Raw genomic sequence first — 124,905 nt, 5'->3', positions numbered from 1 at the left:
TACGTTCGTACGATCGATCGATATTCGATCTGGCCACCAGACACCAGTCTGTTAGGGGCAGCTCAAATAAAAGTATGTTGAAAAAGAATACATTAGCCGTGGTCGTTAACATAACTGAAAATCCTGTACACAAACAGTTGCGAGAACATAAGTACGCCATAGTTAAATTTTATATTGTTTTAGAGCACAATGTTAGTTTGTTAATTAAAACATGTAGGACTCGTTAATTAGGTCGATAACCACTAACTAGCTCAAAGATCATATTGATACCATCTTTCATATACGGAGTACGATCTAAGAACAATAATCCTAGCTGGAGTAGTACTTGGCTGGCTGGCTTTGGTAGCTAGAGTATTATTAATCATTTGCCGGTCCGACAAGGGCATGTTATCCAAATCATTCGTGGTATATATTGGTGTGCAAAAACAGTTGCTTAATTATAAGAGCATAATTATTTTGTAGTACTAGCAGTAACTAACTAACTAACGAGAGATGATATAACTGATCTGATCATACATATCCCTGGCAGCTTAGCTAGCAAATTAAACCACTACGGCATCATTGCGGCTGCACATGCTTTCCGGTCTGGGCTAGCTAGGGCTTGCTTAATGATTAATGTGCATTTGTGCTGTGCATATATGTCTGTATGACTAAACTTGATAACTACTAATAATTACACCTGTAGTGCTCGTGCAAATGAGAAAAAAAATAATTGCTGAAACTATACTCCTTGTAAAGTTTGCATAAACAAATCAAGATGGGCATGCAGTGTCTGCCTGATCATCATGGGTGCTCTCTCTGAAGTCTGAAATATTCCTAGATCTAGCTGAATGAGGCAGATGAACTCAAATTAAATTAATAATTAAGATGGATGGATGGATCATGGGTCGGACAGCCAGGTTAGCTGGGTTAATCAATTAGCACGCGGCTCTCCCCCCAATGATTTGCTCATGTCATGGGTGTGGTTTGCAAATCTGCAGTAAGGAAGCAGCCAGCGAGCGAGGCAAGCGACGGTTGATGGATGAGTGGATGCTGGAGAGGAGAGGAGGCTGCGCGCACGGGGGCTACGCGACGAATCCGCCATGGGAAATGATTGGTTTTGATCGGTGGCGCGAGCATGTGGCTCGGCCGCCGGATCGCCGGACATGCCAGGTGCGCGCGGTCGCGGGAGCCAGAGGGATCTTCTCATCTTTTCCTCTCTCTCTCTCTCTCTCTCTCTCTCTGTGTTTTTTTTTAATTATTTGTTTTCTTCCTCTTCTTCTTTCCTCTCTGGCGGCGGCGTCGTCTTCTCCGGCGCCGGCCTGGTCGCCCACAGATTTGGTTGGGATTCAAATGGGCCCATTTTATTTCTGCAGCCCAACACGAACGGGATTGCGGCCCATATACCATGTTGGGCTCGAACGGGATTTTCACCAACGTACAGCCCATATGTATTGGGCTGGAACGGGATAGGAGACGAGGAGAAGAGAAGATAGGAGAGGAAGAATTAAAGGAATAAGCTCACTTTGGGTCCCTCAATTTGTCGCCCAGTCCGATTTTCGTCCCTTGACCGGTTCCATCCCCCAACTTACGAAAACCGGGCAAACATGGTCCCTCGGCGGTTTTGAAGGCGATTTTGGCTGACGTGGCGCATACATGGCTTGTTTGACTAGGCCTCTGTCCCACGTGCATTGACGTGGCGCTTACGTGGCAATTATCTCCCGGAAAAATAATAAAAAGAATGGACCCACATGTCAGCTGCACAAAAAAATTTAAAATGGTGGGGCCCACATCCCCACATGTCAGCCTCACTCTCACTTCTTCCCTCTCCCTTCTCTCTCTTCTTCGGTTCTTCCCTCTTCCTTCCCTCTCTTCTTCCCTTTACCCTCTCTCTCTCTCCTTCCCGGGCAGAGGACGGCGTGGGTGGGCGGCGGAGCAAGCAAGCTCCGGCGGCGGCGGCGGGCGTGGTCAGCGCCGACCCCGACCGGAGCACCGCCGGTCCGAGTGAAGGCGAGCAGAGCGGCGACGTCCTGGAAGACGCCATCGACGCCGCCGATGACGAAGAAGCTTCGTGTGGGTGGATGAGCGGCGGGGCGGAGTGGGGGGCGGTGGCGGCGAACGGACGGCGGCGTGAAGCCGACAGGGCGGAATAGGGCAGTTGTCACACCATGCTTACCCCGAACATGATGTCGCCGCCTCCGCCACAGCGTCCGCAGGAGCAGAGGCGAAGGGTGAGTCGTCGGGCGCGTCGTCGGTGCGGGGGGGGGGGGGGGAGGGGGGGATGGCGTCGAGCTTTCGTCCGCGTGCGGCTGCGACTCAGCGTCGTCGTCTTCATTTCTATCCCCTTTCCTCTCTCTTCTCTCTCTAGTGCCACCACTACCGACTCCACCGCCGCTCCCCGGCACCGCCACATCCCTCGCCACCGCTGCCACTACCAACTCCGCCTCCACCACCACCCTCGCCACCTCCGCCGCGGCGACGGCACCTAGAACTGGTCCTCACCAACACCATCCTCCGCGGCGACGGCGGGGCCAACCTCCTTCCGGACGGCGACGAGCTCTGGACAGCGGGCCGCAATGAAGCCCCACAACGCGGGAGCGTCCATGCGGCCGGCGGCTGCACATCCACCGGAGCGCGCCACGGACGTCGGTGGGCGGGGGCTCTGCGGACTCGGCCTCCGCGACGGCCACGGAGAGCGACGCCTCGGCCTCGGCGAGGCGCGCGGGGACGGCGGCCTCGCGGGCCTCGAGCGCCGCGAGGGACTCGGAGGTGGATGTGTCCACGGCGGCTAGGTCATTGTCGAGCGACGTGGAGCGGGCGGCGAGGTCCTCGCAGGGGAGGGACGCGAGGAGGCAGAGCACGGCGTCGGGAGGGGAGAGCGCGGCGTAGGTGGCTTGTGGAGCGGCGGTGGGAGGACGACAAGCGCGGTGTAGAGGCGCTCAGCGATGCCATCCCGTCCGGGTGGTCGGCGGCGTCGATGGCGTCTTCCAGGGCGCCGCCGCTCTGCTCGCCTTCACTCGGACCGACGGCGCTCCGGTCGGGGTCGGCGCCGACCACGCCCGCCACCGCCGCCGGAGCTCGCTTGCTCCGCCGCCCACCCGCGCCATCCTCTGCCCGGGAAGGAGAGAGAGAGACAGGGGAAAGGGAAGAAGAGAGAGAAGGGAGAGGGAAGAACTGAAGAAGAGAGAGAAGGGAGAGGGAAGAAGTGAGAGTGAGGCTTACATGTGGGGCCCACATGGGCCCCACCATTTTAAAATTATTTTTTTGTGCTGCTGACATGTGGGGCCATTCTTTTTATTATTTTTCCGGGGAGATAATTGCCACGTAAGCGCCACTTCAATGCCACGTGGGACGGAGGCCTAGTCAAACAAGCCACGTATGCGCTACGTCAGCCAAAACCGCCTTCAAAACCGCCGAGGGACCACGTTTGCCCGGTTTTCGTAAGTTGGGGGATGGGTCGTACCTGGTTTTGTAGTCAAGGGACGAAAATCGGACTGGGTGACAAATTGAGGGACCCAAAGTGAACTTATTCTAGAATTAAAATCCTACATCATTAAGATTTGCCACTTACATGTAGGCCCTATATTTTTTTATTTATTTTGTTTTTGCTAACTAGTATGCCACGTCAACAAAATCAGCCATCCATATTACTATGGGATCTAATTTAACCCAGTTTTGCAGGTTGTGGGTTAAGATTTTTGGTATTGCAGTTGAGATGTACTTCCTACATTTCACAATGTAAGTCATTCTAGTATTTCTTACATTTATATTGATGTTAATGAATCTATATAGTTATATAGATATATATTTTAGATTTATTACATAAATATGAATGTTAAAAATGCTAGAATGACTTATATTGTGGAACGGAGGGAGTACAAATTAAAATCGACGAAAACATAACGAACGTAAAGTGGACTTATTCGAACGGGATTACCAGCTACGTGTGGCCCGTATAATTTGGGCCGGGAAGGGTTTGGCCCACTTATGCGTGGCCCATTATAGTTGGGTCGAGATATATTGCTCAAGGCCCATTTACCCCTTCGTTTCCGTTACGGCTTCTCGTCTCCTCTCCCCTTTTCACGCCATGGCCGAGCGATCTCCCGGCCGCCGGAATGGAGGCGGCGGCGGCGGCGGCAGCTGCGGCGGGAGGAGGTGGTAGCGCCGTCGCGCGGAGCAGCCCCGCCGCGAAATCCTCCACCATCTCCTCTTCTCGCAGCTCTCATCTTCTTCTCCCCTTTCACGTCGTCACCGGGGCACGGAGCGATCGACCCGGCCGAAATGGAGGCGGCAGCGGCAGCGGCGGCGGGAGGAGGAGGAGGAGGTGGTAGATCCGCCGCGAGAAATCGGTGAGTGACCAACCAAGCTGCCCTCCTCCCCTACCCCTCTTCCCCCGTTACCCGCGCATCTCGTGCAGTCGTGCGCTCGATGTGGTTCCTGTTTCGCTTCACTGTGCTCGCACAGTCGCATGGAAACGGACGCTGGCTGCGCGCGTGCGTGATTTGGATCAACGCGGAAAGGTATATCGAATGAGAGAAGCTGAGAAAGCGAGAAATGACCTGGTTATTGTTACTGCAGATTGCGTCTGGTTTCCTGTGAAATTTTCTTCCCGCAAAACGTCAGGGTTTAACTTAGTAAAACTGGGAATAGAGGAAAGCTCCCTGTGCTGACTTTGAAGTTTGAAGCTATCGTCTTTAACTTGAAGCCTCTTTTAAGTTGAAGCCGCCGTTTAGATTGAGACTAACTATATTTATGGCGTCACAATTTCTTTTACCAAAAAAGAGACTGTAAATGAACATATATTTACATTGTGTAGTAATTTTGTTGTAACTTTTGAAACTTACACTGTAAATTTCAATACTGACACTGTAATTGTAAATTTTCTAGTACACACCATATAAGAGAAATAGGGAATATCGATTGATTACCTACCTGATAAAGGAGATGTAAGAGATAGAAAACATATTTGCATATAAGAAAAAAATGTAGCAATTTACATATAAGAAAAAATGTAGCAATCACATAGGGAAAAAAATTTGACTGAAATCGAATCGAAACTGCGGCGCTATTTCTGTTTAGCAAAAATGCTTTAACTTACATCTTTTTATGCATAAAAGGTAGGGTGACTTTAACTTACCTTTGCTCCAGGGAAACTAAAGCTTTGCTCTAGTTGGAAACTAACTTGAGCTGAATTAGCCAATTAGCCATCAGAGGAATGATGCAAGGGATAATGCTTGCAGCGTTGCTTGTTCTTTGCCAGTTGATCACAAATGCAGGCAAGATCACTGATGCTGCGTGCATCTCCAGTGAGAGGGATGCTCTGCTTGCTTTCAAAGCCGGTTTCGCTGATCCTGCTGGAGGGGCGCTGCGTTTCTGGCAGGGCCAAGACTGCTGCGCATGGAGCGGGGTGTCCTGCAGCAAAAAGATCGGCAGTGTTGTCAGCCTGGATATCGGCCATTATGATCTCACTTTCAAAGGTGAAATCAACTCATCTCTGGCTGTTCTGACACGTCTAGTGTACCTTAACCTGAGTGGAAATGACTTCGGTGGGGTGGCCATCCCAGATTTCATAGGCTCTTTCGAGAAGCTGAGGTACCTTGATCTTTCGCATGCTGGTTTTGGAGGGACAGTTCCTCCTCGGCTTGGTAATTTGTCAATGCTCAGCCACCTTGATTTGAGCTCACCAAGTCATACGGTTACTGTCAAAAGCTTCGACTGGGTGTCTCGCCTCACTTCACTGGTCTATCTAGACCTTAGTTGGTTGTATCTTGCTGCTTCCTCTGATTGGTTGCAGGCTACAAATACGCTTCCTTTGCTTAAAGTCCTCTGCTTGAATCATGCTTTTCTTCCTGCCACAGACTTGAATGCTCTTTCTCATACCAACTTCACAGCCATTAGGGTACTTGATCTGAAGAGTAACAACTTCAGTTCACGAATGCCAGATTGGATTTCAAAGCTAAGTTCTCTTGCATATTTGGACTTGTCTAGCTGTGAGCTTTCAGGCTCACTTCCCAGGAACCTTGGGAACTTGACATCCCTCAGTTTTTTTCAATTACGAGCGAACAGCCTTGAAGGTGAAATACCTGGATCCATGAGTAGGTTGTGCAACCTACGCCACATTGATTTATCTGGAAACCATTTCTCAGGAGATATTACAAGACTTGCTAATACCTTGTTCCCCTGCATGAACCAGTTGAAGATTCTTGACCTTGCCCTCAATAATCTAACCGGGAGTCTGTCTGGTTGGGTCAGGCACATAGCAAGTGTAACTACTCTTGATCTTAGTGAGAACTCATTATCCGGACGAGTATCAGATGATATTGGCAAGTTATCAAACTTAACCTACTTAGATCTTTCAGCCAATTCATTTCAAGGCACACTGTCCGAACTCCACTTTGCTAATCTGTCCAAGCTGGATATGCTAATTTTAGAGTCAATTTCTGTGAAGATTGTCACTGAAGCAGACTGGGTGCCACCATTCCAACTCCGAGTCCTAGTACTTTATGGATGTCAGGTAGGACCACACTTCCCAGCATGGCTGAAGTCACAAGCCAAAATTGAAATGATCGAGTTAAGCAGAGCACAGATCAAGAGCAAGTTACCTGATTGGCTCTGGAACTTCTCATCAACAATTAGTGCCTTGGATGTCTCAGGAAATATGATTAATGGAGAGTTGCCCAAAAGTTTAAAGCACATGAAAGCGCTGGAGTTACTCGACATGAGTTCGAACCAACTGGAGGGATGCATTCCTGATCTGCCATCTAGTGTGAAAGTACTGGATCTGTCAAGTAACCACTTATATGGACCATTGCCACAAAGCCTGGGTGCCAAAGAAATGTACTATCTATCACTCAAAGACAACTTCCTCAGTGGAAGCATCCCTACGTACCTATGTGAGATGGTTTGGATGGAACAGGTTCTTCTATCACTAAACAACTTCTCAGGTGTACTCCCAAATTGCTGGAGGAAAGATTCAGCGCTGAGAGTTATAGACTTCTCAAACAATAACATTCACGGAGAAATATCTTCAACCATGGGTTATCTAACTTCCCTTGGATCATTGTTACTCCACAGAAACAAGTTATCTGGTCCACTCCCCACCTCACTGAAGCTATGCAACAGATTAATCTTTCTTGATCTTTCAGAAAATAATTTGTCTGGAACCATACCAACCTGGATAGGTGACAGCCTGCAGTCTCTGATTCTCAGTTTAAGGTCCAATAACTTTTCTGGTAAAATTCCCGAGCTACTATCTCAGCTTCACGCTCTTCAAATTTTAGATATTGCTGATAACAATCTATCAGGCCCTGTACCCAAATCCTTGGGAAATTTAGCAGCCATGCAGTTAGGCAGGCACATGATACAACAGCAATTTAGCACCAATTCGGACATCCATTTCATGGTTTATGGTGCAAGTGGTGCAGTCTTGTATCGGCTGTATGCATACTTATACCTGAATAGTCTGCTTGCTGGCAAGCTTCAATATAATGGAACTGCCTTCTATATCGATCTCTCTGGTAACCAATTAGCAGGGGAGATTCCTATTGAAATTGGATTTCTATCTGGACTAACAGGTTTAAATTTGTCAGGAAATCACATAAGAGGGAGCATTCCAGAGGAGTTGGGAAACTTAAGAAGTTTAGAGGTGCTTGATCTCTCCAGGAATGATCTGTCAGGCCCAATTCCACAGTGCTTCCTGTCATTGTCTGGTTTGAGCCATCTGAATTTATCATACAATGACCTTTCAGGAGCTATACCATTTGGAAATGAACTTGCAACTTTTGCAGAAAGCACATACTTTGGTAATGCTAATCTCTGTGGGCCTCCACTGTCAAGAAGCTGTTTGTACCACAAAAGGAAGCATCAACTAAACTTTGACACGGGAACATACTTAAGTGCACTGCTTGGGTTTGCATTTGGATTCTGCATTATGTTCGTCATCCTGATACCCTACATGGTTGCATGAAAGACTCTTATGATAGCCTATGCTTTGGATTGGCTATTATGATATATGAAGATTTTGTTTTATAGTTAGTTGAGCATTGTAATGATTTTATCCGAACATATTTGACAGGTGGGTTAAGCGGTGTAATGCACTAAGGCTTAGCTCTTTTCAAATTATTACTCCCTCCGTTTCAAAATGTATGGCACCGTTGACTTGTCGCATAACGTTTGACCATTTATCTTAATATCAAAAATATATAAATATTATTTATTTTGTTGTGACTTATTTTATCATCAAATAAAATCGACTATAATTTTACATATTTATACTATATCTTTTAATAAGACGAATGGTCAAACGTTGTGGAAAAGTCAACGACATTATACTTTTTGAAAAGGAGGTAGTATTATTTCTCAGATTATCGAAACATATTATTTGCTCTATATTTCGAAGAATAATTTAAAAACAGATTAGTTTTTTTCAAGGATCTGTTTAATAGGGGTTTCAAATCGAGTCGATAGGTTTATTCAGAAAACAAGCAATTCAAGAACCAACTTCAAATGGAACAGGTTTAAAAGGAGTGCTCAGGACACTAAAAAGCTTCTATCTTTGACTTGCAAGACAGCTCACTAATACTACCTTGACACATGTGATTTTTTTGACAAATGTTTGACTATTTGTTTTATTTATTTTTTTAAAATATAAAATATTTTCATTCAACGATAAATCAAGTCACAATAAAATAAATGATAATTACATAAATTTTTTAAATAAAAAAAATTGTCAAACATATTTTAAAAGGAACCGCATCGTATATTAAAAACCGGAGCGAGTAAGAGTTAGGCGTCGATAGAGCATTAATTCGGTCGTTTCTGGGCTTCTATAGCCGGCCCGGTGACGACATCCTCTGTATACACTCACAAGGCCCACTAGCTAGCGAGGCCCCTTCGTTCCTCTCCGCTTCACGCCGTGCTCGAGCTGAGCGATCGATCGATCCACCGCACCGTGCATCCGCCCGGAATGGAGGTGGCGGCGGCGGGAGGTGGTAGCGCCGCCGCCCGGAGCAGCCCCCGCGGCCGTGCAGGCCAACCAACGACGACGACGCCGCGGCCAGCAAGCTGTGAGTGACCTACCGAACGACCCACCCCCTTCCCTTACCTCTCCATTCCGCGCACGGCTCCTCTGCTGTTGCGCGGATGCTGCGCTCTCTCTCTCTCTCTCTCTCTACCACTGCGGCGTGCTTGGTGGTTTCGAATCAATTCGGTTCGGGGCGTGCTGTTTGGTCCGCGCTGTGTTGCGGTAGAGAGGCAAAAGCGAGATGCACTTTGATATTGATAGGGCAGTGGCAAGGGGCGTGTGGTTTCAGCCTTAAGATCTTATGTTCAATCTGCTCACAATTTCTTCTTAAAAAAATATTTGGAGGGACGTATTTCCTCCAAATCTGGTTTTATTTTTTTTGACAGAGGCAAAAGCAAGAGAAGCCTGTAAACCTGGTGCTGAATCGTGATACTAAAAAAATGTCATAACAAGCAGGATAGATGGTTTGAACAGTTTCCATTGATGCTCCCGAGTTGCACACACCACTTTTAGGTGCCTCTTTCCTGCGAGGGTTCATGCAATAAATCATTGTAATGATAAATTGGTGACAAGGGAGCTATTCCTCTTTCACCAATTTGTACTGAACGACGTCTTTTTATTGGGCGGCATAGCTGGCCGGCCACTTCTATATATAGTTGTATGTGTTCTTGATTTTTCCCTGTTTGTTTGGAGCGGATTGATGCTTTAGATAGCGGTTAGCCGATATTGAGTGGCATTGGCACCCTCAACTTCTAGTGCTTATGTGGGCTAGTAGCGTTTGTATACAGAGATGATCTACCTTGAACTCTTCAGCATGCATTTATGAGACTGTATAGGCCAATATCTTGAACAATGAACAAATAAATGTATAGACAGTGCAAAACATGCATGCAAAATGTGGGGGTATTGCTTATACACTTATATGTCATTGTAGGTTGCATAGTAGAAATCACCCATTTCCCTTTGCAGGTCATGTGTTAATAAAGGATACATGAAGGATGATTACGTGCACTTCTTTGGTAGGCAAATAACAAAAAGGGCTCCAATAATAAATTGAGGTATGTAGTACCTCATTGAATCTTTTATCTGCTTCTCTACAATTGGAAATTCTAATTTGTTTTCCTTTCCAAATAACTCTGTGAACTATGCACGTTGGTCTGTTCTTGGGAACCTTCTGCGTCAGTTCCTCAGTGCTGGAAATGTCAGGATGGTCAAAAGAGGAAACAGAAACTTGGTGCTGGCTTTGACACGACATTCTTCCTGTTGCAGGAAAAGACAGATATAGAGACAGCTTGACTTCATGAGTAGACTTTGACTGCCTGAGTCTTTGGGTTGGGGTTCAGAGCCTGGAAGAAAATTACACATGACTTTAACCTCGTCTTCAGCTCTTTGCTTCTCACATCTGCTCTGGCATTCATGGAAACTTGACTGATCAGTAGTACCCTAGCAACTTCTGTGAGCACAAATCAGAAGCTAACTTGACAGTGCTAGTCACAAGCTCTACTGGATGTCCATGATGAGAGGAAGGATGCAAGGGGTGTGGCTTGCAGCATTAATCGTCCTCCTTTGCCACTCTATCGCAAAGGCAGGGAAGGAAGCCGCTGCTGCCGTGTGCATCGCCAGCGAGAGGGATGCTCTGCTTGCCTTCAAAGCAGGCATTTGTGCTGACTCCGCTGGTGAGCTGCCTTCCTGGCAAGGCCATGACTGCTGCTCAGGGGGTAGCGTGTCCTGCAGCAAGAGGACTGGCCATGTCATCGGCCTTGACCTCGGCCAGTATGCTCTTAGCTTCACAGGTGAAATCAACTCATCTTTGGTTGCTTTGACTCATCTACGGTACCTTAACCTGAGTGGAAACAACTTCGGTGGTGTGGCCATCCCAGACTTCATAGGCTCCTTCAGCAAGTTGAGGTATCTTGATCTCTCACATGCTGGTTTTGCCGGGTTGGTTCCTCCTCAACTTGGCAATCTGTCAATGCTCAGACACCTTGCTTTGACCTCCTCTACAATCAGGATGGATAATTTCCATTGGGTTTCTCGCCTCCGTGCCTCAGGTACTTGGACCTCGGCTGGTTGTATCTTGTTGCATGTTCAGATTGGTTGCAGTCAATCAGTGGTCTCCCTTTGCTTCAAGTGCTTCGCTTGCATGATGCATTTCTCCCTGCCACCAGTTTGAATTCAGTTTCTTATGTCAATTTCACGGCCCTCACGGTGTTTGATCTTAGTAACAATGAGCTGAATTCTACTTTACCAAGCTGGATCTGGAGCCTGCGTTCTCTTTCTTACTTGGACTTGTCTAGCTGTCAGCTTTCTGGATCGGTTCCTGATAAGATAGGGAACTTGTCCTCCCTGACTTTTCTTCGGTTGCTGGATAACCACCTGGAAGGAGAGATACCGCAAACCATGAGTAGATTGTGCAGCCTGAATATCATCGACATGTCTAGAAATAATTTATCAGGGAATATTGCAGTGGAAAAGAATCTGTTTTACTGCATGAAGGAGCTGCAAGTTCTCAATGTTGGCTTCAATAATCTAACTGGAAATCTATCTGGCTGGCTTGAGCACTTGAAAAGTTTAACTACTCTTGATCTCAGCAAGAACTCTTTCACTGGACAAATACCAGAAGATATTGGCAAGTTGTCACAATTGATTTACCTGGATCTTTCATACAATGCATTTATGGGTAGACTGTCTGAAGTCCACCTTGGCAATCTATCCAGGTTGGATTTCCTGAGTTTAGCATCAAATAAACTGAAAATGGTAATTGAACCCAACTGGATGCCAACTTTTCAACTCACGGGTCTCGGACTACATGGTTGCCATGTAGGGCCCACATCCCTGCTTGGCTGCGATCACAAAGCAGAATTGAGATGATTGATTTAGGAAGCACAAAAATCGAGGGTACATTACCTGATTGGCTCTGGAATTTCTCTTCATCAATCACTACCTTGGATATCTCAAGCAACATGATCACTGGTAGTTTGCCAACAAGTTTGGAGAAAATGAAAATGTTGAGGACTCTCAATATGAGATCAAATCGACTCGAGGGAAGCGTTCCTGATTTGCCAGCTAGTGTTAGGGTGCTGGATCTATCCGAAAACTTCTTGTCTGGATCGTTGGCACAAAGCTTAGGAGCCAAGTACACTTATTACATCAAGCTCTCAGTTAATCAACTGAATGGGATAATCCCAACATATCTTTGTGAGATGGATTTGATAGAAATAATTGACCTCTCAAACAACTTATTTTCAGGTGTTATACCAGATTGTTGGAAGAAGTCCTCAAAACTGCATACCATTGACTTTTCGAGCAATAAGCTTCATGGAGAAATACCTTCAACCATGGGTTTCATAACCTCCCTTGCAATATTATCTCTTAAAGAGAACAGCTTATCTGGCACATTGCCCTCCTCATTGCAGTCATGTAACGGATTGATCATCCTCGATCTCGGATGTAATAATTTATCAGGAAATTTACCGTCATGGATGGGTGATAGCCTGCGCTCTTTGGTTGTTCTATCTTTACGCTCAAATCAATTTTCTGGTGAAATACCTGAGTCACTGCCCCAACTTCATGCTCTGCAAGTTTTAGATCTTGCTTGTAACAAATTATCTGGCCCTATACCACAATTCCTAGGAAATTTAACATCCATGTATTTTGATCAGAGCAATTTACAGGGACATGCTGGCATGCTTCGTTTCACCAAATTTCCTACAGTTTATACTGATGGAGGTACATATTTGGCCATATACATATACCCGGATAGCCTTGAGAGCTCGACGTATTTGTACGTGGTAAACGTTATTGATCTATCAAGTAATCAATTGACAGGAGACATCCCAAAAGAAATAGGGGCTCTATCTGCATTGATGGCCTTGAATCTATCAGGAAATCACATACTTGGGAGTATTCCTGATGAAATTGGGAACCTCAGTCATTTAGAGGCACTTGATCTCTCGTCGAATGATTTGTCAGGACCAATTCCTCCAAGCATCACAAATTTGAATTATTTGTCGATTCTAAATTTGTCCTACAACGATCTGTCAGCAGTGATACCATGTAGCTCTCAGTTTTCAACTTTCACAAATGAATCATATCTAGGCAATGCAGATCTTTGTGGAAATTGTGGTGCCTCGCTATCAAGAGTATGCTCGCAACATACTGCTACTAGAAAACATCAGAACAGGATTGACAGGGGGACATACTTATGCACTCTGCTAGGGTTTGCATATGGATTATCTGTCGTTTCTGCCATCCTCATATTCAGCAAAACTGCAAGAAAGGCCTACTTCCAGTTCACTGACAAGACATTGGATGATTTCCGTGCTATGGTTCAGATAAAACTCAACAGGATCAAGGCAGGAAGACGCCAATCCATGGAAATTTATCGTCTTGGCAGCCAGAACTCAATCACCTGCTACGAATTGGAATTTGGATCTACTACGGAAGGTAACTAGTTTATGTTCTTGTATAACTTGTATGGTCGATCTGTAGACTGCTGGTTCAGATAGTAGAAATAATTCTGGACATCTGGGTTCTGGTTCAGATACAACCGATGTACCTTCTTGTATACAAGATGCATGCATCACTACGTCAGTGTATCTTTGCCATGTTTTAATACAGTGCAGCCAGAGTAATTTTTCTGTTTTTTTTCTTCTTTTGCGAGTATTATCTCCGTTATCCAGGTGCATAACTAGAAGTCCTTGTTTGAAGGACTTCCCGTCTACGTAATTTTCTTCCCGGTAGCGGCATCACCCCCGTCATTTTCTTCCTAAGTATACGTAGTAGTAATAAAATTGTGTCATAATTCACCAACCGTTAAGTGAGTTATCACCACCCCACGATAAGGCGGTTATCGTGATAATCACGTGGTTACCGTAAAGACCGTAAATGAGAAGATTATCTTCGATAGAATTTTTTCGGATGAAAGTTTTCAGAAAAAAAAAAGGTATATACGCAGGAAACGAACGTGGGGCATCGCTAGCTGGCGTGTACTCGCGTCGAGGTCCGTGTGCCTTTCTTTTGTAAGGCCCAACAGGAAACTGACCCCGCTACTCCAACGGCCCGTTTATCCTGCAGCCCAATCCGAACGGGACAGCTGCCCACGTGCGACCCATGTGTTGGGCCGGGCCGTGAATGCCAGCTACGTGCAGCCCATCTAAATCGGGTCGAGCTCTCGAGCTTTATTCCTCGAGGCCCATTAGCCCCTTCGTTTCCATCACGGCTCTCGTCTTCCTCTCCCCTTCACGCCGTGACCCAGCGATCGACCGGCCAGAATGGATGCGGAGGCGGCGGCGGCGGCGGGAGGAGGGGGAGGCGGTAGCGTCGCGGCGCGGAGCAGCCCGGCGGCCGTGCAGGCCACCAACGACGACGCCGCGGCCAGCAAGCTGTGAGTGACCAACCCCGACTCCCCCCTCCTCTACCTCTCCAGCTCTCCTTCCCCTCGCGTCCGCATGACCACCAGGTCTCTTGTGCTCCGCGTGATATTCTCTCCTTTGCTCGAGGCGCCATCGGGAAGCGGTCGCCCCCGTGCTTTGTCTGGATCGCGCTATGCTGCTACCGTTTGTTGCGCTAGTGAATACCGTGACAAAAGGAAAGCCAAAAGCCATGCTGAATCGTGATGCTAAAATGTACTAATTATTATAGTAAGCAAGAGGGATGGTTTATACAGTTTTCATGTGAAGATCCGGAATCGCGCTCCACTTAGGTGACCCTTTTCTGCGAAGGACCATGCAATGTCGTATAACCACTCCTTTGAACCGATTCTATTTTTATTTCTCTCTGCAATAAATCAGTGTGTAATGGTAGGAAAGGAGCTATGTGCCTCTTTTACCAATTGCCTTGAATGAAGTCCTTCTGTTGAGTGGATCAGCTAGCTTGCCACTTTATATATTCTTGTGTGTTTTAGAAGAAATTTCTTGAGAATTTCTTGCTTAGTAGTGGTTTGAAGAAATTGATTGGGCATCTTTACTTCCAGTGCTTATCTGGCCTACTGACCTTGGTACACAGAGCAAATGATCTACCTTCACCTCTTCTACCTATGACATTGCAGAGGCCGCTATCTTGAACAGTGAACAGATAAATGTAGCACGGTCCATGTTATTCAATATGCATGGAAAGTGTGGTGTATTGCTTATACATTTAGATGTCATTGTAGTTTTCAAAGTAGAGGTTGACTGTTGCTGCTTGCTATATGCCATACTCATTTTCATTTTTCCTTTGCAGGTCATGTGTTAATAAAGGATACATGAAGGATGATTATGTGCACTTCTTTGTCAGACGAACAACAAAAAGGGCTCCAATAATAAATCGAGGTTGGTAGTGCCTCATTTAATCTTTATCTGCTTCTCTAAAATTGAAAATGTTTGGAAATTCTAATTTGTTTACCTTTCCAAATAACTCTGCAAAGGGTACTATGCACGTTGGTCTGTACTTAGGAAGCTTCTGCATCAGTTCCTCAGTGCTGGAAATGGCAGTAATGATCAAAACCAGAAACAAATATTATCTCTTGGTGCTGGCTTTGACACAACATTCTTCCAGTTGCAGGTTATCCATTACTCACTATTTCATGAGCATCACAATCACATGCTTACGGCCCATTATCAGATCTACTGTTTGATCTGAATAATTTATATCATTTTTATTTAACTCTGTATGTTCTTCGTTACTATAAACTAGTTAAATAGGTTCCAGACTTCCAGTACGCCTTGCATCTTAATCATATCCTGCTTTGGTGGAGGCAGCGTTTAAGATCAAACTTCATAAAGTATATTGGTATAATTTTAATATCAATTCATCTCTCTCAGTCTGTGCTGTATTTGCTACTGTAGGACGAAGGCATTGCTCCATACCTTTATGTTGAGTTGGATTTCAAGGAGGTAGATAAAGTTTATTTGCTATTTTCAAGTGTAGCATAGTACTCTGCATAATGCGATGCATGTAATGGCAGAGGAGCAGCTTGTTCTCTTTGTGCATAAGTAACTTTTCTGGCAACTTTTGATGATTGGCAGGTAACCAGCAAAAAGGCTGCCATCATTAACCACTATAGTCAAATGAAGGAAAAGTTAGGACCAGAAGCTTCGATATCAATTGGTAGTTCTCTCATTTGCGTATGATACTGTCAATTAAATGCCTACCCTGTTTACATCTAAGGATCTTCCCAGTTGCACTCGAACTGACGCACAATTCTAAATTTCCCCACTAATGATTCTACCATGTTCTTTCTAAATGTATCTACGGTAATACTTGGTGCCTTTTTCTTGTTTGATGCATCTTTAGCAGAAATAAGTGTCTAATGACAATTAAGGAGGAATAGCCTACTTGTTTTCTTTTCCCTGAATCCATCTAGAGGCCATTCTCCACATTTCTGTTGATTTATTCAGTACCTTTTTTGTATAAGTTTCTGTTATCTTTTCTCTTGGAGGTAGCTATTTCATTCTGTTTGGAAGAATGTTTCTCTCGGTATATACTTAATTGACAGCATAATGGTCTTAGTAACCAAAATGATTTATACCCTGGCCAGAATTGTGAGTTGAAGTGAACTTCCCATATCACAGAATTTGTTATTTTCTATTTTTCATCTTCTGATATTAATTGATGATGGCCAAATATTTCAGAAAAAGGTGAAGTGAGAAGTGCGCATTACAAGCTCTTTTCTGCTGATATTCGTGATATACCAAAACTTGATTCAGTTATTCAGATGGCTGAAATGGACCCTACGTAAGTTTTTTTTTCTTGTGGTATATCTTTATGGTTTACAGTGAGTGCAAGTTCAGTTAGCTTCATAATTTATGCCCTCTACGTTTTTTGCTTATGTTATATTTTATAACTAAATTTTCCTGTTATGTCTTGTATAATTTACTTGTCAGAACATAAATGTTCTTGTTTTGTTCTATTTCATATGTCATAGCTTTTCCTATTTTTAGAGAAGTTTGATTAATTATTCAAGTGACCCTTTTAGGAGTTAGCTCATTTAATCAGCCAATGAACTTATGCTCTACACCTCTTTCCTATAGGAACATTGTCAAGTCAGATACCTGCATCGCGTAGCCTTTATCTCTTAACACTTGAATCATGATCAAATTTTCAAGTTCTTAATAAATCTTTCTGTTGTCATCAGCTTGCCGACCTTTATAATTGCAGAGTGTGTGCTAATTTACTTAGACCCAGCTTCAACCAGTGCTATTGTTAGTTGGGCATCTGATAAGTTCTCTACTGCCATATTTTTCTTATATGAGCAGGTGAAATCATTCTCTCATTTGTACTCTTCCACTCCCGTATGTGATATCTTTTTGCACTATTGACTTCTACTCTGATGCAGATCCATCCAGATGATGCATTTGGAGAGCAAATGATTATAAACCTTGAGGTACCTTTGTTCATTCTTGTAGATTGTCTATGAACCTTTGTAACCTGTAATCCTTTATCCCCTTGTGGTGTACGAGCCATTTGCCCCTGAGGCGTAATGGAATGTTTATAGGCGAATTGCATGATTGCCACATGGATTTGTTCGAGAAGTAAATTTAATGAATTGCAGTCCTTTTTGTATGTCAACAAGAAAGTGCAACCAACTATACAATACCTAAAAAATAGACCTTATTTTTTGTGCTTCCAATCATCATGATAGTACCTTTATTTAAAGAAGGAATATATATATCTTAAAATTCCAAAGAGTCGGACATATTTAGTTACAAAGAGTCGGGTAAGTATCTCTGAGCGGAGTCAAAGAGGCCTACTTAGTTCCAAACAGTTGGGCATATTGCAGGTTTCCTGATTGAACAATTCAGTTGTGGCCTTTGATTCTCATAAACTATCCTTATACAAGAGCTGTTGGACCTATATTAAACAATGAACTGCTAATTATTGCTGTATGACAATTGAAGGATGCAGTATAAGAAGTTATTAGCTTAGTATGCACATAATTAAGGCAGCCTGAAATTACATTGGACATGACAAGTTGAAGTTTGAGATGAAATATTTGTAGTCATTTGTGTAAATAACTTATGTTTGTGGATCTTTGTTTATGGAGGGCATCTTACTGTACGATTAAAACTAGGTGATGTTCTGCTTGTTTTTGGATGGTACCTGTCTTTTTATTTCTCATGGACAAATATATTGAGGTGCTTATTACTTTATTGATAGCATTATTCTATAGCTCAATGCCTTTTGTTGTCCTGCTAATGCAGAGTAGAGGATGCCCTCTCCTTGGTATAAATGCTACACCAACCCTAAGTCACAAAGAAAATCTTTTTCTTGATCACGGATGGCAGGTAAGTTTGGTCAAGACACAGTTCGAATATGATTTGTTTCTAGGGATTTATTGATTGGTTTTGCAGAGGGCTGTTGCGTGGGATATGCTAAAAATATACAATGATTTCATTGACAGTGAAGAAAGGCGCAGGTAAAATTTCTGACGTATGATGCTTAGTTTCTGAGTTTTACATTTGATCTTCACGAAGGACATTATGTTAAATCTTACCTCGCGTAACATTTACTTTTTTTGGTAACACTCGTGAAATTGCATGGTTGCAGGATTGAACGATTGGAATTGTTTGATGAGTTCGAAGAGTGGCATATGATGCAGGTAAGTTCATGAGAATTTCCACTTGTTGGTGAGGGATCCCGTAGTGTATGAACTCCACTTCTTCATTACATTGTCTCTTTTCTCAGGAACACTATTGTGTGGCTTATGGAATAAATGATGCCAAGGTTAGCATGCTATTATATCAGCGACCAAACGTTCTCTACAGAATACCTTCGTAATGCTCTGTCCATGATTCCAAGTGTACACAAAATGACCAATAGTTGTCCCTTCCACTTTCAGGGCCTGTTTGATGATTTTGGGTTTAAGAAGGACTAGCACTCGTCGTGCTCTTTTTGATATCGAACTGAGACAAATTCAACTGGGAATTCCTACTGTTTCCTATGCAGAGAAACGTACTTGAAGTGTGTGAAATGTTTGGCAGAATATGAGAGATAATGGCTATAACAACATTGTACATATTCTGTTTGCAGATACTTGGTTGTATCGATTGTCATGTTGTGTATGTTAAATGGCTTTTCTGCCTTAGCTGAATGGTTTTTCTAACGTTTCCAAACCCTTCGCATGGGCTCGCCATGCAATTGTATGGTCTGGAGAAGTGTTATAGTTTAGGCGTTTTATCTGTCTTTGGTTTTATCTTTGTTCACTAATACAGTTTATCTGAGTGAGTTTCTCGTTGATGAACGAAAGATCATCTACAAATCAGGAAACGGAGTAAGAATGAAATGAAACAAAACCAGGATTAAGCGAACAAGGCAGAGATTATTGATTCCAGAAGACTTTTCAACTTCTCTTTTTGCAAACCTTATAGTTACAAAGTACCTGAAATTTGTAAACCCTCGTAGCTCAATGGGTTTTACTTTTCTTGATGAAAAATGGAGCATGCATTTTTAGTGTTTTTTGTGCGGTTGCAGGATAATGTGCGACTCAGGTGTTTTCAACTGAAATTGCTGAAGTTTCTCCCCAAACAGAAACTTTGCTTGCAACCTGAGACACTTCAGCAAAACACAAGGAATATTGCCACATTTTATGCGAAACTTTGCCCCTTGATTCTGTTTTGCAAATGCGTGGCTGAATTGCTGTGGCTCAAATGATAACAGAATCACTTGAAATGTAGTACACTTTCAATTGGTCCGGCTCATAATTGACACGAAAAATGGCTAAATTGATGCTGAAAATTCATCGGTTTTCAGTGGGATATTTTCATATTAGACCCTGGCCTTCCTTATTATTCTGTCTTGAGTCCTCCCGCCCCGCCGCCGCCTCCTCCTCGTCGAGCTCTCAACACGGCGGCGCCGCGGCGGCCGGCGATCCCCCGCCGCGAGCGGCCACCGGGATTCGAGATACTCCTCCCAGCTCGAATACGCGCATATCATGCACTCCATTGGTCCATTCTGCTCCGCATTTGAGACTGGAAGCCAACCCATGGCCCCAATCACCCGGCTCCCGTGGGCGGCGGTAGCGGCCTCGGCGAGGAGGCCGTCCGGCGAGCGGCGGCGCTAGCCCCTTGTGCAAGTGCTCCGCGGCGGACCGACCTCGCTGCCTTCTCCGATGCGAACTGTGGTGGTGAACACCTCCTACTTGGTAACCTCTCCACCATTTTCTACTCCGTTGCTAATGCAAATCGTTGCACAAATGCGGCAAACGTTTAAGTTACTTCCTGCTTTTACTCCCCAGTGATGAGTGATAACTAATTTCTCGTATTGACCCATGAGGGATGACCATTGACCAAACAAACCTTCGCTATTGGTTGATTTGTTAATTTAGGGGGGGGGGGGGGGGGGGGGGGGTCATTAGGGTGTAGTCAAATCAAGCCAGAAGATCATTGTAAGTTTATAACATTTTTTTATCTGAGATAAGAGATATGGCCGTGTATAAATGTAGATTAATTGCTCTGGTCTTTGGTCTTGTTGCAAGAACATTATCTTGATAAAACTATGTCTCTATTAAATGCAACTCCAGGTTAAATTAGAGGCGATACTAATATTATTAGTTTTAATCATAATGAAAGCTGTCCTTTGTTGAGCATCTTATTCTGCAGGGTGTTGATGGGAGCCAGGTGGCTCCTATATTCTTTGTTTCTCGTATAAATCCCCATAAGCTTCAAGGTTAACACCACCGTGATCATCATGCGCCTTTCACTGATTTCTTTGTTGCCCCTGTTGCTAGTAGCCTCTGAAATCACAGCAGCAACGTCATGCATTGGAAAGGAAAGAGATGCGCTATTCGACTTGAAGGCCACCCTGAAAGACCCTGGAGGGGTACTGTCTTCATGGGTAGGTCTAAATTGTTGCAACTGGTATGGCGTGACTTGTAACAACAAGACTGGACATATTATCAAGCTCGTCCTTTCAAACTATACTACCCACAAGGAGAATGCTCTTACAGGTGACATCAGTCCATCATTGGTTCATTTAACTCATTTGATGTACCTTGATCTTAGTTGGAATGATTTTGGAGGTGCAAGGATCCCTGAGTTCATAGGATCTTTGAAGAACCTAAGGCATCTTGACTTGTCCAGTGCTGGTTTCGGTGGGAAAATCCCCCCTCAGCTTGGAAACCTATCTAAGCTGAATTACCTGGATATTAGCCTTCCTTATTACAAGTTTAGCAGCTTTACTTCTAGTAGCTCTGTTGACAATCTTCTTTGGGTCTCTCAACTTACTTCGCTGGTTTACCTTGACATGTTATGGTGGAACCTTTCTGCGGCTTCAGATTGGCTGGATTCTTTGAACACGCTTGCTTCCCTCGAAGTGCTTCATTTGTTTTCTACCAATCTTCCACCCACTAATCTAAATTCTCAATCCCAGTCTAACTTGACAGTTCTCAATGAAATTGACCTGTCAGGCAACAACTTCAGCTCTAGATTCCCATATTGGTTGGCAAACATACACACTCTGTCATCCATTTATTTGAACAAATGTGGGTTGCATGGGCCGATTCCCGAAGTTGTGAGAAATTTAACTTCCCTTGTTGACCTGTACTTGTCCGACAACAGTTTGGCTGGACCAATTCCAATATCCATGAGTAGGTTGTGTAACTTAAGGATCCTTGATTTGTCGAATAACAACCTTGTTGGTGATATTGGTTATTTGGGGAAGGCCATGACCCGCTGCATGAAGGGGCTATCTATGATCAAATTGAGGAATAATAATCTATCTGGAAGTCTATCCAGGTGGATTGGATCCTTCCCGAACCTCTTCTCAGTCGATCTCAGCCAAAACTCACTATCAGGTCATGTCCATACCAATATCAGTCAGCTCACAAATTTATATGACTTGGACCTTTCCGACAATTTGCTTGAAGGCATCTTGTCTGAACAACACCTAGCAAATCTATCTAAGCTATCAAGGCTAGATTTATCTTATAATAGCTTGATTATTTCTGTGGGAGCAAGTTGGTTGCCACCCTTTCAGCTTTTTGGGCTCTGGCTATGTTCTTGCCCATTAGAATCACAATTCCCACAGTGGCTCCAAACACAAATTGGAATAGAGACATTAGATTTGCACAAAACAGGGATCCTAGGTCATTTGCCTGATTGGCTTTGGACTTCATTGAGTTCTCTCGTTAGCTTGGATCTATCCAACAATCGGATTACAGGCATGCTACCATTATCCCTGGTGCATATGAAGTCACTGCAGTTCTTGGGGCTCAGCTCTAACCAGTTGGAAGGTCAGATTCCCAATATGCCAGAAAGTCTGGAGCTGCTAGATCTCTCCAACAATTCTTTATCTGGATCATTGCCCAACAGTGTAGGAGGGAACAAGACACGTTACATTTTATTGTCAAGCAATCGTCTAAATAGAAGCATACCTACATACTTTTGCAATATGCCATGGTTGTCAGCAATAGACTTATCAAACAACAGATTGTCAGGCGAACTACCTAATTGTTGGAAGAACAGCACAAGACTTTATGTGGTGGACTTCTCGAACAACAAACTGGAAGGACAAATACCTTCAAGTCTTGGCTCTCTCACTCATCTTGGTTCCCTCCATTTGAATAATAATAGGCTATCTGGGTCATTGCCCTCTTCTCTACGCTCATCCAGGCTTCTGAATTTCCTTGATCTTGGAGATAATAATTTGGAGGGTTCCATACCTAGATGGATAGGAGATAACCTGGAATTCCTCATGATTCTTCGTTTGCGGTCAAATCATTTCACTGGAAACATTCCATCTGAATTATCACAACTTCAAGGCCTCAAAGTGTTGGATCTTGCCAATAACAAGCTTTCTGGTCCCTTGCCACAAGGTATTGGAAATTTTAGTGCAATGGCTTCACAGATGTCGATGCCTATTCCACCAATACTGGTTTTTGGCACTACTATTGGTGGCACTTTGAATTACAATGAGAGTATATACATTAGCATCAAAGGAGAAGACCGCTTATATTCTAGGATCCTTTATCTGATGAGGAGCATTGACCTTTCTGGTAATTACCTTACTGGTGGGATTCCTACTGAAATTGGAGCTCTTGTGGAACTCAAAAACCTGAATCTCTCAAAAAATCTCCTGAGTGGCCATAAACCAGAGACAATTGGTAATATGAGTAAATTGGAGTCACTTGATCTCTCATGGAACCGACTGTCGGGCATAATTCCTCAAAGCATGACATCGCTGCACTTGTTGAGCCACCTGAACATGTCCTACAACAATCTGTCCGGGATGGTACCCCAGGGCTCTCAGCTTCAAACCCTTGGTGATGAAGATCCATACATCTATGCTGGCAACAAATATCTTTGCATTCATCTTGCTTCTGGCAGCTGTTTTGAACAGAAAGATAACCATGTTGATCAAGCAGAGGATAATGATGGCCATGATATCTGGCTGTATATTTTTTCAGGATTGGGCTTCGGAGTAGGATTTTCTTGTGTGGTGGCTGCTTGTGTGCAGCAAGGCAGTGGGCAAGAGGTATTTCCAGTTCGTCGACTCCACATGTGAGAAAGTTATTCACTGGATGATCCTACTGGAGAAGAAGGTGAATAAGAAAACAGTGGGAAAACGTTCGGTATTGTGACAGTTTGCTCTTGAAACTGCTGGCTTAAAAAAAAATCAAATATGCAATGGCGTTTGCACATCATTGTATATTCGTCTTAATGACTGGACAAGAATATGCATCAGCATATGTAGAGTCTTTCTGTATGAGTCTTCTTTTATGTCCACTTTCTGCATGAATTCATCTTCATTTTGGTGTTGCGTTTAGTTTGTATCCTAGGTGGTGTGTGATAGACAATGGCAGCAACACACAAACAAGAGAGATAAATGACTAATGTGTGCTGATGTTTGTTGGGATCTGATTATTCCAGTGAAGTATTTTTTTTTTTAGATTAGTGAAGTTTTTTTGGGAATACGCAGAAGGATTGCACACTTTTGTATTGAGAGGAATAAACTTTACACAGACGGCAAAAAAAAATGAAGAGAGGTTTGGGGAGAAAAGAAAGAGAAGTGGGCCTGTACGCAAGTATTCTACTTGTTTATAGCGTGGAAGTGCCTTTTTCTTTGTTAAATCTCACTTGATTGTCTTGGTAGAGTGACAATTTGCTATCATCAACATTAAAGATTGGCAGCGGTACGTGAGAAGTCGATGCATAAATTTTCTTCTTTTCCCCTTAAGGACAATACACGAGTTAGTTGTTGCTTCCTCTCTCCCAAAATAAAAACAATTTTCAGGTTGACATGAGTATTAAAAAAAAGTAAATGATTGAAGCAAATATGTAATTGGTTGAAAATAGAAAATAGGTGAAGATGAATGGTTGTGATTGGTTGAAAGGAGGAGGTTGACTAAGAAATAGCTTTATTTTAAAAGATGTTGTGCTAGAAATAGGGGAGTGGATTTTGATTCCTCGAGAGAATGTTCCCTAGTTGTTTGCATGTCATTCAAATAATTATGAAAAAATTGAAATTTTTTTTGAGAAGATGTATTAACATGTGATATATCACTACTCAAACATTTAAGTTCAAATTCAACTTCTACATCTTGCAACGGAAAGAAAATAAATTTGACTGTGAATATACGTTAAATAGCTGTAGTTTAATTTTTTTTTTGCGAGATGTATAAGTTAAATTTAAACTTGTATATTTATTAAGTAATACATCATATGCTAATACATTTTCTCTAAACTTGAGTGATATGTAAATAAATAATAAGGGGAAATAGCTATATTTTGATTAGATAGAAGGTAATAAGCCGTACGAATCTAGTGTCAGTCGTGGTGTCGAGCCGCACCAACGCCCGAACCGACTCGGACCGGACGCATCGCGTCGCCTCCTCCTTTTTTTTTTTTTCTTTCTTGCGGTGGCGGCCAAAGCCAGCGAACCTGTACACCAACACGCAGGCACACCTGAGCTCTCTCGCCGCCGCGCCGCTTAGGGGTTTTCCGCCGCCATGGACGCCACTCTCATGGGCTCCCCCTCCCTCGCCGCAGGCGACGCCCCCACCTCCGGGGAGCACCGGATGGGGACCACCATCGTCGGCGTCTGCTACGACGGCGGCGTCGTCCTCGCCGCCGACTCCCGGACCAGCACCGGTACGCTCCTCCGATCCCCACCCCCCGATCCGATCCTTGTGTATGCTAGGTTGCGGTGGATTTTTGTTAACTAGCGCATCTGGTTCCTGCCATCCATACTGCTTCCATGTTTAGGTCATGGATTTTGAGATTAGGCTACGTGTTTAGCGTTTTGCGGCCTGATCGGATAATGTATCTGTCAGTGGAATTGGTTAGTCTACCACTAATTGGTTCTGCCTAAATCAGCATATTATGGACGGATAAGTCCTAAAACTGGTGTGACCTGATATATGAAAATTTGGTATTGTCGTGTGTTCATTTGATGTAGAATTAGGGGAAGTTGGATACAACCTCTAATGTTCTGGTTGAGTTCACTGTTCATATACTTCTCATGCAACAGCGAAGAATGAGAAAAATATCATCACTTCGGTGTTTACTCTGATTTTTGTGTACATAGGATCTTTTGCTTACATAGACTAGTAAGCTTAGTTGTTTTAGCCAAATATTGGAGCATGTGGTTGATCCAATTGAAATCAATATTAAGTTGGTGTGCTCTGTCTGCTTGACTATTTTTTTCCCTTTAATTTAATTGCCTTTGTTATGTGGTGTTAATTCTTAGGAATGTATGTGGCGAACCGTGCATCTGACAAAATTACTCAACTGACTGACAATGTGTACGTCTGCCGCTCTGGATCTGTAAGTGCACATTGTTTAGAGGCTTGGGCCCTTCTTTATGTTGTTGCTTCGTGTTATTATTATATGCTGTAAAAAAACATACTCTCTTCATCAAGCAAGATATGATTATTTTTGTTTTACCATTGCATCTTATCTTGTTCATTTTCCCCTTGTCTTGGCTTGCCTGATGTAGTGGGAAATTATACCTTCTGAGTTACTGTCACATTTTCAGTATTTTCTTTTCTGCTTCTTTTTCATAGTTGTTAATAGTCCACTACTAAGTAAGTAAGTATTATCAGATATGGCATTTCCAATAGTTCACTAGTATTATATTTCTCATTGTCTCACAGGCTGCCGACACACAAGTCATTTCGGATTATGTACGCTATTTTCTCCACCAACACACGTAAGTTTGTTCTTATGTAATTATAAATCTATTAATGTTTTCTCCTTTTAAGCTAAGTAGGATGGCACTGAATGAACAATAATAAACTTAGATTTCATTAATTAACGCAGTGAACTAGTAGTTACTGTGAATATTTGCTGTGCAAGATAGCCCATGCTAAATTTTCCCTCGATTTGCAGAATTCAGCTTGGGCAACCAGCTACTGTGAAAGTTGCAGCCAACTTAATTAGGTTGTTGGCTTATCAGAACAAGGTATATTTTCTGTAGCATTCTACGATACAAGAATTTCATGAATACATGAGATGAATTCTTTCTCTGATACTTCATACATTGATTTTAAGCTATTGTTTAATTGCCATTTTGGTTTTTTCACCAATTTTCAGAACATGTTGCAAGCTGGCATGATTGTTGGTGGATGGGATAAATATGAGGGAGGCCAAATTTTCTCAGTTCCCCTTGGTGGAACAATTCTGAGGCAACCATTTGCAATTGGAGGTATATTTCCCCCAGAAATATTATGGTGAATGTCTTTTCATTGGGCTCATAGTAATCAAATGAGAAATGTAGTTCTCCACCTGCGTCTATATATCTATGTATCACATAAGAATAATTATCAGTTCAATAGTATAAGCCTATTAATGAGATTTATTTCCAAACTTACCTGAGCAGTATAATTTTTTTAAGCAATGCATAAGCAACCATTTGAAATTAGCGCGATCCATTTCTTCCTTTAATGTCCTGACATACTCTTTGATTACCATAGTCCTGTGTAACCTGGCTTAGTTGTAAAACATTGATCATAAATTGTCCGAGTCCATACTTTACCCTATTGTTATATCAATCACAGTTTCTAATGCTAGATGTTAATTCTGAGTATTGCAGGTTCAGGTTCCAGTTACCTGTATGGACTGCTTGACCATGAATGGAAGGAGGGCATGTCCCAGGAAGAAGCTGAGGTACACATTACTTGTAAACTATGTATAATAAGAGAGTTTCTTCGATGTGTTAGGCAGAACATTGTGTTCAGTTCTTCCTACGTTATGTCTAGGATCATAAGAGTGCAAACACCATTTTCCATCACTTCAGTGTCCCCTGTATAATTATTTTTGCTTGTTCCACCTCATCTCTTAACTCGATTCTTCTCTTTCATCTCTACAGAAGTTTGTGGTGAAGGTGGTTTCCCTTGCTATAGCCCGTGATGGTGCTAGTGGAGGGGTTGTTCGTACAGTCACTGTAAGTGCTCTCTTTTTTCATCCCTATTGTCCTTGTTTGTTCCTTTATTGGAGACATTTTGAAACATCAGACTATCAGAGACCTGAAGTGATTGTTTTAGTGGAATTCATACAAACATAAATTTCTGTGCTATATTTGGCGTGCTGTGCCAAAGAATCTTAAAACGAAAACTACTGGCCTTTTAACTTCCAAGGACTGAATATTTCAGTGTGGTATTACCTCTTTGCTTCATTCAGACATGTTGTACTCTTGTGCTAAAATATGCTAGAGTGAGGTAGAGTGGACAACCTCATGTCTTTCTTGGCCATCTGTTTTGGTTGCATTTTCCTAAGCTTTCTTTTGCTGAATATGTTTGGTCAGTACAACTATTGTTTGGCAGTTTGGCAATGCAGATTTAAGTTTAGAGACATGTCCTGTTCTCTTTGTTCTACCCATCATGTTTCCAAAGGACTGGTGGACTACTTATGGATATGATCATGTTGCAGATAAATGCTGATGGTGTTTCGAGGAAATTTCACCCTGGTGACAAACTACCACTGTGGCATGAAGAGATGGAGCCCCAGAACTCGTTGCTCGACATACTTGCTGCTGGGAACCCTGATCCGATGGTCCAGTGATTCAGCCATACACCACCTTTCTTTTCCAACTTTCTACTGTATCTGACTTGCTCTAGATTTTTACTGAACTGGACTGCAGAATTGTTCCACACCGACTTGTTGTTACTCTTTATTATTTTAACTGGACTGCAGAATTGTTCCACACCGACTTGTTGTTACTCTTTATTATTTTAACTTGGTAAATTCCTGGTTGCTCGGTAATGCGAAGTGTGCCACATTGGATTGGTCCTGTTGCCCGGTTACTGCAATGGAGTGGCTATGTTTTTGCGATGCGCTTTCAAACAATCCATCTCATATTTCTCCTTTGTTAGTATTTTCTTGTGTTTATGACAAACGATTGCGTGCTTCGCCTTCTACATGGAACTTGCAAATAAGTTAAGCGATGGACAGTGCAGAGACTCTCCAACGAAAATTCAGCTTGCGAGTGAAATGTTTCAGCGTCACAGAAACAATTATCGCAGTATAATCATGAACTAACAACTCAATAAATAGTCTCTCATTTCATCCAATTACATCCGACTTTACAAGTTTAATGTATTCTACATGAAGTCAGTGACATTTTGTACAGTTTGGAATTCCTTTGAAGAATTATTGTGAATTTCTTTTTCTCCACCAGTCAGTTTGAATGGGCTGGGTGAGAAAAATGCATCAAATAAACGCCGCATTTCTCACCCGCCCTCTCTTCCCTCTTCTGTTCTGTCATGGAATATAGTACATTGGATTGGGAAGCTTGAAGGAGCGAGCGCTCGTGGAGAAACCCAGCAGGTCGCTCCATTGATCGCCGGAGTTGCCTAGGATCCTGTACCCCTCCTCTTCCATTTCCTTCCTCTTCTCCGATTTGTATATCGTCGCCGTCTTCTTGCGATCAGCTGGCGCCCTGGCATAGTGAAAAATAATGTGTGGTCAGTATGTAGCCCGCAAAGTAAATTTTAATGTCCTTGAAGTTCATGTGGAACATTTGTATAGTTGTTTCGACAAATGATATTCAGCAACAGTCCCTAGTTCTACTTCTACTTCTACCAATCGTAATGTGGTGATGGCTCATGGTTTAGTGTCGAATAATGCTGTAGTAATTGACTGATTGGTGAAGGTATTACCTTAGAATGAGGTGAAAAGCAAACTTTGCAGATGCTAAATTATGGCCACAACAATGTTATATGATCATTGGACAAAAGGGTAGCACAAAAGCATTGAACAAATAGATGCTCCCTCCCTCTCAAAATATAAGGGATTTTGAATGGATGTGAGTATTAAGCATCTATCAGAAAGAAAGCCTACAGTAACAAGCAAAGCATATTGCTTAGCAATGGGCATTCTGTAGGTTCTCTGCCTCATCCTAAATTTGGCGATTTACTCGTCCTAATGGATGATTGATCCACATAATTATCCCTATTATAAAGACATCCTGATAGCATCCACATATTTGAAGCAAATTGCATACACGTCAATGAAAATGGCAAATAATGAAATAGTAGTGACTATATGTCTCTGATTTTCTTACAAATGTCCTGGCTAAACGCAAAATATAATGCACAATCAAATCTTTATTAGAAAAATATTATGCCTAGCGCAACTGCAAGATGCACATTTTGATAGAAATGTCATATGACTCATGACGAACTGGAAATGTAAAGGGGCAATTTTTGTTAGAGAATGGTGATGGCTAAATCATGGAGTAGTTACCTTAGTATGAGCTTGTCCCAATCATGGAAGCCCTGCTTCTTGAGATTGTCGACGGTGACGCCGTGGTGCCCCTCGCTGCGGCCCGTGAGCAAGAAGGTCTTGAACCCAAGGTCGCGAACCTCATTGTACAGCTTCAGGCTGGAGGGGATCGCCGGCGCCTCCCCCCTCTCCACCCACTTGTCGAACTCCCGGTGGTCGAACAATTCGAGCCTGCCATTTTCAAATCAAGCAACCATGTCAGCATCTCAATTGAATAAATCGAATACACATTGCGCCCAACGATTTCGCAATTTTAGTCCCTAAATTTCAAAATCAACTAATCAAGCGCTCATATCAGCATATGGAAATTGACCAATTCGAACACATTCCCAACGATTTCGCAATTTTAGTCCCTATAATTCAAAATCAACTAATCAGGCGCTCATATCAGCATATGTAAATTGACCAATTCGAACACACGCCGCCCAACGATTTTGCAATTTTAGTACCTAAAGTTCGCTTGCAATTTGGGATTTGTGGAGCTGAGTTGGTGACAAAAGAAAAACTGACCCGTATCCATGGTCGGCGTAGTAGGGGAGGTTGGAGAGGAGCGTCTCGTCGACGTCGAACACCCAGGCGTCGCGGCCGTCGTCCCCGACGCGGGTAGTCCGCGCGTACGCGGAGGCCTCACGCGCGACGACCTCGAGGTCGGAGCGGTAGGCCACGCCGGTGAGATACTCCCGCACGTAGGCGGCGCACTCCTCGGGGAGGGACTTCCACGGCGCAAGGTTGTTCGCCTCCCCCGCCAGCCTCCAGCTCGCGCACCTCACCTCCGCCGGCACCGCATCCCCCTCCCCCTCCTCCGCCGCGGCCGCCGACGACGAGGTCGTCGTCGTCGGCAGCTCGATGACGAGCGGGCGCGGCAGGAGGTGCGCGTCGTCGAACACCGCAGCCTCGACACCCTCCGCGGCGATTGCAGCCGCGGAGAGGAGGAGGAGGAGGAGGCTGACGACGACGACGACGCCGGCGCCGCCGCGGCGGCGGGCGCCGGCGTGGCGCGTCATGGCGATGAATGGAGCAAAGGAGGAGCGGCCGCCGGGGTCCGCGGCGTCGGAGATGGGTGGAGCGGAGGAGGACGAGGTCGGTCTGCGCGGCGCGGCGGCGTGAAATAGGCGGGCGGCGAGTGGTGGCTCCGGTGTCTTCGCCGCGAGGGAAGGAGAAGGCGAGCAAATGTTTTTTTTTTTTCGCAAATCGAAAAAGGAGAGGAGAGAGACGCGGAGGAGGAGGCGAGCCGGATTCGAATCCATCATCCGAGGTGCTCTTCGCTTTTATGGGAGAAAGAAATTTATTTTTCTTTTAAATTGGGTTTGTTTGGGTTGGGGTGGCGTGCACGTGGCGGTAAACGATTGGTTGGGTTGTGCTGGCGCGGGTTCCGTTTCGTGCGTGCGGAACGTGGGGTCGGTGGTCGGCTTTTGCTGATTCAGCAAACCGACGGCCGGCCTTGGCCTCTGCTCCTCATATACTCACAGTTTACGGTACAAGCATGCTATAATTGTTTTTCTTTGAAGCACGGTAAAAATGAGGAAGCTAATTGCTTTTTTCTAAGAAACATAGCACAAATACAGGCGCGTGCACACACACCCTCTTAAGAACGCACACCCTATAACTTTTAAAAGACTGGGCTAGTATATGTTGAGATTGACGAATTCATCACAGACGACTCGTTGTAAACGGGGCCTACCACTAAATGCGAGAACCTATATTAAGTCTAGAACTTGAAACCGTATGGACTGATTCCACATTAAGAAACCTAACTAGTTGAGCTCACTTAACAAGCTAATTGTTTTTTTAGGAAAAAGACAGTAAAACTAACTTTTTTAGAGGGAATAGTTTGATTATCCCTCTATTACATGATATGTCTATCTATTCCTGTGAAAATGTATTCTTTCTTTTCATTTATTCTTGAATATCTATTTCCTGAAAAAGAAATGTATTTCCTTTTTTTCTTCAATTGTTATAGAATATGTGTTTTAAGATATTCATCTAATGGGGGAGATCAAATACAATCATGGTAAAAATGTTCTGAAAGAAATCCACTACACATTTAATAGGGGTATGTACATCGTCCTTTCTCATACTCCCTCCGTCCCAAAAAAAAAGACAAACCTTGGTTTCCGTATCCAACGTTTGATCGTTCGTCTTATTTGAAAAAATTATGAAAAAAATTAAAAAGACAAGTCACGCATAAAATATTAATCATGTTTTATCATCTAACAACAATGAAAATACGAATTATAAAAAAATTTCATATAAGACGGACAGTCAAAGTTGGACATGGAAACTCAGGGTTTGTGTTTTTTTTTTTTTGGACGGAGGGAGTAGACTTTTATGTTTTCTTGGTCGGTTGGCCCGTACACACGGTGACCCATGGTAGTCCCTCTCTTAAGACTTTATTAACCGAGGTGGTTTTGCCTCTCGGCTTGCACCAAACAGGCAAGACACTGTGGTAACCGATAACAAAAGAAAAAGAAAAGAAAAGAGGAAGGTAGTCAAGGCACTAATGCAAAAGAAATAAATTAATAAAAAGAAGAAGGTAGGCAATACACTAGAGCAAACACAGCAAAAGAAAAGAAAAACAATGGAACAGGCAAGACACGGCAAAAGCTTTCACAAAAACTTCAGGAATAAGTCATTTGTCTCCATTTTTTTGGTAGAAAGAAAGCGTGCATCCAGAACAGCACACGAGGCAGGGGCTTAATACAAAACCAAAAGAAAAAAAAAACACTAAAGCTTGCGTTCAAGTGTCTGAAGACCAATTCGTCCAACCAAAGAAAACCCTTGGTTGGATCAGACTGCTTCTAACTAAGCCTTCCCATATATACATTCTTCGCTTTGAAGGAAACTTCCCTCATGCAGTTCAGAGTTTCAGACTGAACAAGTAATCCCCTAGAAATATAGAATACACACATGTTACTTTCCCTGCATACACCATCATCCTGGAGGTAGTGCATAAATTTTTTTTGCAATTTGTAAACATCTCCACAAGACAGGACCCTACTTTCTGATTGATGTTCCAACACATACGGTAGTTTTCATAAGCAAGTTACTCAAGTTGTTCGGATTAGAGGTGCAACAACTGCATATATAGATATATGTACATGATAGACTAAGTGCTGAACATGAAAAAAAAAAAAAAAAACAAGATGCGATGATGCACTACATAACTGATGCTATAACAGCAGCCTAGTTTGAACTTTGAACTAATCCTCTTCGAAATACTTCTCCTCCGCATCATAGTTGGCTTCTTTTGACCAATGGTCATCCAACATCTCGTCGTTATCGATCCGAGAGTAGTCCATATGCTCAGAGTCTTCACCGGACAGGAACTTCTGTTGCATCAAGCTGGTAAACTGTTCAAGTTGATCCTCCATATCTTCAGCAGATAATGTTTGCTTGGAAGCCCCTGCAGTTTTGTTGGAGTCAACCACCTGCAGTTACAGATTGAAAGCAAGGACTCAGGGCGAGAACATATGATTACGATGATGTGACATAAGGAGTACTCGCAATGGAAATTGGGGAGTTATTGTCGTTAGAAAATAAGAGGTTCTCAGGTTGAACAAGAAATGTTCTTTTCCCAGAATGTAAAAACCAGAAACAATAGAAAAGCTTAATAAAAGCTGAGCTTCACATATGCAACAGATTGTGTCGATCTATCATACTAGACAAAGAAATATGCAGTCAGCGTGGATCTAATTGAAGTCAGTAGATCATTCAACGCAAATGTGAAACATTGGAGCTGTCCAAGTTAACAGTCATTCCAATGGTCAGAGATAACACCACAAGATTGTACCTTTTACTATCTTATTTGTACCTCAATAATTACCAGGTGAAAACTATTATAGTATCAATGTTCCTTCAGTTGGTCCTAGACTTCAATGAGGGTACAAGAAAATAGAAAATTATCGATGTATGGAGGAGTTTGGGACAAAAGGAGTTCAGCAGCATAATTTGGATCAACAGGTATAAAGTACTGGCCAAAGAAATTTTACATTTTCCAGAAATATGATAATATATAAAATCAACTGCTGAACTGCATATTTGTGCTGCGAAACACTATAATGCCCCCAAAAGATCTAGTTGCACCTATGACACAAGAATTGATTGAATGCACTTTTGTCCCATAAGGAACATTAGGCTTCGTATAGGAAATTAGCAGAGTTCAGGATAAAAGGATTCAGCAGTGGGAGTCAGATCATACAAGTGGAAGAAAGTTCTTTTTCAAGTAAAAGGGTTAACCTAGTTCCTAAAAATGGCTGCTACATAAAGATATAACTAGTATGTAAGTATGTAACTAGCATACCATGGTGAAGATTAAGACTCAAACCACAAAAAACCTAAGAATATATAGATTTCTAAAGGCTCCAGCTCCATATGCCCTTATACTTTGGCACATGACAACATAACCAAGAAGGGGTTCTTGTTAGATAAGATGTCCCCTAGGTAAGCAAATTGTGAAAGCAGCTAACTGACTTAAATTGAATGAATTTTCATCTACTCCATATTGTCAATTCGATGTATCGTAAACCATTAAACTTGTAAAGCAACTATTTTTCTACATCCAAATACTTCAATACTAGTAGTATTTCAAGGACCAAATACTTCAACTATGTAGACAGTGAAGAGTGCAAGCAAAAAAATAAAGTGCAAAACTAGTATTCCAAGGACCAACAATCATATGTTGTATTCCTAAAAGTGAGTGATTCCCATAGCAAAGTTATCAGAAAATCTACCGATTCTATGCAAGCCACACATATCCAGCATCACCGCAAACCAAATCCTCCCAATTCCATGCAAGTGCAAGCAATTTAACAGCAAGAAAGCAAGCACAATCAAGTCAGAACATGTAAGACAGCAAGTCAGCAACACTAAATGCCAGGAGGCAAACCTCAGTCGCACTCGGATTCTCGGAGGAATTATCTGCACCTCTTCCTTTCTCCACCATATCCATGCCTTGCTCGTCCTCGCTCTCTTCCTCCTCCTCCTCCTCTTCTTCTTCTTCCTCCTCTTCCTGCTCCTCCATGGCCTCCTCAGCGCCACCACCTACCCACTCGCTGGGATCAACCCCTCTCCTAATCTGCTCCCCTCGAATCTTCTCAACGATCACGGCCTCCTCAGCCCGCCGCATCAGCGTCTCGGACCACCGCTCCCCCGGCCTCGCCATGGCCCGTCCCGTGGGATCCTGGAACCTGCCAAGGTACTCGTGGTGCAGGTATGGCTCCCGCTCCCGCATCGCCTCCTCGGAGAAGTACTCCCCCTCGCGCACCAGGCGGTCGAGGTAGGCGCGGCGGCGGTTGCGGACGCGGGACGCGGAGGGGCCCCCCTCGGAGGCCGCGCGGAGGCGGCGGAGGTGCCACCCGACCTCGTAGTCGCCGGCGAGCGCGTCGAAGGCGGCGAGCTCGTCGCGGGACAGCGACCCGCCGTAGCGCTCGAGGAAGAGCGGGGCGTCGCGGGAGAGGAGCGCGAGGAGGGCGGCCTTGCGGTCCGGGGCGGACGGCGGCGGGTCGGCGAGGAGGAAGGTGGTCGGGTAGTAGAGGCCGTCGACGACGGCGAGGCGGCCGGCGATGCGGTCCATCGCCGCGGGCTCCATGGCTGCCGCCGCCGGCGTCGCGTCGTGTACACGTGTTCGTGTCGGCGTGGCGAGAGTGGCTTCCTCTTTTAGCCGGGCCGGGTTTGGGCTTTAGGCGGTGGATGGGCTTAGATCGGTCTGGTTTTGAATGGGCCTTGGCCCATGGGGATATGTACGGGGAATTGGATAGGGTGGTGGGGCCGGGCGTGGTGTCACGTGACGGTGGTCAGGTACAGTAGCTGTTTCCGTGCCGGTCTGGTCGGTCGGTCGGTCCACCGGTTGATCCGGCTCGGTGACCGTGACAAATGATATGGTGTTTTCATGTAGGAATAAGTTTACTTGTTGACCCCTAAAAGTGATCAAAATTTAGTCCATAACCCTAAACCATAAAATCGGATATCTCGATCCCAAACTCTTAAAATCGGAACAATTTGACTCCCTCGGTGGTTTTGGAAAGCGGTTTCGCTTACGTGGCGCCTACATGGCGATATTGACCGAGTCTTCGTTAGACGTGGCGTTGACATGGCACTTACGTGTCATTAGAATTTAAAAATATGTGTAGGATCCATTAGTCATTAAAAAAAAAAATGTCGGGACACTGATATGTGGAGCCCGTATGTCAGTCATCCTTCCTTCTTCCTCCTCTCCCTTCTCTCTCTTTCTCTCCCCTTCTTCCCTTCGGCCGGTGGCGCGCGGCGGCAGCCGGCAGGCAAGCTAGGGCTGCACGACCTAGCTTCGGCTGGCGGCGGCGGTGGGCTGGAGCTGATGCGGGAGAGGATGGCAGCGCCGACGCCGACGCCTGGACCACCAGGTCGCAGCTCGCTGCGTTCGCCGTCGAAAGGAGCTCATCAAGCAGGTCGTCGTCGGACGGCTGCCTCTCCGCCACCGCCACGCCCATCCGCAGCACATTCTTCGATCTTCGACCGTTCGCTGTACGTGGTTGATGGATCTTCGTTGCCGCTGCCAACCATGCCGTCGATGATGCGTGCCCAGACGGAGGAGATCGCGCCGCCACCACCGGATTCCGGGCTGCCACCGGCAGCGATGGCGATGGCGGCGCCGCGGGCGGACTCGATCTTCTCGACGAAACCGCTGTTGCAGTATGGGCACAGTAGTACAGCTCGCCGTCGGCCGCCGTCTTCTCCGCCATTGCTCCCGATTTCCTCGCCGCCGCCGCCAATGCAGCAGCTTGGATTCCTCTCTTGGGTTGCGACGAAGGATTCAACAAACCGAGAGATCAAAACCCAATGCAAGATTTTTTTTTTCTTTTCTTTTCTTTTCTTTTCTTTTGCTTTCCATCATCAAAAGGCACTCAGATCCCCAAATCCAAGAACAGGTTCCATCAACAAGAAACAAAAACCACTCAGATCCACATGTGGGGCCCAAATTTGTTTTGTGTGAATGACTAATGGGTCCCACATATAGTTTTAATTCTAATGCCACGTAAGTGCCACGTCAACGCCACATGTATCAAAGACTCGGTCAATATCGCCACGTAGGCGCCACGTCAGCGAAACCGCCCTCCAAAACCGCCGAGGGAGTCAAATTGCACTGGTTTTAAGAGTTTGGGGGTCGAGATATCCGGTTTTGTGGTTTAGGGTCACGGATTAAATTTCGATCAGTTTTGAGGGTCACAAAGTGAACTTATTCCTTTCATCTTAAGGGCTTGTTCGGTTGGGCCGGTGTAACATCCTGAAAATTCCTGACAATAAAAATCACTAAAATTTCAAACTTTTTAAAACTTTTGCATCATGCTGATTGTTATGATTGCTATTGCTTGCCAAACCGTAAATGATCACAAAGAAAGTAAAGAAAAGATCTAAATTTAAGCAATAGATATAATTTACGAGAATATGTTATTTATTATTAACCCTACAAATATTTGTGCACAAGAAAGCAAGCCAAATCAAGTATAAGTCAAATATTAATTTCTATTATAAATCACCGATCAAATATTAAATATTCGAACCATGCTGATGGCTTGATGCCATGATTAGCTAAAAGAAATAGTAAAATCAAATCTAATTCATTTGAATCCAATCTCACATGAAATATAAGAACACATGAAATGATGATCACCACTATAATGATCGTGTTTATAAATAAGTAATTCACCAGGATATATAGATTGATACTTAGAACATTTCGCCGAGTTCCTCATGACATGAAAATCACTCATATAAAATAATAGTCATATAAATAAATTAAGCTTTATATATAAATAAGAATATGTGAGTGTTTAATTAAACAATTAGATTAATGTTGTACTGAGTCTCAATTTATAGAATGAATAGACCCACGTAAAATGCATTGTTATACAAATAAGTTCATTCAATATGCTATTGTAATAATAATGGCCACATTAGGATATTTTAGTTAATTTTGGAACCCTCAAAGCCTCCAAAATTATCTAGGTTAATTTTAGAATTAGACCTCATTTAAATAATGCAATAGAAAAATATATATAAGAATAAAATATGGGTAATATTAAAATTTGGTAAACTTTCATCTAAATTAAAACATATACTGGGTAAACTCCATTTGTGTGAAATCTAGAATTTATGGGACAAGTTTTAATAGGAAATAGGCCCCAAAAGTGGATAAATAGGAAAACGTCACTGTTCATTATGGCCTAGGTGCTCGATGTGGTTCCATAGCCCTGCCACTCCTCTGCCGCGCGGCCCTAGCCGCCCCGAGCCCCGCGCCGACGTCGCCGTCCTGTCGCCCTGCCGTGCCGCCGCGTCATGTCGCCGTCACCGCGCCGTCTCCATTCCGCCGTCGCCGTCGTCGGTCGCACGTCTCAAGCCCCTCCCCTCCGCGCGCGCTGTCGCCGTTGCCCCCGCGTCGCGCCCCGTGCCGCGCCGCACCGCTGCCGCCCGCTGCTGCACCGTCGCCATCACCACACCGCGTCGCGCCAACGTCACGTTGCCGCGGCTGTCGTGCCATCCATCGCCGTGCGATGTCCCGTCGCCGCGCACCTGTCCCGTCGGCCTCGCGCCCCGTGCCGCGCCGCCTCGCGCATGTCACGCCGCCGTCGCGTCGCCATCGCCGCGCGACGTCGCCCCGCGTCGCCCATCCTGTCGCCACGCCGCGCACTGTCACCGTCGCGTCGCGCCGTCCCGTCGCCGCGCGTCGCAGTCGCCCCGAGCCCCACGCCGCCGCGCCGTCCCGTCGTCGTTTAAAGCCGGCCACCCCTCCCCCGAGCCGTATAAATACCCCCTCCCCTTTTTCTTCCCTTCCCACGCCATTGCCCCCTCTTCTCCCCTTTTTCCCCTTTCTTCCCCTCCACCGACGCCACATTCCGCCACCGCACCGCCGCTGCCGTGCCCCGGCGTCTCGCCACCGCCGCGCTGCACCCTGCTGCCGTGTCCCCGCTGCTGTCGCCGCCGATCTGGTAAGCCCTTCCGCCCCCTTCATTGCCGGTAGCCGCGCCGCGCCGCTCGGCCGTGAGAGAGAGAGGAGAAAACAGAGAAAGAGTGAGAGAGAAAAGAGAATAGAGAAGAGAGGCTAGAGTGGGCCCCACCTGTCATTAGCTCTATCCAGTTTTCCTTTAGAAAAATAATTCTGTAGAATAAGTAAATACAATCCTAAACCCCACATGTCAGTCACTTGGAGTTTTGGATAAAGTTTAGGAATAAAAATAATGAATTATGAACAATAGCTTTTTCGCAATTTCTCGGATTAATTCAAAGTTGAATCTTTACATTGGCGTAACTTATTCATTTTAGCTCCGATTCGAGTGAAACTTGAACCTAAATTCATCTAAATTCATAAGCTCTCCAATGGTATATAATTCACTATTTAATGAAATATATTTATAACTATAAATTAATTAATATCAAGATGATGTATAATAGTGCTAATAAATAAAATTGATATTGTACTGTAAAGTAGATGTCAAATAGTTGTCTTTAACATGCTTTATCACGGTAAAACCCATGTAAACTAATTTGAAGCATTGCTTCAAATTAATGGGTGTATAGGAAAATATTAGTGCCATTTACTAGTCTATGTCCAAATATAACTAAATCCATGACTTATAAATTATTTACATAAAGTTTAGCCTCATATTTTGTAACTAAAATATAAACACACATAGATGAATCTTTAACTTGTTTAGGAGAATAATCACAGAGCTAGTTGTATTTGGACCACTTAAAAGTTAGTCGATACAATGTCATGTGAAGTAGAATATATATATAGTCGGTTGACATCCATTAGTTAACCAAACAGAGCTTACAGTAAAAAGCAACTACTCAAATATATGATCCAATAATAAGATATTGTTGCTTACACATATACTATACATCCCATTATAGTTGTACGGTATAGTATTAATTTGCGTGTTCCATATATTAAATTAGAGGGAGTATATGACAAACATGTATATTAGATAAATACTAGTTATAAATCTTGACCTCATATAATTATAATTATAGTTCAACTGTAAATTAGGATTGTTCATTAAGGGATAATCTGTAACCATAATATGGTTAACCTAAACAACTCTAACATTCAAAGCATGGATAATTATTATCCTTTCATAATTTGTTGTGACAAGAAAAATATGTTCATAATTAAAGTAAAACCTCCATCAATAAAATAATGATACAAATGATTCACTGTAATAATTTGATTGACCCTAAATCCATCCAATAAGAGAACCTCTAGTATATGACCACTTTATTTAGATAAATGCATGTGTAGCCATAATCCTTCCATAGTCATTAGCTAGACTAAACCACACATTAGCTAGATGTATATCTCATTTATACACTATTGGTTAACTCCTAAATAGACCATGATGACGATAGAAAGATTAAGAAGCCTTAGCCTCTAGCATGATTGGAATCCATTAGCAAGCGCGAGTAATATGAGCAACCCTAGGTTCGACCCCAACAATTACATTCTGTTTGTGCATATTTGGTTGTTGTCTGAATATTGGTTTTTCTCGCGTATTATAGAATCTGTGTACCGATTAGTCGTGAGGCAACATCTACAACTTCCAGGAGGTGAAGGTTGGTCAAGATTATATCAAGAATAAGGACTATTCTGAGCAGGCAAGTCATCACTATTCCTTGAACATGTTGATCCCAATTGCGAAATTATTTTATTTACAAATAAGAATGCATGCAATGATGAACATCCTACTTGTGATTATGCCATGCCTTGATTATTGTTTACCCATATGCCTTCGTAACCATATTTACGTATGAGTCCCTAGTCAATTATGACAATTGCTTAGAAATGCTATTCTAGAATCATGCACACTCATATTTATCAAATGCTATATGCTTGGGCAATTACCTTTGGGAAAGTAATTGAGATGCGGCATGTGGAGACATGAGCGCCACATTGCCTTGATATTGATGACATGAATTGTGAAAGGAAAATAAAGTGAAACAACTGTTTTCGACCGGGGCGGACGGAGGATTTGGGTGGTATCCGGAAAAGGCTAGTACCGTCCCCGGTCAATTAAGGACCGAGCCATGAAGTTAAGCATGAAACGACCCTCGTACAACCGCACTTCTCGTATGGGTATAGACCTAGTGGAGTAGATAGCTGAGCGGAGGCAGTATCCATGCATAGTGGTTTCTTGATATGTGAGGCAGGGGCTCTACGGTGGGGCAGCCATTGGTAGGACCGTGAGGCGGGTGTCTACAGTGGTGTCGCCATCGGTAGGACTGCCATGTGAGAATTTAAACATAATTATAACTTAATGCATGTGTGAGTCTTTCCTTCCCGGGTGCGCCAGAACTCCTCTCACTGCTAGAAACCGTGTAAGCCTAGAGTGCATGAGGATGTAAAGTTCATGGAGCGGGTACTGCCAATGCGAGGTTATCAAAAAGCTTTGCCGTGACGCATCTCATGTGCTGGGACGAGGCTCATGTGTTGGGCAGTCGCGGAGTGCAGGTAAAGTATACATCCACTGCAGTGTGAGTAAACCAAATCTATTCGAATAGTCGTGCTCAAGGTTATTGAGCACCGGGACGTGTATTACACTTGGCTAGACTCTAAATTCTTAACTTATGTGGGATGGGATATTGCATGATGATTTTTATGCTGATGGAGCCACTTCCTGATAGGCGGGAAGGTGGACGTCCTCAGAAAACCATGACGACTCAATGGCGGGAAGTTATCCTTAGGATTACAATAGATGGTGGACAGAACCGTCGTTGTTTAATGTGAACACTGGTATTGAAACTTGACCTGTCTATGCTAGGTCTTAGGCTTGTGAAATGATTTGCAAAGCTTGCTTTACACAAAAGAACCTGGAGCCCTTCCTTGAAATACCCTCTATCATATGCATTGTTGCTGTGGTGGCTTGCTGAGTACGATTGGTACTCACCCTTGCTATTTATATATCTTTTAGGAGAGTGTTGAAGAGAAGCCCTTGTCGGTACGCTTGCGTATCCAACAAGATGATCGGAGTGCGGTCTTGTTCTAGGTCTCGTTCCCCAGTCGACTGCCTGTGGCATGTTAACCAGGCCCTTATATTATTTTGTCTTCCGCTGATGTTCTCTGATAGTTGTTGGCCTACATGGCCCTAATGTAAGTATTTAACTCTTTTAGCCTGAATTCATTCGTGATATGTTGTGATCCAACTATGTATGTGTGTACCAACTACTGATCCAGGGATTGGTACGGATAAACACAGAAGATTTCCGATTTCCAAAATCGGGGGTCTACAGCCGGGAACGGACAGGATCGGGGCCCAATCCCGTGGATAATCCCGGCGTGGAAAGGAATAAGTTCACTTTGTGACCCTCAAAAGTGATCGAAATCTAATCCGTGACCCTAAACCACAAAACCGGATATCTCGACCCTCCCAACTCTTAAAACCGGTGCAATTTGACTCCCTCGGCGGTTTTGGAGGGCGGTTTCGCTGACGTGGTGCCTACGTGGTAGTATTGACTCGGTATTCTGCCCACATGGCGTTCACGTGGCGCTTAGGTGGCATTAGAAATAAAAAATGTGTGTGGGACCCATTTGTCATTCACCAAAAGTATGGGTGGGACCCACTGACATGTGGGGCCCACGTAAATCATATCCTCCCCCTCTCTCTTTCTCTCCGCGAGCGTGGGACGGGGGCTAGCGACGGCAGCAGTGGGCGAGGGCCGGAGCAGGGGCCAGATCTTCGACGGCGCCGGCGGCGGACGGGGGCCAGAGCGGCGGTGGCCGGCGCCTCCTCCAACCGCATCCACAGCCTCCTCCGTCCCTCCCCGTGGCATCGTTGCCAGCGGCGGCGGTGTGGCGGCCCGCGAGTGGCGGAGACCCGGGAGTAGCACTAGAGCGGCGACTGCGGCGTGTGGGCGAGGGCCGGAGCGGCGGCGGCGGCAGAGATCGAGACTGCCGTGGAGGTTGGCCGTCGGAAGGAAGAAAACGAGCCACTAGAACGGCCGCGTCCTCGCCACCCTCGGCCCCGCCACCGCACTATCCATCGATGCGCTCCACGACCTCTCTGCCGGCCACGACACACCCGCCTCTTCCGCTCTCCCGCCGCGCCCACGAACGGGTAAGGGCCGCCTGTGTCTCGCGTCAGCATCCCCTCGAAGATGGCGGCATCCGGTGGTGGCTTCTTCTACACCTACAGCGGCGGCGTTGAAGGTGGGAGGAGCAGCGCAGACGGGGGAGGCGGCGGCGCCGCCGATGGACGCGGTCGGCGTGCCGAGCCGGCCGACAACGACACGACCACATGGGAGTTGGGAGGCATCTGCGTCAAGCATTCTCCTGCTGGTTCCCGAGGCAATCGGCAAGGGGCGACAGATGAGGACTGAGCTAGCAAGCAGCAGCAACAGGCAGTGCATGTGTGTACTAACATCAAGCGGCAAGCCAACAAGCAAAGGGCTGACCGACCAAGCAAAGATGCAGATAGGCAAGCAGAGCAGCATATTCGCACGGACGGTGGCGTGGCCGTGAAGGAGGGGACGCGAGGGGCGGGAGCCTCGCCGGCCCTCGAGCACCCCCCATCGCCAACGCTCTAGCTCCCGTCCTTGCAAACGTGCAAATAAGGGTGGGCAGAAAAAAACCAAACCGAAAAGACCGAGACGAGACCGAGAAATTTGGTCATCAATTCGGTCCTAGGTAGTGAAAGACCGATTTTGTTCGGTCAATTCAGTTAGTCTCCTCGGATAACCGAATAGACCGAAAAGACCGAATTATCAAAAAATGTCTAAATACAACCTACAATCCACTATGTTTAATAGGATTAAACTCTAATTTTCACATCCCTACTTCTTCTAGGCATGCAACCTAATAAGAGTCTTTACTCACAAGTGCTTACGAATTTTTTTTGTGACTTTTGTGTTGATAATTACCATTATTTCTTTGCATATATGAAAATGTTATTGAATTTCGGTCGGGACCGAGACCGAGACCAAAAAGACCGAAACCGAATTTGTCGGTACTGACATTTTTTCGCTGAAATTCGGTCTTCACTTTTCAAAGACCGAAAAGACCGAAGACCGAGACCGAAATTTTCGGTTAGACCGAATGCCCACCCCTATGTGCGAAGGGGAGAGAAAAGAGAAGGGAGAGAGAGGGAGGAGGATGAAGAGGAGAGAGGATAATATGTGGGCTCCACATGTCAGTGGGTCCACAAAAATTTCTTTGAGTGACAAATGGGTCCCGCATATATTTTTTAATTCTAATGCCACGTAAGCGCCACGTCAACGCTACGTGGACAGAAGACCGAGTCAATACTGCCACGTAGGCGCCATGTCAGCGAAACCGCCCTCCAAAACCACCGAGGGAGTCAAATTACACCGGTTTTAAGAGTTGAGGGGTTGAGATATCCGGTTTTGTAGTTTAGGGTCACGGGTTAGATTTCGATCACTTTTAAGGGTCACAATGTGAACTTATTCCGCGTGGAAAGGATACCGGCCCACAGAAAAATATGCGTTCGGTTAAGCCCAGTCTAGATTTTAACCCGGTCCATCCCGGCGTTTTCCCTGCGCCCGGGAATAAATCATCTAGTCCCGAGGTGTGGAAAAAAACCTCGAGAGGAGGCAGCGGCGGGAGCGGCGCGCCGCGCGGCGCGAAGGCGACAGCACGGCTCTCTCATCCGGCCGCCACCTTCTCTCCGGTGAGCACGCTGCCTTTCCTCCTCTCCCCTCCTCTTCCAAATCTAGGGTTAGGGTTTCCTTCTCTTCTCCCTTTCCTGTCGTCGCCGCCATCCCGTCGAGCACCGCTCCTGGTCGCAGCATAGCGTCGGCGCATCCACTCTGCCGCCGCCGCCCATCGCCCTCACCCACGGCGCCACTGCCGTGGCGCCCTCGGAGAAGAAGAGGCGGAGGAGAGCACAAGGCGATTCTTTGACTATTCTTGTTGTTCTTGCTGTTCTTGTAAACTCCACCTCGTCGATAGCGTCCTTGAGCTGCAGCGACCAGTTCATCATGCTGGGGTCGTTGATCCGCTGCTTCTTCACTAAACTCACTACGCTGTTCATCTCCTCCAGGAAATTTGCCACGCTGTTAAGCTTCTCCTGGAAACCGTCCATCCATTTGTGCCTCTTTTCTCTGTTAAGCATGATGATCTATTTATCCTAGTTTAGGATTCCAAAATTTTGATTATTTGGGTGCAAACATTTTAAGTAGTACTGCAGGTACTGCCATTGCAAGTTCACAATTTGGCTTTAGGATAGGTGAAAAAAGATTCAACACTATATAATATGCTTGTAATTGTTGAGGCTGCAAAGCGGGAGCTAGGCAGTTACAGCTAGCTGAAGTGAAAATCTAGTGGATCTCCTGATATGCAGCAGTTGATGCTGAAGGACATCATGTGAGGCTTCTATTTGAGCAGTTTTTGTCATCTTACAAGCTGAGTCACTTTCATTTCAATATCTATTTTCATTTAAAATTACTGAGCCTATAGAATTTTTCACACCAAGCTTCACTACTAAACTTGGCATTTGGTATAATAGAACCGCTTCAGTAATTAAAATGTGATGCCTATAACATCTTATTGCTTTACCTTGATCCCAAAATTGGTTAATTTGGACTAATTCGCCAATTCTTAGAGTGTGAAGACAGGTTGGGTTGTACTGCACTAATTTCTTTATTGTTGTTCCAAGCATAATATTCCTCTCGCTAGATGTAATGCACTGGTACATATAAAGTACCAATTGGTGATCTTGTCCAATTTAAAATAACTGTCTTGTTGAAAAGCATAACATGTGAAGTGGCAGACTTGTTGCAGAGACATGCATCTGTGTATCCCTCAAAAAAAGACATGCATCTGTGTATGATGAGAAGTAGAGATGGAGCTTAGGGCTTCTTGTGTACTGCAATCCTGAATTTACAGCATTCACTGCAATCACCATTGCTTATCATCTCCCTGGTTCCATGCCCTCTCTTTTTTGTTACTGTTAAATTCTGATGATCAATTGGCAATTGAGGTGTCTGTTCCTTTTGAAGTTTTTATAATTGATATAAGGACAACTGCTTGATATTCGTATATAAGCATCTCTTCTTGGACTTGCTTGTTGAATCTGTACCTACAACTTTCCTGTCTAGTTTTTGCTACAATGCTTTCATAGATGTTGTACAGAAGGGAAAATTTGGTTGTTATCCACTGCGCTTTTGCATACTTGTTTACTGTGTTCTGCAAATACTTGTTTACTATGGAGCTAGTAGTGCCATCTTATTAACTATTGGTTATCCTTTTCAGTCACAGAAGGCTATAGTTCGTCATTTGGAGCAATCACTGATGTTGTATTTTATGTGATTAAAATGTGATGGTAGCAGCTTCATGAAGTACTTAAACTCTCATTTTGGGATATCCTAGGAGAAGTTTGGGTTTTGTTGTGTATTTAGACTTCGCTAGTGCAACCTGTTTTGAGTTTGCTATGTGAGATACTTATAAAGTGAAAAGAATTGTATTATTACCTTTTGTCTGCTGACAAGACATGTTTGCAATGTGCTTCTTGCTTGAAGAAACAGACGCATACACTGTTATCTTCACTGTTAGCAGTATTTTTCATGACATCAACAACTTATGTGTACGACTTAAAGACATCGGACTGTCATCCTTGTAAGACTCAAAGACATCTTAGGACTAGGACTTCATCCTTGTACGACTCAACGACATCTTAGTGGGACTTAGGGAGGTCTGTACAACTCGACATCAGGGTGGCACTTAACTCAGGGGAGATCATCGAGGAACGGGCCCTCCAGGTGGTGGTGGAGATGAAGGGGTGTAGTGAGACACCTGTCGACGCGAACTGCAATCTTATCAATCCAATCGGCGGTGAGCATGTTGGAGTAGAGGCCGACCAGCTGCTGGAGGGAGGGGTGAGCATGTTGACGAACGCTCCACATCCCGTACCCGCATGTACGGAGATTGCGGAGGGCCGCCTTGTCGTCGGGGTTGTTGCCGAGCATGGGGAGGATCCTCTTCTGGAGGTCGGTGAGGAGGTCGTCGAAGCGCCTGACGCGGTGGAGATCCTCGAGCTTGTTGCAGACCCACCCATCGTAGTCCACCTTCGGCGTGATGGCGGCCACGAACTCAGCTGCGAGGCGGATGGCGGGGATGGAGACGAGGGAGATGGAGCGTGGCTCGTCGAGCGTGGCGAGGACATGGAGATCCTCGAGCGTGATGATGGTGATGCTGCGCGGGACGAGCGCCATGGCCGGCGAGGAGGGCGAGGCGGCCGGCGGTGGAGGGGATGGGGATCGAGGAGTGGAGAGGGAGGAAAGGGGAAGAAGATGGCCACCCTGGCTGACGTCTGGGCCCCATCCCCGAGAGATATTTATCACCCAATTTTTTCAAAGCGCTGAGCGGGAAAACCAAACCATCTCAATCCGTTGGTAGAGGCGCACCCGCGCTTGCTGACTCATTCACGTCTATGCCCGTGTCGCTTCACCTCGCCCTCGTGCTGCTCTCTATGTGCGAGGACATCGACACCGCAACCGCCACACTCATCATCACACATCATCTTCACGTTGTTCTCTAGATCTGAGTTAGGGTTCTTGTCCTCCTCGCTGACTCGCCGTGTTAGAGTGCGTCTATTTTCACTCCTTCAAACCGACGCAGTATCACCCCATATGTCAACCTCACCCTCCCTTCTTCCGTCTCCCTTCTCTCTCTTCTTCATCCTCACTCCTCTCTTCTTCCCTCTCCCCTCCTCTTTCTCTCTCTTCTTCCCTCTCAGGCAACAGACACGCGCGGGTGGGTGGCGGAGCAGGCGAGCGAGGCGGGATGTTCGAGCTCCGACGGCGGCGACTCGGCGTGCGCCGTGGCAGGGATGTGGGGACTCGGCGACGAAAGCCTCGACCGGGGGAGACGAGGGCGGCAACGGGGTGGCCTTGGCCTTGGGTACCGACACTAGTGCCTTGGTGGACTTGGTGGGTGGCGCGGTGACCGGAGCCAGGGTGGCGGGCGTCTTCTTGGAGGAGACCGGCGGCGTGGTGGTCAGCATCGTCGCAGGGGCGAGTGGAGATGGCGGCATCGATGTCGAGAACGACCTCCTCCTCTGTTCCAACCCCGCTGTCTCTGCCCCTCCACCGTCGTCGACGCACCGCCGACAATGGAGCTCCTCACCAAGGACGACAGCGGAGAGTCCGTGGCTGTCGTGAGGGCGACGCTCTGGTGGTCGGCTCCACCTGCCGCCCCTCTGCTCCATGAGCTCGCCCGCACCGCTATGCTCCGTCCGACACCCCTGCTGTGTTTCTTTAAAAAAAATTAAAATGGTGTGGCCTACGTGAACCCCACATGTCAGCTTTACTCCTCCCTTCTTCCCTCTCACTCACCCCTTGTATTGTAGTTAATATATATAAAAGTTAGAGTGTAAATTACACTAGGATGACACATACTCCCTCCGTTTTATAAAAAAAATGAAGTTGGTTTTTTTTGGAAGTAGGGAGTATGTGGATAAATATATTTTTAGTTTTCCACCCGTTCCGTTCCTTTCCCCGTTGTCGTAGGGAGACCTCATCCTAATTGAAACAGAACTCTGCTACTGCTTGGGCTCCTTCCTAAAATTATACTACTAACTCTGATGATATTATGTCTATCTATCTTGCCGCTCTCGTTCCCCAATTTTGTGTGTGACGTTGAGAAGTGCCGACCGGCGACGACGAAAGGCCGGCGGAGAGAGATCCCCTCACCACCATGGGGATGCTGGATCTGATGCGCCTCATGTCCATCCAGCGCCAGCGGGACCAGGAGCGCCGCCGCCGCCAAGCCCAAGCTCCCCCCCGTGGTAAAGAAACTACTCCTCATAAGCTTCCTCTCCCACCTCCCTCTGTCACTCTCTGGTCAAGCGGCGGCAGCAGCAGCAGCTTCTTGCGTTTACGGTGGGGGAAGGGAACCAGATGGAATTGCTTGCGCCTCTTTTTCCTGTTTCGTTGGGTGGGTGTTTATTTAGTTTTCTTCACACTAGTTTGTGTCGATTATTCGAATCTGTATATATGTAGTACTTGTATATACACAAACCAAAAAGAAAAAAAAAACATGTTTTTATTGAGCGCAAGGTAGGAGATCAAAGGTGGTTTATCCGATCCGCCATGGCTGGTGGCCGGCCACCACCGTCTTGTTCCTTTTCTCTTTAACTAGATTGACGAGACATAGGGAGAGAGACTACACTGTAACTATAAGGTACCCGCGTGTTGCTGCGGGAATTCTTAGAACAATATTTGTGCGTATGGTCGCATGGATAGCAAAAACACTGAATTGCATTGAAGTAAGACAACCTCTTTTTGTGTGAATATGGAGTTACGGTTTTGTTCAACATTCAAATCAGTTGTGGAATATGAGGATATATATCTTGGTAGCTGACAATTTAGATATTACCGTGGGCAACAGAAAAAGAAAAATGTTTAGTAATACTGTGAGAACTTGGCTAATGATGATAATTCAAAATCATATACATCGCTCCCCAAGTTGGATAACAGGGTTAGCAAAAAAAATTCATATTCAGATATGAAAGAAGGTTCACCAGATAAACATGGCTATTAAAATTCAGTTACCGAACAAGGTTCACCAACTAAAAATTCCCATCAAAATTAAGAGTTTTACGCACCTCAATATTATACTTAGACTACGAATCAACCAACTGATGGTCTTGTTTCCTGCATTCTTCAATTGCTTAAAAAGAAGAAAAGGATCTGACAATGAAACCACTGCTACATAGGGCATCGACATAAAGTGGTTAAAGTTGTAACTGCATATCTACATAGCAGCATAGGATAGACACATAATTGAAAGGTCCAGATTAGCATAGCTTCAAGCATCATAAAACATGAAGCTAGTCATGGGTGGAAAGATTCCGTGGAAGGACAGGGATAATTAGCATATTGATTTGAACCTGCGGGAGTGGCATATCCTGAGAGAGATAATTCGTGTTGGGAAGGCAGAAGGCTCATCAGCTGGTGTCGCTGACCAGAGCAAGTTTGTCATCATCGCCGGAGGATACAGCTCGTCTTTCTCTCTCCCATGAAAATCTGGCAGCATAGCTGAGAGCCTGAGATTTGAGAGGAAAGGAGAAGGCATATTGAGGGTAATAAATGTCCATGGCGGCTGTCACTTCAACTCCTAGCTGTTACAGGTTTTGATAGCGCAGCGAACGGTTTCAGGCTTTCAGGCTTTCAGGCGAGGGAGACGCAATGCCGGACATGGAAGCTGAATGGCTCAGTTCTCTTCTGTCGTGTTGCGCTGAGAGTGGAGGTGGAATGATAGCAGGTAGGATGGTCTGGGGTACGTAGGAACTTTCGGTTGGGTTTGCTGCGTGAGAGACACTACATGCAATCTGATGGAAATTAAGGGGTGATGTAGCAAAGCGAGAGGACCGAAAAAATACTATTAATTGCACTAATTGGGGATGAATTGTATTGGTTTATAGGATACTATGCTATGCAAAATAAGAAAAATACTATATGACATGCTGAACTTCAGCCATTTCCCCTTAAATTGATAACATGTTGGTTTCTTTTACAAACTGTTAGTGTTGTTGCACAAAAGGGGACAACAGAAAAAAAAATTAACGGATTGCAATGTGTGCATGCTTGCTTGAATTTTCTGTTTATTCCTCAAATGGATGTAAACCATGCATCTTGTGCTGCAGATGGATTGATTGCTTTACGGGATAAAAGAAAGGGCTCACCCTGCCAACAAGACAGCGATTCTCAGGGTGCTGCTGACATAGAGATACCAAGCCTTCCAGAGGTACACCATAAATAAAATGTTGATAATGGAACATCGTACTAGAAGTGTAGTACAAGTAAATTATGACGATTACTGCTTGAATCGCACAAATCGGTCGACCAACGTTATTAAAGTTTATGAACGGAGCACTTTGATGCTATAACCTCCTACAGCTGCTGCATTGGAACTGTTTTTCCAGCTGTTGCACTTACTTTCAATTACAAGTTGTGTCCACATAATGCTTGCTTCTAAGCTGGTGGTTCTTAGGCTGGGAGTTTCTCAAGTCAACGTCAATGATGAGCCTTTGCCACTAGTCTCCATACTGTTTCTAACTTCCTTAAATTTTAACATCTCAAAAATGGTTCCTTGCTAACAAATGTGACATGTTATCTCCGGTAGGCCATTGCAGGCAGTACATGGTAATTTTGTGAGCCGCATGTCCTTGTAGGATGGCATTCTTGTTTGATTCCCCGCATCTCCCCATCCTGACTCCCCGCATCTTCCCCATCCTGAGTTCCTGAACTAGTGTATGAAAATCCAAGCAAGCAACCAAACACACCTTTAGTTCTGTTACATATTTAACTGATCTTTCTGGTTGTTTATATATTCAGATATTGGTACCTTATGCAAAGCGCATGTCCATTTCTGTTCCTTTTATGCCATTGAATAACATGCTATTAGACAATTAAACATCATTCCATCCATTTTATCTGGCACAATTGCAAAGAAACAAATAGTGCTGAGCACCTAATACATGATTTGGGTAAGACCATATTTGCCTAGCAGAAGTCAACTATACAATTCATAGTACAATAGTACATAATCAGGCAGGTAGCACTGGACCGGTTAAAGTGTTAACTCCATAAGTTACCATTTTTTTTCTTCCATCTAATTCAACCATCTGTCTTCACAATTCCAATGGTTAACTTCTCTCCCATGCTTGTGCAAGCAGGACATCTGGCGTCTTATACATTCCTTGATGCCAATGCGGGATGCTGCCCGAGCTGCCTGTGTGTCTCATTCCTTTCTAAGTTCCTGGAGATGCCACCCCAACCTCAATTTCAGTAGTGAAGCATTGGGGTTGAGCAAAAATGCATATGGAAACGAAGAATTGGCTGGACTTTTCTACAGCAAAGTCAACCACATTCTCAAAAGGCACTCAGGCATCGGCGTGAAAAAACTGACGATTAAGGTATATTCAGATTATAGTGGGAAGGGCTCTTCATATCTCAACAATTGGCTTCAGATTGCTGTTAAACCAGGGATTGAAGAACTCATAATTGCACTGACCCAGTTCCAGGCAAAGTACAATTTCCCATGCTCTCTTCTGTCGAATGGGAGTGGAGACTCAATCCAATATCTTCACCTTTCTAACTGTTCCTTCCACCCAACAGTCACACTTAGTGGCTTAAGAAGTCTGACGAGATTGTATCTTTGTCGTGTGCGTATTACCGAGAACGAGTTAGGCTGCCTTCTTTCCCATTCTCTTGCATTGGAGCAGTTGGAAATCAGGTACTGCAATAGGATAGTTTGCCTGAAGGTACCTTGCCTACTGCAACGGCTCATCTCCCTGAAGGTGTTTGGGTGTGACAAGTTGAAACTGATAGAAAATGAAGCTCCTAATGTCTCCATTTTTGCATTTCAAGGGGACAAAACGGAACTGAAACTTGGAGAAACTTTGCAAATAAAGAGCCTGTGCATGGTCCGCTCTGGTTATGTTTATCATGCTCGTGCTGAACTTCCATCCATCATGCCAAATCTTGAATCTCTTGCCCTACAGTCATGCAAAGAGGTATGAGAAATTTTACCTGACACACTAATGATAGGCATATCTAATGAGACTAGATTCTGTCTTATGGGTTGTAGCATAATTAATTTGACCTCTTTATGCAGACGGCCTTTGCACCGAAGCTGTGTAGCAAATTCCTCTGCCTCAGGCACTTGAGCATTGCCCTTATTGGATTTTTCCCAGCCTATGACTATTTGTCCCTGGCTTCTTATGTTTATGCTGCACCTTCTCTGGAGACTTTTGACTTGGATGTGAGTTGCTGTTCATATATTATTACTGCTATGAATGAAATTAGTAGTTGTGTGGTGGAAATGCCACTTAAATTTTCTCCCTTTCACATCCTAGGTAATGCAGCGGAACGTGCAGAATGTTTCAATTTTTGCACATCCTGCAGATCTGAGATCAATACGAGAAGAGCAGCATCACAACCTTAAGAGTGTGACGGTCACATCATTCATCTCTGTAAAGAGCTTGGTTGAGCTGACATGCCATATCCTTGAGAGTACAACTTCCCTTGAGTGCTTGACATTGGATGCTTCTCAGACTGGTTTTAGGTGTACTACTCCTGGCAGCAAAATCGGCAAATGCCCTCCACTGGATACGGACGTTCTCATGGAAGGTCACAGAGGGGTCTTGGCTATCAGAAGATACATCCAGCCTAGGGTACCTTCCACAGTGAAGCTGACTGTTTTGGAGCCCTGCAGCTGCCATTCCACTGAACTTTAGATGTCATGTTTATCTTAGTTATTCGATGTTTAATCGTGCTGCTGCTGATGATGATTCTGTAGATTCTTAGATGGGTCATGGTTTCTAAAGTTTGCTCTTAATGATTACTACTAGTTGATATCATAACCAATGCACATGATATCCACTAGTAACTCTAGTTTCCACCTAGCAGCAGTGTTATATGCACATTAAAAAGTTCTTACTAGCAGAAGTTCTCGAACGTTTGATTTACCTACTTGTGGCCTTGTGGGTTAACAAAAGCTAAACATTAGAGTTTGTAACAAATTTTAGTGTGTAGCCTTTAATTTCTTTTCACCTATATATGCATCGGTTTCTTATAATATTTGAATTCATCTATATGTACCTATACATAACATACGTACGCGAATAGTAGGGCAACTTGTTGCATGCATGAATGACACGGTTGGAGTTAAAGAATACCCGTAGTCGCTTTCATGCATGATTGATGGATTAAAAATCAAATAAAAACATACAGTATTCAATTGTCCTTGAAGAAAAAGCAACAGATGAGTACATACATGAAGTATAAACTCTAGTCTGCCAAAACTGTCAGCAAGTGCAGACTAATTTTCATCTCGAGTGTTCAGTTTGAGGCCGGTCCGTATTGGAGAATTTTTTGAAACAAGTGAACAATGACTATAAATGTGGTACACAATGCTCTTTAGATCATACTAAGGAACACTATAAATGTGGTACACAGTGCTCTTGTTGCAAAGATTATACATTACCCAATTTTATCTCCGATCATTTGGCCATTGCAGTATTTTGATTATATATTTCGAAAAAAAAAATCTGTTAAAGAACAATCAATACACTGAACAGGAATAACAATAGCAGTGCCACTAGTGATTTCTGAACATTATTACTGCAGTAGTGTTACATCTTTTACATGTAGTAATTAGTACTCCATCCATCTACTTTTGATAGTCATATTTCATCTTGACACACAGACTAAGAATAAATAATTGTAATTATCATCCATTTAAACATGTTACTAGTCATTCCTCGTAAACATGCGATTCATTAATATTTACATTTCTCAAAGCCCATGTAGCCAATCATGTGTGGAAGAATAAAGAGTCACGCATTAAATTTGAGAAAATCATTAAGATGATAGGTTATTGGATTGAAATATGACTATCAAAAATAAAATTTTCTAATTTGGAAATATGACTATCAAAAATAGATGGAGGGAGTATTTGTACAAGATAGGAGTACATGCGCGTATGTATATTCAGGCGTGGCTAATGCCTAAGCAAGAGGGATGAGCACACCACTACTCTACAGAAGCAGCTGTAAATTAAATTAACGGTTCGATCTGCAGGCCAGGGCGTACTTATATTATTATTACTACACGATACAAATACTCCGATAGATAATGCAGCTAGCTACAGGAGGGCACTTGCCATGCTTAACCTACGGAGTACTCCTGGCTCAACCTCGTACTCAGGTTCCTCACCGTCAGTGGGATCGTTGTGTAAACGAAAGTAACGGTAATCGAATAAACACCACAAGATGCTGAAAAATCTAATCATGCTTCTAAAATGCATGCATTGATCACAGAAATGAGCAATGTCCTAAAGTAGATTATTAATGGAAATTTTATATATCAAATGACTCATAGGAGATCTGTATATACGACTGAAAGACATCAGACTGTCATCCCTGTACGACTCAAAGACATCTTAGGACGCAGGGGAGGTTCATCCTTGTACGACTCAACGACATCTTTAGTGGACTCAGGGAGGTCTCAGGGGAGGTTCATCCTTGTACGACTCACCAACATCTTAGTGGGACTTAGCGAGGTCTGTACAACTCGACATCAGGGTGGCACTCAACTCAGGGGAGATCATGGAGATGATCAACGAACGGGTCCTCCAGGTGGTGGTGAAGATGAAGTGGTATAGTGAGACACCTGTCGACGCGAACTGCAATCTTATCAATCCAATCGGCAGAGATGCGGAAGTCCTTCCGGGCGTCGAGCGCGTCACGAGCGTGGCGGGTGAGGCAGTTGCTGAAGAGGAGCGTCAAGCGGAGGAGAGGACCCTTGGCGACGGCACGGAGCTTCTTCATCCCACACCCGCAGGTGCGGAGCTTGCGTAGGACGGCTGGGTCGGTGTGGTCGTTGAGGAGCCCGGGGAGGACGCGATCCTGGAGATCGGTGAGGAGGTTGGCGAAGCGAGCGACGTGGCGCAGAGCGGGGAGCGTCGGGCAGATCCATCCCTCCTGCTCCACCTTCTCGAGAAGGATGTGGAGGTACTCTGGGGCGAGGCGGACGGCGTCGACGGCGCCGAGCTCGACGCGGTGCGGGTCGATGACGGAGCGCACGCCGTGGACATCGACGAGCGAGCTGAGGATGATGGTGGGCATGGGCGGAGAGGGTGTCACGTAGTCGCTGTCGAACGGCATGAAAGCAGACCGGGATTCCTCCACCCGAAGCGCCATGGCGTGCACCCACTCCTGCTTGATCGTGTAGGCCTTGTACGGATCCAGAGCTTGGCGAGCCTTCCGGGTCAACGTGTTGGAGTAGAACCCGACGAGGTTGTGGAGGGAGGGGTGAGCATGTTGACGAACGCTCCACATTGCGTACCCGCATGTACGGAGATTGCGGAGGGCCGCCTTGTCGTCGGGGTTGTTGCCGAGCATGGGGAGGATCCTCTTCTGGAGGTCGGTGAGGAGGTCGTCGAAGCGCCTGACGCGCCGGAGATCCTCGAGCTTGTTGCAGACCCACCCATCGTAGTCCACCTTCGGCGTGATGGCGACCACGAACTCAGCTGCGAGGCGGATGGCGGGGATGGAGACGAGGGAGATGGAGCGTGGCTCGTCGAGCGTGGCGAGGACATGGAGATCCTCGAGCGTGACGATGGTGATGCTGCGCGGGACGAGCGCCATGGCCGGCGAGGAGGGCGAGGCGGCCGGCGGTGGAGGGGATGGGGATCGAGGAATGGAGAGGGAGGAAAGGGGAAGAAGATGGCCACCCTGGCTGACGTCTGGGCCCCATCCCCGAGAGATATTTATCACCCAATTCTTTCAAAGCGCTGAGCGGGAAAATCAAACCATCTCAATCCGTGCCAAATTTGATCCAGCGCTCTGATTGGTCCAAATCGGTCGACACGGATCGCTGTTAGACGGCCAAGATGCTTCCAACTCCTTTGGGCGGCTAGGATTCCACTGAACAAACACACCCCTCTTTTCACCACTAATAAACCAAAATTGAAAAACCCCGCCACTTTCTTTCTTTTTGGTCACGCTTAGCTGGCTCAGGCGCCAGCCCAGGCGGGTGTGGACTCTCAAATGGGCCACGCATTTCACCCAAAGGCAGCCCAGATGAAAAATATACACGCACAAACAATAGGGAAAAAATATACTTCGACTCTCCCAACTATCGCCTGAGTATGATTCCTGTCCTCCACCCACAAAACTGGGTAAATCGACTTCTCCAGCTATCACAACCCATGCAAACAATATCCCTCGATGGTTTTGGCTAACGTGACGCCTACGTGGCAGTCTTTACCGAGTCTTTGTCCTATGTGGCGCTTACGTGGCATGACATTAGAATAAAAACAAAAAAAAATGTGACACCCATATGTCATTCAAAAAAAAATATCGTGGGATCCACATGTCACCCACCTAATTGACAGAAGAAAAACCATGTAAAACAACAATTTTGCCATTATCTTCTTCTGTCATCTGCATGTGGCCTTGGTACACGCTGGTGGAGGCGCACCCCGCGCTTGCTGACTCATTTGCGTCGATGCCCGTATCGCTTCACCTTGCCCTCGTGCTGCTCTCTACTCCCTCCGTCCCAAAAAAGGCAAACCCTGGTTTTCGTGCCCAACATTTGACCGTCCGTCTTATTTAAAAAAATTATAAAAAAAATTAAAAAGACAAGTCACGCATAAAATATTAATCATGTTTTATCATCTAACAACAATAAAAATACGAATTATAAAAAAATTTCATATAAGACGGACAGTTAAAGTTGGACACGCAAATTTAGGGTTTGCCTTTTTTTAGGACGGAGGGAGTATGTGCGAGGACGTGGACACCGCAGCCGCCACACTCATCATCACACATCAACTTCACGCTGTCCTCTAGATCCGAGTTATGGTTCTTGTCCTCCTCGTTGACTCGCCGCGTTGGAGCACGTTTATTTCCACTCCTTCAAACCGACGCAATATCATGTAAAATGACAGTTTTACCCTTATATTCGAGATACATGAGATTGCTAAATATATTAGAGATTATGTGGTAGAGACATATTATGATACATGTTATTTATTAGTTTGATGGTGTATGCATCAAATTGGATGTGGTAGTCATCTCTAGTTATACAAAACTTGTCCTTACGCTCTGTTCTATCTTTTCTACCTTTCTCAACTAAACCCCTCATTTTTCGCGCGCATGTTTTCTAAACTAAACAGTATTTTTTTTGCAAAATTTTTCTATACGAAAGTTGTTTTAAAATAATTATAATAATCCATTTAAAAATTGCTAATATTTAATTAATTATATATTAATAAGTCGCTCAGGTGTACTGCTGCTAATATTTAATTAATTATATATTAATAAGTCGCTCTGGTGTACCGCAACGAACACAGTCGAGGAGGCGAAGGGCGTCGTGGGAGAGAAACGCGGGGAGGGCGGTCTTGCGGTGCGGGGCGGACGGCGGCGGGTCAGCGAGGAGGAAGGTGGTCGGGTAGTAGAGGCCATCGACGGCGGAGAGGCGGCCGACGATGCGGTCCATCGCCGCGGGCTCCATCATGGCTGCCGCCGCCGGCGTCGCGTCGTGTACTCGTGTTCGTGTCGGCGTGGCGAGGGTGCCTTCCTCTTTTAGCCGGGCCGGATTTGGGCTTTAGGCGGGGGATGGGCTTAGGTCGGTTTGGTTTTGAATGGGCCTTGGCCCATGGGGATATGTACGGGGAATTGGATAGGGTGGTGGGGCCGGGCGTGGTGTCACGTGACGGTGGTCAGGTACAGTAGCTGTTTCCGTGCCGGTCCGGTCGGTCCACCGGTTGATCCGGCTCGGTGACCGTGATCTTTGTTGGCGTGTGAAAGAGAGAATCGATGAAGCAAAGCCATCGGTACTCGACGGTACATGGTGTTTTTTCTTTTTATTTTACCAATAACTTATATACGGTCAGTGAAAATTAAGTGGCCATGTATCAAGAGTTTATTTACAAGTTTATATTACTACAAGTGTCTAAATTTTATTTCAACTAATTTAAACAAAGTATAAGATATCAAGCATATTTTATAGTTTGATTTTTACAGTTGTTAAAGCTGCATTGAACATCACAGTTGTTCGGTTATCAGTCAAGAATGCATCTTAGCCGTTTGGTAGCTGTAGCCACTGCTAGTTATCTACTCTCTCCGTTCTGTAATATAAGGGATTTTGAGTTTTTGCTTGTAACGTTTGACCACTCGTCTTATTCAATTTTTTTTTGAAATTATTAATTATTTTATTTGTAACTTACTTTATTATCTACAGTACTTTAAGCACAACTTTTCGTTTTTTATATTTGCAAAAAAAAAATTTGAATAAGACGAGTGGTCAAACGTTGCAAGAAAAAACTGAAAATCCTTTATATTATGGGACGGAGGGAGTACGTTAGACGTTGTAGCAGTTGTTACAGCCACAGCGCTGTAGTAGACAACTCTTCTGAACAAGTTCATTCAATGGTTATGGTCATATATTTGTTGGTTAAAATTATATGTTTAATATTTCTAACATTAATTAGTATATGTTAATAAAAATACTACTCCGTATAGTGATAGAATTTATTACTTACTGGTGTACGTGTATTAATCAATTAATGTACAACTCAACTAATCTACACTACTCCTACTCCTACAAGTACCATTTATCTACTACTCCATTTGAGATGAGATTCAATTTTTAATTCAGGTAGAATTTTGAAAGTGCTAACCAAAAACAAGGCAACAGACAGCCTCACAATTCCAAAAACCGACAGCCATCCGCCTCCATCGCTCTCTCACAGCCTCACTCTCACTCCACTCCACTGGGGAAAGCCAAAGCCGCGGGCCGAAGCCAACGCGGCAAAAGCCCAACCCCCAGAGATCCCTCCCCGCCGCGCCGCGCCGCGCCGGCGGAATCCCCGGGCCTCGTCGTCGTCGGCGGCGGCGATGGGGTCGGTGTCCCTCAACGTGCCGGCACCCCGCCGCGGCGGCGGCCGGCGCATCTCCTGCCACTGCACACCGTCGCTGCTCAACCTGCTCATGTTCCTCGCCCTCCTCTCCACCAACGCCCTCGCCCTCCTCGCCTTCTTCTCCTCCTCCTCCTCCTCCTCCCCCGCCGCCTCCGCCGCCACCGCGGCGGCCTCGACGATCTCCGACCACGTCGCGGCCATCGCCCGCGAGATCGACACCTCCTCCTCCTCCCACCTGCCGCACCGCGCGGACGGCCTGCCACCGGAGCTCCTCCTCTTCCTCTCCCCGCACGCGCTCCCGCTGGGCCGCGACGCCCGCACGGGCCTCACCCACATGCCGGCCTCCGTCGCGCACTCCTGCTTCAGGTCGCCCGCCACGCTCTCCCTCCTCGCCGCCTTCATGTCCTACGACCCGCACGCCGCCTGCCCGCGCAACGCCACCCTGCAGCAGCACCGCCTCCTCTCCAAGGCCTGCGAGCCGCTGCCTCGCCGCCGCTGCCTCTCCGGGGGGCCCCGCGCGGCGCTCCCGGCCTCCAACATGGGCGTCGACGGCCGCCGCTGGGTCAGGCCGCGCCACGACTACGAGTTCCTCCTCGACGACGTGCTGCGCCTCGGCGCCACCAGGATCCGGATTGGCCTCGACGTCGCCGGCGGCGCCGCCAATTTCGCCGCGCGGATGAGGGACCGCGGTGTCACCGTCGTCACCACGGTGCTCGACAACGCCGGGAAGCCCATGAACGAGTTCGTGGCGGCGAGGGGGCTGTTCCCCCTCCTCCTCTCGCCGGCGCACCGGTTCCCCTTCTACGACGGGGTGTTCGACCTGGTGCACGTCGGCACCAATGCGCTGGACGAAGGTGGCGCGCCATCAATGGGGAATTCCGGCACGGAGGAGGCGCTGGAATTCTTCATGTTCGATGTCGACCGCGTGCTCCGCGTCGGCGGGCTGCTCTGGATTGATAGCTACCTGTGCCAGAGTGAGGAGAGGAGGCAATTGGTTGTGAATCTCATTAAGAGATTTGGCTACAAGAAGCTCAAGTGGATGGTCGGAGAGAAAGCCGGCACGGGGAGCGCAAAGACGGCATTGTACCTCTCGGCATTGTTGCAAAAGCCGGCGAGGGATTGAGACTGAACTGATGGATGAATTGCTCCAAGCTCATCACTTGATCCGAGGTACGAATGTACCTCACAACTATTACTTGTAGTTCAGCTGTTTTGATAACAAAAAAAAAAAAAAAAGAAAAGAAAAGAAAAGGGAATGCCATTTAGGTTCCACGGAACACGGATTAGCTTGATTACATTGGTTGTTCAGAGATAGTGAAGTGACTTAAAATAAGTGCAAAAGTGGTACAATTCTTCTACTTTTGTTATTGTGCAATAGGTTGCCATTAGATGGGAAACATATGTTGTAATAGTAGGATTTGTTGCTCAACTGGGGGACTGAAAACAGGGCTTCCATTCCAATGATGTGTCTTTCATATCAGGAAGTAAAGGAGAGTAAATGATGATGATCATGGAGCTTTTTATTTGTTACTAGTATGTGTCTTGTGTGGTCCCTCTGAAGCTGAATTTCCCTTTTGTGTTGTGAATACTTGAATAGTGTATTGCATAGCTTTTCCAGTGGATTTGTTCTTCTGGAAAGTTGAGGACTTGAGGATCTAGATTCCACTCTTTCTCTTCTTTTTTATAGTGCTAGGACAACCAGAATCCTTTGGTCTGTAAGGAAAGCTGAAAGGTGTAGGAAACCACATGACACAGAAGAACATGTCAAAGAATTACATTCCTACTTGTTTGAGCCTATGCTTGGATATGAAAAGCTTTCCTGACACAAATCATGGTATGGGCTGCTCATGTATAGTATTGAATATGTATGATATACTTTGTTCCTATTTTCTCCTTGACAATCTCTGTTGTATCATGTAACACCTTCATTTTAGCTATACCAGTCAATGTACAAGTGTAGCACAAACTTTTCCCCGAAAAACAAACATGCTAACTGTATGGGAAAGGAGCTGCGCGTGGAAATTATATAGTTTTTGTGGTTTCATACTTCTGTATCTACTGGCTAGATGCTAATTCTTTTGCAGTTCTATCACACAAAAGGGAAATGTGGAGAAATAATTGGGAATGTCAGGAAAATGTACCAGCCATTAACTGAGGGGCCTCATCAGTAATTTCTAAAACTGCTAACAAAATTTGTTAGATGATGCCAAGAAACAAGAAATTGCTACGTCATATCATAGTAATTGAGGATCTCTCGGTCAATTGAACCCCTTCGGTTGACGTTATAGGGTAAGTTTGCGACTTTATATCTCACCCCTTCAATTGAGGCCTCCTCTGGAATGGAGAAATTTCAAAGAAATTTTTGGTGAGTTGAACTAAATCCTGTAAAATTCAGGTGTTATAAAAGAAGCACTGTTAGGACCTTAGTTGATCTGTAACATCCATGTAGTGAATCTGTGAATGGCCCAGTTTCAAACTCATGTTTTTGTGTTGAAAGTTTAGACGTGTAATGTAAATGAACTAGTGGAGAGCAGATTAATGAGTTGCATCAACAGTTCTTTTTTCTTTTCTTTTTTTTTTGCAACATATAAGTTGAATTTAGTTTTACATGTTTGTAAGGTGATATATATCATATTAATCTATGTTGTTAAACTTTTTCAATTTTTTTATTACTATTTTGGTGACATGAAAAAAACGATGGGATGCCCCCCTCGAGTAATTAAAATCCATCTAAGATGATTAGGTCTTCTGCTCTATGCCTGTTTATTTAAGCTAGCTCTGATCGGTCACAGTGGAATTTTTTTTTGTTATTTTTCTGAACACTTTTAATTTGTAATTTTTATAATAAACTCACCAAAAATTTTAAATCCGTACCTTTTTACCACATTAGTAAAAAGTCATGGTGTGGTAGACAAATGCTATCACACCAAATGAGTATGGTGTGGTAGTGTTGTCTTGATATCCTGCCACGCCATATTTGTTTTCCATGGGTTTGTTTTTTTTAAGGTTTAAAAGTAGTAAAATTTTGTCACAACTTAAGGTCTAGATTTACAGGTACAACTAAAGGCTGAATTTACGGTTGGTCACATTAGTTTATTTAGTTGAATTAGCTTAAGCAAAGAAGCACCCGCGCATCCATCCTGGTTAGTATTCCTAAACATCTTCCTATTTCATCTCGCTCTGTTTTCTCAAAGCGAAAAAGTAGCTATATGCTATAGAGAAAAGGCGGAAAAGGGTCGAATAATGCTCAAACCCTATTCAAAATCGGACACCATATATCCACATATGTTTGAATTTGGTGCCGAATCAGATCGTTGCCCCAATTTTGAATACAAGTACACACATCAATGCTTCATGAATCATGATCAAGAAACTTGTAAAAGAAAAGAAAAATCCAGAACAGAATTCAAGAAAAGTAAAACGATTTAGTTATCTATCACACTAACTAATCACTCCATAATTCCATTTTTTTTTCTGTAGAAGAGAAAGCTAATATACATGTTAGTGTTAGTACTTATAGTACAAGTTGCTACACTTGACGAGGCCATCAATGGCGCCGGCGTGGTTGAGGACGCCGGAGTTGGGGAAGAAGCGGTCCACCATGGCGTGCAGCACGTCGGAGGTGAGCAGGCTGTCGGAGCCGGCGTTGTGCGCGCGGCCGGCGGCGCGGTGCACGCCGAGCGCCGCCGCGACGTGCTCCAGGCCGCCGCGGATGCCGCCGCCGCCGCCGCAGAACTTGGCGAGGTGCTTCACGTCGAGCACCGCCGGCCCGAATATCTTGCTGACCTTCGCCATGAACCCTTCCAGGGTGCTCGGCAGCGGCCGGCCGCCGGTGAGCACCTTGACGAGGTAGGCGAAGTCGTAGGAGCCCGAGAACGCCGCCCACGTCAGGCGGCCGCAGGCGAGCTTGGAGCGGCCGAACGCGCGGGCGAAGTCGCCGTGGTCGATGCCGTGGCGGCGGAGGGCGGCGAAGTCGACGCCGTGCGCGGCGAGCATGGCGACCGAGCTCCCCGAGTGCGGGTCGCGGCGGGCGTCGAAGCCGGCGAAGTTGAACTGCCACGCGACGGGGCACCGGCCGGCGGGGCCCGACAGGGCGAGGCCGAGCTGGAGCAGGTGGAGCTCGTCGACGTTGCGCTTCACGACGGCGTAGCTCTCCCGCGGCGTGCGGAGGTGGCGCGGCGTGGCGACGTCGTGCACCGTGCCGGGGAACTCCGTGTCCATGGACACGACGGGGTAGGTCGGCAGGAGCGCCCCGATGCTGCGCATCTCCTCCTCCAGGTTCGCCGCCCACACGTCCCGCACCTCCACCTCGTCGGCGGCGGCGGCGGGCGACCGCGGCGAGAAGCTGGGGGCGTCGGAGTTGAGCTTAGACCGGGCGGTGACGATCTCCGGCGGCGCCGACATGTGCATGAAGCCCAATCCAGATTGGACGGCGGCGATCGGGAAGAACGGGAGTGGCGGCGGCGGCGCGAGCATGACCGGGCCGACGTCGCCGGGGAACATCGGCATGGCTGGTCGCGGTGGTGGTGGTGACGAGGCTGCTCCGGCGATCGCGACACGGCGGCGCGTCTCGTTTGCGTCGTCGTCGTCGAGCGGCGGCGAGGTCGGTGGCGGCGTGCGTGGCATCGTGTCCGGGTTTTATAAAGGGAGAGGGCACGTAGACGCGTGGGCGTGGCGAGCCAGTCCGACACGGACTCGAGCAGCCGACCGAGTTGGATCGTGAATCGGATTCGGGGCGTATGTGCATATATGCGACGTCACTCCAGATGCGATCTCTATTTTTATTTTTTTTAATTAATGATTTTTATCATTAATCATTAATGATTTTTATTTTTATTTTTTAATTAATGATTTTTATCATATGCGATATATTTATTAATACTACTTCTACATTCGTAGTTGTATTGTACTCCTGTAAAAATTTGATATAAAGCGTGTGTTGTGAATACGTATCCAGAGCCTCAAGACAAACGAATGTTTGATTGATTTAGCATGGGATAAAAAAAAAAGTGTGCAATCGTGCGGTCGGAAACGGTAGTATCTCTTCCAAAACGATTTCAGAATTCGGCTATAATAAGACGCTGAAACAAAATCAGAATTTATATATTGTTAGAGTAACATACGGTCGAAAACGGTAGCACTTTATCCATAAAGGATACTTGGTTGGTCGGGAATTTTTATAGCCGTTTTCATCTTTACATCATATCTAATTTGTAAAGGTAATTAAATCATAATAGAGTATTGACTACGTGATACTTCATTCGTCCAAAAAAAAAAAAAACCTGTGACATACTACGAATCTGGACAGTCCATAGCACCCCCTGTTAAATGGGGGATAGTAGGTAGTAGGAGGATACTTGAGGATAAGATGAGAAAATATTTTTAGAGCAAAGCTTGAATATATAGTTACACTTATCTTAGAACGGAGATAGTCCAAAAGAAGAAATGTGGTAATTTTGTGCCCTCTAACACAATGTGTATGCTTAAAGCTTCATTAATTGTAGTGTTATACAAAAGAAGAAACTTGTTTGGTGGGAATGGCAAATAGCTAAATTCCCCGTATTCGGAGGGATCATTTTGTTCATATTTTATAGAAAATATGAAATTTTAAACCACTGTAGTTTAACTTACAAACTATAGTTATTTTTAAACCACTATAGTTAAAGTTATTTTTTGAAGCTTGAGATTTATGGTGTGCTTCCACAATATTTGAAGTGTTGTATTTAATGTTTAAGACTACTTTTTTGATACATTGTGAATACCCTTATATTTGATCCAGATACAACCTCCATCTGAGAATATAAGGGATTTCCCCCATATAATTCTATAAAAAAAATCCCTCATATTCTTATACTGAGGTAGTATTAAGTTGTGTCAAGCATTGCTGTGTACTACAGTAATGTGTCCGTATCGGTCACGGGCTGATGCTTCATGCTTTGCATTCTCTCTTATGGATCACAAACAAGTTGGTTATCTTCAGACACTGATTGTGTAGAAGACTACTAATTCAACATGCCTGAGAGATTATGAGTAAGAGATTTAGTTTAACATAGCAAAACTAAAGCATGAACGGGGATGTAGCTCAGATGGTAGAGCGCTCGCTTAGCATGCGAGAGGTACGGGGATCGATACCCCGCATCTCCACCTGTTGTTGTTTTCATTTTTGAAAAATGCAATCTTTAGTTTTCTTCCATGCAGCAATCATGTAACCGCCGCATCATCTACATTCTCCCAAATTATTTTTTAAAAATTGATTCTTGTTTGTTTTTCTTTTCCAAATTGAAAAATGCAATCTAAAGTTGTCTTTCATGCAGCAATCATATGTAACCGCCGCATCATCTATATTCTCCCAAATTGAAAAAAATGCAATTAGCAGTTTTCTTTCATGCAGCAGTGATTCATAATATACCTGCACCATCTACATTCTCTGATCTTAGAATATTAACAAACGACAGCATAACATTCAACAAAGTTCTGTTGATAACAGCACTGCAATAACGATCTGTTTATCACAAACGCCCGAAGCAAAAATACACCAAAAATGCTGGAAGAAATGTTGTGGTCACAGTGGAATCAAATTATTGAGAGGTCCTCATTCATCAACGAGAAATGCATCCATATTAAGTCACAATTACAGCATTCCCAAAAAATACTCTTATCTACAGAATAGGGGCCTGACTATCAGCTGACAAATTTCATCAAATCAATACTAAGTGTTTTAGTAAGTTATATCTGCTGGTGTTCTGGTCACACCTCCTGAAATATACAGCGCAAGTATGCTTTCAGGTATCAACATTCCCAACAGCAAGTTCACAGTTTTTTTTCTTTTTTAGCAAAAGCAAGTTCACAGATTTGAGTACAGGCTTGGCTTGCTTGCTTACTCATCCAGGTTTACCCTGGTTCTCCTTGGCTTGTTGTATAGTGTTCGTACGCTTACACGAGTCTGGTCAGATTCATGGCTCCCGATTGAAAGGGAATCCATATCATCGTTGATCGTGCGGTTGATCATCAATATCTGTCTGTGCTCCATTCGCTGCCTCCTTTCCTGAGATTCCGTGCCATCGTCAATCGAATTCATGCTGTTACCATGCATCCTCTCTTGAGCCAACCAATTTGCCCGCTCTCTGATACCATCCATGTTAGATTGCATGCCAGGTGCATCCTGCTGATATCTTGACTCTCTCAATGGACCAACAGGGCGTCTTTCTCTCTCAGCACTTGAACCAGAGATGGTAGGCTGGCCATGGAAGTTTTGCTGTGACGAAATGCCAGTGACTTGAGCTTGTGCATATTGAGGAGGTCCATCTCCGAGAATGCCGCCCCGTCCACCCTTTCCAGGAGATGTTCTTACCTTAGATTTCTTGTTCCTGTGTGCTTTGCTCGGATTTCTGATCTGTATGTCAGGCTGCTTGCCCTTACCTTCATCTGATGATCTGCCAGTTTCTTGTACAGCTGTTTCTAGAGGAATTATGTTAAGCAATTCTGGATCATCTCGGAAATTGAACGGACGCTTCGCTGGATCCATCTTTCTGAAGGTAATGGATATCCTGTGTTTTAATTAGTGTGTCAGAGTTCAAATGTTATACAGGCAAAGGAATTGAGTTCCAAAAGCCAAATGATAGAACAGGATATCAGTATCACAACCTTTTGGTCGGAACTGCAGGAACACAATGCTTTGCTACATCAGCACCATTGCCATTTAGGATAAGCACCGACCTGTGAATGTTTGTATTTAGTATATAAGAGAACTAAAGAGCTGCAGAAGAAAACTGAAAGACATGATGAGACACGAATAATTGAATATTATTAAAGTGGCCAATGCAAAAATTACATACAGTTAGTATTTTAGAGTTTATGACAATCCAATGAGAAGGAAACACAGCAACAAACAAGTATGGAGTAGAAATCTCTCTCAGCAAAAACTTCAAGCAAAGTCTAAAGGAGAAAAGTTCAGGGCCTGTTCGGTAGGACTAAATTTGGCTGCAATACAGCCATCAGCTACAGTACTGCGCATACAATCTCTACAGCAGCAGCACAGCTGCAGAAGTATGACAGCCAGACAGGCCCTTAGTAATCATACCATGCAATACCATTCAAGAAATCGAATGAGAAGTCTACACAGCCTTTGAATTCATGAGTAATCAAGTTTAAAACAATAATAAATAAAATCAATTTGTTAACATCCCACATAGCACAACTGGCTACCACAAATAATCTATCAGCACAGCGAAAAGCATGAGAACATACCCAACAGGCAGAGGAATTGGAAGTGAACCAGTGAACTCTCCAGGGCCAGCAATTTTCAGAGTAGATCCAAAAAGAATGTTGCACTCACTGAGGAATGAAACAGTACAGAATGGCCGAACAAAATCATGACTATCAATATGTGGTGGGATGCAATCTCCAGGGTCATATATATTGACAATACAACTGTCTGGTATGCAAGTCGTTGGTAGAACATGCCACCGTACCAATCTCTTGATCATGATCTTAAATAAGCTAGGCATCGGATCAGAAGCAATAGTTCGAATAATGCCTGGTGGGTTTCCATTCTTGTCCTGTCATCACAGATTCAAACCTTAGATGGATTCACATGTGAATTAAATCAGTACCACTGCAGTATTCAAGCTGATGGGATCAGAGGATAAAACTAGAGTATGTACCGTGGCATAATTATAACAGCATCCAAATTGGATTGTTACTCGCCCTTTACCACGCATCCACCTTTGGGGTTCCGTATACATACGATCTGACAGGGGGATATTATGCTTGGATTTAGATATACAAAAATACAAATAAACAAAACATGGCAAATAAATAAATGCAGCTGTGAGCCCAAGAAAATTCATGTGCGTATAGCATTTGTAAAGCAGAAAGAAGGACCTTGGCTAGCACTAAATAGAGTAGGCTTCCCAATATATAGTATACACTCACCCAAATAAGGATGAGAAATTCTATTCCGGTCCAATGGCCTAAGGTGAATCAAACAGGCTTAGGTGCTTCAGGGTACTCTAAAGTGTGGCCATTTGTTAGTGTTATACTGGGCCCTCAATAGATAAATAGTGCATAGCTTGAATATTAAATTAATTAAATTGAAAAGAAGAACGCAGATATGTAAACTGGAATGAAGGTCAGGCATCTCACTCAACATGTTACATTTACTTCAATCGTGGTTATTGTGGTGTGCACGACTGTAAGAAGCACAGAAAATCATGCATGTCTGTTTTAATATCCATGCTGAGAACGCTTATGCAGCATATAAGCAAAGAAACCAAAAACACGCAGAGATTACTGTAAATAATACATTGAAACATATTGAGGTTTACACAAATGGGGAAACACCATTATGACAGAATCATGTGTACAGAAAACAATGAAAATGTTTTGCTATCCGCTACGCTTCTCCTGGACAGACAGATTTCGGCAGATGCTTCTGATTGTGTAGTAGGGTGAAACTGTGTTATTTTTGTCAAATATGGCTGATTATGTTATGATGGCAATACCTATAATTTATCAAATACCATATTTATCTTCCTGCTTGAAATCACAAAAGCTAATCTGCTACTTGTGGTAGGTAGATCCAATGATTTAGTAGAATAATTACCAAAAAAGTTTGTAGCTTTGAGTGCATACCACATAGAACAAGACAGGAGAAAACCAATTTTATAATAATTCTTCGGCTTTCTACTTTGCACGAGAACACTATACAAGTTCCAGTTCTACACGATAGAACTACTGTGGTGCATATAGACATCTAAATGTTTGCCTATGATCCATATCCCCACAACTACCATAGCCTAAGTAGCAAAGCATGACCTTAATTACAGCTAAAACCTTTGCCTAAAATTTTACATAATCCTGACCTAAAACCCTTTTCATTAAAGCATTTCTCAAAACTCAAGACTTTACATGAAAATTTAGCCAAATTCAACTAGCGCCATAGAAAAACATATCGAATCTCCATGAAGCTTAAATCTCACCTCCAAGCTCCCCGCGCTTGCCCATCTCCTGAAGATCGTATACGTAGTCGACAATACGCTTCTGTTCGGCCGCGCTAAACACACCACAATGAAGTTCCAGGCCAGCGAGGATATTGACGAGCCGACCATTGACCCTCTCAAAACACATGAAATCCTTCCTCCGCACCACGTTCCGGAACCGCCTCAGCTCCCGCTGCTCCCTCGTCAGCTGCACACCCGGCCTACCAGCCTCGCTCCCTTCCTCGCCGTCATCAGCCGCGGCTGCCGCCGCGTCCTCCTCTGCCGCGGCGGCGAGCTCGTCCTCCTGAGCCATGTCTGCCCACGACATCCGCGGCTTCTCCGCCGGCTGCGGCTTCTGCTTCTGCTGCTCCTGCTCCGGTGGCGGCTGCGGCGGATCCGAGTCCCATCCGCTCGGCTCGAACGGCAGATGCTGCGGGTGAGCCGTAGCCGGATCGGACTCCCACCCCGAGGGCTCAATCTGATCGATCCGCGGCGGCGGCGACGACGGGGATTCCTCGGCTGTCAGAGTCGAGGTGAACGGGGGGGCGTAAGAGGCAACAGCACAAAAACCCTAACTACGGCGAACCCAGCACACGGGATTGTTACCTTGCGGGGGCAGCAGGGAGGAGACGCGGCTGCGGAGGGAGTCGGCGCAGGAGGCGCAGAGGCCCGCGGAGAGGAAGGGGAGCCACGTGGTGAGGAACTCCCCGGCGATGGCGAGCTCGTCGGCGTTGTACCCCTGCACGAGCGCCATCGCGTCGGCCTCGCCGCCGGCGGAGGCGGAGGAGGAGGCGTCCATCGAAGCGTCTCTCGCTGCCGTGTGGGCCCCACCCTCCCTGTGCCTCGATGTGATAACTAGTACTAGTACCCCTAGCTTCTAGTTGTTGGTATCCGGATAATCCTGGCCGTCCGTTGTACGATCGGACGGTCTCGCTGGCGTGTGGGCCCCACCTCGCTAGTGCTCTAGTTGTTGGTATCCGGATAATCCTGGCCGTCCGTTGCACGATCGGACGGTCAGGATCGGACTCAGCGAGGAGAAGAGGAGAAAAATCTCGAGATGAAATGGACGCGTAACCTGACTCCGATTCGGATCCCCCACCGGCGAGATGGCACGCGGATCCGCCGCCGCGGCGATCGCCGGAGTTGTGTGGGTGCTTCTCCTCCTCGTGGGGGTGGCGTCGGGGGCGCGGCTTCCGGGCGGGAGCGGGGGTAACCGGGGGCGGGAGCCGCGCGGGGGAGCGGCGGCGGCGGCGGTGGCCACGGAGACGGCGGTGTTCGCGCTGGGAAGCTTCTGGAGGTCGGAGGCCGCGTTCGGGTGCCTCCCCGGCGTGATCCGCACCTCCGTCGGCTACGCCGGCGGGTCCAAGGCCCGCCCCGAGTACCGCAACCTCGGCGACCACGCCGAGTGCGTCAAGGTGCGGTGCGGAGACTCCCACGCTTTTAGCTGTTCTTGATCGATACCATGAACCAATGATATGTTCAGTTCCATGGTCGTAGCAATTCATTTCCGTAGTTAGCATCGTAATCTGATTGGCCATTACCATTTCGTAGGTGTAAGTTAAAAACTGAAAGAAAATACTCGCGAGTTTTCATTTCCATCGTAATCTGTTTTCTCTTGGTTCCAAGTTTCATTTTCATTGCTTAATGAGGTATCATTACCTAAAGAAACTAGAAGGAATGTTCTATGATCAAACAGGAACGATTCATCACTGCCAGATCTGCTTCTTGTGTGTATTTTTTTGTGCATAAAACAATCGGAGATGTTTGTCCGTTGAGTGCTTCATTCAATTGCATGTGTGTGTGTGTTGTAGGTTTTGGAGTGGTATACTGGTATTAATACTTTGCAGGGCCTCCTTCTAAACTAACTTTGTTGGTGTTTTATGAGCTAAGATGATTGACATTTTTGAGTCATTTAGGTTGAATATGATCCCCGGTTGATTCAGTACAAGAAACTTCTAGAGGTCTTCTGGGCAAGTCATGATCCACGAGAGGTCTTTGGGCAAGGACCAGATGTTGGCAACCAATACAGGTGCTTGAGTTTTCTAAACCTAACCCCTTTTGTGCAATAGATCTTTTTGTTCACAGTTTACCATAGTCAGATTTATATACTAATGATGTGATTATCTTTTATAAACATGTTTCATGCTAAAACTTAGACTGGTTTCCATACCAGCATTTAGCATATGGTATTTGCTAAGTTTCACGACAAAGCAATTGAGAATTGAAAGGTGTACATTTCATTTCATCTCCTTTGTCTATCCTACTTCAAACAAGTACCTTTGTGTACAAAATGTTGCCATCATGGCTTAGGAAATAATTGGTCACTGAATGGTGTAGCTGTCATTCTCACTAGTTTGATAGGATCCTCAGACAGCACTGTAATGCGTCAATTTTAATTCTTGCTTCACTTATGTGGTCACAGATCCATCATCTTCACAAATGGATCCGTGGAAGCTAGATTGGCTGGTCTTAGCAAAGAAAAAGAACAAGCTAAGGATCGCCGCAGTGTCATTACCACACAGATCCAACCAATAGGTGCATTTTATCCGGCTGAACCGGAACATCAGGTAGCAATCCCATCTGAAAATTCGAACTCACCATGACATTCTATGTTTTATTTCCTTTTAGTGATTGCTTGTACTTTGGTAGAAATTTGAGCTGAAGCGCAAGCCGTTTCTCCTGCAACTGATTGGGAACCTGCCCGAGGAGGAGCTCCTGACCTCAACACTAGCTGCAAAGTTGAATGCATACGCTGCTGAGCTCTGCTCCCCAAATACCCAGAACAGAATAAACTCCAAGATTGATGAGATTGCTAAGAAAGGATGGCCCATCCTAAGAGACATTTAGCTCGGTGTTCCTGGGTTTTACATATTAATATATCATTATCCAATTGTGCATGATTTTGCCGCAAATCTTGTCCAGATGACTGGTTGTGGTCATTCCTTGGTCGCAGCAATCACTAATTAGCGTTCATGTCCTCTGCTCATTTTGAGATCTCTCTAATAGAATCTGCATGTATATCCAAACTTTCGAGTTGTGTGGTGTGACCTGAAATCCTGAATTTATGATTGGTTCTTACAGAACAGGTGCCGAAATTGTATATTGTTACTCTGGCTCTTTTATGTGTAAAAATATATGATGTGGATTCATTACATTCTTAATCAAAAACACTTATTCCCATGGAATGCTAAGAATTGTTCATTCTTTTGAAAACAAAAATCACATTTTGTTCTTATGAATTTTTTTTCACAGTTTGCTCTTCGGAATGAGTAATGGGCTAATGGCCACAGTGAAATGGCGCCAGCAACGCTATACTAGATTTTTCTTGATGGTACAATTGCATGGAACACACAATCTACAGGTGGAACATAAGACCCTTTTTTTGGGAAACATTTCGCTATTGTTGCAACCTCACACAGCTAAGCAGAGACTAGTTATTTACATGCTCCATAGAAGGAAGAGATTATTTTGCAAGGCTATTTCTCAGAAACATTCTAAACAACAAGTGAAGACACAAATGCACAATGGTCAGAGGCCACTAATTAGGTTGCTGCTTGACTCTTTTTGAAGCAGTTCTGGCCAGAGCATTGCATATCTCCCTCTTTCTTTTCGCATTTTCATCAGTCCTGCCAGAAGCGACGTTGGCCTGTCGTTCCAATGCTTCCCTCACAAAGAATTTCAACCTCCAGAGGGTTGTCTCACTCTGCACCCGCATAGGAAGCATGGTTAGAATAAACAAAATAACCAAAATATTACAGAGGTAAGTGTTTGGACAGCACATATAAAATCACCTGAGCATCCATATCAAGTTCCAGTTCGTCTCCTTTAGCTTCGAAGCTAGGGTTGTCTTGTGCAACCATCTCCAATGCCTTAGTAAGCTCTTCTGGAGACAGGTGGCAGAGACCTGCACCCAGTTTTCTTTTCTCATATGTAGTCATTTTCCTACAACATCAAGATTTTGGCAACATGCCACGTGCATGAGTTTGACAGCAGTTGCAACTTATAAACAGCAGATAATTAAATCGATAGGCAACAGATGAACATTTGTAAGATGTACCGGCATTTCTGGACCACCATTTGCCGAAGCTCCTCCAACTGCTTGTTGATTTCAATCAGCTGGAATAAGAAACCAAAGAGAACACACTTAATATCTAACAGAATATCAGAACATTAGTACAAGGAATGAAGAGCAGGAGTTGCAGGCATTTTGTGTGTCAGCCTTCTAGAAAAATCACAAAAAGGTATATCCATAGGTCAGGAACTCAGGATATACACGGCTGCTCAAATTGGCCACATTACATACTCAAGAATTGAATCCATAGTGGCACATCTTTATTGACAAACCAAAAAAAAAAAAACATAACAAAACACATTTCTGTGAGGCCTTAGTGTTGCAGTTCATATTCTGAATGGCAGTCAAGTCATTACATTTTGCTTTGTGGAATGAGTGATCATTAAAGCTGCAATCGATGTGCCGAAAATAACAAATAACAGTCAATGATGAGCATACCTCATTGTCAGTATCTTTTGCTAGTTTTGCAATAGCTTCTTCTGGAGAAATGTTCACTTTTGGAACACCGTTGGATTCCTCATCCTTTTGTTTCCTTTCCTAAAAAGAAAAGTTCCAAGTTATTACTGTCAAATGCTAAGTAACCCATATCTGCAGCTCCAAAAAGAACTAATATATGCTTACAAACATTCACCTCATTTTCAACTTTAGGAAGAAGCTGGAGCCATTTCTCTTCAAATTTCTCAAGCAATGATTTCGCCATTATATGAACATCATGTCGTTCATCATTGTACTTCATTGCATTGGCAAAAATTAATCTAACATCCGAATATATTTCTCGGACATTGTTATACTTGTTGTCATCTTTCCCTTCCATTTTCTTTTGTATGGTCGAAAAATCCATAGGTTTGGTGATAATCTGTAAATAAGACAAATTGAAAACATAAATATCACTACAAACTCATTTCAGGGAGGCATAATATAGTAGTAGTAGATGTCCAAATCAACACTGCTTGACAAGCGCAGAGCAATAAATATCACCCAAAAAAAAAAAGAATGCCATTTAACTGAGATGTTTATATTTATATATAGCAATTGGAGGTCTCCTACAAGCTCCCACGTTAATGCTATTAGGGGGGAAGCTAGAACACATTAGCCCATAAAAAAGGGGGGGGGGGAGGGGGGGGGGGGACTACAAATAACCACATTAATCTGAAAAGGGAAGAAAAAGAAAAGATGCTAAGCGTTCATCTGAGAAACCCATGGATACTCTACAATAGAACAGATCTACTGTGTAAGGAAACATCTGATTCTGCTAGAAAAAGAAACCACCGAGTGATGTACACTATAAGCATAAAAGAATCAATATTAACACACCATCTTTGCATGTCTGATTTTTGCAGGATTAAGCAATAAATAAACAGATAGTAGAAGAGGACAAGGTAGTAAAAAAGGCCTGATGCGACCTGTGAAACATGAAACACAATCCAAACACGCATAGCACACATGTGCATAGCTGCGAATGAATCCATGTTTAAATAGGAAACAAATCAACAAAGCAATCATTAGACAAGAGTACAGCATACCGTGCGGTCATACCTAGTTAGCAAGACTCTGCATAGTCACTACATTGCCAATAAATTAAACCTACATGGACTCAAATACATAGGTTCTAAAAAGGATGTACTTTATAAGAGGTATTTGCATCTATAAAAATTAAGAACGTGCTGTACTATCACAATATTGCATATAGTAGGATAGAATGCGTACATGATTATTATGTGCCATATATGCAGATGGAATAAATCATTCAAAACATTTGAAATAAAACGGGCAAGAAACTTTACAATTTAGAACTACAAAAGTAAAAATATCAAGGGATACAAGAATTCTAAAAATTATCTGAACCATCGAAATATATGAACTCTAACAAGAAAGAACAATTATAAGTTCAAGATCAATCAACAGACCATCTGGCAACAAATGTTGGTGCCTGAGCCAAGAAGAGGGTCAAATTTCAAAATGCAATTATTTACAAATAAGTCAGCAGAAACCATGATAGAATTAGATTTATACAATTTACTGAAGATTACAAAATCGAGTTAACAGTAATTTATTGACGCACATATTCAAACCAGAAGAATAAATACAGAAAATGAATTTACTTTCCACTATTTGCCATATTGAAATGTTTGAATTAAAAGCTTGTGATAAGTTTATTATAGCGTTAATACTAAAGCTTTGGTCCAAAATAAAATCAAAGGTTGTGTCTGACTGATTAGAATTCATACATGCATGTTCTTCAACAATAAACAGACACATATACACACACAAACCTTAAACGTGACACGGTAGATAATTTGTTATAGATGTATAATTACTAGCTCATGTGGGTGCACAGATTCTGACTAGTTCATTTAATCGGTTACCAAGAAATAAAATAAGTGTCCCTAATATTGCAGGACACATATTGCCAAATCTGAAGGATGCATCCATAAACCATTAGGATTGACAAATCAATGCTGCATTCCAAGAGTCCAACATCATTTTGGTCGTCTGTAATCCTAATTCATTATATCAGTGTGGAACAGTGTCACAAGTCGAACAAGCGAACTCAGGGAAGAGAGAAGAGGGGGTTCACTCTGCTAGCAAATACAAGATGAAATGTGCTAGCAGTATTACCTTGTAATAGTCATCAAGCTGAAGGCCTACCACATCAACCGGCTTGAGAAATGGCTCGGCCCATTCATGAGATGTGATCTGGAAGAAAAGGAAATCAAGAAAAATATTGAGTGCATATGATGCGCATTTCATTTGGAAAGCTAGTAGTGTGTTTTGAGTGTCGAGTTCAACTACGATCAATCAATATGAATTTGAGAGGAAACAATGGAGCAAGACCATACAAATTTATCAGCATATCATCAAGCTAGATATATCTGTCTATTTTGAAGGATGTTTTCTATACATGGTTATGGAGCAAAATTAGAATCAAAACTAGCGGCAGAAATCTTAATTAAACTGCACTTATTTATCATTGGAAATAACAGTAGCCACACGTGCACAAGACCGGACAATAAATAGCTTTCTAGATTTTTTTTCAGTTAGACCTATCAGGTACAGTAGCCATGCACTATCCAAAATTAGCCTGCAAATTAAAAGCTTTTGCACCAAGCACATTCTGAAGCATGATTCAGGATACACTAAATACTTTGAGTTATCCATGCCAGCAAGCAAGAACAACATAGATCAATGCATTGCCGGATTTTTCTTTTTTTTTTCCTCTCGAGATGTGGTTAAGAAAGATCACCTGGCGCACAATCGTGCCAAACTGGCGCATAAGATCAGGCATCCCTTTGGAAAGGCTGCTATCCTTGCGACCAGCCTTCCGGCCACCACTGCCATGTTTCTTCCCGTCGTAGAATCCCACCACTTCATTCACCCTCCTCTCCAGCTGCAATCCACATAAATCTCCAATCAAACCTCTACGCCCCAATTATCCGAATACAATAAATGCAAAACAAAGAAAAAAAAACTGTACCCTACTGTTTCCCTAACCAAAATCCCCAAAACCGCATACTACAGCGAGGCGAGAAGGAACTCGAAAATCCTTCCGCTGAAGAATCTCATCTACCAGGCTAAGCAGCGAGACGGACTACTTCCAAGGTTGGGGGAGTTGGTATTTATTTACCTGGTCGGTCTTGGAGACGAGGTCCTCGACCTGGCGCCGGAACGCGTCCACCTCCGTCCCCGGGGCCCTCTCCCCGGCGGCGGCGGCGGTGGCGGCCGTCTCCGCCGCCGCCATAGCCCTCCCTCCCTCCGCCCCCTGCGGGACTCCACCTCCCGGCACCATATCTAGGGCTCGCCGCCACGCGCGTCGCCGGCGGCCGTCTGCGAGCGAAAAAGGCGAAACCACCGGCGCCTCGACTCGACGGAATCTTTTTTTTTTATTTTTTTCCTTTTTTTTGCCCCGCATCTCTTCTTCCCTTCACCTTCCGACCCTGTGGGCCGGATGGGATGGGCCATTTCCTGGGCCGGAAGACTTCGCACTGCAGGATGTGGGCCCAAGGTGGGGCGGATGGAATTGTTGGGCCTAATCAGCCTCGTGATTTGTTAACATGGGCCGGAGAAAAGGCTGGGGCGAACGGTACAGGGGCCGTAGGGCACACGTGGAATAAGTTCATATGAGGTCCCTTAACTTGTCAACGAATCCGATTTTTGTCCTTAAACCCCAAAACCAGATATAACGTGTCCCTCAACTATCAAAACCGGTGCAAATAAGGTCCCTCGACGGTTCAGATGGCGATTTTTGCTGATGTGGCGCCTACGTGGCTATTTTGACTCGGTCTTCATCTGACATGGCGCTTACGTGGCAATTCGATTCGAAAAATAATAAAACCAGTGGACCCCACATGTCAGTTTCACACACAAAATAATTAAAAATGGTGGAACCCACGTCGGCCCCACATGTCATCCTCACTCCCCTCCTCTTCTTCCTTTTCACTCCCCATCTCCCCTCTCTTCATCTCGCCGGTGGCTGCTGGGAAAGAAGCAGCGTGTGGGCACCGGCCGTGGGCTCCGCCCGGAGGGAGGAGAGGAGCGGCGCGCGCGCGGGCGATGGCCGGAGAGAGGAGAGAAGCGGCGCGCGCGCGGGCGGCGGCCGGCGAGAAAGGAGCCGCGCGCGGGCGACTTCTCCCTCTGCTTCCTCTCCCGCCGCCCCTGAAGACGACGACGGTGACGGGTTCAACGAGGAGAAGGACGAGCACCTCACCATCGCGGCCCCGCCCCCGTTTCCACCGTCCTCCGCGCTGCCCACCGACCTCGATGACGTCCTCTTCTTCCTCCTCTCTCCAGAAACCCACGGGTCACGGGAAGTTATGCGGCCGACGGCGGTGGCGGCGGCAGGTCATCAGCAAGTTTTTCTACAGTGTCGCGAACAACAACATAGGCAGCCGCGCAAAGAAATCCCATTTGCCTCATTCCACCACCTAGTGTCTTCCTAAGAATTTTAGCCTGAAAGTCCATATTTCCATCGTTACATCCCATCTGCAGTTTAAGGTAACAAGTTAACAAGCACAATTGAACAGACCTTTTCTATGAAGGCCGTCGAACCAACAATAACTGATCCAACAGGAGCGCCTAAGCCTTCAGATATGCACACCTGCAGTGCAAATTTCCATCGACCTCCTCGCACCGCTCTTCACCGACCTCCTGCGGCGTAGACCTGCCGACGCCGTGGCCCGTGGTGTTCGACGGCGTCCTCCCGTGGGCTGCCACAGCGGCGGCCGAGCTCAGCATCTGCCTCGTCAACGGCGTCAGCGACGATGTCCTGAAGCGCGGACGCGGCGGGGAAGCGTGCGCCGTCACGGACGCCGCGCGCGCTGGCGTGGCTCAACGCGAAGCCTACGCGGTCGGTGGTGTACGTCTGCTTCGGCAGCCTCACCCGGTTCCCGCACGAGCAGGTCGCAGAGCTCGGCATGGGGCTCGCTGACTCCGGCGTGAACTTTGTGTGGGGTCGTCGGGGATAAGAACGCGTCGCCGCCGCAGCCAGGGTCGCCTCACGCCGCCCCTTCCTCTTACGCCCACAGCCGCCGGAGCGTGCCTCCGCCGCCGCGCGCCGCGCGCCGCTGTCTCTCCGTCGCGAGAAAGGAGATAGGAGAGAGAGGAACTGATGAAGAGTGGGGAGAGGAGGAAGAAAAGGAGGGCTGAGAATGACACGTGGGGCCCACGTGGGCCCCACTATTTTTAAATTAATTTGTGTGCGACACTGACATGCGGGTCCCATAAGGTTTATTATTTTTCTAAATCAGATTGCCCACGTAAGCGACACGTCAATACCACATCAGATGAAGACCAAGTCAAAATAGCCACATAGGCGCCACGTCAGCAAAAACCGCTGTCTAAACCGCCATTTGCACTGGTTTTGACAGTTGAGGGACCCGTTGTATCTGGTTTTGTGGTTGAAGGACGGAAATCGGATTTGTTGACAAGGGACCTTAGATGAACTTATTCCGGCACACGTTGCTACTTCGCCAGAGAGATAATCAACGGCTCGATTGTCGCAGTCTCGCAGAGATCAAATTGCTGGCAAGAAGTTTTATTTGCGGTTTCTTTAGCTTTTTTTTTTTTTTGCGGGGAACGGTTTCTTTAGTTCAAGTAAATGGTAGTACAAGTGCTAATGAGGTGGCTTATATGTTGGCTAGATCGAGTACTGGCATTGTATTCATGGTTGTAGCTATGAACTTGTAAACTCTGAATCTAGGAACTTGTAAACTCTGAATCTTTATTTGAATGAATGAGCCGACCTTGATTTACCAAAAAAAAAAAAAACTACTCACTAGCTGCTTGATCTGAATGTTCAAGTGGGTTGATAGTGATGGTGACCATGAGTCCATGACCGTGTCTTGGCTGCCACACGTGACACGACAGTGTCGCTCTCGTAGTCGTAGGCGTACGCGTATACCAACTTGGTTACAGGATACTGCTTCAACTTTGGCTGCCTCTGCCAAATAACTCTTCACATGCCAAATTGCCAATCACCCAACCATGTACGTATGATGAACTACTAACTTTTCCTCTCTTTTTTCAATAATAACTTCTAACTGACCAAACGATTGATATGTCAATAAGCCATGGACTTGTTATTCTGGTTTCTGAAGATAAACATGGACCAGCTTTCAAGGCCTCTTTGGATCGCAGGTGCCAGATGGTTTCATCTGAAAACGAAAGGTAATCAAATGAATCAGATCTGGGTGGGCCTGTTAAACTACAGAACAGAACAGATGCTCCTCCTTATCAATTCTGATGATGCGTCGGTGGATGGATCAGTGAAAGTCAGCTTCACAGAATAACAGTGCCTGACTACTTGTATAATCCGGTGCTCCGTCTTCATAACACAGCCTGAATCGGTGAATTGTCAATACGCGCTGTGCCGGTATTCAACAGAAAGACAAGTCAGGTGCTCATGACAAAGGAAAATTCATTGAGGACAAAGTACATTGATCACAGAACCAAATGCCACTTGAACATTTTCAAAGTCAGATATAGTAAATGCAGCAATACGTACAGTATGTTTGTGATTTGATTCACAATCGGTATGGAAATATTCATGTTTGAAAGTAACTTACACATGACCATGAATTTGTAGTTGTGAAATGTGAAGAAGTCTTACCCTCACAATATTGAAGATCATGGGCAGGACTTGGAGACTTGAAATGCATGGCATTACTTCATTTACATGGTAGGGCGAACTAGAATATTTGGTTCACATAATCACATTACAGAAGATGCACAAAAATGTGAACAGGTAAAATCACCTCGAAAAGAAACTTTAGTTGCAATATGACAACAGACAACCCATAAAATCCCAAATCAATCAGATGTTGCAGATGAGTGAGCAATAGCTCATAGTGTAGTGTACAGTTATCAAAACTGAGATCTTGCATTGTTCGACAATAGGCTCAGAGAAGAGCTGTCTGAACAATAAGATTGATGCTAACTTACATCCAATGGAAACTATGCTGATTAACAATAATAGTACAGACAATCATCATGTCCTTTTCAGTTCCTAAGAAGCTCAATCCTCATCTCAAACTCACAATCCATGACAGGGACAGCTAACGTTCAGGATGCAGTTTATTTAGTACCACACTATCAGATTTATGGTGCTTCGTGACTATGTCACCGATGAAATTGTCTTACATCGTCTAAACAACCAAAGAAAACCAAAACCCTGCCAAACAACCGTTAAGTATTTTGGCTGCTGAAGGTCAATTTACCACCATAGACAGGATACAAAGGGAAGGCAATACAATACTCACAATGCTTGTCCTGAAGGCCATTTTGTCACATATGTCCTCCCGCCTTACATGCAAGATACGAAACTGGTGCTGACTTTTTATCAGATATGCCATCCGTAAACTTCAGGAACACATAGTTTAGACCCACCAAGTCACTTACCTAGATCAACAAATGAGGGCTTGAGTCCAAGATTTCCATTGAACTACAGGCCAGGAGTTCAGTACATTCTATCAACATGAGAATAATATGGACAGAAGATTCATTTTTCCAATTGTGCACTAACCACATGTTACAAAGTGCTAAGAGAATAGAGATGGCATCGATCCACGATACAGAAGGACAAATCTTGTTTCATAGTAAGACACATAACTACACATTTCTTTGCAAATGGCATCGACTCGTTTATTATTATTATCTGTTAAGAGGACACAGCAATATGACATAGTAAAACGTAATGAAAAGCACTATAGGATCGATCAAACAGCAACACTCCTTATTCCTACCTCAAGGAAACACCGATGGTTAACTTGAGCCCACCTCTTCTGTGACAGCCACAATGTATCAGTTTCTAGGTAATAATGCAACCCCAATCTCCCAAGAACCAAACCATATGGTAGCCAATTCTATGGCTGCTGCTTGGGATCACGGTACCCGGCATCGACGAGGACCTTCTCCTTCTTGGCAAGCTCAATGTCGTTATCAACCATCATCTCGACGAGCTGCTGGAACCCGATCTTGGGCTTCCACCCAAGCTCCTTCCTGGCCTTGGTTGCATCCCCCTGGAGGCTGTCCACCTCGGCGGGGCGGAAGTACTTCTTGTCAATGACCACATGATCCTTCCAGTTGAGCCCTGCATAGCCGAAGGCGGCCTGGAGGAACTCCTCGACGGTGTGGGACTCCTCGGTGGCGACGACGTAGTCGCCGGGCTTGTCCTGCTGCAGCATGCGCCACATTGCCTCGACGTAGTCCCCGGCGAATCCCCAGTCCCTGGCGGCGGAGAGGTTGCCGAGGAAGACCTTGGTCTGGAGCCCGACCTTGATTCGGCCGACGGCGCGGGTGATCTTGCGGGTGACGAAGTTCTCGCCGCGGCGTGGGGATTCGTGGTTGAAGAGCACGCCGTTGCAGGCGAAGAGGCCGTAGGCCTCGCGGTAGTTGACGGTGTACCAGTGGGCGGCGACCTTGGCGGCGGCGTAGGGGGAGCGCGGGTGGAAGGGGGAGGACTCGCTCTGCGGCGGCGGCGTGGAGCCGAACATCTCGGAGGACCCCGCCTGGTAGTAGCGGATGCGCTTGCTGGCGAGGCGCACGGCCTCGAGGAGGCGGAGCGCGCCGGTGGCGGTGACGTCGGCGGTGTAGTCGGGGACCTCGAAGGAGACGGCGACGTGGGACTGGGCGGCGAGGTTGTAGACCTCGTCGGGGAGGATGTGGTCGAGCGCGCGGCGGAGGGAGGAGGAGTCGGAGAGGTCAGCGTAGTGGAGGCGCATCGGGGGGCGCGGCGTCGACGGCTGGGAGTGCGGGTCGTGGTAGATGTGGTCGAGGCGCTGGGTGTTGAAGTTGGAGGAGCGGCGGATGAGGCCGTGCACCTCGTAGCCCTTGCCGAGGAGCAGCTCCGTCAGGTAGCTCCCGTCCTGCCCCGTGATGCCCGTCACCAGGGCCACCTTCCGCGGCGGCGCGAGGGAGGGCGGAACCGACGGCGGCGCGGCCTCGCCGTTGTCGCCGGCGGCGCCGCCGTTGGAGTGCTGCGTCGTGGCCATTTCAACCTGCTTAGATCTGGTGGGTGGGGGACGAGGCGAGGCGAGGCGAGGAGGAGGAAATTTGAGGGGAAGAGTGGGCAACGAGGGCAAGGAGTATTTGTAGGGCCCGCCTGCAGTGGGACCCTCTACCTGTGATGTGATGAGCGAAGGGACGAAGACGCAAAGTGCAACTCAACACGATTTTTGTAGTCTTTTTTAGGGGTGTTTGGGAGAGAGAGGGGGTGACTTATGTTTTTTTTGAGCCCCTCTCTCCCAAACACCCTCTTACTTACCTAAACATATTTTTTTAAGAGAGATGTGAATATTGTACTCACTCTATCATGTAAAAAAAATAATTTAGTACTGAATATAACACATTATATTACTATAAATGTAGACATATTTCTATCAAGATTCGTTTCGTTATACTATAATATATCACATCTAATTATAAATTCTCGTTTTTTTTAGAGAGTATGGTCGAGTTGAATTTCATGTCGTGCTAGCCATGACCAGGCAACGGGCACTATGACTTTGTGAGTCTGATTTTTGAGAAATCAGGAAAAAAAACTCAAAATTCTTGCAAACAATAGCAATGTTTTTTTTTTCTAATTACATGGATAACGCACGACAACACTAACACTAAGTACCCACACACCGGCAAGTCCCAAAGAAACGCTTAAATGGATTAACGGACAAAAGCCTCGTGGAGATCAACATTTAAACCGTGCGAAGTTTCCCTAAAAAAAAACATGCGAAGTAAAGATATGCACTCGTGATCCACTTCTTGGGTATATGATTATTACGATAGAAACAAAATAGGTAAATCATCAATTTTAACTTTACAGGCAAATTATGAAAGAATATGATTAAAAGACGTACACCCTCCATTCTAAAATGAATCATATCCATATCATATAGCCCCATTAATTTTGGCATATCGGAGGAAAAAGTGAAATGACATATTTGCAAATGAAAAATAATTTGTGAATAAAACTTTTATATACATGTTTGAACGATCTAAAAGCAAATGTTGAAAAATAAACTACGATGAAAAAAACCCCAAAATCAACTCTAAATTTAAGATTGAAAATTCAAATTTTGGCTGATAAGCGTGAGGGAAAAGATGAGGCTAATAATATCCATATTATTGCTAGGATGCCTCAAACGGAACATATCCTATATAGATTAAACCAGGATTTGTTTTTTTTTTCATATGATTAATTTTCTGAAGGAAAGGGATGTAATTTGGGCTTGGGCTGACCAAATTGATAGCAGGCCAGATCAAATCATCCAGTCAATTCTTGTATTAACTCTAGGCGATATCAGTATCACAAAAAGGTTGATAGCATGCGTAGCATAGTGCAAAGACATTTAGGTTGTTAATCCGTAGTACTAACTACTAAGCTTCAAAATCCACGAGGCGTCCTTTGCCTGCTTAATCCTTCCCTTTCGTGATCGCAACTCGCAAGCAACAGGTGCAAGCTGCCAAGCACACCGCCACGGTTTGTTTATGTTTAGTCATCCGCGCGGATCTCCAGGCACTAGGCAGCATCGACATGAGCCACACGAATCGTAGTGGAAATCCACGATCTCGCTGCGAAGCGACAGGGTGCCCTGATTTTGACCAACGACTACTTTGAGAGCTTAGGTCTTCGCTGAGCTCGTGTTCACCATCCCCATGCATTGACCTAGGACAAATTGATACTTTTCTACTCGCAACTATTCCAATGCGTGTATGGATCCTGCTGAGTTTACTTTTTCACTCTAAAAATTAATATTAGCAATTACTCCATTCGTCCCAAAATATAAGGGATTTTAAGAAATATGACACGTCCTAGCACTAAGAATATTATGGGACTGATGTTAGTGGAAGCCTTGTCTAACGAAACAAGATATCTTGTATGTTTAGTTCACACCAAAATTGAAAGTTTGGTTGAAATTAGAATGATGTGATGAAAAAGTTGGAAGTTTGTGTGTGTAGAAAAATTTTGATGTGATGGAAAAGTTGGAAATTTGAAGAAAAAGTTTAGAACTAAACCAGGCATTTATAGACGAAGGCTGTGTTTAGTTCCACGCCAAAATTAAAAGTTTGAAGAAAAAGGTTGGAAGTTTATGTGTGTAGGAAAGTTTTGATGTGATGGAAAAGTTAGAAGTTCGAAGAAAAAGTTGGGAACTAAACAAGCACGAAGAGAGTAACATAGTAGTAGCAATTACTCCTTCTGTTCAGTATTGGTCAAAGTCTTGTACCAGTGAAACAAAATACATCTTGTATTTGTGGATGCAGGGAGTAACATAGTTAAAAAATATGTACACCTAACTAGTAAATTATTACTGGGTTGGTTTAAACCTCATATGATAGTAGTAATACAGTTAAATGAAGGGAGAGTACAGGGATTACCTCAAAAAAATAGAGGAGGAACTCATAGATTGAGAGTGATTCCTGAAAACCAGGACAACCAGTGACCCTGCCGACTTTCTTCAGTTTGGGGGAAAGGACTCAACGCCAGTTACAGAAACCAAAGCAAAACTGATTCACCTTTGAGTACGATGCCATTTTACAGCACGATCCAGCAAAACAAGTGTCGGTGCCCATCGAATGGTGGTAACTCTCCTCCAGCTCATAAAGCTTTAACAAGTTACAATGACACCTAGTTCAAGAATAGCACGTTATTCTAATCATGACGACCCTGTATAACTTCGGTTCTCGGAAAAAAAATGATGAAAAGAAAGCAACAATGATATATCTTTCAAACACTTCTGGTATTTCCGCTATGTATGGTATGAATGCAACATATATCTCATATTTGACTTGAAATCTTGGGCAGCATCTAAATCACGTCAAAATAATTTTGAGTCTTATTTTGCAACATGGGAATTGAAGTGCGTCACAAGAACATTTTTCATGTGATCTACGTAAAGCCAGCTTGCGTACCTTAGCTATCTCTTCTTCATCAGAAACAGTAGCACAAACATACTCGGCATGTATGCGCCCTCGCTAATGCAAGTTCCACGCTGCATCAAAAGATGCTTCCTGTGTCTGCAGATGACCAAAAAAGTTCAAAGCATGATTAATGCATCACTAAGCGCACCATACATGTAAAGAAAAAAAATAATGGCTTCACTTGCCACTAGTCCTTGCGGTATTAACAGTAACCTAGTATTCCCTTCTAGTTGCATTATTATTGTAGTAGTGCACAGGCCTGACTGAGCTCACCATTTTAAGAACACATTTCATCACTGCATTACCAGTAGAATAATGAGCAGGCTAGATCTGATTAGTGATTACCATCTCTGGTCTGTAAACGAGACAATGAACAATTGAGCATCTCAATGTGCAAGGACAACGACTGTTGTGTGCTTCCAATTCTGAAGGGACAAGGAGTATCTCTCAGTTGACTGCTCGTGATGAATCTCCATAATCATTCAATGTGGAAGACTTGAACTCCTTTTTCTCTTAAAGATTCTGTCATTCCTATGTACCTTCATTTTGGTACAAGAACCAGTTCAGCTGCCTCTACCGAAATTATTATCTTTGTATCCTTCAGATCTGAGCATAAGCTTTATGTAATTCCAGGAATCTTCTTGTGTAGATTCAACTTCTCTTCTTCCTTAGATAAGACATTTGCACCGTGGTAGGGCAGCTGCTTGTATTAGTTTTCCCAGTTTGTTAATCTTGGTGAAAGCAAAAAACCATTGGAACCACTTACCTGGTGCTAAAGTTGTCTTGCCAATCCAGTTTCTAGAACCAGTTATTTCCTAACTTCTCCAAGCATTAGATAAGTAACCAGCCTTTTGTTATGCAGAAGATGCTCCATCAGTAGCACGCTTTGCTTAGTTACTGTCAATTTTGGAAATGTTCAAAGTCAAATCAATTGTGACCCAGAGCTTGCTGATCCTCACTGACTATTTGAGCATTACTCCAGCAACGGTATATCAGGACTTCAACCGGCTGTTTCTTCTGTACTCTGGAGAATCTGTTGGTTCCTAAAAGCCCTTGTATGATTATGCTGCTAGATTTGTTTCCGAGAATAAGCAAAAGTAGGATATTCCACGGGTCTTCCAGTGAGAACGTAGTAGGGTGACCTCAACTGAAAGGGAATTCTGATATTCATGTCCACAGTCTTTTGGGTTTAGTGTATGGTACACAGCTCTTGGTGGACAAGCATTCAGAATCATGGCACTATGTCTGTCAACTGACAAAGTAATAACAATGGACGATGCTCTGCTAACAAGGAAAATAGGGTATCCACCAGAGCCTCTTCCATCTTTCTTATGGTTGATTTGCAAGACGGCAGGTGTATCTATATCTGAGTAGAATTTTGCATAACAGATGGAAAGGATATCAGGGATGTTTAATTAAGTTCTGACCTCCAACTTCTCTAGATGAATGGCCACATAGAAATAGCGCGAAAGTATCAGTTGGCTGTTTCATGGTTTGATTTGCACCTTTGCAGTTCCTCTTGATAAAATAATGAGATGGCAGCAGTACATATCTAACCATCACCAAGATGATTTTGTTTAGACTATCACATTCTTTCTGAGGTTGTTTACTCCTCAGTGCTCTCTCTGAAATGTTGAGAACAAATAACAAATACAGAATAGAAGGCCCACTGTTCAAACATTGCATGCAACCATTTTGTAGTTGGATTTGCCTTCTTTTCAGTTTCCTGAGAACGCTTTCTTCCACCTGAAACAATAAATATATGAAAATTCAAAATTAAGGAGCACATAAAGCATGAACTCTGTGGCATGTTAAGGTGAACAACAATATAAAATGGCTAAAAGAGGCACTTAACCTTAATTGTTTGACTCAGTAAGCCCAGGTTAATATGAAATAATTATTTCAGATTGTTCATACACCGGGGAATATATGCTGCTGATAAAGAAGCCTGGAAAAGCTGAAAATTATGACTGATGAAGTAATTTTGATAAAAATGTGTATGCTGAAATGAACATCTAGCAGAATGGGAGAAGGCCAGAACAGCTAATACCATCAAAAATGTGAATGACAGAAGAAGCTGGGAAACTTCTGAAATCAGTAGCCCGAATAAAGAAAAATCCCTCTTGCAATGTAGAAGGAAAATACAGAAGGTCATATAAACACTAATCCGATACCGAATTACAAACCCAGTTGAGTTATATGTGTATAGAGTAGGCACCTCATCTTCTCTAGCAGCTGTTTCTTCAGCTGATTGTTTTGCCAGATGAGCCACTACCAGCTCTTACAATTTCACAATGGCAAGTACGTAGTTCGAAGTTCGTAAATCAGAAAATGTGCCTTTATCAATACACAGTACAGAACTAAAGGTACTGCTGTATGGCATAATTTACTGAAAGGTATACAACCATTCCCAAACAAAACAGAAAATGAGAACTGAAATTCAGCAAGGTAAGCAGACATATAACAGGTGCTAGTCAGCATACGACAAGGATGAACTTAAGTTAAAGCATCTTTCACCAACGGTCGAAGACCATGGTCTAGTGAACAGAAAAAGGGGAAATCTTCCTTCAGAACTCTGCGCCAAAATAGCTTCAGCTTTGACCGGCGATGTAAAAAAGGATATGATCTGCTTCTAATTGGCAACAGACAAGCTCTCCTAGTGTTGAGGAACTTTGGAACACTTTGCAAAGCAGAGAGTTCTCATCTTTGTAGGACTAAAATCTAAGATAGCTGCACAAAATAATTACAGCAATTAGAACATTTCTAGTAACAATTGTACACATGAGCTAAACTCAGAGAGAACAAAATGGAAACCTCATCATGCACAACTCTTAATGGAATCCATTTGCGTGCTTATTGAATCATGCTTGTGCAACTAACCACCATTACAACTAGTGAAAATATCTCATGCAGTCAGATAAAAAAAATATTATGTGGATCTGAGAAACTCTGCCATGCATATCTTCTAACGCGAAACATGTGCTTAAGGAAAAGGATAAATGAGCATGATCACAGAGGATATATCTGTCCCAAACATTGTCTATGCAGTGCTAGAAGCACTTGTTACTTGTTTGATCAATTAAAATGTAATGCCAGGAGTAAGCAAAAAAAAAAAAAAAAAATCGAAGCCAGGGCTTTGATCTTACTTGGAATAACAAGAAGAAAGTTTAATCAACATTTGACCAAATCACCACTTAATCAGAACAAGATTTTTCTAAGCAAATTGATTGGATTTTGCAACTTCAGACAATCAAGTTAAATTGCTTATGTTCAACTTGCTAATAGCTGTTGATAGCGTAATTCTTCTTCCATGACTTTGAGTAGTACACAGTAGTTTGCCTTACTTTATGCATTAGAATAGTGTGCCTTTGCAGTCCACATTTTAAACGACAGAATAATATTGCAAATCCATGATATTTCAATTTGTAGAGTGCACACCTGCTGCATTCGGGGGTTGGATGAATCATGGGCAAGTAAGAAGGCACATCAGGTTATTTTACATATATGATGTCCTCCTCATCTGGCTCATCTGCATCCCAGTCACCTTCTTCTTCTTCTGATAGATTTGCACCTTCTCCATCTTCCTCTTCTTCATTTCCTTCTTGTTGCTCCCTTTCCTCCTTTAATTTGTCCAGTATAGCAAGAATCTATATATATGGCAACAATTAGACTATAGTTTCCCGATATATTTGAGAGATATGAAAAAAAAACGCTTAGTGCAATACTGCAATAATTCATTGTGTGCTAATGCAACCCCTGCAAACATTGGATTGTTAAGTTATAGGTTCTGTGATGTTAAAGCTTAAAAAAATGTCTGTATTTGGGGCTGATTGCCTCGCAAAGACCCTACAGGAAGAAGCTTACGTCTGGTGTGGTATCAATGAAGCGTAACCTATGATCTTATCCAAATAAAGCATATGGGTACTTGTAGCTATAATTTTCAGGTAAACCGAATTGCAAACAGCCAAACACCATTTTAAGTTTAAACAGAGATGCAAAATACTAACACAACTTGTAAGGTAACAAAAACAATGACCATGCTTCTTTTGAACTATTTGGATCTTGATATTTGATAACTATCCGAGGAGCAGTACTGGACAATCACATAGTATAGATACGTTCAAGGATGCATGTACTAAATGAAGATAAACCAGTGAAAGCAGATATTCATTGGAACAGGTAGATAGATGAGTTTAGAGTGTGTACCCTGCTTCCCCGCTCCATGGACTCATCCTCGATGAACCGTATCTCAGGCGTGAGGCGCAGCTTCATCCGCTTGCCTATTTGGCTCCTGACGTACTTAGTCTTAGCCTTGAGCCCAGCAATGGCCACCTTCTTCCCCCTCTCGTCCCCAAACACGGAGACATACACCTTGCACACCTACGAACAAACAGTGAAGTTCAGCATAGCTCGCACAAATTTACAATCTCTCTATGACTCGCTAAGCGAGGGGAAGCGTCGTTGGAGAATTGACGCAGGAGGCAGTGACCTGGAGGTCGTTGGAGAGCTCGACGTCGGCGATGGTGGTGAGGGAGGAGAGGTACTGGTCGGCGCCGAGCGCGGCCTCGGGGAGGACGGCGCGCTGGAGGACGGGGTCGCGGGTGAGCATGTCCGCGAGCTCCCGCTGGATCTGCTTCGCCACCATCCGTACCCGCCGCTCCTTCGCCATGCACCGCACCACGCGCAGCGACGACGCCGACGAGGGAGGCGGCCGCGCGGGCGCCAGAGGGGACGCGACGGCGAGGCGCCGCGGCAGCGGAGGGGACACCAGCGGCCGGCAGGTGAACATCGCCGATCACCTCGACGCGAGTGTAGCGGTGGCGGTGGTGGCGGTGGTGGTTTTCCGGCGGCTTCGCGGTGAGGCCGTGGAAGACGATGAGTCGGGGAAGTGGGAGGGGATAGTGTCGTCGTGTCGAATCGAACAATATCTCGCGTCTTTTTTTAGTTTTGTTTTATTTGAAAGCATTTTAGACGATTTTAAGAAGAGTTTAGTGCAATCCATTTTATACAGTTCTGGTTGTAAAAGAAAACTCCAGCAAAATCATCTTGCCCATTCAGGCCAAAATTCTACAAATTTCTCTCTGTAAATTTCATCGTGCCCTTTGAAAGGCACTAAAAGGATAATACGATTTTGAAGACTATTATCTGATGTAGATGGAGTCATAGAAATAAGAAATCTAATAAAACTATCAAAAACTCCCTCCATTCCAAAATATAAAGGCATAACCACCTCTAACCCAAAGACAAAAAAATAATAATTATTATCATCTTGTAGTTTTATCATCCTAATAAATACAATGCATGTATCAAATAGAATTAGAGAACATGAGAGTAAAGGATTTTAAAAAGTAATAATTTAATAGAGAAATGGTCATAGTTAAGGGCTTACATGCATGCATGCCTTATATTATAAAATACTCCCTCCGTTTCAAAATGTTTGACACTGTTGACTTTTTAGCACATGTTTGACCGTTTGTCTTATTCCAAAAAAAATTGTGAAATATGTAAAACTATATGTGTACATGAAAGTATATTTAACAATGAATCAAATGATATGAAAAGAATAAATAATTACTTAAATTTTTTTGAATAAGACGAATGGTCAAACACGTACTAAAAAGTCAACCGTGTCAAACATTTTGAAACGAAGAGAGTATAAGAAAAATAGTTGTGACTTATATTATGGAATGGAGGGAGTATTTGGTAGGATTGATTCCATAGTCAAACCAAGCAACATACAGCCCATGGGCACCGTGCCCACATCTTGGAAAGGAAAGCCCATCTAGGCAACCAGGCCTATAAACCCGGCCCACTATATCATCAAATGCCACGTTGCCCTAGACGCTTAAACCCTCACCTCCCAAACGAACACACACCTCAACCTCCCCCGAGACGACGGCGGCGACGGCGACGGCGATGGCGAAGGAGAGGAAGCGGAGGCAGCCCGCCGACGCGCCGCCGCCGGGGGACGACGACGAGGGGAGGGACCACCGGAGGGAGAAGAAGCCGAGGAAGGAGAGGCCCGACCCGGTGCTGCCGTCGCAGATCAAGAACAAGGACAAGCGCAAGGAGGTGCACGCGAAGCTCAAGCGCGAGAAGAAGGCCCAGAAGCGCAAGCTCGCCCGCGAGCGCGGCCAGGCCGCGCAGCGCGCCGTCGAGCTCGGCGAGCAGGCAAGCGCGCGCCTCGATTTCTCCCCTCCGCAGCGAGCTCCCCCTCTCGAATTCCTCCAAGCTTTGTTTCTTAGGTTTTTCTGATGGTTTTCATTTTGGGTGTTCGCAGCCGCCGGAGAAGCTGGTGCCGCGGACGATCGAGAACACCAGGGAACCTGACGAGACCGTGTGCCGGCCCGACGACCAAGAGGTTTGTGCACGTTCTTCTGTGTTGCTTACTTGGATTGATCCTACCAATGCGAGTTTCTCAATTATCGGAGTAATTGTACATTCGAACCTGTTTGACTAATAGTAGTTTGGAATCAAGGACATTTATCTGACAGGGTCTCCTTAATGTTGCATTAGGTTTGTGGAACATGAGAATTACATTTCTTTGGTAGTTAGGCTAGGTATGCGGTGAGGTTGGGGCAATTTCTGAATTACATTTCTTTGGTAGTTAGGCTAGGTATGAGGTGAGGTTGGGGCAAATTCTTTCTTTACTAGTTATGACCAGGGAAAGCTATCTGGAACGTGGTGCCTTGCCGAGGTTAAGGAATAAGGATGAGATAACGATTATAAGTGGATTTAGCTGCTTGCTTGGGGGAGTTTGCAGAAGTTCATGAGGCTTGTCAGTGAATGAGTGTTGTGCTGATTCCTGTTATTCACTAACATAGAACACTATACTATACAGATGTCATGCTATCATCATATCGTGCTTATAACATGAATCAGTTACCAGTATTTATGATTTTAATTAAGCATGCAACTTCTACAAGACACATCACTGTGTTTTTCTGCCTTCACATGCTTGCTTCGATTGAGTTCCTTGCACTTGTTATACATATTCAGTATGCAACGTCAATGCTTGGTAGTGCTGCACTGGTTGATGCTGCTGCCTTATATTATATAATTTGTGCGTACACATCACGGGTTTTTATATGCTAAGCTGCAAACATTAGATTTTTTTTCTAGACATTTTACTGCTTTACTAAGTACTAAGAAGTAAGATCTAGATGTCCTTTTTGTTTCATATAGCAATGTGCACTCCAAGATATCATTAGCATCTCCTTTAGATTTATTAGTCTATTTAGAATCTTGGTGTATTATATCCTTTTCTGTTACTTTCTCTTAGGATGAACACTCATTCGATCATTGTGATTCAACTTTACATGGTATCAGATATCAAATTATCGTTCTTCTGTGCAGCTGTTTGCAGGGAATGATGCTGATGAATTCAATGCAGTTCTGAAGCAGCAAACAACTCCAAAAGTGTTGATTACCACATGTCGCTTCAATTCAGGCGTATGCATTTTCTATGCTTATCACCTCTGCTTTTGGATTTTTGTTCTTCTCAATATCTTGTGCTGGCTGTTCTGAATTGATAATTATTTGATAACCTCTATTCTTAAGAAGTTGCATCTAACACTTTATGTTTATCTGCACATATGTCTACAGAGGGGACCTGCCTTTATTGAGGAGTTAATGCAAGTGATACCCAATTCGTGTTATGTTAAAAGAGGAACTTATGAACTCAAGAAAGTATGACATGTTCAAAGTAGCTAACCTGTTCATTTGTTTGAATTAGACACTTCATATGGACTGAAACACATTTCTTTTTAGATTGTGGAATATGCAAATCACAGAGATTTCACTTCACTTGTTGTTGTCCACACAAACCGAAGGGAACCTGGTAAGAATCCATCAATTTATTAGTTCAAAATTTGCACTTGTTATCTGTTATGACATATTTATTGTTATTTGTGTCACAGATGCTCTACTGATCATCAATTTACCTGCTGGTCCTACTGCACATTTTAAACTATCTAAACTTATTCTGCGGAAGGACATAAAGGTACTTTATCTGTATTTTCTTTATCATACTAGCAAAATGCCTTTGCTATGGGTAAAATGCACATGCTTATTTGAATATATGTTATTCACTTGATTCAAATGAATATTAGACTATTATATAATACAAGAAAATATCAAGGACTATTTTGTAAGTTGTGCAAATGTAGTTGTGGGTTGGTGAACCACCACCACCGCTATTGTCTTTTACAGTAGTATAGATTATCACCTACTAACTAATGTTATATTGTTTTCTTAAATAATATCTACTGAAACTACAACTCTTAGATGAGTTATTCAAAATTTTGTTGGAAATGGTAACCTGTATTTATTTATTTTTATTTTTGTTTTTGGGAGAACTTGTTGAATAGCTTTGGTGTTGTCTACATATCATTGTGCTAACTTAGCATATATTTTCACCATACCAAAGGGATAGGACAGCAACACTGTTATCCATCTTCTATGTGTTCTGATAATCTTTGTATTTGCATTGTGAAGAACAAATAGTAACAGCTACTTCAGACAAGCACAAATTAGTGCTATTTTTGAAGAATCATATGCATACTATCTTCTGCTACTGCAAATCTCCTGTATTAGTTAGTTTATAATAACTGTTTGATCTGTTTGTGTTTTTAATTGTGATCTGATCATGATATCCTTTGTTCTTAGTTTTTTGCACACATGTAAGAGTGAGAAAATCCCACGGCTGTCTAGATCTTAGCAAATTGACAACAATATGCTAGTTGGGAACTGTGATTATGTCCTCTCCAGAAAAAAAAAGTTAACTGTGATTATGTGTTATGATGACTGAGAGCCAACACACATGGCTATTTTCTGAATTCTTTAGATCTAATGCTGATCTTTACCCTATTAAACATTTAAACCTCTATACACAAAAGGAAGAATATAAAATTATATGAGTATATTTAAAGTCAGATAGTAAATGTGCCATTGTTTTATTTTCAGAAATCTTAAACACAATCTTGTTTTTACCGAATGCTATCAGGAATTCATTAGGGACATACTGGTTGTGGTTTGGTATATTGTTATCTGCAGGAAAAGAGCCTTGCTTGTGCATAACAACTCCTTTTGAGGGTCTTATATTATTGTTAGTAATTAGTGCAGTGGCCTATTGGCTAATATAAACACATAGTGTAGTTCAGAAGATAAAACAAACTTTGATGATCACGTTCATCACAATGATGAATATGAAAATGTCAACTAATTCGTAACGTTGTTTAGACAGTTATGGTAATAACAATGATTATATCATAGCTGCATATCTGTTATTACACCGCTAACCTCTTTAGACTAAAGGTGCACTGGAAGTGAACAAAGCTCAAGTTGACATCAATTGGTCATCCTACTTGTCTCTAGTTTGTCTCTAGGATGACTTAGTCATCTGAGCTTTGCCCTCAAAATCAAATGTGCATGTGACTATGTTCGGTATCATATGACATGTCTGCTAGATGCTGATCCATGTCTCTATCCAACATAGCATGTTTTAGTTTTAGTTTTTCCAGTCTTTCAATGATTGTATAAATTATTGCAATTGCAATGGAGTTGGGTTGATAACCATGTTGCTGATGGTCATCTAGATTGATGGAAAGCAGAAAAAAAAATAGCTGGAAGGAACGTCTTTATTCTGCTGCACCTGGACTTTGACTAATTTTAGTAGCGTTTCATATCCAGATTTATTCAGTTTATTTGATATGTTCTTGTTAAATGACAAAAGGTTCTCAGCTTATTTTCCAATATTATATAAATCTGTTTTTGAATTTTAGCTTTGCGAACCAGTTAATATTCATGGCTTTGTTTACCTTTTTGGTTGCAGAACCACGGCAACCCCACAAGTCATAAGCCAGAGTTAGTGTTGAACAATTTCACTACGCGCCTTGGTCATCGTGTTGGAAGGTGATTTGTGAACATGAACCCTTGTGCTCCTTTGCTGATCCTGTTTAGAAGAACTCTGTTTTCTTTTACATTAGCATGTTCATGTCTGCTGTTTGCTTCACTTGTCAATTTTCCCCTTCTGCCTTTTCAGGATGATACAATCTCTTTTCCCTCAAGACCCCAATTTCCGTGGTCGGCGAGTTGTGACCTTCCATAATCAGAGAGACTATATTTTTTTCCGTCATCACAGGTGTATTTATGAAAATTCAAGTAGGAAAAACCATGTTATTAAAGGACTCCTGTGTGTCTACGTAATTGTCTTTTGCTGGGATTTGTTGCATAATGTGGATCATTACAAGTGTATTACTTCCTGGACATTTCTTTAGCTCATAATTTTGTTGATCTGTGAAGTGTGTTATCAAAACCATGCTATCCTCCTTGCTAGTCTTGACATGTGCTTTTGATTATGTTTGTGGCTTCCATTTTACTGTGAGTATTCAAACTTATTTTCTTATGCAATACTAATGCTAGGTACATCTTTGAGATGAAAGAAAACAAAATTGCTTCGAAGGACAAGAAAGCTAAGACTTCTGAAAGCAAAAGCCAACCTGAGAAGCAAGTAATTTGTCGCCTCCAGGTATTTGAGCTACTTATTCAGTACTCACTACAAGTTCTGTAGGTGATGGCACATATTTCATTCAGTTCACAATCTGTTATTGGTCATCACCATCCGGCAACCCCAACCAAAGTGCTTTCTATGTTGCGTGTTTGAAGGGTGTTTCTGGTTTTCCGAGATATGCTCTCGCTTTCAACATCAAATGCTCACTGTCTTGCCAGTTAGACAAACACAATGATATCATTACTTAGGCCTAATGCTATTTATAATTGTTACCATGTTATTATTAGCCCTAGCAGTAAACCTAAGCTGTTTTGATGAACTAGGAATGTGGTCCTCGCTTCACCCTCAAGCTGCTCACCTTACAACATGGGACCTTTGACACAAAAAATGGGGAGTATGAATGGGTTCACAAGGTACTATTATTCATTTACCGTCCCATGCCCACACTACACTCTACATGAAAGTTTTCTGACATGCTGCAAATCTTGCATCATTGCATCATTTACAGCCGGACATGGACACGAGCAGAAGAAGATTTTTCTTGTAATTTAGCATGGGATCCTCATGCCACACCAGATGAAATATTAGTGTTGTTCGGAAATTACTGCATATTCGTTTTGTGCACTTAGAATCGTATCACAAATGTAACAGACCTCTATGCACATTTGAAGCAATTTTGATGATCTATCAAATGAGTTGAGCTATACGAATCTTGGCCTCTTTACTATATAGTTGTTGTTCCCGTATCCAGTATCTTGCACAAAAGCTGCCCTTTGTTTTGTTCCAGCCCTAATATGTCTTGCTATCCACAAGATGTATCATCAAATCTGCTGCCATACAAAGGTCGTTATCATCCAACTGCCATGGGATTACACCTCATTGTTCCTGCCCTTCTCTCCATCCAAGAACTTATCATTGCTGGCCCCATGTTCTTCAAGGCTGCTATAGCCACCAGCGGCGCCATGACAGCCCCAGGATCATCGTATCCCCGAGGTATACCTCTTCTCGGCCTGTTACCTACTCTGGTTATAAATATTTGATGTTTAGGTTAGATAACACTTATTTTAAAAGTGAAATATTTATACCTGATTAGCCTATATAGTACTCTAACTTACAAGTAGTAATGAGATACTGGTTGGCCATTGCCCATCAAGGCCGCTGATCTTTTAACCCTTTTTATTACTGCAAAGTACTAGATGCCACTCATTTAACCCTTTTTATTACTGCAAAGTACTAGTGGATGAGCTGATGGTATACCCTATACCTCTTTCTCTATCTTTAAGACTGTAATTACAACTTGTGATATCTGTGGCCATTGCCCATTGCTAGCGCTGTTAGACTTTTGACAAATTTCATGCTGTTACTACTGCTAGGTAGTGGCTGAGCTCTGATGAGCAGGCTGGCTGGCAGATAGCTGCCTGCTGCTGGGTACTGCTGCTACACATGGCCTGGGGGTCCCATCCTATCCAAGCAAGGCCATATGTTTCTGCGCGTACGTCCGTGCAGGCCGGGGCGTACGACACAGAGGTGCGTTCTCTCTCTCTCCTTCTCTTGGTCGTCTTCTCTTTTAGATGAGATGAGAGGATCGCATTGCACCGCTAGCTTGAAAGAGAGGCTCCTCTCCATAGAGTAATTGCCATCTGAAATTGCCGCCCTGTTGTGTTTGCTTGCTAGGTGGGTTGGTCACGAGTGCAGCAGTGCAGCGGCACATGGCTTGCTCCCTCCCCTGGCCCTGCCATGTTATCTGCTCCAGTTTGGTCCAATGGGTGAGTGAAGTTATACTGCCACTTCATCTCTGTTTCTGCAGCATCTGCATGCTAGCTACTAGGTAAATGTTTGTTCATCCCTCTTCTTGAACACTGTCAGTTAGCTGCATATACATGCTCAGTTGCTGGCCCTGGCCATGGTAGATCTCGAGTTACAGCTAAAAATCACCCCTTTTATCTTCAGTTTTGAACTGAGTTCCAGGTCACTAGAAGTCTTAACCATGCAGTCAAATTTGGGTGAGCAGCTTTTATGCAGCCATTTGGGTATTAAAGTGGATACTGGAATATTAGTATCGCGCACAAAAGCTAAGCCTGGACATAATTTGGGTGAGCAGCCATTGCGTACATGCACCTACGTGCAACTAGGCGTTAATTACTCTCGTTTTTAGATGGGAAATACGTTAATTTATGGCGTGTTACTGCATGATCGCGAATATGATCACTCTGAATAATCTGCACTGTACGTGGCAAGTGTGCATGCATGGGTTGTGGTGCAGACTATTTACATGAGTGGATCAGATCTGTGCACTGTTGGATCTTCCGTGTTCGACCTGTGTGTTCTCATGCAACTCAAAACTATTATGGTCCGAGCTGGGCGAAAGCAACTGCCGAGTAACAACTAAGCTACCTGCATGTAGCTATATATACTTCTGTAGTCTGTACCGTACCACGTACGCACGTACAACTACGATAATATCTCTCGGAGGGCGTATCAGCGCATAGCCAATATGAGGTGCTAATTAATATCCGTGCTTGTATACTTCCTCTGCCTCGTCAATTTGTCCAGTTTCATCGCTCGAAATAAATTTGCGTACAGTTACACCAGAAATCTAAGGTATATACTCCTCATTTCTAAAATGTAGGGCCAGTTCGGTTTGGTTCCAAATTGTGCTTGGTAATTTTCAATAGTGTTTCTAGTTGTTTGGATTGGTGCCAAATTTTAACAATACATCTCTTTAGATAAAAAAGTTTTGGCCATCTAAATTTGGTAGTGCCAAAAATTGCTTAAACTTTGGCACTGCCAAAATTTTGGTATGGCACCAAACCAAACTGACCCGTAATTATTTTTTAAATCTAAAATAGAAATGTAGCTATATTTTAATACGAACAGAGCAATTACTGGCATCAAATTGACGCAGTACGTTAAGTAACATGAGGTCCTTCCGTCCTTTGCTAGTGGCTACAAACTACAAGTTATACAAAAACTAGTTATATAAGCTGCCTGTCAGTCAGTGGTGGTCACTACTACAAGCACACGGCGATCGCCAATATGAATGGCCAGAAAATTAGGCTAGCTCTCTGCATTCACATACGTACTGACGTACATATCCCAATCAATACACCCACGTTGAGAGGCTTTCGGCCGGCAATTAAGCCCGAAAGATATCTGCAGGCTAATTACTGATCATATACATATCACACAGGGATATTGCACAATCACTGCATGCCAGATGCCACATTATATTGCCACATATACACCCGGGCTAGCTAGATGCTTGCTAGCTAGCTACCTTTTCAACCTCATCGTCATTAACTATTATCACGACTACTCTTTCCATTAATCAAAATGTATACATATCAAGAACACATGCATGGTTGCATTTTGGATATCTCGATCTCTAGCTATATAGCTAGCTAGCTAGCTTCTTAATTAGCCGGCCGGTCATTCATTACCTTAATTTGCATGTACAACGAGACCAAAAAAATAATGAGTAAATGATGATTCGGTTCGTTCGAACTCATCACTCACCAAAAAAAAAAAAAAACAGCATACATGCAACGACACCAGCTAAGCTAGCTAGCTATAGCTCCAAATTAATTAAACTTCGCCTTCGTCTTCGTCTACCTCTAGCTAGGGCGCGCGCTAATCTGCGCATGCGCCGCTAGCTAGCTCCGACGATCAAGATGATCAATCGATGAATCTCGATCCGGCCGGTGTGGTTCATATTTACACGGTAGTATCCATTGCTAGATCGAGCTAAGCTAGCTGATCTTGCCGGAGCAATGGAAGAAGGAATTAATATAGCTAGTGTACAGATGCGGCGGCGGCGGGTTCAGCGGGTGCAGGAGTAGTGGAGGGAGGAGGTGAGGGAGCGGAAGGCGACCTCCTCGCAGGGGAGGACGAGGAGGCCGCCGGCGCCGGCGCCGGCGAAGCCGAACTCCTCCTCGGCGCGGCGGAGCAGGGAGCGGAACTCCGGCCGGTCAAGAAGCGCGAGGGGCACCACGAACCGCCGCCGCCGCTCGCCGACGTACACCGCGAAGTGGCCCCTCGGCACGTCGGACGGCAAGCCGGACGCCTCCTCCTCCTCCTCCCACTCGCTGACCTGCTTCTGCTCCTGCTGCCGCCGCCCCAGGCTCGAGCACCGCTTCAGTATCTGCTTCAGCCCCGCCGCGCCGCCCTTCTTGATCGCCATTGCCGCCGGTGAGCTCAAGCTTGCTGTAGTTGGTGGTTGGTGATGGTGGTGACGAGGAGGCGACCATGGCGAGGGGGTATATATAGGGAGAGGTGGGCGAGGTCGTGAGGTCTCGCCGTGGTTGGTGCTGGTGGTGGATGGGCCCGCGGCGCCCGTGGGCTTGCCGGGCCTGGGCCTGGTACAGGGTGTGGGACCCACATCGCAGGTCCCTGTGTTTTTCACCTTAGACCTAGTAATTAGTTGCTAGTTGCTACTACCTCCCTCCCAAACTAATTACATTTTGAGAGAATTAAAGATAGATTAGCAACAAACACAATTTACCACAATAACCCAATTTAATGACCACACATTACCTACATAAACTTGATTAAAAGGAAGGTCGAGACAATAAGCCCACTTAATTACCATTCTTAAACTTGATTAAAAGGAATATTTGGATCCTTTGTCAGCAGAAATTTTTTTGGGATAAAATTTAAATGATAGAAATGTAATTATTTAAGACGGAGATAATACTAGATAGTAATGGTAAAGTTTCAATGGTTGTGATTAGTGAATCTGATCTGATAATGGTAGTCCATAATGTGGTACCTTGGGGACCTCCTTGTTTTTTCATTTTTCCTTTTTATACAGGAGTTTTTGTTGAGTGCTAGTACGGGCCATTCTTTGAAGATGAAAATTGATGGATGATCGCCTTAATTACAGGGATGGATTAAATACTATATATTATAAATCTAATAAATAACTTAGAACAATTTATTTAAGCAATTCTGATTTATGAAGTTTTCGGACAAATTATAGTTATCAAAGCGTGGCAATGCATATACAATCTATCAGGGTTAATCCAAAAAGAGCGAGGCCTTAGATTTAGAGTTAAATGATGTAATGTCTCATTTTAAATATGTAAGTTCAGAATTTCCCACCTTTTTTTACTTGTATGAAACATGGTGATTTTCTGGCCTTTCGAATTGGACCTGTTTGGAATATGGTAATCTTCCAACCTTCAATTCCGAATAAGTCAATTTTCATATCCACATCAAAATGAAATATTTCCTTCCTACGTTCGAGGCGGGCCTTCATAGAATGTTCTACAAGAAGGTTGTTCGAAGTTATCCAAGAAGGTTGTTCTAAGTTTTCGAAAGTGAAAAGATAAAAAGGAGGAGAAAAAGTTGTGATGGGGGGCTAGCTAAAATCCTCGATATTTCCCTACTCTTGCAATTTGCATGGTAGAGACAAGGTCAACACACTATAGTTAGCTAGTATATTGTAGGATCTAAGTATCAATCAAGTGGCAGTGAACATAAAAGAGAGAAAAGAGGAGCTCAAGTAGTGGGGAAGCAACTTCAAGGGGTTGACATTTGACAAAATGGCAGTGGAAAAATTCCAAGTCTCACATCAAAGTGAGTGATCAAAACCACCCTTTAATTTCTTCTGCTTTTTCAATGCCCTGCAGCCAGTGTTGTTGCAGACACGTTCAATAATGGTCCATGATCCATATCTTTCAGGTATCTCTGACCACTGTACGTCTGTACCGGCCGTTGCCGCTGCTGCATCCTCTACGCATCACAAAAGATGCCTAGATAGTTTTTTACAACAGTTTCTACTTGCATTTCATCAGGAAAAAAAAAAAGAAGAAGATTCATCTGTGTTTCTGAAAGAGAACTACAACAAGATTTCTCTCCTAGTTCAGGTTAATCAGGTTCAGGAGTCAAGACTTCAGGTAGCAATTTTCAACTATTGATAATATTTGAATAAATTATTTTATTTTATTTTATTTAAAAAAAATATAAAACTATTAACCATGTTAATTTAACATATGAAGTATAAATTTCGCATGGATTTGAGATCTCGAGCCGTGTCAAATAGGGAGATGGTAAAGATTACATAGTGAACTCACATCCTCTAGAGCCGAAGTATTGCAAGAACCAATAGTTCACATGTTAATTAACTCAAAATCTAGTGCAGCAATATCCCTCAAACTGATGTAATTAAGTATCCTCCTAGCTAAGTAGCTAGGCTTGGCTACTTCAGAACTAATTAATCTTATCTTTATTCAGTTAACTAATCTTTGAATGATAGTTGATCAATCACAGATAGTATGTATTATCAGCTGGTAGATCTGCAGGGCAAAATATAATCAAGGGCCGCCATGCACTTGCCACTGGCACTTGTGTGGTTGCATCTCATGATAGGTGATGTTGCTATGACATGGCTACTGGGCGTACGGATGGGTGGCCACCCGTTTAAGCTTGGACCATCAAAGATGGGGCACTAACTGGCACACTATGTCAGGATAAAAAGGAAAATAAAATAATCATATAATTCTAGCTATGTACTTACATGGCATGTAGGAGAAAAGAAAAATACTGTCCTTTAAAATCTTCAGAAAGTGTCCTTTGAAGTCTTCAGAAGCCTAGCTAGCTAGCTCGCTTGCACACTTGACCTCATGCTAATCCATGGGTTTAATTAATTTTGGAATTTAAAACCCAGTAAGGAAATTCAGAAACAAAGCCATGCATTCCAAGACAAGAATGCTAGTCGCATTCACACCTTTTAATTAGTTAGTAGTAATTAATTAATCAATTAACTGATAAATATCACACTGCCTGCTTGGCTATCAGCATCATGCGATTATTTTGATGTAACATATTGAGATAATTAATCACCAGACAATTCTTTTCAATTTTCTGACTGAATGTCATATTGTCATGCATGGTGTGGTGGTATACAAGCAGGTCAGCACTAATTATCTGCTTTCCTGCTTGTGTTATGTCCCTCTGCTGTTGAACAAGTTTGTATGGGCACTCAACCAACTGGAAACATTATGTTGGCAATCTCATCACAAATCACCATTGTATATTATGCTGAAAATTCTATTATTGTTGGACCGCTATAGTGTCAACTCAGTAATGATCCATTTATCTGAAATCTGATTGGAATAATGAAGTGGCAGGGTCGTTGCTAGATTCTTATCACCTGACATGACATTGGTCGCGGCTAGCTGTGTGTTTCGTATCTAAGACGGCTTTGAAATAGAATTCCACATTGGCCATGTGAGATGCTACAAATTCAGACACTGATTGGAGGAAAGAGAAAAAGATGATCATCCATGCCACTTCTTGATTAAATTATCTTATTCAGAAATCAGAGTTCTGGAATGAATACTGTTGAAGCACATGCATGCATCATCCATTTTAACTTTCCCATCACATATTCAGATTAACCTTTTCTTTATAAAAAAATCACTTTAACATTTTGATTTGATTTAGATTATTGAGCAGATTATCCATTTGATTGTAGAGATAAAACAAACTTAACAAATAGCTTAAAATAAGTGCTCTCAGCAATACAATAGAGGTATTTTCTTTTGAGAAAACATATTTTTTTAAAACATGGAGCTGTTTCAATAATCCAGTGAATAAGTTGAAAAGAAATGGGCGGCAACATGGATGGTAAAATCTAAGCGTGGATCTCCATTTGTCTCTGGTCCCTTCATCAAACATGAATGCAGCCTGATTGCTTGTCTGCATTAGCAAACAAAGGCGAGAGAGCGAGCGTGCGTGTGCAACCACCACACTCACACGTACGCCCGCACGTACGAACGTACGCAGCCTTCAAGGCCTTTGCCCCGAATTATATCATGGCCAAACAGTGCGACGCTTCAGTGATCACCAGCAGGTGCAGTCAATGCAGATACCAAACAAGCAATCAGAAAATTCAGGGTTCAGACAGGCTCACCTAACTGACCAAGCTTTTTAGCCAAACAGAAGGGTTGCATCATGCGTACTTGAACTAATTAATCTTGCAGACTCTCTGGTCGATTTCTGAATTAATTAATTACCAGAAGTTAGCTAGAACACCTGTTCGATCTTTCAGAAATTCAGACTTGAGATGAGAGACAGGAAAGGAAACTGAAGGTTAAGCTGTACAAATCAAACTAGACCGTTCTAACGAACTGTCAGAATTTGAATGTTCGAGGAGTACTACTGATGGCAGTAGGGTCGTCTTCTTGGAGAAAAACGGTAGCTGCTGCTAGCTAGGACAATGACATTCTTGATGGATACATGATCAGATGAAAATCCAAAATCAATTAATCAGATGGTAGTATCATCATGGTAGGAGTACACCAATACACCAAGAATTGAAAGACTCGATCGATCGACATCAATCGATCATGGATCGTTAATCAACGCATCAATCGATCGCCATGCATGTTTATGGAGATGCTCCAAACATGTCAGTGTTCTGCTCCAGTTGAGAAACTCTTAAGCTCCAAATTAAAAAGCGTACTCAAACTCTTGATCTTAGCTAATGGCGATCGAGCCGTGCAAATCTGAGCAACAAACCGATTCCACTGACGACGATGAGTACGTCTGTACGTGTACATTGTGCTGTCGCCGTCGTCAACTGGGACGGCGTACGTGGCCGGCCGGAGAGGTCGCCGGCCGGCCGGCCGGCGACGGCGACGTCTGAGCTTCCACATGGCGAACTGGATCGTCCGGTGGCTCGTCGCCGGCCGATGGATGTTGACGCGAATTATTGGGCCGGGAGACAGCGCCCAAACAGCAAGTTGCAAGTGTTTGTATCGTACCTACGCCCCCCCGTGTGCATGCCATGCACAGCATGCATGCAAAGCACTCCTGCTGCCATATAATCTCCTCAACATTATCTCATTATCCATCGACTTTACTAAACGAAATGAAAGCTTAATCATAATCAATCAATTAACTACAAGCATATATACGTTTTCTGAAGATTCTGAGAAACTGTTGGTAAGAATCTGAAAAGGCTGAGTTTATCCAGCTTCGAGCTTCAAGTTATTGTAGTTTATTTTTATATTTTGTAATTACCGAGACATGTAACTTGGAGGAAGGATGTGGACTGTTTAAGGGAAATTAAGATTCTGAGAGTAGCTGTAGTTGCTAGAAACTCCTCGCATAGAGCCATACACACGTCTCAAATCAAATCAAGGCTTGGTTAATTAATTGGGGAGAAAGCGGAACTGCATTATATTAGGCTTGAGTTAATCATGAGGGTTTTGTCAGCTTCAGCAATTGAAAGTGACTTGTAAAAGGGCAGGTATGATTGAAGCAAAGCAGCAAGGGACATAGGAAATCTTGTGAAGGTTCTTCTGGTCCTTGCAAACCAGCCTGTAAGATTTGGACCATCGATCGATCAATCGATCAGCCATGATCAGTGGTAGATTGTCCCACACCTTGTACCATGTATATATATCCATCATAGATTCATAGGCTGGTGGTTGAACCCCTGTAAAGCAACCCCATTTAATCAATCTCTTACTGTTTGCAATTTAGTAATAGTATAAATGTTGAATAGTGGCAAGAGAGTAATTCCATTTCAGACTTTCAGTGCAGACATTCAGTCAGTACTCTGTCCGGCTATATATATCCAAGGACGATATTAACACCATTTCGTTCCAGTTGTCTGGTTATAAACATACATACAAGTTGGCATACAAGCTAGGAAAGTCGATTTGAGTACACCTTGTTTTCAGTTAAATTTGGAACCACATGATTTTTCGCAAGTACCGTAATTAGAAGAAAATTCAAGCATTATAGTGGAGGTGGATGGTTCTGTAAAATGGGACGAACAAGTGTCCTTTTTCCCGCTTATATATCACAATTCTATTTTATTTTCCTTCCCAACTTCATACTAGCATGTAGAAAATGGTTAGTTCCCAATAAGGAGGGATTCGAGGAGATCGAGGGAAAATAATTCTATGCCTAATTCTAATTCCTCTCCAAATCCCACTTAATCCTCTTGTGGGTAGGATTAACCGAACAAGTTGTGGATAGGATTAACGTAACAAGGCCTAAACCAGTTTTATACAGCTAACAGGATTATCCCTACTTGCAGTCAAGAGACACAAGAAGTCAGGAATTGCTAGGTAGGATCTTTTTTTGTGGCAACAATGGCTATGGACTGTCTAAATTTTGTCGGCAGCTCTAACTTTGAGTGAGCAGCATCGCTCATGGCCAGTAGCAAAGCAATGCACATTGCAGACACTCAACTAATCTTGCACAGTGCACTACGATGCCTACCCCCTTAGGGGACTGTAGCAGCTTGTGAATATATACCAGCACGGGTACCATTCCCCATTTTTCACTCACTCCTAGCACCTGCTTGAAAAAGAATATGGAACACACTGCTACATTTCATTAACGCAATGACCCCAGTAGAAAATGCGCCATTGATTTCATTCTAATTGTTCACATGAATCAAAACACATGGCAAGACATAGTGAGAAAGATATCTTGATTGCAAGATTCCAGAACATTTAATCAGAATGCATGAAACAAAAAAGATTCCAGCAAGAACTGAATCGGTCGTTCAGCACAGTTTTTAACTGTTACCCACACTAAGCGCGTTAATAGATGCTCCATGTCACAGAATCAAGAAACATAGCACGTTTCTGAGCCAAGAAGATCAGCATTCAGCACTATTTGCAGAGTCAAAAGGAGTTAAAACTAAGCAATCGTACTTGTTCTAGAATGTCCATCATATAGCAGGGCAAAAATTAACAGCTTAGATGAGCCCTTTCAGTATGGAGTAAAAGGGCCAATCAGAGAAGTAGGTGTTCTCATAAGATGAATGAAATCATAGTAGAATATATGCACAATGACACTGCTTGTTAGTACATTAATTGCAAGCCCAAGGGCTAAGGCAACAGCTACAATGGAAATACAGTGATACACTTGTTATCATCTAGTTAGAGCGTTGTTATCAGATCCCAACATCTTCCTTATGACAGCACTTGTCGCAAATTAGCCGTGCCCAAATTGTTGGCCTTGAACTGAATGTACGACAGCGAAATTCATCGTCAGATTAAACTCTGGCATTATTTACCTACGCAACAATGCTAATCAGAAATACAAGTAATTTTACTGACCAGAAACAGCTTTGGATTGCTGAGGCATTCCATCTATCATGCTTAATTGCCTTCTCAGCTTAGCTATGTGAGCTTGCACCTGGAGCAACAAGAGAGTTACAATGTCAGAGAAGTGGACATTGTTTTACCCCATTCAACTGTTCATGCACAAGCAATTCCTGTTACTATTAGGTACTCCCTCCGTCCCACAAAGAAACCATCCCTAGATTCCCAATGCAAGTTTAGTACTGATGTGAAATGACCTAAATGCCCTTCTTCAAGTACAACCACTCATTAGTCATCAGCACTTACCCACGAAAAAAAAAAGGAAAGTTAAAAATCCCTCCATCGTCGTTTGCATCTGAGCCACCGACGACGACCCTGTATGCCGGCGCGCCACCGCCGGCCTGCACGTCTCCGTTTGTCGGCGGCGCCGCAAGCTTCAGATCCACCGCCTCACAAACCTCTGTTGTTGCCACCCCCGCCGCATCTGATACACGACGCCGTGGAAGGTCGCAGGCACAGAGAGAAAGGGAGCTTCCAAGCCGCATCCATCCACCGGAGCTGCCTCCCACATCGGATGATGGGGTCCGCCGGCTTGCAACCCTCCACCGCCTTCCGAGCTGCTGCGTCCGGGTGGACACGGAATGTCGCACGGAGGAGCGGGAGAGAGGAGAAGAGAGAGGGAACAGGGAGTGGGCAGGACGAAGCAGGAACATGAGCGAGGGGTGAAGCAAGGATGGAGGTCGCTGGAGATCGACGAACAAGAGAGACGAGCAGTAGTATTGAGTGTTTCTGGTTCTGGACGGAGAGAACAAGAGAGACGAGTAGTACTAGTATTGTGTGTTTCTAGCCGGAGAGGACGAGCAGTAGTATTGAATATTTCTGGGTTTTCGCGCAGGAGTCGATTCTTTCCGGGACAAACTCTCACTGGTAGAAATTGATTTTTTGTGAGGCAGAGGGAGTAAGTCAGAATTATTCTATGCAACATCCCCTATACTGGCATGCTATGTAATTTTATTTATAGCTCGAAAATATGTCTATGGTTATATATAAGTCAGTCTAGGCAAGTGATCCCCAATGCGAAATTTTACCATTTTGTTGCCCTTAAAAGATTATTATGCTAATATAGTCCTTTAGTAGTGTTATCATTGGGAGATACAGAACTTACCCTGGAAAGCGCTTTCCAGTTGAATTAATTTGGGGAAAAAAAGACTCAACAAAAGGGACAACTACTAGTTTACAACTGCTTGCATGAATAGCTTAATTATATGCAAGGGGAATTAAAAAAGACCTTCTTGAAATTGATACGGGATGTACAACTTAGCCAAAAAGACATTTACCAACTGAAATTGATATAAGATAACTCTCTCATGGAAATATCTACGGATTGAATGCATGTTACAACAGACTAAGTAGATGAGAAAGCAGGAATACTTCTTGCAGTATTGACAAGCATAGTAATATATCTCAGAGAATAAGGACAATTGAATCTCACCTGTTGCCGAGCAGCAGCCAGTTTTAATAGTTCATCAGCTTCAGAGAAATTTGAGAACCACTGGCTCAAAGGATGATCCTTAGTGTCACCACGCTTCTTTTCATGTGGCACAAGTTCCATAGGGCCTAGACGATGGATAATTTTGTATTGCCATTTTTATTTTTCCCCCAATGAAATATAGGTACAAGTCATGGTGCCAAGAAAAAAGGAGTACCTGGAGGAGGCAAGGTTATACCAGGAGGCAACCTAGGCACAGTAGCAGCTGGATGATTTTGTACTCGTTGGAAAAAGGCCTCAGTGGGCTCAGGGAAGACAATTTCATCGTACGTTTCCACGACAACAGGCTTTTTAGTTGATTGTGGTCCAGTGTCCTCTTCTGGATACAGTTTAAGTTGATGAAACCTGCATCATTTATGTAGTTAACTAAATGCTTCCCCCAAAGAAATATGATGTTTGAAACAAGATCTCTGCAACTTACAAATCCAGACGCTTTTCACACACGTCACTGTGGAAATAAAGGGTTATTGCAATTTCAAATTCTCCCCAGCCAGATTCAGACAACTCGAAAGGTGGTTGCTCTACAACTCTTGTTGGATTAGTGAAACTCGGGTGAAGTTGAAACACCACACGCTTAACTATCACACTTAAATCCTCATTTGTTGCAGAGCGAACATACACAGTCCATTTGTGAGAGTTGTACCTAGAAAAAAAGAACATATTCATGCCCTTTAGATAATATTCACTATAGGTAGCAAACTGAGTACTTGAGGAAATTTAACAATAAGAACTGTTCACAGAAAAAAAAAATACTTACTCGCTTGCCTTCTTGCCAAGCCAGAAAGAAATGGTTCCATAGACAATTGGGAAACTGATCTCCACATCCTTGAGTTTTTTATTCTGTGAGAAAAAATCAGTAAAACACCATGTCAAGTAAAAAATTGATTAAAGCTTATTATTAATCCATAAAGTATACCAACTAACTAAAATGAAGCATATGGTGTAACAAAATCACCCTGGATGATTCACTTAGGCTTCCCAAAAAAACAGAGGGTGAAGTTTGTTGGATGCTTATTTATTTCCTTGTTTTCATACTTCAAGAAGGTGACTGTATGTTTGATATCATATACTAGACGACTAAGCAATTAATTGGTGTGAAGAATAAGACATGGTATGATGATGCAAAGGAATGTATATAAACCACAAGCTAGTAATCAGTTAAACAATAGATATTCTGGTCCACTGTTTCTCAATTCTAACTCTAAAAATGACAAACAGCAGAGTCCGATGCAGCTTAGCTAATCGGTTAGATAAGTCTTGGATTGAATCGTATCCTAGTCATTTACTCGATTGCACAATTGAACATTCATAAGATGTTCACTGCTTACTAACGAATGGGCGTGATGTCTACTTCCTTTGATTCACCCGAGGCACCGAGCATAGCTACTGGTGTGCCACCCAAAACCCTAGTAGCACCCCCACCCCTCAACGCAAAATCACAAGAGAAGAATCGGACGAGCACGCCACTGCAAAGGGAGGTAAACCTTCTTGTCGGAGTCTTCGGGCGGCCTCGTCGGCTTGGAGCGGAGCGCCTTCTGCGCGGCGGTCAGCACGGCCTCCGGCTGCGCCTGCGGCGGCGGCGCCGGCGTCTGCGGGTCCAGCGCCTCCTCCGAAGCTGGCACAGCCGACGGAGAAGGGTCCGCCGCAGGCTGCGGCGGAGGCGGCGCCGCCGCCGTCGCCGGCGAGGAGGAGGAGGAGGCTTGCGGCATCGGCGCGGCGCGCGGCGAGGGCTCGGTCGGTCGGTGTCGGGTCGGGTCGGGAAGAAGGCGAGGCGACGCGAGGAAGAAGATGGTTGGGTCGGATCGGTCCGATGGGCGAGTGGGCCCAGATTGGCCGGCCCACTCGAAACGGCGTGGGTTGCACGCTTGCACGGATAAGTTGGGCTGTAAACCTGTAAAGTGTGTGTAGGGTTTTGGATGGGCCCGGCCCATAAAGTGAGCGGTGGGCTCAACGGGTGTGGGGTATTTTGGCCGTTCGGCCCATTTAGACAACCACAGGCCCACGGTTTTGGATTATCTGTAGATTGAGGCCCACAGCTTTTCGCATACATGATTAACCATTTTAACACGGAATAAGGTCACCGGAGGTCGCTCAACTTAACAGTGAGATTTTTTGAGATCCCTTAACTACAAAATCAGAAATGTGTACCCCTAAACTCTCTCAAACCGTTCACTGGAGGTCCCTCGGTAGTATTTTTGTCCGGTTTTGCTGACGTGGCATCCTAGTCAGCAAAAAAATTAAAAAATTGCGTGGGGCCCACATGTCAGCTGCACATCTTTTTTTTTCTCTCTTTTGTTCTTCTCCTCTTCTCTCTTCTCTCTTCAGCGAGCGCGGCAGCCACAGGCGGAACAGCGTGATGGGGTTCTCCTCCGTGGAGGCGACGAGCACGGCCGCGGCTGTGACAGCAGGTTCCCAGACCCGGAGCCAATGCGTTCAGCCGGAGCAGCGGCTGCTACACCGACGCCGCATTCTCCGCCGTGCGCTCCTCGCCGCCGCCTAGATGCTGCTGCTGCGCCTGCGTCGCCGCCGGGCTCACCGTCAGCTTCTCCTTAATCGCTCCCGTCAATAAAAATGTGGACATCATTATTGATTGCTAGAAGCACTACGTGCTTGCAGACGGCGAACGACACGATGGCGCCGGCGAAGCCCGCCGGGGCCGGGCCGCAGCTGAAGCTGCTGGTGGACAAGCACTCGCGTCGCGTGTTGTACGCGAAGGCGCGCAAGGACGCGGTGGACTTCCTCATCGGCCTCCTCCACGTTCGTCTCATTCGTCGAGGCCGACGCCAACGTCTCGCTGGAGGAGTTCGGTGACTCGCTGTGCCCGCCGATCCCTTGCGCTGGCGAACTCTTGACCCTGCTGGATAGCGACTTCATCGTCGTCACCGACCGGCCACTACTCTACGTGATGGTACGTACGTCGTCATAAAACTTGAATAAACTTTGCAAATTTTGCACCATTTGTATTGTACGTGATTTACGTGTTCATGATGCCATGCATGTAGGTGACGAGGCTGAGGTGTGGCGGCTTCGTGTTGCATCATAGGTGACGAGACTGAGGTGTGGCGGCTTCGTGTTCAGCACCCAGATCTGCCACAACCTCGTCGACGCAGCGGGGATCACGTAGTTCTTGCAGGCTGTCGGTGAGCTCACGGAAGGCGCGGAGCGTCCGGCCGGTGTGAGCGAGGGAGCCCCTCGACGCGCGCCACCCGCCGCATTCGGCGTACGACCACCCCGAGTACGAGCCGGCGTCCGACGAGGCCAGCGACGAGCTTGTGCACCGCAGGTTCCTCTTCGGCCCCGACGACGTCGCCGCGTTGCACGACCAGCTCCCCACGCGCCTCGGCCCCGGTGCTCGCGTTTCCTTCTCCTCGAGTCCCCGGGCCCAGACGGCTGCTTTCCGCCGCCTATAGCCGCTGACGCTGCCCTTCCGCCTGCTCCGGCCGTGTGCCGCCGCCCGCTGCCGCTCGCCCGCCGCTCCGCCGTTGCAGCCGCGCTCTCCCACTGACCGCCGCCCCTCCACCTGCTCCAGCCGCGCTCGCCCGCTACTTGCCGCGTCGGCGTCGGCAACCGCTGGCTCCGGGTCTGGGAACCTGCCGTCGCCACCGCGGCCGTGCTCGTCGCCTCCACGGAGGAGAACCCTGTCATGCCGCTCCGCCTGTGGCTGCCGCGCTTTTTGAAGAGAGAATCAGAGAAGAGAGTACAGAAGGAGAAGAAAAGAAAAGGGAAAAAAAGTGCAGCTGACATGTGGGCCCCATGTAATTTTTAATTTTTCTTGACTAGGATGCCACGTCAGCAAAACCAGGCAAAAATAATGCCAAGGGACCTTCGGTGAATGGTTTGAGAGAGTTTAGGGGTACACATTTCTGGTTTTCTAGTTAAGGGACCTTAGAAAATCTCGCTGTTCAGTTGAGGGACCTCCGGTGACCTTATTCCTTTTAACACCGAATTTACTGATGCATCTGAATTCAACTTCTACCGGTGATGATTCTTAAGAGATTATTTAGATCCGTTCTTTAGGACGGATGACTATCACGGTCACGGTCTATAAAAGTTACTGTGTAATTAGGATTTGTTCATGTTTTGCTTGGTTCTCTGTTTATCTTTGGAGACGCTCATAGGCAAAAAAGAGAAAAAAAAACTACAGCTTCCTAAAACGAAGAATATAATTTTAGACGAATGGAACTAATTCCCATAAAGATTCCGTGAAAATTTACCCCCTTCAAGAGTAGTAGTTGAACTACCATGTGAACTGTGAATTTGTGATCGAGCAAGCATTGTGCCCGGGCTATCCTAGCTAGCAGGCAGATGGACAGAGAGATACTAGCTAGTTCTAAAGTCGCCGTGGTGGTGGCAGCTATCATATCATACACGCACGTACCGTTGCCCCCTTCCCTCATCGCCGGCCGCCGGCCCGGAAAGTGACCTCCTGTACGCTGGAATGCCGGCCGATATCCGCTGGCCACTAAGTAGAAGATTCAAATGGGTCGACCCACGAATTCATTTATTTATAGAACAAATAAGTAAATAATCTATATGTTCTACATCGTGATCCGGCTTAAGATTTAAGTGACTCAACTCGTGAACCACTTATAACCCAAATTAGTATGTAACCCGTAGTCCGCAGATCAATTCATAGGTTACATACTAATTTTATTTATAAGTGGATTCGCGGATCGATCCACTTCAATCTCTAGCCCCACTGCTCTCTAGCCCCACTGCTGTGCTTCGACGGCGAGGCAAGCAGCCCCGACAAGCCACGCCCCGCGCAACGTGCTCCCTCCCTTCCGCGTCAGCAAGACAGCAATCGCGCTAGTGGAAGAAGCTGCTGCATTGCTGATATGAGGCGGATGGAGGAGAGGAGAGATCATGCAGAAAGCGACTCTCATACTCACTTTAATCAATCAACTGCCGTCGTCTATCACTGTAGTACGCACCAACTGTTCCTGCACTTGCCCCTGTGCACTGTCAGCTAGCTGCTCTTCATTTCTCATGCCAGTTCTTCTCTTCAAAACAATTATGTTTTCATGTGCATTAATTTAGCGCATTTTTTAAAATAATATTGAGTTTAGTGCATGCACTTCGTGTTACGATTCTCAATTTTGGTCTTTATTTATTTTTAGATAAGTATAAGCTTTTACGTACTAATTCGAGAAGATACAATTGTACCGAGAACACTCCCGGTCTATATATAGCTAGGATACCATTGTGGTTTGATATGCTTGCCATGTACATATGCTCATATGAGCAGTACTGCAGTACTTGACTTGTACCAGCAGATTCATATTTCAAATCACGCTCATTGTCAAGCGGTCCACGGTACAATACAACAACGTCCTTTCAAATTGCTTTCGTGAAATGCCAGTTTTATGACTATTAACTAACAGTGCATTATACGAGCAAAACCAATCATCCGATCGAGTCTGCCTGGAGCAGGATACGGAATTGGACGATTGCCCTCTCGATCTTGCGTTGCCGTTATGGCTACAGTTTTCGTGACGATTGGATCAAGTAGCCAGGGAGGGAATGTCATGCTCAAAGCTAGATCTGAAGCTAACCAGGAGCTCAGATCACAGGCCCACAATGATGCTGCCTCTTGTTTATGTGACCTGAATATATACTTCATTGCTGATCTAGCTTTAGCCAACTGCCAATGCCATATGCTAAGCTAAAAATTCATTTTTGATTCTGTATATTCGGTGTGCTGTGTGTGCTGGTCCCTAGCTCCCATCCTCTGTTCATGTGACCAACTCAAGTATCTCAACTTATCAAAGTAGTAGACAAGTACTATTAGTAGTAGCTTTGAATCTCTAATAGAGTAGTGTATGTTTATGTTCAGGAAAGCAGCCAGATCTTCTTGCTCTAATCGCCTTTTTCTAGATCCGACCGTGCGTGTGCTGAAGCGCATGTGTGCCCCTTTTGGAGCTCTTGCGATCACCCTTCATAATCATATCTGCAAACGTGCTCAGAGTTTTTTTTTTATTCATGTAATCTTGTAGTACTACGATATTAGCAATGAGGTAAAGCTTCTTCAATTGCTACCCTCTCTCAAGTGATTTACATCTTTGTATCACTGTATGCACAGCTAGTTAATTTGTTCTGGACTTTATCACTGTATGCCTCTGAAACTCTGAATCTTGATCTGAAGAGACAAAGTTACAACACAGTATCGACAGTAATTTGTCCAACAGTGGTATTGATTGGCCTTATTAGGAAAACTGAAAAAGGTCAGACTAGGTCAAATCTTGTTCTGTGTTGCTGTGCAAGCTAGATGACATGCTATAAGCTACAAAGTATCGAGCAGTGGACCAACAAAAATCCAAATAAAATCGAATAATCTGCGTGCTGCATGCACTGCTTGGTGCTCCACTCATCACGTCTGCGGATTGTATGTAGGAATATTATCAAAAGAGCATTGACTTGTACTGTTGTTGTACATGAAAACAACAAAGAACAAGGGAACAAAATAATTGTCATATTTTCTGCTGTATCTCTGAACATATATTCCCTTGTTTACTGCAGACCAATCTGATCATAGATTGAACTGAATGCAGTCATGGTAATGGAGTTACAGTTCATGATTGGCTCTGAAGATCTGGCCAGGCATATTTGTCTATGAAAAAAAAATCTTCTACTTTTTGCAGGAAAAAAAAGTGAAATAATTGATCCATGACAGGAAAGAAATTAATCTCATCTGATTTCAAGCACCTTTTCCCTGATTGCTCAGGGCTCCCAACTACCATTCTACCAGCAGACACCAGCTAATTTTGCTGCCATGATTATCACAGTTCACTCATATATAAATGGCCAACAAATGTCTTCTCAATTTTCTTTTTTGGAGATGAAGTCTGCCTATTTCATACAGTAACACAGAGTAACTAGGTTAAGATGCAGTAGTACAGTGCAGACACTGCAAACATTCCCAGCTTCTCCAGTTAATTGTACTCAGAGCATTTGAATTTACAACATCAACCACTGCCACTGCATTTAACATTACTTCCAAGTTACTTGTACTGCCATTGATCAGAAACAGTTTGTAGTGCCTTAAAGAGAGGTCAAAAGCTTATGGATGGATAAACTGATTACATCCTAGTATTAGGTTCTACTAATAGTGAGCACTACAAGCATCTGTGCTCAACCATTATCTTGATGTGAACATCAACAACCAAAGATGATGTGCACGGTAATACATAATCATGGGAGGTTTAATTAAAATTGTCTGCTGAACTCAAAGGTGAAAGTGATGTACTGTTTTGTTCAACATCTGAAGATTCTCTCTCTCTCTCTCACTCACACACACACATTACAGTAAAGTCAGATACTCACATGATGTAATGTAGTAAGTTGTACCCACCGATGGAAGGACAAAATCTCTGAAATGTGACAATAGTACGAACAAAAATAGGCCTTTTATGATTAAATGAAAATTGCAAGCCAAGCAAAGGTTAATTCCTAGTCCAAGCCTACTTATCTTTCTTGCTCTAAATTTTCCCCCCACCTTAACAACCTAATTTGGTACGAACTGCTACGTATTTAAAGGGTTAACACTGGACAGAGTAAAGCACTGATATAGATTTTCAATATAAAATGAAGCGTATATCTAGATTAAAAGTAAAAGAAATGGAGCTGCTGTTCATAAATCCGGATCAACCAAAGAAACAAATTTTCTTTGCAATTACAAACTCCCATACTAAATCTGTAGATCGATGTAAACATGGTAACAACTGACAATGACATGCCTATTCCTAATTGCTTTTGACACACAGCTGGTAGCATTGATTCAAAGAATGATCTTTTGTCAAAAAAGGTATTCCAAGAATGAAATGGTACTAATATTATGTTTGCATAGGAAAATAAAAAAGATTAGAACAGCACAAGAGTCTCAAAAGTTGCTCAAATTTTTGAACCATTTCCCCTCCACTGGATGGATCAAACAGCAAGATCAAGGCAGTAGTAGAGGTAAAACTGAACAAAAGCCCCAGAAATTATACTACAGTGGTCACAGCTTTTTACACCCTCCCTTTTCCCAACCTCCCAAACGCGGAGGCACCCGAATTCAAATCCCCCACCTCGCCGCGCACGGTGGGCCCCACATGTCATACACCGCCAGCTCCACGGGTACACGCCGAGCTGACCCCCGCTGGCGGGGATGGACCACCCACCCACTCACTGCAGGTGGGCCACAGCACATCTGGCCCCACCTGTAAGCGAGGCGACAGGTGGGGCCCACCGCGGCGCGACACGACGACACACACCTCGTCTCGCCGTCTTCTCGTGGAGCGCGGCTGCCGCACCAACCTCGTCTCCGCTAGCTTCTCCTCCTCTTCTTCTTCCTCCTCGCCGGCCTCCCCGTCTCGCTGTCGGTGGGCCCCACCTCCTTCGCTCGCCGGCATTTATTATTTGTTCCTCCCCTCTTCTTCCATTCGGCTCATCGCCTTCCCGTGATCTCTCCTCTCTCTGTGCCTCCACGACGAGCTCGTGGGGTGGTGGTGTTATGGCGAGTGGGGTGAGGAATGGGGGAGGAGGAGGGGTGGGGGGCAGGATGAGCGGGAAGGTGGCGAACGCGACGCCCAAGGCGGCGGCGGGGAAGCCGCGGCTGTCGGCGGCCGGCGGCGGCGCGTACCGGCGGACCAGCTCCGGGCCGCTCCCCTCCGCGGGCGGCGGCGGGGGGCGCGCGTCGTCGGAATCTGGAGGTGGGTTTGGGTGGGAGTGGGATCCGGATTTGGATTTGGGGGGGTTTTGTGGGGTTTGGGTTGATCTGCATTTCGCGAGGTGTGAGATGCTAACCTCGCTCGCGCGTGTATGCTGAATCCGCCGCTTGATCTCCTTAGATTCAGTGTGTTTTTTTTGGGTCCATTAAAGCAAACATGTGTTCAACTAGCTGAGATGCTTCCACCTTTTCGATACTGCGATTCAATCGGTTTGCTGAATCTCCTCGCATTTTTTTGGATTTGCTTTGTTTGATGACTTTTTGCGTTTACTTGACTCCTTGCTTGGATGCAAGTGTGATTCGGAACGTGTGCACAACCCTGAAACTGTAGTGATGCGCTCCAATTGGTGGTTGGATCATAGTATCATCTTGGAAGCTGTAGCTGTAGTGGCAGAGCTATCGTTTGTTTAATTCAGATTAGGGAGGCATTTTCCTCGACGAGGGCACAAATCGCGGGTCTAGGAGCTCTAGTTGTGCTGGGACCATACGTTCCTCGTCCTGTTGCATCGTGTTAATCATGATGGCCGTGCACCCCTTGCACCAGACCGCCACCTACTTTTCCAATTTGCACTGCAAATCTAACACAAACGCTGAACCTTCTGAAGAACGCCTGCTGGTAGATGTGTATATAAACAATTGGGCTCTGGAGTGATTAGTGAATCTTATATTGGGATTACCATTTAGAATGGGATGCAGTTTGGTTCCTTCATCTTGGAAATTACCAGAAACCAGCAGTCCATATGACTTCATCTAGGAAATTTCCACCAATACTAACATATGACCCATCTTAGTTGGTTAAGTATATATTGGACCTATCTTAACCAAAAATATAATACAGAATATATATTGGCCCTATCTTAGTTGCTTAAGTATATATTGGACCTATCTTAAGTATATATATATTCTAGAAATTTCCACCAATACTATGACCCACCAATTCTGTATTATTTTACATTTTGGTTAAGTATATATTGGACCTATCTTAGTTGCCATTTAGAACCAACACCAAGTATTCTGCTGGGGTTTCGTACCTGCATTTTTCTCGGGAGACTTTGATTTTGCATACAGGATTCTTGTTGAAACATTTTCATGTTGAGCTATTATTGTATAGTCGAACTTGCATTACTCTCATGGGAGGCCAAGTAGACATCTCACTTTCCATGCCTCCCATGCTACACATTATTTTAGCATATTTGTACATATATGTTGTCTGGCACGATCATTCCGTATTCATGATTTAATTGACAGACCTCATGCCTTATTTTAAAAATTGAAGGATTCATCGTGTTGTTTTTTGGTGTGTAAATATTGATTTGACCTGTATCTCTATTTCTATCAACTGATGTTTCTTCATTCTCCCCTGTTATCCTAGCAGTTTCTAGTAGAGTTAGAGTTGCTGTAAGGCTTAGGCCTCGAAATGCAGATGAGTTGGCTGCAGATGCTGACTTTGGTGATTGTGTTGAGCTCCAGCCAGAGGTTTGCACTCCCCTCCCCTCCCTCCGATTTATTAGCATGCAATGCAAAAAAAGAACATTTGCTTTGCTTATAGTCTTACTTGATGATTTCTTTATAAAGCTCAAAAGGTTAAAGCTTCGTAAAAACAACTGGGAGTCAGAAACATATGAATTTGATGAAGTGCTTACAGAGTTTGCTTCACAGAAGAGAGTGTACGAGGTTGTTGCAAAACCAGTTGTAGAGGTATGTGACACAGTCGAAACCTTTTTTGCATTTCCTTGTTTTTGTTATTCATAATTTCAATTGTTCGTGAATGAAATCTTTTGGCAAATTGTAAACAAGTATGGTTTGGATGTTGGACTGGGATATACGACTATGCTGGGTGTAACACAAACCAGCTGGAGCATGGAATATTGGTACAATTGGAGGTTTCTTAATTTTTGATGAAATAATCAGAGAAATCCTTCTTTTAATGAATCTTGCTAGAGGTTGTGCAATGTTATTAAAGTTTGACCCAATTCTGTGAGGTAAAAGAAACCTTGAGTCCTCTTGTAGCTAGTGGTTCTGCAAACTTTCTTCCACACAAGCTATTAGTGGACTCATGTTTGTTCTCTTCTGACCAATGGCTGTACCAATGTAGTGTTTTTTGTATTTTGCAGAGTGTTTTGGAGGGATACAATGGTACCGTTATGGCATATGGGCAGACTGGTACTGGGAAAACGTTTACACTTGGAAGACTTGGTGAAGAAGATACTGCTGCACGGGGAATCATGGTCCGTGCAATGGAGGATATTTTGGCAGATATAACACCTGAAACTGATACAGTATCAGTATCTTACCTACAGGTTTGTGATTCTAGGAGTTCCCATGGCATTGTATATACTTTCTCCAATTTCAACGTATGGCTTTCATGTTCTTGCGTTGTAGTAAATGTATATTACGTGTATTATTGCAGTTGTATATGGAAATGATACAAGACCTCCTTGATCCTGTAAATGACAATATAGCCATTGTAGAAGATCCGAGGACAGGGGATGTTTCGTTACCTGGGGCTACAGTAGTTGAGGTTCGAGATCAGAAGAGTTTTGTAGATCTTCTAAGGATTGGGGAGGCTCATCGTGTTGCTGCAAACACAAAGTTGAATACTGAGTCTTCTCGTAGTCATGCACTCCTCATGGTAATCTTGTACTACTAGACATTGCAGTTTATTGGCAAATTAATATGGATATGCCTTATGAGTTTTTTTTCTTCTTCTTCTTTTATATCTGTTGGTGAAGGTAAATGTTAGAAGGGCCGTGAAAGGCAAGCATGAAATGGATGTTAGCATTTCTGGTGAAAATGGGCATTCATCTTCCATGGTGGGTTCACTCCGACCACCTATTGTTAGGAAAAGCAAGCTTGTGGTTGTAGACTTGGCGGGATCTGAGCGAATAGACAAGTCAGGTGAGTGCATTCTCGTCGATAAATGCCATGTCTTGCTGCACTTCTATACCTTTGACAGGATAATAAGGCTAACATACGCATTGGGCATTAATCTCTCAGGAAGTGAGGGTCATACATTAGAAGAGGCAAAGTCTATCAACTTGTCCCTAAGTGCACTTGGAAAATGCATCAACGCGCTAGCTGAAAACAGCCCACATGTACCAGTTCGTGATTCAAAGCTTACAAGATTGCTTAAAGATTCATTTGGAGGTAAATACATGCTAACCTGTCATTTGGTCTATGTAAAAATGAAATTGTGCCATAGCTTAGGAGGCACGCTCATCTTTATCTAAAAGCTAATAAGGAGCCAAGAGCATATCCCTGTACAACTCATTGCTTGTAACACTTATTGTTTTTTGTTCTAATTGAGGTGCTTTTCTTGAAATTCATAGGCACTGCAAGGACATCATTGGTTGTGACAATTGGTCCATCTCCAAGACATCGGGGTGAGACTACCAGTACAATAATGTTTGGGCAAAGAGTAAGTTTTTATGCTAAGATAGGTTTAATGATTTTAGATTCTCTTGCCTTCAAGTTGCAAAAATATTCATTGACAGACCATCTCACGATTTCATCGTGTATGCTACTGCTGCGTGCTGGAACAAAATTCCAAGTTTTTTATGAAGTGATTAATGTTTTCTTCATTGTTTCATGTATAGGCAATGAAAGTTGAAAACATGGTGAAACTGAAGGAAGAATTTGACTACAAAAGCTTATGTAGAAGACTTGATATTGAATTAGATAAGTTAATTGCAGAAAACGAAAGACAGAGGAAATATTTTGATGATGAAATTGAAAGAATAACAGCAGAAGCTCAATTGCGTGTTACGGAGGCTGAAAGAGAATACAAAATTTCTCTAGAGGTTTGCTTTCCACTATAATGTTTTATATATTTTGTTAGGCTTGGTGCAAGTGTTTATTCTTGGGGATATCTTGATCTTCATGAGCATGCTATTTATAGGGATCAATAGTGCAGTGACTAAATATTTGACTTTGTTTTCTCATATACTTTTATCTTTTAGTCAGAATACTGGTCGTCAGAAGTTTTCTTTGACAAAAACCCACAGTGAAATTGGGCCTTACATTGACACCATAAAGGAGAATCCAATTTTGATCTTATAATGAATAAGTTAACTATTAGTCAATACCTTAATCATGTCTTGATTCCTCAAATATACCGCCCCTATCATCAATAATTCATCATCTATATCTCAAAGCCTTGAGCATCTTTAGGTGCTCGGCTGCTCGTGAATTCTCTTAAAGGGCCATCTACAAACATACAGCGATGTCAGTGTTGTAAGCTGTGAGTAGAAACATCATAGGTGATTCTAGAAACATCATCTTGTGGGACCTTTCTCTAGAAAAAAAAACTACAGAACAAAAAAATTTATGTAAATTCACAAATAGAGTCTAAATCGCTTCATCTCTAAGCTTCCTAAATCCTAAATAATCATTCTAGTTCTACCATGCTTGATTGAGGATGTCTTTTTTATATTAATTTTTTATATGCATTTTCTTAATGCAGAATGAGAAAGCGAAGTACCATCAGGAATACCTTGACTCTATAAAGATACTGGAGGAGAAATGGAAAATACACCAACAATCACCTAAGAAACTGGTACATCTTTATTTTAGGCACTGACTAGTTCATCAGTCCTCTTATTATTTTCTCATTGTTGGCCTGGATTAATGTCTGACTTAAAAAAATCACTTACATTAACTTTAATAATTTAGTTTCTCATTTGGGAGAGAAGGGGAAAGATCCACAGGTTGTTTGTATATTCTAACTTAAAGCGATTGATGTGCACCAATAATGGGTAAACATGTAAGCTTGAGGCTGATTGGCATGAGAGTCTCGTTTACATTGTACTTCGTATTAGAGTTTCTTAAGCAATAACAACTCATGTTCTGACAATCTGCCATTTTTCCATCAACTCATGCATTTTATTTTACATTTTTACTGTAGATTAAAGAAACTGAACCTACATCCAGTGAGGTAGGAGAAGTGCAGAACTTACTGCAGAATGAGAAAGTGTTGCGCCAATCTGCTGAAGATGAGGCTAATGACCTTAAGAATCAAGTATTACACTGGAAAAAGATGGAGGTACTGTCAGTATATAATTGTTTTCCGCCTGTAATAATACACTAACCTTGTTTTCATCTTGTAGGCTGCAGCTACTGCTGAGGTTGTCAAACTACGGAAAATGCTGGATACTGAAGCTAGCCAAAAAGAAAAACTTGATGAAGAAATTGCTGTTCTGAAAAGCCAGTTATTGCAGCTAAGTCTTGATGCTGATGAGGTAAGAATTACTGGCGGTTCCATTTTTTTTTTCTTACTGATCATTCTGAATTTCTAGATTTTTTTAGGGCCAATTGCATATTTGCCACTAGTTTGAACAGATATTGTGAATCTGCCATTACAAAAAATGCAATTGCATATTTGCCACCAAAAAACATTGGAACCCATCATTTCTGCCATTGGATTGACAGTTTCGACTAACACCGTTGAAAGGTGGTTTTTTTTGAAAAAATGGGACAAGGATACCCTTGCAATGAAATTGCAAAATTAACATCATTTTAGCATGAATGTTACTGCACCGGAGGGAGAGAAAAATACCAATAATTTGAATGAATATATGCTGGTGCCTCTTATCTGTCGCCTGTCGCCTGTCGCCCAAGCCTCCGCCACATGCTGCTGCTGCCCCAGCCGTCGGCTGCTTCTGCCTCTTGCATTTGCTGCCGCCGCCGCCCCGACCGCCGCAGCGCCTGCCGCCGTCGCTGGCCGCTTGCTGCTGACTCGTCGAAAGCCATCTCCACTGATTTTCGGTTCGTTTGCTATTGATTTGGAAAGGATGAGAGAACTTGGTGATCTAGGGGGGAGATCAAGGGAGAGGAGAGGGAGGGTTCTGGTCCGGTCAGGACTCGGGGCAGCAAGGAAAAGATCAACTTGACAAGGGCAAAATAGTATTATCAAGTTACATTGATTTTTGTAAATTATTTCTATCATCTTAGTTGGATCGGTATAGACGGTAGTGGCAAACAGAAGCAGAGGAGACTAACTTTGGTGGCAAATTAGCAATTCGTGTTTTTATAATGGCTATTGAGAGTTAGGGGGTGAAAGTAGTGGTATATTTGCAATTCTCTCATTTTTATAATGTGATGGTTCTGTATTATCTGATCAATTTGATAAGTAGTATACCTAGTGATGCATATATTCTCTCATATTATTGCCTGTTGGCTTTGTAGTGCATAACACAGCAAATGTTAAAGTTAATTAAGTTCATCCACAGTTTTTTTGACTTGCACCCTTCCTATTATTCCAATTATTCCATTTGTATGAAACACATACGTGCTTTCTTGGGGGACTGTTTCCAAGATTTTAGCGTAAGGTCTCTGATGTTCTCTTCTTTTGTACCGTTCATTTTTTTCTTTCTTTTTAGACAAGGAGGAGCCTCGACAGAGGAGATGGATCTGGGAAAATATTTCCTGGGTTTGATTCTTTGATGTCTCATTCAAGGAATTCTCAGCCTAGAGAGCAGAGCAATGGACCTAAGCCGCCCATTGCTAAACTGTTTGAACAAGGTATGCATTACTTGAGAACATATTTCATTCATTTGCACCTGTCTTTCAGATTGTATCTTTTTATCCTCTAGTCCTTGTAAGATATCTACATGTAATAAGACCATTATAAAAAAATGTGATAAAAGTTTACCTATGTTATTCCTGTAATCCTGTACATAAATAAACCTGAGTTGTGATTTTGCTTTTGGTTATGATGATGAAAGTTTCTCTTCAACTATTTCAGTTGGGTTACAGAAGATACTGTCGTTGCTTGAATCGGAAGAACCTGATGTTCGCGTTCATGCAGTGAAAGTTGTCGCGAATCTGGCAGCTGAAGGTGCGGTGTTCATATTCACCATGTTTTAATTGGAAACATGGATTTTGTTATATTTTATTTGATGTGTCAAGATTTGCATTTGATGTATAGTATGGTTGTCCGCCATATATGCAAATTTGATTTTTAAGCATTTACATCTGATACTCTACAATCTGCATGTCATGCATAGCCTATGTTGGATACTGCTGAAGTGAAGTATTCGGATAATATAAACATACATTTGTCGCACTAGCAGTTGCGTCATTTTAAATATTGATGCCTTGATATTACAATTATGGAACCCGATCTCAGTTTAACTTGATACACATTGCTTCTTGATCATGTTATATCAACAGCATTTGATGCGACTTGCAAATGATTGATTCTATTCACTTTTCTTCTCTGAGCTGCAATCATGAATTAACTGCGGTTGCATTTGCGTATTTCAGAGGCAAATCAGGAAAAGATTGTAGAAGCAGGTGGCCTTACTTCTCTCCTAATGCTGCTTAGGAGCTCCGAGGATGAGACCATTCGCAGAGTAGCAGCAGGAGCAATTGCTAACCTTGCAATGAATGGTTAGTAGGCCAGTAGTAATTCATGAAAGAGGGCCTTAAATAGTGATTATATATCTGTTTGTAGAATGTCTCTTATCTCATTGTGTCAATAATATATGCAGAAAC

At 44.0% G+C, this 124,905-nt stretch overlaps 17 protein-coding genes, 1 non-coding gene and 2 pseudogenes across 19 annotated transcripts in view; 10 read left to right on the top strand and 10 right to left on the bottom strand.

Moving 5' to 3' along the window:
* Positions 1 to 4,036: 4,036 nt before the first annotated feature.
* Positions 4,037 to 8,061, top strand: LOC127775925 (receptor-like protein EIX1; annotated as a pseudogene).
* Positions 8,062 to 8,886: 825 nt separating this feature from the next.
* Positions 8,887 to 13,645, top strand: LOC127776818 (receptor-like protein EIX1; annotated as a pseudogene).
* Positions 13,646 to 14,230: 585 nt separating this feature from the next.
* LOC127776819 (leucine carboxyl methyltransferase 1 homolog) lies at positions 14,231 to 19,173 on the top strand. The gene is made up of 13 exons (XM_052303369.1): positions 14,231 to 14,387; positions 15,224 to 15,312; positions 15,408 to 15,544; positions 15,829 to 15,876; positions 16,009 to 16,090; positions 16,615 to 16,717; positions 17,118 to 17,238; positions 17,319 to 17,366; positions 18,184 to 18,267; positions 18,334 to 18,398; positions 18,530 to 18,581; positions 18,668 to 18,706; positions 18,822 to 19,173. The coding sequence occupies exons 1-13, from the start codon at positions 14,275 to 14,277 to the stop codon at positions 18,855 to 18,857; spliced, it is 1,017 nt and encodes a 338-aa protein (XP_052159329.1). The 5' UTR covers positions 14,231 to 14,274; the 3' UTR covers positions 18,858 to 19,173.
* Positions 19,174 to 24,824: 5,651 nt separating this feature from the next.
* Positions 24,825 to 28,179, top strand: LOC127776743 (proteasome subunit beta type-6-like). Its single transcript, XM_052303272.1, has 8 exons — positions 24,825 to 25,068; positions 25,667 to 25,743; positions 26,073 to 26,128; positions 26,308 to 26,380; positions 26,512 to 26,623; positions 27,011 to 27,084; positions 27,287 to 27,361; positions 27,847 to 28,179. Exons 1-8 carry the CDS (start codon positions 24,927 to 24,929, stop codon positions 27,976 to 27,978), a joined length of 741 nt encoding a protein of 246 aa, XP_052159232.1. The 5' UTR covers positions 24,825 to 24,926; the 3' UTR covers positions 27,979 to 28,179.
* A 221-nt stretch (positions 28,180 to 28,400) lies between these two features.
* LOC127776742 (acid phosphatase 1-like) lies at positions 28,401 to 30,943 on the bottom strand. Its single transcript, XM_052303271.1, has 3 exons — positions 30,211 to 30,943; positions 29,662 to 29,871; positions 28,401 to 28,855 (listed from the first exon to the last, which is right to left on the bottom strand). Exons 1-3 carry the CDS (start codon positions 30,702 to 30,704, stop codon positions 28,678 to 28,680), a joined length of 882 nt encoding a protein of 293 aa, XP_052159231.1. The 5' UTR covers positions 30,705 to 30,943; the 3' UTR covers positions 28,401 to 28,677.
* Positions 30,944 to 32,705: 1,762 nt separating this feature from the next.
* On the bottom strand, positions 32,706 to 35,344 carry LOC127778135 (uncharacterized). Its single transcript, XM_052304795.1, has 2 exons — positions 34,586 to 35,344; positions 32,706 to 33,128 (listed from the first exon to the last, which is right to left on the bottom strand). Exons 1-2 carry the CDS (start codon positions 35,285 to 35,287, stop codon positions 32,901 to 32,903), a joined length of 930 nt encoding a protein of 309 aa, XP_052160755.1. The 5' UTR covers positions 35,288 to 35,344; the 3' UTR covers positions 32,706 to 32,900.
* A 12,840-nt stretch (positions 35,345 to 48,184) lies between these two features.
* LOC127776857 (uncharacterized) lies at positions 48,185 to 53,227 on the top strand. The gene is made up of 5 exons (XM_052303426.1): positions 48,185 to 48,467; positions 50,328 to 50,428; positions 51,360 to 52,199; positions 52,301 to 52,447; positions 52,542 to 53,227. The coding sequence occupies exons 1-5, from the start codon at positions 48,377 to 48,379 to the stop codon at positions 52,920 to 52,922; spliced, it is 1,560 nt and encodes a 519-aa protein (XP_052159386.1). The 5' UTR covers positions 48,185 to 48,376; the 3' UTR covers positions 52,923 to 53,227.
* Positions 53,228 to 54,491: 1,264 nt separating this feature from the next.
* Positions 54,492 to 55,943, bottom strand: LOC127776858 (uncharacterized). Its single transcript, XM_052303427.1, has one exon. The coding sequence runs from the start codon at positions 55,833 to 55,835 to the stop codon at positions 54,783 to 54,785; it is 1,053 nt and encodes a 350-aa protein (XP_052159387.1). The 5' UTR covers positions 55,836 to 55,943; the 3' UTR covers positions 54,492 to 54,782.
* A 2,988-nt stretch (positions 55,944 to 58,931) lies between these two features.
* On the top strand, positions 58,932 to 61,157 carry LOC127777875 (probable methyltransferase At1g29790). Its single transcript, XM_052304493.1, has one exon. The coding sequence runs from the start codon at positions 59,091 to 59,093 to the stop codon at positions 60,234 to 60,236; it is 1,146 nt and encodes a 381-aa protein (XP_052160453.1). The 5' UTR covers positions 58,932 to 59,090; the 3' UTR covers positions 60,237 to 61,157.
* Positions 61,158 to 62,399: 1,242 nt separating this feature from the next.
* On the bottom strand, positions 62,400 to 63,894 carry LOC127777876 (probable CCR4-associated factor 1 homolog 11). Its single transcript, XM_052304494.1, has one exon. It carries the CDS (start codon positions 63,737 to 63,739, stop codon positions 62,621 to 62,623), a length of 1,119 nt encoding a protein of 372 aa, XP_052160454.1. The 5' UTR covers positions 63,740 to 63,894; the 3' UTR covers positions 62,400 to 62,620.
* A 1,290-nt stretch (positions 63,895 to 65,184) lies between these two features.
* On the top strand, positions 65,185 to 65,257 carry TRNAA-AGC (transfer RNA alanine (anticodon AGC)). Its single transcript has one exon. It is a non-coding gene; the product is annotated as a tRNA-Ala (tRNA).
* Positions 65,258 to 65,658: 401 nt separating this feature from the next.
* LOC127777874 (RNA demethylase ALKBH9B-like) lies at positions 65,659 to 69,936 on the bottom strand. Its single transcript, XM_052304492.1, has 6 exons — positions 69,700 to 69,936; positions 69,094 to 69,612; positions 67,777 to 67,862; positions 67,361 to 67,671; positions 66,758 to 66,829; positions 65,659 to 66,660 (listed from the first exon to the last, which is right to left on the bottom strand). The coding sequence occupies exons 1-6, from the start codon at positions 69,890 to 69,892 to the stop codon at positions 65,991 to 65,993; spliced, it is 1,851 nt and encodes a 616-aa protein (XP_052160452.1). The 5' UTR covers positions 69,893 to 69,936; the 3' UTR covers positions 65,659 to 65,990.
* A 219-nt stretch (positions 69,937 to 70,155) lies between these two features.
* LOC127777878 (peptide methionine sulfoxide reductase A5) lies at positions 70,156 to 72,271 on the top strand. The gene is made up of 4 exons (XM_052304496.1): positions 70,156 to 70,508; positions 71,010 to 71,122; positions 71,516 to 71,660; positions 71,743 to 72,271. Exons 1-4 carry the CDS (start codon positions 70,200 to 70,202, stop codon positions 71,938 to 71,940), a joined length of 765 nt encoding a protein of 254 aa, XP_052160456.1. The 5' UTR covers positions 70,156 to 70,199; the 3' UTR covers positions 71,941 to 72,271.
* Positions 72,272 to 72,449: 178 nt separating this feature from the next.
* Positions 72,450 to 77,052, bottom strand: LOC127777877 (transcription factor GTE1-like). The gene is made up of 8 exons (XM_052304495.1): positions 76,791 to 77,052; positions 76,410 to 76,553; positions 75,785 to 75,862; positions 73,797 to 74,021; positions 73,604 to 73,702; positions 73,151 to 73,209; positions 72,885 to 73,035; positions 72,450 to 72,796 (listed from the first exon to the last, which is right to left on the bottom strand). The coding sequence occupies exons 1-8, from the start codon at positions 76,950 to 76,952 to the stop codon at positions 72,632 to 72,634; spliced, it is 1,083 nt and encodes a 360-aa protein (XP_052160455.1). The 5' UTR covers positions 76,953 to 77,052; the 3' UTR covers positions 72,450 to 72,631.
* A 3,408-nt stretch (positions 77,053 to 80,460) lies between these two features.
* On the bottom strand, positions 80,461 to 90,492 carry LOC127776251 (probable ribosome-binding factor A, chloroplastic). Of its 2 annotated transcripts, XM_052302619.1 has the most exons (8): positions 90,063 to 90,492; positions 89,780 to 89,953; positions 89,012 to 89,220; positions 85,847 to 88,303; positions 85,565 to 85,669; positions 85,169 to 85,280; positions 85,031 to 85,072; positions 80,461 to 81,058 (listed from the first exon to the last, which is right to left on the bottom strand). In XM_052302619.1, exons 1-3 carry the CDS (start codon positions 90,360 to 90,362, stop codon positions 89,065 to 89,067), a joined length of 630 nt encoding a protein of 209 aa, XP_052158579.1. In that variant the 5' UTR covers positions 90,363 to 90,492; the 3' UTR covers positions 80,461 to 81,058; positions 85,031 to 85,072; positions 85,169 to 85,280; positions 85,565 to 85,669; positions 85,847 to 88,303; positions 89,012 to 89,064. The 2 variants fall into 2 exon arrangements, with proteins under 2 accessions (XP_052158579.1, XP_052158578.1); XM_052302618.1 differs by having other exon boundaries at positions 85,031 to 85,280.
* LOC127776250 (GDP-mannose 4,6 dehydratase 1-like) lies at positions 81,142 to 82,994 on the bottom strand. Its single transcript, XM_052302617.1, has one exon. It carries the CDS (start codon positions 82,648 to 82,650, stop codon positions 81,523 to 81,525), a length of 1,128 nt encoding a protein of 375 aa, XP_052158577.1. The 5' UTR covers positions 82,651 to 82,994; the 3' UTR covers positions 81,142 to 81,522.
* A 929-nt stretch (positions 90,493 to 91,421) lies between the features above and the next one.
* LOC127776873 (uncharacterized) lies at positions 91,422 to 96,789 on the top strand. Its single transcript, XM_052303442.1, has 11 exons — positions 91,422 to 91,744; positions 91,854 to 91,934; positions 92,930 to 93,025; positions 93,179 to 93,262; positions 93,344 to 93,413; positions 93,493 to 93,575; positions 95,406 to 95,485; positions 95,616 to 95,714; positions 95,996 to 96,101; positions 96,407 to 96,496; positions 96,592 to 96,789. Exons 1-11 carry the CDS (start codon positions 91,490 to 91,492, stop codon positions 96,628 to 96,630), a joined length of 1,083 nt encoding a protein of 360 aa, XP_052159402.1. The 5' UTR covers positions 91,422 to 91,489; the 3' UTR covers positions 96,631 to 96,789.
* Positions 96,790 to 99,376: 2,587 nt separating this feature from the next.
* LOC127776874 (protein SMALL AUXIN UP-REGULATED RNA 16-like) lies at positions 99,377 to 100,327 on the bottom strand. Its single transcript, XM_052303443.1, has one exon. The coding sequence runs from the start codon at positions 100,261 to 100,263 to the stop codon at positions 99,904 to 99,906; it is 360 nt and encodes a 119-aa protein (XP_052159403.1). The 5' UTR covers positions 100,264 to 100,327; the 3' UTR covers positions 99,377 to 99,903.
* A 6,516-nt stretch (positions 100,328 to 106,843) lies between these two features.
* On the bottom strand, positions 106,844 to 110,448 carry LOC127775598 (transcription initiation factor TFIID subunit 14b-like). The gene is made up of 7 exons (XM_052301856.1): positions 110,189 to 110,448; positions 109,462 to 109,544; positions 109,126 to 109,347; positions 108,862 to 109,049; positions 108,648 to 108,772; positions 107,171 to 107,249; positions 106,844 to 107,074 (listed from the first exon to the last, which is right to left on the bottom strand). The coding sequence occupies exons 1-7, from the start codon at positions 110,411 to 110,413 to the stop codon at positions 107,046 to 107,048; spliced, it is 951 nt and encodes a 316-aa protein (XP_052157816.1). The 5' UTR covers positions 110,414 to 110,448; the 3' UTR covers positions 106,844 to 107,045.
* A 6,530-nt stretch (positions 110,449 to 116,978) lies between these two features.
* Positions 116,979 to 124,905, top strand: part of LOC127776680 (kinesin-like protein KIN-UB) — a 9,880-nt gene continuing 1,953 nt past the window's right edge. Inside the window, exons 1-16 of the mRNA XM_052303184.1 lie at positions 116,979 to 117,394; positions 118,787 to 118,887; positions 118,987 to 119,109; positions 119,526 to 119,711; positions 119,822 to 120,043; positions 120,144 to 120,309; positions 120,409 to 120,558; positions 120,741 to 120,829; positions 121,008 to 121,211; positions 121,874 to 121,966; positions 122,315 to 122,452; positions 122,517 to 122,648; positions 123,789 to 123,930; positions 124,154 to 124,246; positions 124,675 to 124,800; positions 124,902 to 124,905. The exon at positions 124,902 to 124,905 is cut by the window's right edge and continues 122 nt beyond it. Coding sequence (XP_052159144.1) covers positions 117,196 to 117,394; positions 118,787 to 118,887; positions 118,987 to 119,109; positions 119,526 to 119,711; positions 119,822 to 120,043; positions 120,144 to 120,309; positions 120,409 to 120,558; positions 120,741 to 120,829; positions 121,008 to 121,211; positions 121,874 to 121,966; positions 122,315 to 122,452; positions 122,517 to 122,648; positions 123,789 to 123,930; positions 124,154 to 124,246; positions 124,675 to 124,800; positions 124,902 to 124,905 — 2,168 coding nt within the window. The 5' untranslated portion in view covers positions 116,979 to 117,195. The remainder of the gene's footprint in view (positions 117,395 to 118,786; positions 118,888 to 118,986; positions 119,110 to 119,525; positions 119,712 to 119,821; positions 120,044 to 120,143; positions 120,310 to 120,408; positions 120,559 to 120,740; positions 120,830 to 121,007; positions 121,212 to 121,873; positions 121,967 to 122,314; positions 122,453 to 122,516; positions 122,649 to 123,788; positions 123,931 to 124,153; positions 124,247 to 124,674; positions 124,801 to 124,901) is intronic.

The sequence above is a fragment of the Oryza glaberrima genome, chromosome 6, assembly GCF_000147395.1.
Source record: "Oryza glaberrima chromosome 6, OglaRS2, whole genome shotgun sequence".
Classification (NCBI taxonomy): domain Eukaryota; kingdom Viridiplantae; phylum Streptophyta; class Magnoliopsida; order Poales; family Poaceae; genus Oryza; species Oryza glaberrima.
Note: the sequence above shows the minus strand (reverse complement) of the source record. Positions and strands in the feature narration are given on the sequence as shown.

Excerpts from the sequence above, each read along its gene's own strand:
- LOC127777877 (XM_052304495.1), bottom strand. The coding sequence starts at position 76,952 with ATGGTGCCGGGAGGTGGAGTCCCGCAGGGGGCGGAGGGAGGGAGGGCT. Across the intron at positions 75,863-76,409 it reads TTGGCACGATTGTGCGCCAG|ATCACATCTCATGAATGGGC; the intron begins GTGATCTTTCTT and ends CTTTTCTTCCAG. Across the intron at positions 74,022-75,784 it reads AGCTTGATGACTATTACAAG|ATTATCACCAAACCTATGGA; the intron begins GTAATACTGCTA and ends TCTTATTTACAG.
- LOC127776250 (XM_052302617.1), bottom strand. The coding sequence starts at position 82,650 with ATGGCCACGACGCAGCACTCCAACGGCGGCGCCGCCGGCGACAACGGC.
- LOC127776874 (XM_052303443.1), bottom strand. The coding sequence starts at position 100,263 with ATGGCGATCAAGAAGGGCGGCGCGGCGGGGCTGAAGCAGATACTGAAG.
- LOC127777878 (XM_052304496.1), top strand. The coding sequence starts at position 70,200 with ATGGCACGCGGATCCGCCGCCGCGGCGATCGCCGGAGTTGTGTGGGTG. Across the intron at positions 70,509-71,009 it reads ACCACGCCGAGTGCGTCAAG|GTTGAATATGATCCCCGGTT; the intron begins GTGCGGTGCGGA and ends TGAGTCATTTAG. Across the intron at positions 71,661-71,742 it reads CGGCTGAACCGGAACATCAG|AAATTTGAGCTGAAGCGCAA; the intron begins GTAGCAATCCCA and ends GTACTTTGGTAG.
- LOC127776743 (XM_052303272.1), top strand. The coding sequence starts at position 24,927 with ATGGACGCCACTCTCATGGGCTCCCCCTCCCTCGCCGCAGGCGACGCC. Across the intron at positions 26,381-26,511 it reads TGTTGGCTTATCAGAACAAG|AACATGTTGCAAGCTGGCAT; the intron begins GTATATTTTCTG and ends ACCAATTTTCAG. Across the intron at positions 27,085-27,286 it reads TGTCCCAGGAAGAAGCTGAG|AAGTTTGTGGTGAAGGTGGT; the intron begins GTACACATTACT and ends TCATCTCTACAG.
- LOC127777875 (XM_052304493.1), top strand. The coding sequence starts at position 59,091 with ATGGGGTCGGTGTCCCTCAACGTGCCGGCACCCCGCCGCGGCGGCGGC.
- LOC127776742 (XM_052303271.1), bottom strand. The coding sequence starts at position 30,704 with ATGACGCGCCACGCCGGCGCCCGCCGCCGCGGCGGCGCCGGCGTCGTC. Across the intron at positions 29,872-30,210 it reads TACGCCGACCATGGATACGG|GCTCGAATTGTTCGACCACC; the intron begins GTCAGTTTTTCT and ends TGAAAATGGCAG. Across the intron at positions 28,856-29,661 it reads TGGGACAAGCTCATACTAAG|GGCGCCAGCTGATCGCAAGA; the intron begins GTAACTACTCCA and ends TCACTATGCCAG.
- LOC127776251 (XM_052302618.1), bottom strand. The coding sequence starts at position 90,362 with ATGTTCACCTGCCGGCCGCTGGTGTCCCCTCCGCTGCCGCGGCGCCTC. Across the intron at positions 89,954-90,062 it reads AGCTCTCCAACGACCTCCAG|GTGTGCAAGGTGTATGTCTC; the intron begins GTCACTGCCTCC and ends GTTTGTTCGTAG. Across the intron at positions 89,221-89,779 it reads CCATGGAGCGGGGAAGCAGG|ATTCTTGCTATACTGGACAA; the intron begins GTACACACTCTA and ends CCATATATATAG.
- LOC127776857 (XM_052303426.1), top strand. The coding sequence starts at position 48,377 with ATGGGGATGCTGGATCTGATGCGCCTCATGTCCATCCAGCGCCAGCGG. Across the intron at positions 50,429-51,359 it reads AGATACCAAGCCTTCCAGAG|GACATCTGGCGTCTTATACA; the intron begins GTACACCATAAA and ends TTGTGCAAGCAG. Across the intron at positions 52,448-52,541 it reads TGGAGACTTTTGACTTGGAT|GTAATGCAGCGGAACGTGCA; the intron begins GTGAGTTGCTGT and ends TTCACATCCTAG.
- LOC127776858 (XM_052303427.1), bottom strand. The coding sequence starts at position 55,835 with ATGGCGCTCGTCCCGCGCAGCATCACCATCGTCACGCTCGAGGATCTC.
- LOC127777874 (XM_052304492.1), bottom strand. The coding sequence starts at position 69,892 with ATGGACGCCTCCTCCTCCGCCTCCGCCGGCGGCGAGGCCGACGCGATG. Across the intron at positions 66,830-67,360 it reads CCAATTCCTCTGCCTGTTGG|GTCGGTGCTTATCCTAAATG; the intron begins GTATGTTCTCAT and ends AAACATTCACAG. Across the intron at positions 66,661-66,757 it reads CCTGCAGTTCCGACCAAAAG|GATATCCATTACCTTCAGAA; the intron begins GTTGTGATACTG and ends ATTAAAACACAG.
- LOC127775598 (XM_052301856.1), bottom strand. The coding sequence starts at position 110,413 with ATGCCGCAAGCCTCCTCCTCCTCCTCGCCGGCGACGGCGGCGGCGCCG. Across the intron at positions 109,545-110,188 it reads CCGAAGACTCCGACAAGAAG|AATAAAAAACTCAAGGATGT; the intron begins GTTTACCTCCCT and ends TTTTTCTCACAG. Across the intron at positions 107,075-107,170 it reads GCAATCCAAAGCTGTTTCTG|TTCAAGGCCAACAATTTGGG; the intron begins GTCAGTAAAATT and ends TCGTACATTCAG.
- LOC127776873 (XM_052303442.1), top strand. The coding sequence starts at position 91,490 with ATGGCGAAGGAGAGGAAGCGGAGGCAGCCCGCCGACGCGCCGCCGCCG. Across the intron at positions 93,026-93,178 it reads CATGTCGCTTCAATTCAGGC|AGGGGACCTGCCTTTATTGA; the intron begins GTATGCATTTTC and ends ATATGTCTACAG. Across the intron at positions 93,263-93,343 it reads GAACTTATGAACTCAAGAAA|ATTGTGGAATATGCAAATCA; the intron begins GTATGACATGTT and ends ATTTCTTTTTAG.
- LOC127776819 (XM_052303369.1), top strand. The coding sequence starts at position 14,275 with ATGGATGCGGAGGCGGCGGCGGCGGCGGGAGGAGGGGGAGGCGGTAGC. Across the intron at positions 15,313-15,407 it reads GGCTCCAATAATAAATCGAG|GGTACTATGCACGTTGGTCT; the intron begins GTTGGTAGTGCC and ends AACTCTGCAAAG. Across the intron at positions 17,367-18,183 it reads AAATGATTATAAACCTTGAG|AGTAGAGGATGCCCTCTCCT; the intron begins GTACCTTTGTTC and ends CTGCTAATGCAG.
- LOC127777876 (XM_052304494.1), bottom strand. The coding sequence starts at position 63,739 with ATGCCACGCACGCCGCCACCGACCTCGCCGCCGCTCGACGACGACGAC.
- LOC127778135 (XM_052304795.1), bottom strand. The coding sequence starts at position 35,287 with ATGGAGCCCGCGGCGATGGACCGCATCGCCGGCCGCCTCGCCGTCGTC. Across the intron at positions 33,129-34,585 it reads AGAATCCGAGTGCGACTGAG|GTGGTTGACTCCAACAAAAC; the intron begins GTTTGCCTCCTG and ends CTGTAACTGCAG.